The following is a 144,179-nucleotide window of genomic DNA, read 5'->3' as shown; positions in this document are numbered from 1 at the left end:
ATGTGTTTCTTTCTTCTCTCTTATTAAGTCTGAAGGCTACTCCCAATATTTCCCATGGATCCTGAATTTTTCTTCCTTGTAGTTTCACTGCTACCCCTCTAGTTTAAGCTTTTATTACTTTTAACAAAATACTTAAATATTCTCCTAATATTCTGTCACATTCAGTCTCTCTGCGCTTCATTCAATGTTATACAGCACGGACAGATTTGTTTTCCAAGCTCCCATTTTGTCACCCTCTATTCATGATTATTCAGTGATTGCGCAGGAACTGTAAGACTTAGAACCACTCTTCAACCTGGCATTTAAGATGTTTCATGATATAATCCCATTTTATCATTCCTACCCAAGTCAGATGGAAAACCACAACAGCTCCCTAATTCCAGTGCTGAAGCCATAGTGATGCCACAAAAATTGACTCCAGGTTTAGAGTCCATCTTTCACTTTCAACCCTGTACCCTTGCCTGTCAACCTCAGTTTATATTCAATTGCTTCCAAATTGAGGTGTGTAGTGAGGGGAGCACTTCACGTCAATGGTTCGGTTGCAGAGCTGCTTTGCTTTGGTTTTGGTTTCTTCCCGAAGCCGTAGTCCCGGTCTCTGCCTTCCATCTGTCCAGTAGTTCAGAATTTGGCATTTCAAGTCTTACCTTCCTCTGTCCTTCAAAATGTATTAATCATTCCTCCATAACACATCCAACAGATTTCCATCCTTATAGCTTTGCTCATATTTTAAAACCAATAAATATTTACTAAATGCCTATTATGTCCTAGTCAGGAGATATTGTGACAAATTACAGTTCCCGGCTTTATGGGGACTGTAGGAGACAGACGAACCAACAGACAATTACACATCTGTGTGGTAAGTACTCCAATAGGGAAATGCCATGAGCACTCTGGAAGCAGGGAGGGACAGCACCGAGCTGGGGATCAGGGGAGCATTCTGAGGGGGGTGACCCTAAAGGGGACATGGTTCAACATTGAAATGACAAGACAGAAAGAGCCAGATGCAGAGGGGAAGAGATGAAGTATGTTACAGGCAGGGCACCAGACTGTAAAAAAGCCCTAGAGGCTTGAAAAAACATGGTGATTTGGGGAAGCCGTAGATATTTGGGTTAGCCCTGATGAGGTGTTCCGGGCACTGATCACAAAGAGGCTTGTGTGCCTGCCACACTAGAGGGTTTGCATTTTATCATGAAGACATTGGGGGTTCTGGAAGAAATTAAAGTAGGGGACTGAAATAATCAGATCTGTCATTCTGGTAGATCACTCTGGTGGAAAGATAGGAGGAATATTAGATTGAAAGGGGGGTGGATACAAATTAACAGGAAGCCCAGAGACTTATTGCCATAACAGAGGGGAGAAAGAATTAGGACAGAAAACAGGAGATTATTGTAGGGGTGGTTGGTGAATGCATGAGGGAAATGGCCAATTGTGTGATCAATTCTAAGTTTCTTTGACAGATAATAGCAGAGATGGATGTCTTTCACATGGTCAGAACAAGTAATATTTGGGGGGAAGGAAGATAAAGAATTTAATTTGGAACATGATACATTTGGCTCATCCATATGGCGAGGTCCAGTAGAAGTACGCCCAGAAATTTGTGTCTCAAGAGAGAATTCTGTACAAGAGATATAGATTTGGGAGACATAAGGGTATCTATTTCAGCTGATGGTGTAGGAATGGAGGATATCACCCATAGAGAAGAAAAGAAAGAAAAGAAAGAAAAAAAACAAAGGCAGAAAATTAAAAAGAAAAGAAAAACATCTAAGACAGAGCCTTGGGGAACACTAATTTTTTTTAAGAGACAGCTAGAAAACAAGCCTGCAAAAAAGACAGAGATGGAAGCCTAGATGAAAGGAAGAAGCACAAGAGAAAGGGGCTTTATAGAAGCCAGGGAGAAGAAAGTGGGCACCTAAGCGGGATGTTGCACGTAAATCACATGGGATAAGGATTGAGAGATCGCAGTTGGATTGAACTAAGAGCAGTTTTGGTAGTGGGTTGGGTGTGGGTTGAAGAATAAATAAGAAGTGAAGAAATAGAGACACTGAGCGTACACAGTAATTTCAATCAGTTTGACATGCACCGCTTACTTTATCTCCCCTTTTTGAAATCTTTGCTGTTAGTGCCATCGAGTCGATTCTAACTCCTAGCTACAGCAAAGCAGAACCCCGCTAGTCTTTTTGCACCATCCCTGGAAGTGGGTGGCCAGGTCCTTCTTCCTAGTCTGTCGTAGTCTGGAAGCTCTGCTGAAATCTGTCCACCAAGGGTGACCCTGCTGGTATTTGAAATACCGGTGGCATAGCTTCCAGCATCACAGCAACACTGCAGCCGCCATGGTCTGACAACAGAGAGATGGGTGGTGTGATTCCTTGACCAGGAAACGAACCCAGGCAGTGGCAGTGAAAGCCCGGAATCTTAACTACTAGACCACCAGGGCTGTCTTTTGAAATCTTACAATCACCTATAGTTTAACTTAAATGCTGCTTCCTTCTTTTAGCCTTACCTGGATGGCCCTTGACGCCCCACCCCTGCACCCCTGCACCCCTGCCACAAGCAAGATGTAATATCACATCCTGATATCTCTTTCCTTGGAGCTTCTGGAGGTAGCACGTGTGCATACATGCGTGTACATTCTTCTATTTTGTCATTCATTCATTGAAATAAACTCTCTTAATCTCTTTATTATAATAGTGTATTGGGGGAAAAAATATGGGTTTTATGAACCCCTACCCTCAAGGATTACAATCTAGAAATCCCAGTATTTCAGCATCCAAATATTTCTCAGAATGTTTGTGAACTCAAAGATTGCACGGGTGAATTTTTCAGGGAAATATACCAATTTTGGATCACAAATGATATCATTTTATACTTGTGTTATGGCACTTTATTCTCCTTTTTCTGTTATGGATATCTGTTAATTTTTTAAATTTCCCTTCTAGATTAAAAAGGACAGAGTTGCCCATTTATCCTGTATCCAGCACACACACTTCTCATAGTGAAATGAGTGGCCATACATGTGGCCATAAATATGGTGCTTTTTTTCGTAAAATGATTTTTCTCACATTAAGGCTTGAAATTTTCCTCTTTTAAGTATCACCTAGCTGTTGCCCCAGAGATTTCAGCCTCTTCTCTCAGGTACTTCCTCCAAATCAGTAATCCATTCACATTTCTTACCCCGGCACTGTTATTTCCGGCTCGAGTTGGTATTGACTTGAGGAGCCACCTCTGTTTTCTTCAGTGAGCGTTTAAAACACAGCTTACATATTCAGAACGCAGCATTCAGTTTAAGCAAAACTGTTTTCCGTCGGCCCCTTTCTTAATCCCAGAGTATATACCTCTGCTTCTCCCTGCCCCTTGCACTAGGCTGAAACTACGTAGGTGGTACTTAGACCTCTGTAGACAGAAAAAAAAAGGGAGTTTCTTTCTTATATTCCCAATATGAAGCAATTAATCCTAAATCTTTTGAATAACTGATTGTCAGCAAGTTAATACCGCCTAGACTTTAGGAATATACCTAAAATAATAACAAAAACAGCTATAATTCATTGAACCCCTACCGTGTGCTGGATACAGTGATGTTCAGGCACTTCTCATGACAATCCTATGGGATATTGTCAAGCCCATTCCATAGGTGAGGAGAGAACGACTCGGAAAGCTTACGTGATTTGCCAAGGTTCACATATCTCTGATGCGGCAGAGCTAGAACTCAAACTGAGTTTACCTGATGGGAGAGAAGCTGCTCATTCCGCCAATGCAGTCAAGTGACATTTTGGTGGTGACTTAAAGATCTTTTTGTTATACTTGGTATATATTAATTGTCTTGAATGATCAGAGCCTTTAACAACAGATAGAACTAGAAGCCCCTCTCCATGGACTTTTAAGTCAATCTCTCCGGAGGCTTTAAGCTCATCTTTCCTTCCCAGTGGGGCTGCTGCACCTGTGGCTGTACCAACAGCCCAAGCCCAGTCTTTTGGAATAGCCTGAAATGGTCCAGGCTCATGCTATGTGTCAAGTGGACGTTCTAGGTAACTTCATACATAAGCAGGAACTTCCCGCACAGCAATGAAAATGTGAAATGTGGTATAGTTCTTCTGGGCGTTTAGGCTTTCATGTCTGACCCAAATCTATTTCTATTAAGTAAACATTAAATTAATTTATTGTAAACAAATATGAGTTTAGTGTCAGCCAAATATGAAAGCTATATTTATCTTTTCCTGGAACCCTAAAGTAACAGCACGCGTCCCAGGACTATACTAGGGAAAAAAATCTCTTTGATAATAATAATTTTTAGAGGGAAGCTCTGCTATTTGAGGAAATTTCCTCTCTAGCGGAGCGTTCATAAACTCAACTAGGACAAGGGAATAAGGAAAGGCAAATTGCACTGCTGCCAAATTTAAATTTCAAATTGACTTGACTCATCCATTAATTAACCCAAACTTCAGCATAATTATTTTTTGCTAACCTTAGGTCTGACAGACAGAATTCTTGCAAGCATGAGGCTGTTTTGTAGAAAATGTTGGTGTTTATGGACATTGAGATAGGATCTCTTTAGCCCAAGATTCAAAGAAGTTCCTGGAACAGAGAACACAATAATACAAATTGCTTTAGCACCACCGTCTCTGGGCCTACTACAGGGATAAAAGGTCGGGACAGTATTAGAATGCTTTTTCATTCCTAACATCATATAGACTGCAAAGATGGCATTAAGGTAGGATCCCAGTCAAGTGGTGAGCAATCGTTGTTGCTCGAGGGCCAATTCAGGAAAAGCAAGAATTTACTGGGTTGCTTTTTTTTTTCCTATTCAAAATGAAAATAATTTCACTGTATCCAGTGAGGAAAATACATATTCTTACAAATTAGGTATATTATTTTAGTGAATAGAAGGTCAATGCAGAACTTGGCATTTCTTCTTAGCTACTAAAATATTAGTAATTGGGGCAAATTTAAGGAGTAGCAACTTGGAGTCAGCAAATATCAAAACTGGAAGTTATAGTCTCATTGAGGTGCATTTTAATTTGTTAAAGAGGCATTCCTAGTATTCAAGGTGATGCTATACATTTTCTTGATAACTAATATTTTACCCTTATTATTGACCAAAAGTATCTTTCGTTAAAGAGGAGACCGAGGCAGAGATGGCACATTTCCTCATCAGTAGGTGACAGTGCTGCCGTGAGAACTCCAGCCTTCTGACTCCCAGTCCAGTGCTCTCCCTGAAGTCTGCAAAGTTGCAGGGAGTCATGAGCATTTGCAGAAAAATATTTGCATGAATGTACTTATAGATGACCATCAGGGGAGTTAAACACATAAATGAGTGGCCCCAGATGACATTGCATAAGAGAGAGAGCCTGTCTCTGGTGTCCCCTATCTTTTCTTCATTTCCCAAGCACCTACTGCTTGTAGTGTTCCCATTTATTACAGAAACCTGCTTTCCTAAGGAAAGGTCCCATTGCTTGAGTCTTTCCGCAATCTCCCCCTCAACTCCCTTTTGCCCACCCAAATCAATTGCTTTTCTTTTACAAGAAACCCTGCCACAAATCCTGCTGTCTGCAGATAATGTAGTAGTGGAATAAAGACTTATTTCCTTCAGGAAAAAAATATTTGCGTTTACAATGATTCAGGAGGTGATCCTTGAACCTGGCATTTCCTGATGTGTGTTTTTTGATCAAATTGGTTTGGATCTTTATTCTCAAGCTTGAAGCTTTATACCACACATAAGTATATTAAAAGCTGTGAGAAGTCCACTTTGCTGCATATCCACCACCTGTAATGTAGCCTAACCACTGCCATGTCTCCTGTGGACCACTCCAATGGCCTCCTATTGGCCTGCTTACTAGCCCTTGTGCCCCTCCCCTACACATTCTCTCCTCAGCACCCAAAGAGCACTCCTAAAATGTAAATCAGATCAAGTTTCCTCTCTGTTTACAACTGTTTAACAGCTTCCAACCACACCTGAACCCATGCCCACAGGCTCCTCACCATGGCCTCAAGTTCCTCTGTGACCTGGCTGTCACAACCTATTCTTCCAACCTCATCTATCCGGACCACTCACCCCACCACACTGACTTTGATCCTTTCACTAGCTCACACACCACATTCTTTGGTTCATCTCTCCGTCTGGGATGCTCTTTAACTCATTTTCACATGTCTAGCTGTTTCTCTTAGTTCAAGCCTTAGGCTTAAATGTCACTACCCCTAAGAGGTCCACCACAGTCAGTCGCACTTGTAAGGTATGTGTTGCCCTGTTACTCTCTATCTCAGCTCCTTGTTTATTTCCTTCATAATACTTAATACAATGGAATCATTTTATTCTTTGTATCTGTTTCTTTTATTTTCTATCACCTGCATTAGAATATAAATTCAGGGAGGTCTGTCTGGTGGACTCTCTAATTTTCCAGCACTCAGTAAATATCTATTTAACAAATGAAGGAATATATCCGTTTAATCTTGTGTTATCCACAGCATTTCTCAATTTACGTGACCATAAGACCCTTTTGTGGTACACCAACTCTTAATATCCTGCTGAAAATCTTTGGTAAATCTGCCTTCTCTGAAAGAAAGTTAAGATAATAACAGGGATTTTAAGTACCGATACAAGTGTGGCTTAGAGCAGGTAGGCCTTTTTGGTAATTTTCAAACCTCCTCTTAGATCTAGCTGTTCACAATGGGCTTGACCGTCTGGTTTCATAGTCATGAGTCTGAATGGGCCTAGTACCTGCTAAGATAAAACGATACCCAAGCTTGTAAGGGCTAATTTTAGTCTATATCACTCTTGGAGGATATGGGTTTTTTTTTTTTTAATCTAATCATTTTTATAAGTTACCATAACTGTATCCACTGTGCATGGCTTCTGAATCTGCAGTTTTTACCAATCACAGTTGTCACCTAGTTGCCTTATTGCCTAGACATAAAGGTAGTCATTTCTAAGTAAAATGCTAAAAAACTTTCCACAAATTATTTGGTTCAAATGGGATTTTTTATAAGTATTGCAAGTTGCAATATGCAAAACTAGCTGAAATCAGAAGGGCACACCGTCAGTCATTATAACCAACTTGTACATGGTAGATTCTTAGAAATTATTATGGTGTTGGGACTGACCAGATCATAATCTAAACAGAGCCAAATGTGAAATTTTGATCAATATCTGATTCACAGGAAAGTGTAATTTCCAGTTTTTAAGAAAAGTATGTTTTAAAAATTTTCAAGGAAACTTGGATAGAAAATAAATTAATAAATTTATTGAAATATTTCAATAATGATGATAATGATAATAGTAGCTAACACTTACATAGCACCTACTATGAGCCAGTAAAATTCTAAACCTTTTATAGATATTAATATATTTAATCTTCACAGCAACCCTATCAGGTAGGTACTATTCTTAATCCCCTTTACACAATGAGGAAACTGAAGCACAGAGAGGTAAGTAACCTACAAAAGAACACACAGCTAATCCATGACAGATTTGGAAATCAAACCAAGATCTGACGGCAGAGAGTAAGTAAATCCGAAAAGGGACATGTGCTTATTATAAATTTATGTTAAAAGCTTAACAACCAAAGTTTTGTTATTATGATGTAAAATGTCTTTCAGTTTTGTATTTTGGAGTGTCTTTCAATAGCGGATCCGGGGGTTTCTCTCTTTTTCTTAGAAAATTAAAGGACTCATATAGTGGTTTTCCTTATTAATCTCTACAGCTGTCATGGGATGTACCCATGCTAGTAGTATTCCACTCTGCCCTGTGGTTTACAAGAAGGAGAAATTGTACTTTGCCAAGTTGACACCTCATTCATAAAAAGCAGAGTCAAGTGCAAAATCTTAATTTGTTTTTTTTATTTTAAGTGTGCAATTTCTACTAAAAAAATACAAAACACAACTCTTAACAAAACACGGTTTTAAATAGAATTTCAAAACTACATTTTGATTATTACATGAAAATTAGTCAGAAACCCATGATATATATGGTTTTAATGAGTGGAGGAAAAAAAAGGAGTCTAAAAATGGCAAGTTGAATTTTAATTAGTCTAAAAATGGTCAAGTTTCCTATTCACTCACTTAGAGATGATAAACTTTCCAAGATCTATTTTGGAGCATGGCAACTCTTTTCCATGTGTTCTAAATGGTCTCATTTCCCTCTTTGATGACTACGTTGGCACTCTGGGTACTTGTGCACAGGAGGGATCTGTTCAGATGCCCAAAGGAAAATCTGTGTGTACTTCCATGTTCAAGCTGCTCAGCCTTTTGCAAGTGATTTTTATTTACCATCTATGATGTATTCTTAATTTATTTACCATATCTGAGATTATTTTCTTGTCTAATATTAATTTTAGCTCTTATATTTACTGTTTCAAAATTTGTCATGCATTCTATTGTGTAATATGTTTTAGTCTTAAGCTTTTTTTCACCCCTCCACTGTTATAGCTTATCTTAAGAATAATGAAAGGGAGAATGGGAAACGTGTTTCAGGGATATTTCTCAGAATATTGATCTAGAGCCTAACTGCTTTACATTAGATTTTCCAATTTCCCTGTGCATCAGGTCATTTTTCCAGCGGTAGGTTATCATTTTAGAGGCAAGGAAATGAATGCACCAGAAAGTGAGAAGATTTTATCCTCCAAAGTTGTATAAAAGTCTAATCAAATTCATGGAGAAAAAGAATGAAGGAAAAAAATGTATATACGGCACAAGGAAAAACTGTTTTATTTCAATCTAGTTGGAAAAGAAAATCTTAACATTTCTTCTCTTAACATTTCTTCTGTCAATTAAAATGATGCTATATTCTAAGTACTCAAGAAAAAAATAGTTCAAGATCTTCTTTGCCCTTTATCAATCTCAAAATATTACAGAATAATATTTATATTACCTTCAGTAATGCAAAATATCCTCTTAGAACAGAAAAAAAAAGCTCTTGATCTTTAACACAGAAAACATATAGCGAATGCTTTTGAAGATTGATCAGTGTCTCTAATAGAAGAGGAGCAGTCATCATTCTCCTCAGTCTAAGGAACCTTCAAATGGGTAAATTAGTCAAATCAATTTAGCAGAAGCCCAAAGTTTCACAAACGTTGCACTACAGAATTCCCTTAGACCCTACCTAAATATTTCCTTGCCAGAAAGAGAAAGAACAATCCAGATTACAAACTTAGGAAGGTTCTGATTCAGGGCAGGCTGACTCTGGCAACAGCACATTGAACCTCGAAAGACAAGACAGAGCCTGCTTTCTCTGATACTTCCTTATTGATTTAACAGTCATGGATTTTTCTAAGTCCCCTTTTGTTGTTTGATATTTTCAATCTGTACCACCTCTTAGCATAACAAGAACAATACATTTGAGCTCTTCTTCATGTTTATTATACATTCCCACCTAAATGATTCAGGATAAAACCTCTACTTTAATACACCAGATTTTGTCAATAAAAGTTACTCTTACCATCAATTTTTATATATGCATGCCCATTCCCAGCCTTCTTTCAGATTCTTAAGTCCTAATTGCGTTAGTTTATGTTCATCCATGATCTACTCACATATTTGAGGAATTTTCAAAAGAACGTTAACACCTCCCTATCATGTTCCCTCTTCTTCTCAATCACTTACTTGTAAGTTTTCCAAAGCAATCTTTTACCTTTTTTTACTCCTTACTGCACACGTGCTTATAGATGATGAGAGCAGATCTTAGATGTCTTAATCCAGCTCCTTCATCATACAGATGAAGAAATAAAAGAGCTATGACTTCTCCAATATCACATAGATATTTTCTCTTTTTCTCTCTGTCAGATGTTTTGAGGGGAATAAGAGGGGTTAGCTATTCCAATTCCATCCCATGGACAATTTTAGATTTGGATAGAGAAGTGTATATGAGAAAGAAAATAGGACATTCTTCATCGAGGAGCCAAGATTATAGCAATATAGGCTGAGTTTATCCCTCCTTTTTACTCCATCGCTGTCCAGAATCTTCCAGCTGGCCAGATACCACCCCACATTAAATAAAAGAAAGAGCCAGGGTCCAGACATAACCACCATGGTGACTAGTGGGTAGTAGGTGCGGGAGGTAAATGAACCTTGGGTTACTCCCGGAATTGTCCAGGCTGATGGACACCTGAAAATATAGACATAGGCAGGAGAGAAAGCAAGCTTATCTGCTGTGACCGTTAGTCATTGTATCGAAGCTGGAGATTTGTTGTTGTAAAGTCTTCATCTTTTTTTACTTTCTTCCTCACGATGCTTCTAAGCAAAGCTCCAAAATAGACATTGCTGAGTTTTTAAGAGATAATCATGCATGTATTTTGCTTTTAGGATATCTCAGCCTGCTTGTTTAAATAACATTCAAAACTTTTCCAAGGCAATTTGTTGATGGAATTGCTTTCAGAATGCATTCAAGACCTTAAGGGACAAATAAAGTGGACAGGTAAGTTTTCAGACACATGATAGAAGGATTGGCTGGAACCTGGGGCAGAATTCCAAGTAGGGCACCAAAGAGGGGTTTGGGGGAGCCAAGTGCAGTCTGACAACTGTGAATGCACTAGGGGAGTAGGGAGGGTAGATGTCACGAAAATAATAATGACTACCATTTATCATGCTTCTGATGTGTACCAATCTATGTACAAACATGCATTATCTCATTTAGGCTCCACAACAACCCCGCAAGTTAGGTACTTTTATTTCCATTTTACAAATGGGAAAACTGAAAATGAAAGAAGTTGAATAAATTAATAAAAGAAGAATAAATAAGAATAAAATAATTATAATTATTATTAATAATAATATTTTAATAAATTAAAAATTAACATTTTTCAGGGCTTATTATGTTAGTTCTTGGACAGATTATCCCATTGAATTCTTATAATAATCACGGGCATTATTATTATACCCATTTTACCTCCAGGGACTAGTGAGGCTTAGAGACTTAAAGAAAGACGCTATAACTAGAAGCAGAGAGAGGATTTAAATGTAACAGCTAACTACAGAGCCCGTGGTTTGAATCACCATCCTGTACGGAGCATGCGTTCTCACCCAGGTCTGTGTGCTGCTCAGTTCAGGATTTTTCAGAGTGCCACGTGGCCTTTAAAATAGTAGTTCTCAAATTTGGTCTGATGCCCCATGCTGATCCATGATAGAGTTTCACTGTCTGGTAGCAAAATAAAAAGATCAAAGGCAATGTCAAAAGTTTCTCTCACCACTAAGTGTGTTCCATTTAAAGGATTGCACTTGGTTCTGAGATTATGTTCTTCCTGTTTTGGAGCAAAAATGTCCCTTATTTTTATGTAATGATGATAACTGATCATAGTTTTTTAAAATATTCTTTATTTAAAAATTATAAATTTGTCAACTCTATGCCCCCTACCTCACATCAAGGACAAGCGGAGAGGAAATGTATTTATTCATAAAATTTAAAAATTTAGGCTCGTCTAAAAAGGGAAAAGAATGCTGTTTGAGAATGAGGGGTGGTACACAAAGCAAACTCTACAAAATTTGTCCAAGATTAACCCTTACGCTAGTGAGTACCACCTTATAGTTTTTAAAGAATTTTCAAGGAAGCAGGTTACACTTGAAAGAAAACATTATCAGTGTATAAATATATTTGTATAGAGTAACACTCTCCATCTACAAAACATCTAAACTTTGCTTGAGTAATGTACACACGGTCTAGGAAGTGATTTCACATTCTGTATCTCATTTGCTCTGCTCCTGTAACAGGAAGGGTGCTGTCTTCAGAGTATACAACAGGATATGCCACTCATTCTTCGGCCTCTCTTAGCCTCAGTTTCCTTTAAGGAAGGAATTATTTACATCTTAAAGGATTATTTCACAGATTTTAAGTAGAGAAAGTGCTGAGCATGGTACAAGGCATCCAACGATCAATAACTGCTATCTATTATTATAACTATTATGATACTCATTTTACAGATGAGAAAACTATAACTCAGATTAAAACATGAGCTAAAGTATCTCATCTAGTTAAGTGATGGAATTGGGGCTGGAATCCAATTCTATCCACATCCCAAAGCTTCTTTTGGCTACTCCTCACCCACAATTCTATGTGAATCTCAAACCACCTCTTTGCTACCCCAAACCACAGTTCCAGTGATGTTAAAAATCCGGGAAATCCCATTGATTTAAATGTGCCTCCATCATTCTGTAGATATGTGTTTTAGATGATGCTGTCCATATGGGTACAGTACATAAAATTCTCAGTAGGAAAATCAGATGAAACTTAAAATAATTTATTGTATATAAGTAACATTAAAGAAAATACAGGTAGGAATGGAAGTTGTAAAGATCACCAGATGATATGAAAAGTAAGATCCTGCAGTGCATAAAGGAGGCAGTAGCTGAAGGTCATGAGTTTAATGGGAAGATGAAATTTGAAAGTGAACCTATAATTTTTATATCTATAAAAGAGGCTTCATTGTGTGACTAGTGCATACCAGTAGATATATTTTCCTAAATTACAGACACTGATAGTCAGTGTGTTGTTTGTTTTTTATTTAAATTACCTGAAGAGTGACTTCATTTCCCTAGGATAGAGTGTGACTTTAATTGTCAATGGAAGATTAGAAAAAATGGGCATCTTACTGATTCCTTAATCAAAAGCTTGTTTTCCTCATAATCCTACAGAATAAGAAGTTTCTGTCTTTTTAAAGAGAAAGGAGAAGTATGACATATTTCAGTCCTCAGAGCGAGCAAATGAGGAAGGAAAGCCAATTCCTTTCTTTTCTTTCAAAGGGGTTTTCTCTTAATATAGCACACTCTAATTTAGAATTCCATCTCTTGTTTTGAGTTCATCAGAGATCTGGATCTTAAATAGCTACTTCTAATATATTCAGAGACAAATATATACTGAATACACACTGTGTTGTGAGAATGAATATCTCAGACTTAAAGATTTTAACAGTTATTAATTGTTTCATATCTTCCTGTGATTTAGGGTGCAAATTTGCAGCAGAGAGCTTGTCACATGGTAGGTCAGCCACCAGACAATTCGGAAGATAACAAGGCTGGATCTCCAAAGGGAAGTTAAGAGCTGTACTAGTGATAGGGACACCAGAGAGAGTGTGAAAAAGCAGAGATAATGTTTGAGAATCTCACTTACTGCACTGACTTATGAAAATGGCTTGAAAATATTTATATTCAAAGACCACATATTTCTTCAAAGATTAACTTTGCTCCATTAAAAGTAAGGAATATAAATATTCAACATGTTTTTTCCAAGTATCTTGCCAGCAACTCACCACCTCTCCTCAAAGTGAGAAGGAGAGAGAGTTCCAGCGTTTAGCTTTGGGCCCTGCTGGTTTATTCCAGGTGACGAAATATTTTAGATGAAATAATCAACTTGACTTATAATACCAGTAAATCATTTTGCTAAGCTACAAAGAGCAAAGGCCTTGGTACGTAACCTGTGAGAATGTGGAAGGCACTTCTTTTTTTGTTTGTTTCCGTTCTCATCACTTTATTTTTTACCTTTTTTTTTTTCATAGTAAGAATGCTGAAGATCCACTTTCTTAGCAAATTTCAAGTCTACAATACAGTGTTATTAACTATAGTCACCAAGCTGTATGTTGGAAGTCGCTTCTTAACAGGCAAGCTTAAGAAACCAGATCAGCCCAGTTTTGCTGGACAGCAATCATGGGAACTGACTTGTTGTCTTAGAGGCTGGGGGTAGGCAGCAGAAAAGTTTTGGTTTATTAGCAACCAACGAAGCAGGTCTGCCCTGTGCACCATGTGTGAATCTTGCTAAGAAAGAGGTGCCTTAGAAACTTGTCTAATTTGCCTACCAAATTTTAAAGTTACAATTTGCTGCCAGTCTCACCATATTTTTTCAAATAATTTTGTCAACTTCTCTTTCATCCTCATGACATGGAAATTGATGATAGGGACAAGGATTTTATTAGTTGCCAGGTTTTTTAACCTCCCATCTCCTCTCCTTACTGCATTGAAGCAGTTCTCAAACTTCAGCGAGCAACTCAGGAAGACTTGTTAAAATGCAGATTGCTGGCCCCATCCCAGAGTTTCTGATTCAGTCTAAGGTGGGGCCCCAAATTTTGCATTTCTGTTAAATTCCCAGGTGATGCTGATGCTGTTGGTCAAGCTGTCAAGCTCACAAATACCTCCCAGGTATCCCTTTCAACACACTCTCTTCCCCATCCCTTCACAGTTCAAGGGTTTTCAACCTGACTTCTTCATGCCCATGACTATCTAGCTTTACATCAGCCCTAATTTCCCTGGCCAATGTCAGCAAAGCACCAAAAATAATGCGACTGTTTTTGAATGAAGCATTCCAGATGCTGTACTTCTTCACTGCTCGTGTTTCCAATATTTTCTTTCCTTTCAATAATTCCAGTACTTTCTTTCCAATATTTCCAAATTCATATCAGAAATAGCTAGGAAGAATGGATTGTTTTTCTCCCTTATTTTCTTCATTCCAGTTAAATGTTGATTAATATAATAAAAAGAATCATCTTGGCTTAAAAGATTACCAAGAACAGCAAGACATCTAAAATCTGCCCTCCCGTCTCAATATCTCTACTGAGTCTTTGAGACCTACAGAAAAAAACCGAAGCTCTCTTAAGTTCAAAGGGGATTCTTTAGCTCACTAAAGGTGAAAGTTCCAGGAAGTAGCTATTTTTTCTTCCTGAAACAAATGGCAGAGTAAATAATGTCTTTTTAAATAGCACAAATAAATAAACAATTGCCAAACCTTAGTATACAAAGAAATAAAGATCCTACCAATATGACTGCTTTTAAAACTACTACTGCTGGCATAATAATTATATAGAAGTCAAAAATTGTTTTATTTCTTTCTAAAAATTGGATATAGGGCAGTAGTTACAAGGGTGTTTATATTTTTTGTTTTATATCGTTTTCTGAACTTTTTTATTACTTTTTTATTTTAACAATAAAAAAGTTTTAAGGAAAAGCAAAAAAAAAAAAATGAGTGTAAAAAGGACTACTAGGTTTAAGTTTGTTTATTCACATCACATATATTGAGTACCTACTCTGGGCTAAGCAGTTTTAGGCAATAGATATACAGCAAAAAAGGACAGACAAGGCCATGCTTCCCTGGAAGCCTTCTAATGCAGAAGATAGGTGATGAACAGATAAATATAACCAGAAGATTAAAAGGAGTTAGGGTCTTGCCTTATCAAGAGTCAAAACATACCGTGAAACTGAAATAACTAAAATACCGTGGTATTGACAGAGAAAAGGATAAATGAATGAATGGAACAGATTAAGGAGTCAGAAACACCTTGGAATTTAGTATACGATAACATCAGCATTTCAAGTCAGTGGTGAAATGATGGGAAATTCAAAATGCATATCTACCTTGGACCATACTCAGAAACAAATACTGAGGTCTAAGTATAAAAATTAAGATTGTAAATGTAGTAGGAGGAATATAAGAGAATATATTTGTTATATCTAGGTGTTATAATTCTAAGCTTAATACAAAACCCAAAAGCCCCCAAGAAGGGGGTAATGAAAGATTTGACTATATCTAAATGTAGAATTTCTATAAAGTGATAGTTTTTAAAAATAAAATGTCAACTAACAATGTGAAAAAAGTATTTGCAACATATAGAAGAAATAATATTTATTGAACACATACTCTATACCAAGTACCATCCTAAAAATTAACAAATATTGTATTATTTTTAAGACTCAAGAAAAATCTATCAGGTATGTAGTCTTATTATCCTCAAAGAGTCTGAGGAGTGGAGACTTTAGACGAAGTTCCGAAGTCATCTAGCAAGAAAGAGGCAAACTGGGATTTAAACTCAGATCTCCCTGACTCCAGAGTTTAAGTTACTAAACACTGAGATACAAAGAGCTCCTATAAATCCAAAAGAAAAAGGAACAATAACCCAATTTTTTAAAAATGGGAGAAGGTTATAAATCCACGGAAGATGAACCAAGTGGCCGAGGTCATTATAATAAGGTGTTTGGGCTCACTATCAAAGAAAAGCAGGTGATTTGGTATTACTTGTCAAAATTACAAATGCTGATATGCTTTGGCCCAGCATTTCTATTTACTATCTACCCTAGAGAAATGAGGGTCTTTCTGTACATATCCTTCAGTACCTCTATAATGTTCCTTGCAATATTATTTATAATACTTCAAAGACGAATACTCCCTATATACCAATCAATGGGAAATAGTTAAATGTATCATGACATACCCGTATTGTGCGATACTATACAGCTATTCAAAAAGAATGAAGTAGATCTATACATACTGACATGGAAAAACATTCATCATATATTAAGAAAAAAGAATGTTTCGGGAGAATATATGTAGATAGATAAATAGATCCTGTTTTGTAAAATTATACATTCTACACACATCTATGTGCACAAAAAATATCTAGAATGGTAAACCTCAAATTGTTAACGGTTTCTACTTCTGAGCAGTTATATTGGAGAAGTGGGGTGGATATGAGCAAGAACTTTAACTTATATAATATAAAATGAAGTATAAAATAAAATAAAGATTCTCTCCAATTTAGACTTCATAATTAAAAATATGTATTTTGCTAAAAGAAATAAGAAAAAATGCAATGGAAAATATTTTAAAAACAAATTTTAATTAAAAAGTAAAGAACATATCAAAGACATTCCAAGTAAAACAGGGTAGACCATTTCTTCTTGAACAGGATCTCTGAATGCGGGGAAAATACTTCCCATTTATATCTGACTCAAGGATATCAATGTCGTTGAGTGTTAAGCTTTGCTTTCATACTTTTCCAGGCCACTGATGATAAAAGCCATCCAAATTCCATTTCCATTTCATCCTCCATCCCCACTCTGCTGTTTTAAAGCAAAAACTTGCCCCGGAAAAACAAATTCAAGTACCCCCAAGAATCTTGGTGATTTAAGGATAACCTTAGTGAATTCAGAAAGGATTACATGCCCATATTCATTTTTGAACTATTTGCAGGAGTAGTATTTGGTTAAGGTAAGCCATGCAGTGTGAAATACCTGCTCCAAGCATTTAGCCACCTGAGTTACTCACCTCTGTGTTACAGATTAATTTTATTCTTTTCACAGTTGGTTAAAAGGATCTCAGTGGATATAGGATATTTTAATTCAATTAAAAATTGAGCAGAAATACTTGTTCATTCATAAATGTGATAAACCTCCTCTGTTCACCAGTCAGCCTCTAGTCTTGTCTCTTTGCTGTCAAGTTCTTGTTTATCAAGACCTATTTTTAAAGATATGATTTCAGATTAGATGTTAGCTTAATGTTTCTACCTGTTTTATTAAACCTATGATAAGCTCAGTGCTGTGCTTAATCTGTAACACTCTGATATGGTCATTGACCTACATCAATAAACTATTTAACAAGTTGGGAATTCAATGTCTCCCCTTTGATAAGTGTCTATTCCTTCAAAACAACTTGAAGGGAGACATCATTCTAAATGCTTGCATTTAATCTGCTTCATAAGTGACTTTTTGTTGTTTAAAACACTATCAAATTTATTTGGGGCTACCAGCCCTAGTCCCATCCCAGTTATTCCAGTGACCCCAGGAGCGTGCAGACCTGCCATTTCTTCTTCACAGCCAGTTTAAGGGTAATGTCAGTCTTTCTCTAGCCCACCCACAGTGCCTAAGAGCCCCACGTTAACTATGCCTGCACTGCTTTGGAGCACAGAAGGGATGGGGCATTGCTGGACCCTCATCAGATCAAAATCCCCTCTGACTATCAAGCTCCTGACCTTCTATTCATCCACAAGTTTCTCCGGCCCCATGCGGAGTATTGACACCTGAGTAATAGTTCTGTTTGACATTCTCTGTCATCTGGCTGGGACTCGCCTGCATAGAAGTTCCCACCAGCCCTTGACGAGGGAGATGGGACCTGGCAATTATCCCCAAACCACAAGGACCCCCAGTTTATTAGTGAAGTGCAGAGACTTTGGGGTCGGAGTTTCTAAGTTCAAGTCGTGGCCTTGCTGATTACTGGCAACATGGTCTGGGGCAAACAATTCAACCTTCTTATGCCTCAGTTTTCTCATTCATTCAATAGGAGTATTAGTTCCTACCTCTCAGAGTCATTGTGTCAATAAAGATTCGAATGAGTAAGGCTCTTAGCAGACTGCTTGGTACAGAGTTAGTGCTCAAATATTAATGACATTATGTACATTATAAAATGACATGTACTTCTATTATAATATATATAGCCTGGCAATTGAACTGTTCACTATCTCTGCCTTCAGAATTCTGCCTTTGTCCTATCCGTGCAGCTGAGACTTTCCTAGGGAACACAGTGCTTCACTTAGACTAGAAATAGCCTGCTGCTTCTTGGTCTTAAACCTTCTGCTCTTCCAATGGACTATTGCTGGACTCTGTACCCTTCTAGTTCTCTTACGTCCCTCGTTCCCATAGGTTTAGCCATCTTGTTCTTGGAAAAGGCTGGTGATGAATGTCAATTCCTTTTTGGAAACAAGTTATAACCAGGGCATCGTTAATAATTTAGATCACTTGTGTTATCTAACTTCTATCTCCTTTGATCTCTTTGCATATAGATTTCCTTTCTTTGAGGACAGTAAATTGTTCTTAATCTATAAGGAATAGGAACAGATCTCTTCTGGCAAGTGTTGAAAATCTTTCTTGCCAGTCTCTAAAAAATAAAATATTAAGAGAAATAAAAATACTGTCAAACAGATGACTTCTAATAGAAATAATGCCTCTTACAAAGCTCAAAATCACCTCTTTATACACCAGTTTTCATGCTGGCTTATTAAAAATGCACGTCTTCTCATATGAAAAGATAGACAGATAAAACCAGAGTCTTGTGGCAGTTTATCAAAGCCACTGTGAATATACCACACTGAAACAAAAAGTAGAGTGGATGTATCAATCTGAGGTTTATCTTTTGATCCTGACAAGTTTCAGAGTTAAAGTTTAAATCCAAATGTCTTGAATAAATTAACAAATGCAGAAACAGCAAATAGGTTTCCTCTCACTTATCTACTCTAGAGCTCTGTGTTGAGAAGGATGCTGAGGTCACATCTAGGCACAGTGGCATTGAGTGCCATGCCAGAAGATTAATATCTATCGTGGCTACAGGAGTGGGAAGTGATGGGATTTGCACCACAGTCACCATTCCTGCTTGATTTTGGTTCTCACGTACATTCCCTTTGTATAGTCAAAGTATGATATACATTTTGTATAAAGGGAGCGTGCACTGATATTTGGAGAGTAGAGGCAAGGTTATTCTGAACCAGGCACTATTCAAAGCACTTCACATGTACTCACTCATTGCATCGCTACAATAACCCTGAAAAGCGCATACTATTACTAACCTCATTTTATAAATGGAGACATTGAGGCACAGAAAAATCTTGGTAACTTCCCCAAGATGTTAAGATAATAATGAGCAAAGCTCACTGGCAGAGCTGCAGGAAATCTGGTTCCACACTCTGTGTCCTTACCACTGTGCTAATATGTCTCCTAAGTTTTTTGTGCAAAAAATAATAGAGGGTAAATTTTCATGAGTATCTTTCTACAGCATGAATTTTGTAAACCTAGCATAATAGAATCTTAGTGTGGGAAGGGATCTTGTTGGTTATCTGGACCAAACTTCCACCTGTGAAAGGATCCAGTCCCTGGTGCCCAGTCCCATCTCAGCATCTCCGGGTTCTTCCCTCATTGAAAAGTTCTCAAAACTCTTTGATATACCGAGCCAAAAGCTACCTCCCCATGTGTCATAATATTGCTTCTACTTGTGTCCTCTGTCGGGCAAACAAACCAATCTACACCCTCTTCCACATGATGGCAATCAATATCTTGTCAGTGAAGTCTCTCTACCATGAGTGAAATTTGATAAGCGAGGAGGCAGCAGATTTTTTAAAAAACCAATAATTGAGTGAAAGTCCATTTTATCTTAAAACTTTCTCTTTTTAAACCAACACTATACATTTGAAAAGAAGAAGAAAGTGAGTTAGGGTTCATATTGCCATTCAGTAGCTAAAAAATGATGGACACTTTTGCCATCACCATAGGAACAGATTCTCTGTTTATCCCACCCAATGAGGAGGAACTTCTTTGGTTTTTCCCAAGGGTTGTCAGACATATTCCACTGAATATGGTCCACCATGTTCAACTGGACAAAAGCAATCCCTTTTTTATTATGGCAGGGGAGGGGTGCTACATAGAGAGAAGGGGAGATCTACTTTAGCATTTCTTCTTATGATGTCCCTCAATTGCTTGTTGTTTGAGAGTCACAAACTCTCTTTGATATAACAATCTATTCATGTATGAAGATAATGCTAATGATCAAAGATTAACTTTGAAATTAATCTAGTTTGTCCTCCAGAGAGGACGGAAACAGGCCAAAGAGAAGTAATTACAGAGATGTAGTTTAATATAAAGGTTTAATATCAAACGTGATTCACCCATCCGTCAGGCCATGGAAGTGACTTTCTAAAGATGGGGCTGAATAAAATATGGCTAATCAATTGATTCACAAAGGTCAGGGCTTGACCTTGGTTTAATTGAAGTCATACACCTATGCCCATCTATATGCATACCAGCGGAGCTGAATCTTAGTTCTAAAATTACTTAAATGTAAGCCCTGAAACAGTGCAGCTTTGGGAAGGGCATCATATCAATAGTCAAGATACCTGGGTTCCAGTTCCAGCTCTGCAAATAGGTTTTGTGACTTTGGGTAAGATCATATTTATTGAGCACCTCTTGGGCTTTGAGAAATTGAGCTGCATATTTTATCTTGTTTAATCTTCATAGCAACTTAGCGAGTTAGATAATACATTTACCTTGCACAGATGACCAAATTAAAACTCTGAGAGGATAATTAACAACGGCTGAGATCACTCACCTGGTAAATGACAAAGCTAGGGTTCAACACAAGCTTTTCTCTGCATTAAACTTCTTTGTAGGATTGACGTCTACATGCTCTCTATATCCTTTGTAACTTTGACATTCTTTGCTTTCAGTAAATATTTAAATGTAATGTCCTGTTATATCATTATTATTATTGTTATTATCCATTTTACTGACTGCTGGCCGGCCTTATTTTTAATTTGTGTTGTCTGTATTGAACATTTATTTCAGTCAGATTTACCAAATTATGTAATTCCTACTTGGGTTGGACTAATGCACCATATCATCCTGATCTAATTTTACATTTGTTGTATCTGTAAAATAAAATTACATATTATAGAATTTGACTCCTGCAGTTTGAAGCTACAGGTACCCTTTGCTGAAAGTAGAGGTGCTGGCACCTTCTGTCCCCTCTATCCAGAAGATGCCACTCCACGAGGATGGTCCTCATATTTGTTTTCTCAAAGGGTAGGGAGATAGAAGGGCCTATATCCTTTTGCCAGACTCCTCTTCACGTTTGCTGTCACTTTTGGCCTGGTGCCTAAAAATAAAGTTGGTGTTTTATAACGTGAGGATGGACTATACAATACCCCGCACTAAGAAGAAAGTTGTTGTTATTGTTTGAACATTAAAGGATCGATTTGGAGCATATGAGTCATATGCTTCAGTAATAAACGGGGAAATAGCTTATTGTCAGACGCGTTGGAAAAGCTCGCCTGCGTACATCCCAGAGCTTCATTCCTACCAGAGGCTCTTAGAGGCCTTGCTGTTGAAATACACGTTTCAAGTTCCTGAGCACGTTTCTTGGGAGTTGACAAGTTGTCCAGTAGGTGGCAGAGTGTTAACACTCTGTTAATGGCTGTTCGTGTTAGGAATTTTCTTAAACTTGGTTGAAAACAGTCTCAGGAAGGACTTGCTTTATATGGATGGTGTTGAAACATACATGCAGCATATTTATCTCATTTTTGGAAATACATTTTGAGATTAAATCATTTTTGAGTTTTTATATCTCGTTTAGGGTTGTTTGTTAATTTTATGCTCATTCATTATGGCTTCTTCCTCCAAATATTTATATTATATACTTCTAATTATTGTTTTCCTTAAAATTAAGTAGAAGCAGATATAGATGGAAAGTGGATTTTTGAATATGTCAAGTAGGTGTTTTGCCATCTTTAGTGCATCCAGATATTGTACTTGCCCAATAATTCTTTTCCAATTGTCCCAGTTCCCACATCTCATTTTCTTGTGTGTGTGTCTGTGTAGCCCAAATAGAAATTCTTAGTTACAGTAAATGTAAATTCTAAAGATACTAAAATATGCCGAATTGACAAAATTCTCCACTAATTTGTCTCTAAGTGGGAAATAAAACCACATAGTACATTGTGAAGTAAACACTGTCTAACCAAGTCATCATTTTAAGAAACAAAGCTGATTTAATGTTCTATACTGGGTGAAATCAGAAAGATTCCACCTCACATTTTGACATGTTGTATTTAGGTAAAGTGCAACAAATGATGAACTCTATCATTGTGTTCTGAAGCAAATCATTGCGTTTAATTATGTTGCCAGTCTGATCTCTCCAGAAGATAAGATTTTTAGCGATTGAAACTGAATTGCTTATTTGCACTGCTCCATCAGCAGCCTCTGGTAGTTTGGGATAGATTAGCTCCTGGATAGCCCCTCTTGAATGCACTTGTCATTGTAATGATATTTAAATACTGCTCGTGGTCTTTACATCTCAATAGAGTTGCAAAGATACAGAACTGCATTAGCTTTGCATTTCCCATTAACTCTGCTTGATAAGGTCTTCAGCAAGCCTTCAGTCTGCAGAGGGTTTATCTAGCTGGATGGTCTGAATGAATTCTAAGATTAACCTCTTAATTTTTTTACTTTGATCTTTTCATTTTGATACCCTAACCACATGTCTTAACCTAAAATTATGCTCTGGGGAAACTTTCTATGAAAAATAATGAATAACTTCAGCCTCCAGAGTAATTGTCTTCATGTTATCTAATGTCAACTTCCTAAATTGGATATTTTAGATGGTCCACAAGGTGAGATTGCTCAACAAACTAGTTGAGAAGATCTCATTCTCTCTTTTCTACCAGATTTCTCCTTCTCTCTCTCCACCTTCCCTAGTTGAAAGGGGCATAGAATTGAGAATTATGTGACTCATCTGAAAAATGTTATTGCCCTTAAATATAAAAAACAGGAAGCCTAAGAGTACTTTATCCTCATTCAGTCTTTAACACTGACATAAATCTCCAGGCGAATCATAGTGTCCGTGTTATGTGTGGTCTTGTCTCATTGTACACTGGAGACAGATAGAACAGCGATCAGTTTAATTAAAGTTAGATTATTAAAAGTAACTTTTTGGCTGGAGCATATTATTGTAAATTTTTTAGACAAATTAAATCGATTACATCAAATTGCACATTTCTTGTAATGAATGATTGGCAAATTCAATAAGACTTACCAGAAGCAAGCCATGTGTTCCCTGGACATAAGTAGAAGGCTCCAAAGAGGTCGACATTCAGAACACTTGCTGTTACCTAAAGCAAACTTCCTACCCCAGAGTCTGCTAAATCCTTCTTGCTCTTGCATATCAAACAAAAGGGCTGATCACAGTATAAATTAATACATAAACAAGCTCTGATGTAGGGTTGGGCTATACATGAGGTTGAAGGCTAGAAATTTTTGTTTCTTTTTAGTTACAATTGTTGAGTTAGGAAGGGCCTTGTTGAACTCCTGGTGTCCAAGTGGAGTCGTTTTTCATATGAATTCTTCAACTGCTCTTCCAAGGTTGCCATGGCAGTGAGGGAGTGGCCTGGCCATAGCCACAGCCAACTTCCACCAGAGCAGCTCGGCTTTCTATTCTCCACCTAAGATCCCATTGGAATAAAGAGTTCAGCAGCTAAAATGATACATGGGTTTCATCCAAGCCCTTCATTGTAAACATGAGAAAATGAAGGCGCAAAAAGGCTGCACGGCCAGCCAGACATCCTTCCTTGAATAATCTCTAGAAATTTAACAATTGGAAATTCTACGTCATTTATTACTGTCATATGCTTTAACTTATATTTCCATTTACTTCCTCAAAATAAGGAAATAACTTAAACCCAATGTAACATTTTTTTACTTGAAAATAATTTTTACTTGAAAATTTTGATAATCACACCATTACAATTCTCCGAAATAAAAAAAACAGTGTACAAATTTAAATCTTAAGAGTCTGAAGGAATAGAAATCTAAATATACACACACAAAAAAAATATTTTCTTCTGGATTGCATTATCATTACAATTATTATCAATTTACAATTGTGCAAGACAACATAAATATACCATGAATTTTGATAATTACTATATATCTAAGTAAAGCTTTATTGCAAATGTTTCTCTTAATGAGATGGATGAGTGTTTTGTCTGTGAAGTTTTATTTTTCTGTTTTTCTTGTTCTAATTAGTTCATATACCCATGGGTAAAGATCATATACTGATAGAAGTATAAAGAGTTCAGTATCATTTCTACTCATATTTTTGGTTTTTCTGACCTAAGTGCTGAGAAAATTTGTTTACATCAAAAAGAAAATGGAATAGAATGAGTTTTATTATATTTATGTCCTTCAGTTCTGTGAATTCCTGCCTAGTTATAAGTCAAAAATCACTTAGTGTTTCACATTAAATTAAAAATTATGTTTAATCATTTTTCAGCTTAACAATTTATTTAGTTCTTCCTACAATTTTGTGGAAAGCAAAGAATTGAACTCCACCTGGCTTGCAAAAAGATTTGTTAGTCAGTTGTTATAGTCATTCACTTTACCAACACAACACCAATATTTGGAGCCAGGTTGGTTCTTTACACCCCAAAGGATGCACTAATGATGAGTGAGTGGTGGGCTTTTGTGTTTGGTTTGTTTGTTCTTTTGAAAAGTGGAACAAGGGTGTTTCTGAAAAGGGATAAGAGAAGAACTTGGCATACCTCAGACAAATTCTAAGACAGATCAGTCTCAGGAAAGAATATATGTAGAGACTGAGAATCTAGAAATTTCTGCTCAAAATTACTCTTATGCCCTCTACCTTAGAAAGTATTCTCATAGCCAGGATTATGCGTATATCCGTCTGAAGGCCACTGGCTTAAAGAAGTCTCAGGGTGAGCAACGTCCTAGACCAAAAGAGTGTGGCGTTGAAATAGTCATTGCTTCTCATACTTAGGAATCAGGGAAATTCTGCCAACTCCTTTTTTAGAAGCAAACTTTCCCCACACAGTGGTTGTAAGGTCTTGATGAGAAGGCACACCTGACAACCCATAATACAGAGGTCAAATGGATCCGGAAATTGTTGATTCCAGCACATTGAGTTATTGGGACCAATTACTTGCTTTGAATACTCAAGTGTGACTTTCCAAATATGGTGAAACATAATTGCATGGGATTAGCGAGAGCTGGGATTGGGAGAGGAGCATCCACATTCTAATTCAAACTCCACATGATTGACCTCTGTGGCTTCTAGTAGATCCTAACCTCCATTTTCCTGCCCATAAAACAGAGAAGTTAATTAATTGTGGTCTGCTTCAAATTCTTTGTTGAATAAGGAATAGTACAAATGTGATTGTCATGGGCAAAATCACACAAAATAAAAATTATTCAAGTAAAATATTACACTCCTCAATTTTAAGGCACTGGAAGTTTTAAGGATCAAAAAAGTAAGCTAGTTAACATAATAATAACTGGCATTTTAAAAATGCAGTTTACTTAGTACTCTCCATTTATTTCTTTACATACCCAGAAGAGTTTTCTGCATTCAAGAGTTAGAGATCAACAAAAAGCAGTGCTATCTATAACTATGTATAGCACTATATATATGTATAGCGCTACCCATAACATGAACTTCAAAGGAAAGTGTGTTCTAGAGATTAACACATATTGTCCTCATGTCACACCAGCTGGGTGCCCTAACTACCAGCTAGAATATTCTAACTCCAGTTTTTAATCCAAGTCTGCCTGCTAACGTCTCAAGAGCAGAGTTCCTGCAAGCCACATAACCATTCCTGAGAGGTCTGTACCATGAGATCAGGGGTCTTTTTCCTTGCTTCCTGGAAATTGCTAAGGTCAAGTGGGAGAATTTCCATCCTCATTCTGCACTTTCTTCTCTGGGAGCCAGCAGATCCGCTCTTTCTGAGAGCTTGTGCTCTCATGCATTCTTTACCACTCTGAGAGAAGAGAGAGAAGAAGGAAAGCACATATAGCAGCTTATCCTCATGAAGAGAACCCAAAGATGAATCTAGATTCTGCTCTACTCTAAGAATATACTGTAAATTAGAAGTCACTCAGCTTCAGGTCAAACCTTGGGAACCCGCCATGACAAACTCTGAAGCCAGACTGCCAGGATTTGACTTCCAGCCTCTGCCATTTACAAACTGTGTGGCTTTAGATAAATTACTTAACCTTTCTGTAAATCAGTAACTCATCTGCAAAATGGGGATCATAATAATAGTGTCTTTCTCATAGTTATTAAAACAAAAGATAATAGGTCACATAAATAATATGACCATATAAAGTATCATTCAAACTGGTACACTTTTGTGAGTGAACAGGATGTTGTTAATAGTTACATTAGGACAATAGGAATAAGCCAAGACTTTCCTGGGAAATTTGAGATTATGAGGTTGTCCTATCATAAAATTCCCAGCGTGATGCATGGCATCTTGGTAGAATGAGCTATTAGCATCCTATTAATATTGCCTGAGAGATTATGGCCGAAAAATTTCTGTTCCATGTTAGTATTTTCCATTCTCTTCCTTATTAGTATTTTCAGAGTTTGTTAATTTGCAGCAGCTTTTTTTTTTTTAAATAAGGGGAGAGAAAGTGTGCTCAAATGTGTATGTTTAGGAGGGTCCCTTACCATGGTTTCACTTATTTAGGCCCTACCTTCACTTTGTGCAAGAGGAACGTAAGCATGGAGTGTAAGAAGGAGGCTCCTTGTGTTCATTCCAATCCCCACCCTTGTCTGATGATGAAAGAGGGGTGATATGAGGGCAGCCCCACAGTAGTGACAGGACTAAAGTTGAACTTCAGGAAGTTGACAGTTATTTTTGTTTAGATTAAAAAAATTAAAAACAGTGTGTCAAAAATCCAGCAAAAATAATTGGTAATAGAAGCAAAGAAATTCCAGACTCAGAAGTCCCATGAAGTCATCTCTATACCTCTTGCCAGCATAGGGTCTTTTTAAAGCATGTTCTCAGGGTCCTGGCCAGCCTAGCATCAGCTGCCCCAAAGATGGGGCTTCCATCATTTCTTTGGCAAAACATCATCGAAGTCCAGCAGGCAAGGTCTTCTGATCTGGATTTCTCAGTTCAGTATAATCCTAGTCCTAGGAGATAGCACATTAAGTTTCTGTTAAATGCTACTTAACCAACATTTGCTTCGTTTGAGCCTGTGCATCTAGAAGCAGAATTTACATTGCATAGTTCAAATTCTTTTAATATTTACCATCAAAATTATCTTGCTCTTCTAAGTCTAAATTTAACAAAACCAGCACTCTACACTTGGCAAGAGGACAGGATTTTTAATCTGTGTGACATGAAAAGCAACTGTATACGTGAAGGTCATATTCCGTAGGGGAGTCGAATAGGTTCCTTTTTTCCTGACAGTATTATCAACAGGAATAGCATTTGCATAGGGCCGCCTAGTTTTCAGAGTAAGCCAAGATACATTATCTCATGGGTATTTTATTGTTTCGGTTCCACCAATTTAGCACAGCAGGTCCAACCTCGTGCCTGAAGCAGCCTAAAGAAAAAGCCCAGGCAGTAGTACCATGCAGCGTGTTTTCAGCCCTTCTCCACAGTCCAGGGAAAGTGTGGGACAGCTCGCGAAAAGATGAGTTCATGTTCAGCCTGGGAAAGCTGTGCAGCGGCCTTTCCTGCCGCTCGGCATGAAATGAGCCTTGAGCAGCATGAAATCACTGACCACAGGTGTAGAGATTCGCAGTGACATAAATATCTTTGCTGTTTAGCAGTTGGAGGAAAGCTGTGGGAAGATTTGCCACAAGCTCCTCCTGGCCAAGTCTGCCTTTATAAAGAAAGGGTCTTTTAGGCCACACTGTTGCCAGGGAGCTCGATGAGTCTCATCCCAACTTCCGATTAAAAAGACTCATGAAGAGGAATTAGAGAGAGATGGTGGTGAACCCTTCCCTCACGCCATTCTAAGGAAAAGAGCAAAAGAAAAAAATCATAAAGGGCAAAATTGGTAGGTATGTTTGACGACAAACACTTAAAATCTTATGTGTGTTAAAAAAAAAATCTCCATAAACAAAATTTGCAAAGACAAGGCAAAATTGTCATCTGTATGACAGACAAATTATTAAGAATAAAACTGCATAAAGTGTTTTAAAATTCGTTCAAAAAATGAGTTAAACTGATATGAAAATATGCAAAGAAAAGGGAAAGCAAATCACTAAAAGGGGGTAAAATCTTAGAATATATGAAAAATTTTCAAATTCACTAATAATGAAAGATATGTAAATTAATGTAATAAATATACCAGGTTTGCCTATAAAACTGGAAGGTCTGTTTTTTTTTTAACTTATAACATCCAGCCTTAGCCAGGGTGTGGAAGGGAGACTCTATACTATCTGATTTCAGTTTTTAACACTACTTCCATTTTATTTGGTATTAGACTAAATTTCATTTATCTGTTTTATTTATTCATTTCTGTATCATTTTGTTTAGTTTCTTATCAATGTAAGCAGGATACACTTGGATTTTTTAACCAAATTAAAAGTTATTGTCTTTTTAAGGAAAAATATATTCCACCTATGTTTATTGTCGTAATTGGCATGATTGATCTTAAGTTTTGCTATACATTTTCTAGTTTCCCTTCATACTGCTATTTCTTTTTGTCTGTCTGTCTGTTTGGTTGTTTTGCTGTATTTTTTTAAATTTTCCAAATTTTATGTTATGAGTTCATACTGTTTTTATAATCCAAAAACAACCGCTAAAGTGAGTTTTAACATAAGCTTATCAATGAGATTCTCAGAAGGCAAAAAACATCCAAATCTCATCTAATGTCTTGTAGCAGATTATAGGGATTATTTAGAAGTCCAGCGACCCAGTTTACAGTGGATGCATGGTCACAGGCAAGCCCTTTAGAAGGGGTGGCTGGCTCCAGCCACACAAGCTCAATATTTGTGGATATTTGTCCATATTGATGGACAAATGGATGCAATGGTACTTGGCTTTCACTCTGCCAAACTGTTTTCCTATGCTGGCATAGAAGTCACAACCCTGAGATGCCCTCTAGCCCATAGATGATCTAATATATACTAAGAGAACATAAAATAAAACACCCCAGCTGCTGATTTTTTAATTATAAAAGTATTTGATGTGTTGTTCTGAAGTCAATATTTAATGCAAATGCAGCAGTAAATGTATCTTCCCCCAGTTTCTATCACTTGATTTCAATTTTGTTGCTCTTTTATCTTAAAAAGAATTCAGTGCTCAGCTTCTATTTCATTTACAAAGACATAATTTGATTGGTTACTTTGGAGTTTATCATCTAATCTGTATCTATTGTTCAGCCCAGTGGAGTGAATTTGCATGGCAATCATAGGCTTACAAATTATAAACTCAAAACATATCTGAAATTTTGCAGTCTTTATAAGGCTACAGTGAGTTTTAATGCCAAATCACTTGTCATTTTTCTTGAGGAAATTGAATTTTTTCCTACTGATATTGAACTATTTTCTATTAAATCCTTCCTGATTGATTATAAAAGGGAAAAGAGAGAAGGGAAAGAGAGAGGTTGAATTAAGTTGATTTATAGAGGAATGCTAATGTTTATATATTCCCATTCTCTGTTGTAACACTTAAATATAATGAAGACATATATCTTTTCCTTAGAGTTGTCTTCAAGTTTGAGCATATTTTAAAAATAGGACAATTGGGGATAAAACGATACAAATTGTTTAAAAAGAACAAGAAAAAGTAGACTTTACTAGGCATTTAAAATAAATTGATCACCATTGGGCACTAAATTTAACCTTCATTTTTCCTGTAAGTAAATGCAAAAAAAGAAACATATAAAGATTAAAATAGTTAGAAAATGTATCAACAAAGACAAACTTTTTACTGGATCCTAATTCAAACAAAATTTTATCACATGGTTCCATTTATGAAAAATGTTAAACATCAGCACAAAATACTTTCAACCACAGTTTTACCAAAGATAGAGCGACTGTATTTAAGTAGACAGTGTATCCTCCATACAAGAGAACCAGATCCTAACCATTGACTCCTGTCTTCTTACGTAATGTACTCATGCAACTGTTTCACAGGTACCAAAAACTCACCAAGTCCAAAATTGAACTACATGCCCCTCAAATCCTGCTGAATTAATCAATGTTTGGATTGCACACAACAGAAACTAATTTGCAGTCACCTTGGCAAGGAGTATTTTGTTGGAAGGATCCTAGGGCAGCTTACAGAAACTGAAAGCAGTTACTCTCTCCTCCCTCCCACCTCCCCTCTAGGGAATGGAACTAGACATTGAAAGTCTGCAAGAAGCCTGGCAGTCCTTCCTTTCTAGCTCTCATCTCTGCTCCTCTCTGCTCATCTGCTTCATTTCACTGCAGACTTGCAATGTCTATAAGAGAAGACAATTGCCCCTCAGATCCTTCTTTGACATGGGTCCTCCAGTTCAGGCTGTACAAAGACATGGACTGCCTCTTTCTTCTTCCTCTCTAGAATCTTGTCATAGGAAGGCTTCTTTCAGTTTCCAGAGTACACCGTTCTCTCTCCCCGTCACAGCCATTGCCAAGGAACGCTCCCCCGTTACCCCACCCAGCACATCTTTGCCTAGCTAATTCTTAGGGATCCTTGGGCTGTCAACTTGAAAGTCGTTTCCTCCAGGAGACTGTCTCTTAATTCTTAAGCCATTCATTCATTAATTCATTAACTCAACAAATATTTACTGAGCACCTACTCTGTGTCACATGCAGTGCTGGGTACTGGATGAACACTGGTCCTTGCCTTCAAGGAGCTTATAGTCTGTGAGAAATATATAAGTATCCATTATGATAAATACAATAGAGGAAAGCAATAGGATAAAGAATAATAAGGAGACCTCAGGGTGGTCAGAGAAGGCCTAACTGAGGAGGTAATATTTCAGCCGAGACCTCTAAAGGACAAGAAGTCAGGGTTCTGATCCAAACAAAGGAATCAGAACGTGCACCAGCTCTAACGTGCATTTGAAGAATTGAAGGGAGGCTAGTGTCTCTCAAGACACTGAGAACATGACCTAGAGAGTTGCCATGACAGAAAATGAGATCACCCCAAAAAAAGGTGGTAGAGCAGAGGTGAACAGTTAGTAACCTGCACACCAGATTTGGCTACAGGCACATTTTGTTTGACTGGTAGAGTAATTATTTTTTTTTAAATATTAATACATTAGGCAGGGCAGCACTCCAACGCCACACTTTCATTAGGCCAGATTCAGACTTTTATACTACTTACTAGTCCCTGGAATTCCATCTGGAAGGTGCTGGAATCAATCGGCTTGGCTGTTGCACATTCTGTTTCTGTGGATACGTGGAAACACCTAGTGCAATGTTTAAAATCTTTGAGGGTGCTCATAAAGTGGAATGAGCTAAATGGAATCCTGGAGCCCCAGTAGAATCCAGCTCAAGATGGTAATGAGAACTGAAATCATCTGCTTGGCCTTGTTGCAAGGCTGGTCATTTCAATTTCTCTGGATAGTAAATGCTCCCAAATTATTTATGTAAGGAGATAACTTAAAGGCGATGCTCTTAAAAGTTTTATGTCTTTCAATCCCCTACCTATGTTCTCAGGATTGATTACTAATTTCTTCCTTCTTCTTATACAAGGTTTTCATAGCAGCATGATTTGCCACATCTACTGCCTTCACTTCTTTCAGTAAAATTCTAACTCAATATGTAGCTCTTGCATCTGATTTAGACAAATAATATATTTTTAAAAATGCCTGAATCAGTATCCCTTCAAATTTTTAAACCTAAGTCTAACACATCTCAGCTTAGTGATAACCTTTCTATAAAACACTTATGTACAAATAATAACATTGCTTTCAGGGTGATAGCTAATTATGCTTATTCTTTTAAAATATATTATTCATAGCTCTGTGTGTGCATATATGCTGCATGATATTTTTCTTTATCAAAGGAATTTCCATTGTTTTTATCCTTTATTTGTGCCTCCATGAAATTTTACTGATACCAGGGATTGTTTATGACTATTTTCTATCCATGATTAGTCACATTGTTTTGGGAAAATATTGCTTGTTAAAAAAGAAATAACAGCTCACATTGTTTTGATATATCTAATAATTAAATCTTAGAAATAATTATTTGAAAAATATCCTGAAATGACAGTTGTCAGTTACAATGGGAAAACAAAAGAAGATGACACCCACTCAGACACCAAAATTGAGCTAAATTGGAAGCTCAAATTGAGCTGTACAAAACTAGTTTTAGCTTAATTATTTTACATAAAGGACATAGATACCCTCTTTTTGGATTTCTTTCTGTAGCAATAGGAGTAAAGGACATAGTAAAATTCTTTAGGGCTTCTGTGGTCTTTCTTTAATGACATTTTTGCATTCTTATTTGTTTTGGTGTATGCTCAATATCTGATAAGGCAAGAGAAAATAAAATAAAGGTCTAACTTTACACCTAAGTTATAGCCTAAATATACATTCACTTTCCTGGGGATGTACTTCTCAGTGGACTCTGATGCTGTATTTCAGTAAAGTCAAACACAGTAAATGCTTTTCTTTATTAAATTGCTGCACTGAAGGCAATTTTTAAGTTAGTAGTGGCCAAATTATGTATTCATAGCTGTACATTACACCTATATATTCTATCTTGTCACAAGACTTGGTTAGAATTGCAGCTTTTCTATTTTTGGAGTGATGCTTAATTTACTTTTGTAAATTAAGATACTTTTGGAGTATCTTAATTTACATAGCAAAAGACCCAGAGACAGTCCACTAAACATCAGGCATTCTGCTATAAACTCTAACATTCCGTTGCTTCCTGTCCCCCTTCTGAAAGATGCTGGCTTCTCAGAGAGTTTCATAAGGGCTGGTACAAGCTTAGTCAATACTTCCCAACTTCAATTTATTTCAATTTAATGTGGAAGACAAACGCTAGCTGTCTCTGTTTGATTGTCTCTTATTTTCCCCTTTTTAATTCACAGGTGAGGATCACTGAGACGGCAAAGCAAGAATTTAACTCTGAGTTTGATTTTCGTGGTTAAGAGTATGTAATGATCTATACTTAGAAATTTTACTACCTTTATTATGTTGAAAAAGAATGGAACCTTTAAGTAGAGGCTGTGTTTGTACACACAGTTAAGAAATGTCATGATTCCATTATAGAAGTGCTTTCAGAAATATGTTCCATTCTGAAAATTGTGAAAACATATTAAACATACAAAAATGCTTCAAAATTTATTAATGTGCTGCAGAAAAAGGTGACCATAAATTAATTCCTAATGGAACATTGTGAGGTTGTTGTGAATGATTAACATGTGCTCGATTATGGCATTAGGAAGACCAGCTTGTAATGCCAAATCATAATAGAAATCTCAAAGGAAGCATACAGAAACAGAAAGTAGTCCATTTACCTATTTCTTTCTCTTATTAGTAAACAATTTTTTTCAGATTTGAAAACTTAAGGTATGATTTGTGGTTTATCGGGCTTCAATCTGCATTCACAAGCTTGTTACGCAATGTATTAGTATTCTATTGCTCCTATGGATACACTGCTCAGGGTCCCCCAAGGTTGAAATCATGGTATCAGCCCTGCTCTGATGTCATCAGAGTTGGGGGGTCTTCTTACAAGGATGTTTCAAGGTTGTTGGCAGAATATACTTTCTTGCAGTTGTAGGATAGGAGTTCCTGTTTTCTTGCTGGTTGCGGGGCTGAAGTCCCAACTTTCTTGCTAGCTATTGGCCAGAGACCACTCTTAGCTCCTAGAAGTTGCCTAAAGTTTCTTGCCATGTGGCCCCTTCCACATGCCCTTTCATTCTTCCAATTTCTGATTTCTGGAAGGTTCCAGTTCCTTTAAAGACTCACCTGATTAACTCAAGCCCACCCAGGAAAATCTCCCATTGGATTAGCTCAAAATCAACAGATTTGAGGCCTTAATTATATTTGCAAAATTCTTTCACTTTTGTCACATAACATAGGCTAATGATGGGAGTGAATTAGAATATATTCACAGTCTCGTTCACATTCAAGGGGAGTGGATTATATGGGGACAGTACACCAGAGAGGCAGGAATCTTGGGGATCATCTTAGAATTTTGCCTACCACACGCTGTAAGAGGCCAACATCACCAAGAAATCAAATAATTAACTCTTACTGAGTACTTGCCATATGCCAGCTCTATGCTAGGCAATTTGCTTCTATTAACTCATTTTGATGCTCATAACAATCCAATGGTGGAAATGATCTTATTTCCGTGTTTTACATATGGGAAAACCAAGCCTTTGGGAAGCACTTGATAACTTGCCCAAGAACACACAACATGCAGGTATCAGAGCTGGGATGTAATCCTAAATCAGATCTGTCTGCTTTCAGAGACCTGTGCCACACAGAAATGACTCATTGGATGTCATTGCCCAAAGAGTTCTTTTTCATAGACTTTTAAGGAGAATCATTGATTTCAGACAAACATTTCATGTATTTATCAACCAACAAAGATTTATTAAGTTCCTCACTTTTCCTGGTACACTGGGCTGAGCAACTGGTGGTTATACAGATCTATACTAGATCCTGGTCCCCAAAAGCTCATGATCAAAATAGGAGAAGTAATAATAATAGGAGAAATAGTGAAAAATGGTTTAAAACATAGCACAGGATTATAAACAAGGATGGGAAATATAGTATAGTTAGTGTAGGTGGCTAACTATAGTCACCATGTTGCTAAGAAAGTAGATTTTAAAAGTTCTTATAGAAGAAAAAAAATTTGTAACTATGTGTGTGTGATGGATGTTAACTAGACTTATCATGACAATCATTTTGCAATATATGCAAGTATCAAATCAGTATGTCATACACCTGAAACTAATATAATGTTATATAGCGGTTATATCTCAATGAAAAAATGGGAGAAATAAGATAACCATTTGCCTCCCCTAAACAGCAACCAAGATCTTGAGTACATAAAACATAATACATTTGCCAAACAAGCGGTACAGTCAAGAAATGTAGACCGTTATGTGCTTAAAAATTTACAGAAAACTTCAGAAAGGAAATGGGACTTTGATTTAAGTGATTGGGATTTCATAAATCCTTACACTCGGTATTTGGATGAACTTTTTATATATAGAAGAAAATTATCTGGGGATCTTTTGTAACACATCAACATGTTATAACATGTTGTATACTAAATACAGCATATAAAGTCTCTGAGTTCAGGTTCTTCTAGGAGCTAAGAAACACAAAGCCTGGAGAATATAGAGTGGAGATTCTTCATCTGAGGCTCCTAGACTCTAGAGGAGTCTTCTTCGGAGTGTGGTGTGGTCTTCATATATCAGTTTCACTTAGAGTGTGTTAAAATGCAGATTTGAAGTCTCTCCTCAGTTGTATTCAATTAGTATCTCAGGGATTTGCTCTTAGGAATCCACTATTTAAACAACCACCTGAGAAGATTCTTATTTCAATAACCGCTGTCCTGGAGGGTGCACATACAGGATTTGAGGTAGAGCATATCCTGAAACGGTGCACAGTCTTGAACATGGGTGCCTATCTGCCTGGAGAGAAGCTCCATGGCTTCCATCAGATTCTCAAAAGTGTCCACGATCCAAAAAAGGTTAAGAATCACTAAAATACGGGAGAGAAAACTAAGGTATTTTAAAGATAGAGAAACAGAATGTTTCCACTGTTAAGGGGATCAGAACTGTCTAGCCCACGAGAGAAACCCTAACCTGAGGGTGGATCTGAGCACGCAGTGATGTTAAATGGATGATAATGCTGACCAAGTGCTCGTCACCTCTATTGAAGGTGGAAGAAGAATAACTATCATAAAAGTGTAGCAGAAGGAATTGATGACGTAAACACTTCGTCATGCTAACAACGCTGGCAATACCCCAGAGGGTGGGAATAAACTAAACAATCACCTATCCAGAAAGTCAGACACACTGAAAGATACATTATTCAAGTCTGTCTGCTTTTCCAGCACAAAATATAATTATGCATTCTTGGTTGTTTTTGTTATTACAGTAACCACAATGGTCCTAATAAAGCAAGAGACTTTATGACATTTAAGGTATTTTGAATGTTTAGGTTTATTAAAAATTAAATTTTAAGTTAGTCCCTTATTATGTTTTCTATGTCCTTCATTAATCATCCAGCATCATAGCAAAATGATCACTGCTACAGTTTAGTGGATCACTTAGTGATATTTTTAAAAGACATGAGCACATGCCTTTAAAAGGTTGAGCATACATTGCCTAACTAATTTTCTATTAGAAAAAGATGTGAAAAGTTTTATATTTAATAGTACCCATCGAAACAAAGTAAATGTACATTTTTGAATGGAATAGTATGAATTGTCTTAGGCCCTGGCTAAAATAGCCCCATAATAACTAGTCAATTTCATTAAGTAAGAAAAAAAGACCTATTAGACATATTGTTTGACCTTCTATAAGAGGAAAAAAATGTTAATTTTTTCATCCGGATGGCTTGAATATATATCCACGTATCTATATATAGATATAGATGTATAGTGAAAAATGGTTTAAAACATAGCACAGGATTATAAACAAGGTTGGGAAATTGGTAGGATTCATGGAAAAAATTGTAACAAGCTGATTACATGATTGACATGAGAATTATTTTTGTTAAGTTTTACAATAAAATTACAAAAAAGTGATCAAATAAGAAACAAATTCCATAGACTAAACTTAAATTTATAATAATAAGGAAAACCAAAGAAAATATTTTTACTGTTAAATTCAAAAACTATAGGATTCTACAAAGTTTCAGAAAGGGATAAGAGATATAGTTTATATCTGCAAGTTTTCATTTATGTTTCAGAATGTTTGAAATGTAATTTCATTTAATTGTATTAATATCAGAGAGAGAAGTTGAAAATTGGAAAATGTATAATGTAGAACTCGACTAATTAAACCCTATACAAAGATGATATCCACAAACAACAGGACATTGTCCAAAGCAGCATAGTAAAAGGGCGATAACGTGTTCAGAAACAGGCTTCTATCCCCACTTCCACCACCAGCTTTTGAATAACTCTGTTCTGATACACCATGGTTCTATGGAGTAACCTAACAAATGAGCGCTTTCTCACCCAAAGTGCTAAGTCACGTTCTTCTCCTCTAAAGCACCAAACATATTAGAAAATGTTGTAAATGAGGGAATTTCACTTTAACCTGAAACCTGGAACAGAGTTTAAGAGAAAAAAATCTTTTCATTACTTCATATTTAATAAGTGCTTTATGAATTCTCATTTACAATGAAGAAAATTGTTTCACAACTTTTTCTTGTTAATATTTTATTTCTTTAACTTAGTTTCACAGAGCTTCAAACTTACAAAAAAGTCACAAGAAGAAGATAAGGAATTCCTATATATCCTTTACCCAGATTTGCCAATCCATTTGCTTTATCATTTTTTATAATTATTTTTTTGGACTGTTTAAGAGGAAGTTGGAAACATTGTGCCCCTTTACCCTGAAATACTTCAGTGTGTATTTTTTAAGAATAACCACAGATGCGTTCTCAAAATCAGGACAGTTAATAATGATTGAATACTATTATTTAATCCACAGTTCACATTTAAATTCCATCACTAATTTTTTATATCAAGAATGACCCAAAGGAAACTTCATGAAAAAATGCAAGAAAATTAAGAAGTCGCTAAACATATAAAGAAACAAAAAGCTTTCCTCTTGGAAAAAAAAATGATGCTCTCCACTATTCCTTATAATTTTTAGAGATTTTATTTTTTCCATAATGTCAGAAGAGCTCAGAGTTTTCTGCAACAGCTCTGGTTTTTCTTTCCAAAATCAGTTAACAGGAAACATTAACATGTCTTAAACAGAAGCTCATGGCATAATAAGGCAGATCTCTTTAAGGTGATCGGTACAGCAAGAACAAAATTAATGCCCAGGACTGGGGACACAGTGTGCCACTCACTTCCATGAAATCATGTGTGTCTGTCTGGGAGCAAAAAGCATTTAGCATAGAAAACGGCTATCAGGATTTATTTTGCACTTTAAAAATGCTTTTATACTTCCTTCTGGCACTCACAGCTTAAAGTCAAAGACTAGAAGCAAGAAATAATTTCTGGACAGCCTCACCAGTTAAATTATTTATTCTCAGATGGAGTAGCAAAATACTAACCTGAATGCATTTTCTACCTTGGTACATGCACATAAACACATACGATATTAAGAAAATAGGCAAAATTATTCAATTCAACAAAGGTTAAGAAGGCTGAGATTTGAGAGGATGCAAATAACTATGTCAAAGATAAAAAAAAAAAATTGAAAATTCTGTTTTTATCCAAAGAACTTTAAATATCGTGGCGTTAGCTGACAGAGTTCAGTCTGGTTTGGTAGTTTCCCAAGTCCATGCTGTGGGTCAGTTGCCCCCAACTTCATAATTAGGTCAGAGAAATGATCATGCTGCCTCTCAGGCCCAGAGCAAGCACTTAAAGAGTATATACAGCCTTGAGTAGATAAGCCAAGGTTATTTACTTCTGGTTTTCAAATTTTGAAATTCTTTGGCAATTTTATACATATCTCAAGTGAAAATTATGAAGCCAAGTGAGAGACATCTTTTGGTCTCTGTGAGAACATTAATTCATTCACTCATTCAAAAACTGTGAAAAGTTTATTGAGAGAAGCAGCAGTGCAATAATAATCATCTGTATATTAGTTTTCAGTTTATAAAAGATTTTAGCATACATAATGTCATGTAATCCTCATACTTACTCCTGTAAGATAGAGGTTCTCAATGTCTCCATTTTACAAGAAACTGTGCTTAAGTGCTAAGGAGAATGAAATGTTAAGACCAGCCCATGCTCTTAAGGAATTTAAGCTTACATGGTGAAGTACACAGCTAGGTGGAATTTTATTTTAGTATGAAGAATAAAATTCACATTTCAGCTTGTTTGATATAAATTATCCAGTAGATTTCAGTTGTGCAATTACCAGGGTCTTGTGGAAGCCCTGTCTTAACAACTAGAAGAAATGCTGATTGTGCTTGGAGAAGTGGCACATAAGCATACAATTAAGTCATAGGTTAGCAAGATTCAATGACAGTGAAATTTACACTCATTTTTCTGTGTATTCACATGAAGAATCATGAGAGAATTATTATGAATAGCCATAAAATAATCTGTAAATAATGTTGAGATACAATATAGTTTACTGAGTTAGGAAGATTAGCATTACATTACAGCTCTCACTAATTTAATGATATTGGGCAAGTTTTTCTCTGAATCTCAGTTTTCTCTTGTATAACATGAAGGTAGTAATCAGTCTTCTCTTTGTTTTTATACAGATTGAGACACTATACATAAAATACCTAGTATAACTCAGTAAATGTTATCTCTTTTGTATGAGTACTTGAATAGCTCTATATGGCATTATTTAAATATTTCTAAACACCGTAGGCTCTCTGGACTTGTGTAAGAGTAAACATTTCTTGTAGCATCTGTGTGTCTCTTCAGTAGAGCCTTGTGATACAATGATTTTACTGGAAAATGGGGGAAAGAGAAAATGTAATGAAACTTGTTTCACAAAAATATTGTCCTCGGTTCTGCAACCACTGCTACATGTGTGTTTAATAATCTCTCATTATCACCATAAGAAACGCAAACTCTTCCTAAGAATGGTTTCTTTTGATCCCGTAATTAGTAAAACTTTGGAATTTTGTTGGAAGGGGTGCCAACATGGATAGAAACAGAAATTATATCTACCTAATTTACATCTTTATTCAAAAGAATGACAATTATTTTTGAAAGATCCAGGTTTGCAATTTCTGAGCAAATCTGTGCACTTGTGACTAAAGAGACCACATCTTAAGAGGCAGCATCAGATAGTGGGAAGCGAATGGGCTTTGGAGGCAGATTCTCCGAGTTTACAAACCCCAGCTCATCCATTTACTCCCTGTGCAATTTGGGGCATGCTTCTTAATCTCACTCAGCTTTACTTTCTACTCTTTCAACAGGATCTACTAATACTTACTTTTTATTAGGGCTGTTGTTAATGTTAGAGATAATATGCAATACTTGCCAAACATTTGATAGGTGTGTAGTAAATCACGTTTCTTAGTTTCGTATTTAGTTATAGAACCTTATGACATTGACAAAATGTTCATAGTCAGCTTTCTCTTTTAGATCATTCCTTTTAAAGTTGCATCTTTAAAATTTTCCTTTTGTTAGACAAAGGGATCTTTTGTTAATCAGTGGTGCTTGATTTGTTTCCCACTTTGAAATGTGGAATAGAGAGCCGATCTTTAGGGTGAAGAGAATATCTATACCAACTGCTAAATGAACATCAGGAAGCTACCAAACTCGTGGACAATGACCCTCAAATTCATTTCCCAAAGAAATAACATTTATGGCCGAAAAAAATTGAATACTTTCTGAATTTACTGGGCAAGGGGGAAAAAGACTCTAAAATGTTGGTAGCTTATCTCTGTAAGTTTTAGATCTACTTACTACTAAACCTCGTGAGAAAAGGACCCTATCTTTCCACTCTCCTTCAATCAGAGTGAACCCAGAGTAAAATGATGTGATGAACAGACTATTTTAGTGTGTTTCTCCACCCTCACTTCCCAGCTCACGTCTAAGCATCTGACAATGCCCAGTCTTCTTGATCTTTCCTTCAATGTCCTCCCCCATTGAAACTTCATCTCTGATGTTTCATAAACACAAAAATATAAAAGCCAATAACAGCTTAGTGCTTTCTCTCTCCCATTGGTCGTTACATTTCAAAAGAAGTCAAAGGCCAACATTTCAATTGAAAACATGAAGCATAATTTGTAAAAATGTCAAGCTTTTGGAGGAAAAGGTGCCAAATTAGGAAGACAATTAGAACTTTCTGAAAAAATAAAGTTATATTGGATAATTGGTACTCAGCCATCTCTTGGGCATTTTAGTCAATCCAGGAAAAATGAAAGTGTCCGTTAGACACATTTTTGGTTTATTCAACATGAAAATCACAAAATGAGTCCCATTGGAAAGGAAGTATTCTTCAATTTAGATTACCTATTTTATTGAATAAAACAAGAATAAAAATGAGAAAATTGGCACCACTTTTATTCTCTAAAATGTTATTCCCTGGGCGACTTTTTGAGAGGTATCATCTTTAATCCCTCAAACTTCACAAGATGTGTTTCTAAGTATTGTCTCACCTCATACTCGTCAGAGTCCTGGGAGGTATTCGCTGTTGTCATCCTTGTTTTGTGAAAGCTCAGGAAAAACAAGTCATTAAGGTTGAATAGGTAGTTATCAGCAGAGCTGAGGCTAGAATTAATTTGTCCTGTTCAGTGGACTGTGTACTGAGTGTCTATTGTGAGCCAGGTCCCCTAAAACCCAAGCAACGCTGCTGGGCATTACACTAATGCTATGAGTTGACCGAGGAGGGAGAGGGCTTTGGCTCCTCCAACTTGCATTGCACTACAAAGCCCAGAAGCCCCAGCCCACACTGAGTGATCCTTCTTGCTGTGTTCCCTGGGTTAGATTGCATGTGCCTAAGAGAAAAAAAAAATCAAAGCTCTTCTCTTTGATCTAGAACTGTAAATCCTTTGGAGGCTTTTATTCCACAATCTTTCTTTGAGCAGAAAAGTCATATTTGAAATCGGCAAAACTAACTAAAGGAGTTGATAGTCAACCAACTGGAACATATGATCCCTTTCTTCCTAAATTTAAGGCCAGCTCTAATTTTAATTGTGATCCAAAGAAGTCTTGGTTCTCTGGGGCTCCTTTGTATACCAGAGTCATATGAAGGAAAGCCAAAACACCATTTTTCCCACTGGTTTGGTGGGTACGGTGATCTTTTGTAAGCATATCAGCCAAGCATATCAGCCACTGATCCTACATTTAGTTTGCCAAGCATTTCTGCATTGACCAGGAAGTGTAAAATTATCTTTCACATCAACGACTTCGTATACTCATGTCCTTTTTGAGATTTTTCTGCTTTGGACAGGAGCAATCAGGCTCTATGATGTAGATGTATATTGAATTCCTGCGAAGTCCTCTGGGTCTTTTGGCAAAGGAGCACCCCCGCCATTTTTATTCTAAAGAATTGCATCCATAGACCACAATCTGTCCACCATTCCAAAACCTAGCCAGATGGACTGTGAGTGGGTCTGTTATAATTTGGGAACCATTCCAGTTCTGAAATAAAGTGCCTTAATAATTTTGTTCCACGTGTGTCAGCCGTTTACTGAGGTTTTGGCCCACCACGGACAGCAATTATGCAGCTTTCTCATTACTCTCATTATCCATCTGTAAAGTGTCCTGTCAATAAACTATATTCTCTGTTGCTGTTTGGGGTCTGTTTTAACCTAACCTCCTGAATATTATTCTATTCTGCCTAAGGTAAAAGGAGATGCCGCAAACATCAGCACACGCAACAGAAGGGCTTGTAAAGGTAGATTAGTGACTGGTGGGTAGAGGAGGAGACTGTGAAAGACTGGGAAGAATTCCCTTCTTGTCTTCAGCACCATCCCGCTCTTGGAGCTAAACCCTTCCAAGACCAATATAATCTATTTGGGGCTTGTGGGTATAGCTATTTATTACAGAGCCTGCATTTGCCTTTAGATAGACTTAATCATGCAGTATCTGTCCCAGAATTGAGAAGGAGAGAAGTTTTGAAGTAGTGAGAACTTTGGTTATTTTGCTGCTACTTTCTCTTATTCATATCACACAGTTATGACAATTATTTCTGCATGGCTATTTATAGATAGTATTTGAGAGTATTCAATAGTGTTCATACTAGCAAAATTCATATTCTTCTTCCAGTTTGTATAAGTTGTTTTCTTAAAATCTCAGAAAGAATTATACTTTTAATTTGGTGGGAATGTTAACCACATTATCAGCTTTGTTGATTTATTTATTCAGTATAGTAAATATTCTTCAGCTATAATTTAAAAACAACTTCTGTGATAATTCATTGGTGATGATTTCATCATATTAAAATTTTAGCAATGTTGAATTTTGAGTAGGACTTTGACGGCCAAATCTTTGGGTTGGTTCAATTATCCTAAAGCTGGAGGGTTCCTTTTTTTTGTTTCTTTTAAGCTTCCATTAGCAGTAGCTTTCACAGTTGATAGTGTTGACATGGAAACGAGTATAAAGAATGAACAAAATTAAAAAAATAAGGATTAGGGGCTGGCCCAGTGGCCTACCGGTTAAGTGCGCGCGCTACGCTGCTGGCGGCCCGGGTTCAGATCCCCGGCGCGCACTGAGGCACCGCTTGTCAAGCCATGCTCTGGCGGCGTCTCATATGGAGTGGAGGAAGATGGGCACGGATGTTAGCCCAGGGCCAGTCTTCTTCAGCAAAAAGAGGAGGACTGGCAGATGTTAGCTCAGTGCTGATCTTCCTCACACAAAAAAAAAGGGATTAAAAGAATGTAAATATAATTATATGACCACATATATTCATATTGCCCTGAAATTCTGGAATTGCTTTGTAGAGCATATAAAAATAAATCCAAGGAAATGGGATATTTTTCATATTGGCTCCCTAGATTGGTAATTTGCTAATTTCTCCATCTTCCAAGATGGTTTGTGATTTTCAGATCTATTTTGTGGTGTGTAAAGGTGATGTATGATTGAAGAAATATTCCTAAAGTGATAGGGCATGCAAGATGGACATGTGAAACGCAAAAGGTGATAATTTAGCATCTCAGGTCCCTGACGGGATGCAAAGACTTTAACAGCAACTAAGCCTAGGTTACCACACTCAATAACTTTCAATCTACCATTGCCTAAAGCAAATTCTTCTTCACAGAGTGAAGTCACGTTTAGCATCCATACAGTGCTATGTTGATAAATTATTAATTCAAAGACATTAATTCTAATGAATTCAAAATGAAGAAATTAAAGATAAGAATTAAACATCCTATCCATGACCAAATAATATTTTATAATTTAAATATAATATAAATTAAAATAATACTTTAACTTTTACACTCCACTGTGTTCTCTCTGGAGAGCCTTTTTTTCCAGGCATTTCCAAGTAGCTTACAGCAGAGGTTCTCAAATTTTACTTTGCATGGGAATCAACTGGAGGGTTTGTAAAAACACTGATTGCTGGGCCTCACCACCAGAGTGTCTGGCTCAGTATGCCTGGGGTGGAGCCAAAGAATTTGCATTTCTAACAAGCTCCCACGTAATGATGGTGCAGTTCGTCCAGGGACTGCACTTGGAGAACCACTGGCTTAGAGGACCATCCATCCTGCTGGGATTGGATTTTTCCACCAATCAGCCATTTTGAAAGCTCTAAAATGAGCAAAGGATTTATTTTTTCTCAGCTTTATTGAAGTATAATTGACATATAACATTGTGCAAGTTTGAGGTGTACCACGTGTTGCTTAATGAGCAAATAATTTATATAAGGATGTAAGAAAGTTGGAGTATTGATAGGAGTTGCTTTGAATAGCGTCTAATATTACTGTTTGTTTCTGAAGATTCAGAGGTTCTTTTCGTAGATGGTGCTGCTCTCCTCAATCAAAGAAGTTAACTACCAACATCTGTGTGCCTAATTGCCATCTGTGCTCTCTGGAACCTTACTAATAGGAGAACATGTCAAAGATCTTTAATGAATTTTAAAATGCACCACTTATGGATGATCTGAAGCACTTTTTATATAAAGGAAATTATGGGTCTCTTGTCTAATATATTACATTAATCCAAATAAATGAAATTGGGCCAACCCTTTTGTGTGATGCGACATTAAAGTTAAATTAAAAGATGGGAATAAATTCTATAGTTACCTAATCTATATAGCTTCTAGAATGAAAAAAAACTCGTTCACCTGCTGAGTCCCAAATAGGTCTAGCAGTCAGGAAGGGGCTAGGGAGTATTATCCGCAGTCAGGAGAGCACATATCTAACGTTTCTATAAAAATAGTAGAATTGGTCATCAGACTAAGCAAAAATATAAATATTTTGATTTATAAATTTACAATCTCTGTGTACCACTGACTTCCTATGAGGATCACTTAACCTTTCAAACACTATTTTTTCTCAGTTCCATAATAAGGGACAATTATGTCAACCTGCAGCATAACTGTATGAGAACATGATTAATGGAAAAGAGCCCTTTTCAGAACTTAACATTCTAGAATATAAATAATGGTCAAAGTACTTATTAGTATATCTTTGCTCAATTTGGCTAACCAATTTACCTGAGAGTTCATGCTATAAAATGTGAGTACTGATAGACAGCACTGAAAAAAAGAACTGTTTTACATATAGAAATGTAGAAATACTGATGTTTGTGAGGCTTTTCTGTTATAAGGGGAGTATAAATTGAACTGTTAATCTAAACAAAGAGGAAAATTTTGCTTTCACATATGCTAACATTAATTTTATTGTACTATCTTTCCAATGACTACTCTAGGTATTTTAGAGTGGTAATCACTGACTTTGTCCAAACCTTAGACATCTTTCCATTAATTTATCCACTCATTCATTGAGCAAATACTAATACCTAGTGTTCTATTTGAACTGTGGTTGGAACTATGCCTTGACCCTACATTTTAATCAGAGTTACATAAGTCCCAGATACAAGATGTTCAAGCATGAAATTAAAAGAAATAAAGAAGACAGATGAAAAGATAGCTGGCTTTTGTAGGGTAAGTGATTTAAAAATAAATGAAAAATCATAATATCAAATATGCAGTTTTTGTGGTTCTTCAAATTGTTGCTTTATTTTGAAACTAGATGAAATACATACTTATATCTTTATCATTGGTCCACTTGTCAAATTTCATTCATTGGTTGCTTGATCCATGCATGCAACAGGCATTAAAATAAACTAATTTTCCTGTAATCATAGTCCAGGCCAGTGCCTACAGCTAGAGAACACAGCATTACTCCAAGAAAAATTGGAGACCAAGGTTTTCTACAGAAATAAAACTAATATTCCTCTTTCACAAAATTTCCAATAAAGTTGTTTAAATACTATATATCAGTTTCAGGCTAAGTTAGCAACTTGAGTGAGGGTAATCAGAAGCCTTATTCAGGACAAGTGTTATGGAACTCTGACTTTAGGAAATTTCACTGTGGCTTTTCATTTGTGTTTAATTTGTTCTTTAAAGGCTAAATATGAGTAAGGCATATTTCTAATTCTTTTCCCATTAAAGTTTTTAAAAATTATATTACATTTTCAAATAAAAAAATCAATTTTGATATATTTAAATAGAGAATAATGTTTTAGAGCCTATTTATACTATATCATAAAATTTAAAATTTCACAGCAATTTCCCAAACATTATTGAGGGTGCAGTTTGGGCCAAACACTGTGGAAGCCTCCAGTACTGCAGAAGTGAGTGGAGTCTGGAGGTGGACCTGAAAGTGGGCAGGCTAGTGTTAATCCTTGTGAGTAGTGGACAGAATTTATTTAAACATAGATCAACTTTTGGACTAATCAGAGGTATCAGAGAATTTACTGAGCAGTTTTAGACTCTTTGAGAAAAAAAGACTAATATTTTAGGGCAGTAGACATTATATTATACTCTGGTATATTATACTCTGGAACCTCAAATAAGCCATTGATTACTATGCTTCTTTAATAAGCTTACTAAATTAAATTTAAAATGTTCACACTTTGAGGCAATGAATAACAAAAATTTCATCTCTGTAATTAAAATTGAGCAGGTCTGTTTTCTCCAAAGATGTCTCAGCTTTAATCATGTTAACCCTGAAGACAACATTTCCTTTCCCACTAGAGCAAACTTGCATGAAGTAGCTCAGAATTCTGCTCTCATGAAATGGGCGTCTATTCAGTGAAGCACTTCTGTTGTTTATCTTTATCTTTTATAATAGCTGTGGGCCATTGTTCTGTCTCAGGAGCTTATATACAAAGCTATCCCTAGACAATATTTTGAAGTAAGAAAAGTTTGTTTTGGATGCTTTCTTTTGAAAACCATTCAGTCATTTTCTGAAGATGTCTACCTACTTCAGTTGTTTGTCATCTTCAATCAAGGGATCTAAAAAATTTTTAAATAAAATATTTATTACTCAAAAATCACAAAACTAAATAAGTATAAAATAAATTGAAGTGATTAAATTTTCAAGTGATATTTTTATAAGTTTTTAGAGCATTTATAATTTGGAAGTGGTTAAAGTTTAAAACTATGTGAAGACTTTTGGGACACATAAATAGAGAGAGACAACATTGAGATATAAAATTTAAATATAAATGTATACTTTTTAATTAATAGTGTTTAATACATATTAAATTATAAAAATTATATATCACATGTAAATTTGTATTTGTATGAATATTTATTTTAGTATGTATAAATATATATAAATATGACAAATATGAATATTATATATATATATATCTCCTCTGAAATTCACTCATTTGCCAAGCCACCTATTTGACAGACAGAGAAGGAAGAAGATATGTTATTGAGTGAATTTAAGGTTCTGTTAGAGCTTTAGAGCTACTTTTGTATATAATCAGTTCTTATAAAGAAAAATACATTTCATAATATGAATCCAAATTTGAGAGAAAGAGAACATTCGTGAAGAAAAACTAGATTTTTTCTCAAAACCATTTTATTCTGTTCCATAGTTTTATGCACTTTGGAAAAATTTAGTTTATCTTTTATCAATAGGTAGCTAGCCTAATGCCATGCATTCTGGGAATGGAGTGACCCAAAGCTAGAATTTTCGTATCTTATACTTTTTGATAATCTTATCCTATCAAACATAGACTCCCTCTGTCCTTTTAAAAAAAATTTATTTAAGTCATAAGGAACTATGTTGTTAAATACTTCTAAAACTTACATAGTTATAAGAACTAACATCTTGTATGATCTCCTTATTGACAAACACATGGAATCATTTTGTTTCTTTTTGCAATGATTTGCTATTTAAACTGTATGATCTGCCTGAATGGAATAAAATTTTGTAAATTATCTTTTTACATTATTTTATATTCTCTAGAATTTCTTGAAGGTCTTCTTATTAACATTATTTATGACCATACTTAAATAAATAACCCATATACAAATCTAAATGATTCAAAATATTCATTATAAATTGCAATCTAATTTTTTTCTTTACCTTGTCTCTGAATCAATATTGGTAATACTTTACCTTTTCCCCCCCTTCTTTATACTATTTTATAGAGGGTATTGACAATAACAATGTAATGAATTGATACAAATAAAAGAATAAATGCCAAAGGAGATGGTGTCTCTACCATGTTTTCTACTGGTTAGCAGTGTCATCTTGAAGAAAATCGCTTCATCACTCAGGGTTTAAGTTTCCTCACCTAAACAAACAAAAACCAATCCAATTCACATAAATGGATATTAGAGGCTGTCTGTATTTTCCTACCAATAAATCCTTTTGGAATAGTGGTTTCTAATCTTTATATTGACTCCTCATTAGAAGAGCTTATTGAGAAATATCCATTAATTCTAATCACATTTCATCTGTCCTTGTTTATTTCCTATGTCTAGAAGTGACAATTGATGCAAAAAGGTGAATTCCAAATTTGCTCACATGTTCCACTAGGAGTAAGCACTGATATTTCTCATCACACAATAATTCTTTTCCAAAAAGCGCTCAGTCACTTTTAAATTAACTTAATAAGAAACAAGTCTTTAAAACACATAAGAACGTTAACGAAAAGAAAATATTTGAAGCCATTATTGAAATATTCTATAGTCAAAGAAGTAATCAGTGAATGGAAGTTATACGCATTCTGCAACGAATGTAGAGAAGTGTTTAGAACACTTGTAATAAAGATGTTTCTAAGAACAAGAAAGGAAGGAAGGGAGGGAGGGAGGAGAGAGGGAGAAAGAAAGGGAGAAAGGAAGGAAGGAAGAAAGGAAGGAAGGAAACAATTTAAGGATTAACACTGATTGACTAAAAACTAGACTAAAATCTCCAGTCTTGATCTCAATGACTAAATGCAGTACTGATATCCAGGATAGATTGCTGTCGGGCAAAGCAGACCCAAGTTGAGTTCCTGGCTCCGGGCTCCTTTTGCTTTGTGTTTAGCATACACACGCTGACCTGCTCTACGTCGTCTTCTGCTCTCAACTTTAAATTGAAAGCTCTCTGTCTTTGATGGGATAGGTATTTCATGTTATTAGTCTGAACACAGTTCTGAGAAATCCAACCAGGTAGCTTCCGAGATAGAAGCTTCTGGAAGTCCCTAGTAGCCTAGCAACTTCTGTTATACTAAATTCAGATTCTGTAAGAAATTCAAATAATTCGAGAAAAGTACAGCAGGGAGTCAGTATTAAAAGGTCATGTTTTTCAATAGTTTTTGAATTGGTCAACGGGAAGATACGAATGTATAGAACAGTGGAAATATGAGAATGTTTAAGTGATTTCTAAAAGATTATTATTACAAAAAAAATGATTATCATTTTCTATTTAACTGAGACCAGGAAAAGAAAAAAAATTTCAGCCTCAAGATTTGAGATGATTATTTGACCACAAGACTTTCCCAATGATAATTATAATTAACATTTAGGAAACACATTCTATGTGTTCAGGCACTTCTCTAAATACATTGCACGCATTAATTTCTTTAATTCTCCAAATGACTCTAAAAGGTAAATATTTATAGTAGCCTTTTATTTTTAAAGATGAAGAGACTGACACTTGCAGAGGTGATATGATTTGCCTTAAAAATTTCAATTTTATACTAGAAACCAATACAGACACAAAATTCACTTTAAAGCGTACTTTATTATAAGTGTCTTTGGAATTAACTTTCTGGAAAAGGTTGTAGAGTCTCATTTTCTACTTGGGATCAAAAGGTTAAAGATACAAATATTTATAAAAATTATACACACTCACGTATACACACACATTATTTTCATTTTTATTTATTTTGTTTCCAAGTCTAATATTTTGATAATTCGTTGAGTTCAATTGCATATGTGAGCTCCTCATGAGAGGAGAACATGATCAGTAAGTTTATGGTAACTTGGAGTTAAATTTGCTTACTTAGTACTAGAAAGCATTTTTCTCCTCAAGCAGAAATAAAATTAATAAATATTTGATACATGATTATAATTTTATTATAATTTGGAAAAGAAAATTATAAATATATGTACAAAAATAATTGGAAAAAGTAGACCAGAATATTGGAGGTGGTTGTGTTGGGGTGGTGGGACTCTAGCCAATTTTCTTTTTCATTCTACATTTATTTTCCACTTTATTTAATGAGTGGTTGTTACCACTATGATGAAAAATATTTAAGTATGGAAATAGGAAATCTAATTATAGAGTGCCATAATCAGAGTCTTAGAGTTATAAATATATTATCCAAAATGAACTTCTATAAAATATGGTCATCCATAATAGAAATTTCTAGGCAGTAATATGCACATTTGTTAGATTTGGGATCTTAGAAACTCACTACTTCAAAAGGAAACCATTAAAATATTAGATATGGTAACTAGATATTGAATATTTAATATCTACTTATTGGAAACTTCTTTATATTGACCTAAGTTTTATTTCACTATTGTGGTTTAGACTTAAAAATATAAGAACAAGCTATAGGCTTAAAAAGGCAATCAAAGGGAATGTTTTGCTCATTTGCTAGTACTTTTGAAGTACTGCTTAAACGCACTCTGCTCAGCACTATTTGGGGCTTACCAAGACCAACAGAATGTGAGTCCTGTCCTCAAAGAGTTCCCGGTCTAGCTGAAGACATGAGACATATACCCAATAAAATTTGAAAAAAAATCGAAGACATAAGAGGGATAGACTTGATTCATAGGTTCGTTCAGCAAACATTGAATATCTACTAGTTGATGGGAATATGGTGGTCAACAGGATACAGTCTCTGCCCTAGATAACATCACAGTCCATAAGGGCAATAGATAAGAAATCCAGTGATTATGAGACAAATGTACTCATTTACCCATCCTTTTACCTCTAGTTCATTTTTAAAGCTTTCACTAAGCACCCTCTATGAAACTACCAAAATAAACGTGAGGGGTACAGAAGCATGTCAAAATTAAGTCCTTATGGAGAGAAATTTACTATGTAGAAGGAAGCAGGCAACTGTTTGCTTTTGAAACTATTGGAGAGAAAATGTAAAACAATTCTTCTAGGTTTTGAGTGGTATGAAGGGAAATAAATTAGAAACCTGATTAAACCAGGGACACATTCATGGATGAAGTATTCTCAAGCATTCATTTGAACAAATAACTTTTAAATTACTATATTCTATTACATTTCAAAGAGATAAGTATTGTGAAGCAACATTTTTGTAATGCTAATTTAAAATATTAATATTAATAATGTAGTAGCCGAGTCATCTCAATTTTCTTAACCTAGTTTACACATATCAAAAAAAAGCAAGAAGTAATAAGCTAATTAAAAATAAGTTGATTATGCTTTGGTTTTTGCTTCTAAAAGGTTTGCAAGTGGCATAAGAGAACATACTTTTAAAAAATTTTGTTGATATTTACTTAAATACTAGTCTTCTTTCTTAGTCATTTGCATCTTCGTAACAACATGAGAGGAACTGTACAAAAAAAGGTAGGATGATGGAGTTAAAAGAAGCCTGTACCACAGATAGTGTGCTGGGCTTTTCCTGGCTATGCATTAAATTAGCTTTGTGATCTGGTGTAAACTACTCAAGCTCTTTGTGACTCACTTTACTCAGCTTCAAAATGGGAAAATCTGAAGGAAATTGTAAAAAGAATTACCCTTCAGCTTTATAATACTTCACTTTTATAAAATAAATACTTGACTCCTAAAGATTTACTTGAAAAGAGCAACAGTCTCTCTCTCTCTGTCTCCCTCTACCTTCCTCCCTTTCTCTTTCTCTCTCTCTCTCTATTGCTATCTCTCTTTCTCTCTGCCTCTCAATCTCATACATGTATACACATATATGTACTATGTATAAATACATACCCACATATATACATACCTATCTGTCTATATGCAGGTAAATACATATCAGAGAAAACAAAGCCATAAACAGGTATTTGAGGTTTAGTTTACACATGTTATATTTTCTTATTTCTTGTAATTCTTGGAATATCTCCTCAAAGAAAATTTAAGCCACACTTTCACTTCTCATGTCAATTTTTAAACACTTTCAGTAAATGCCACTATCTTTAGTTAACATCTCCAAAGTTTTGATAGTTCACCAAAGTGCGCATACCTAGTTGTACTATTTCCTCAAGGCCTCTGAATATATAGATGCCAATTTAATGATCAGTAGTCTGTCTAGACTGTTTTTAATGACTCTGGGCTTGATGAGAGATCTGTTTTTGAATTGTTAGAAGCACAATTTGAAAAGTTTCTGATGAATTTCCAGAATGACATCCCAGAAAACTGCACTTTTGTTTGCATGAACAGACTGTAAAATCTTTGTCTGAAAAATCATTAACATTTTATCAATATTGTAGGTCCTAAAATTAAAAGAACAGCAGGTGGTTATAGATATCTTTGCTGGCTCAGGGAATACTCTTTGTCTTGCATGTGTGGATGTGTGGATGTGTGTGTGTGTGTGTACACATGAACACGCACAATCTCCAGTTCTGAGAGCCCTTGAAGGACCCAGAGGACCAAAAACTGAAAGAGACAGAGAAATGCTTCATATCCACACATTATCGAAAGCAAACAGTCATGTGTCCAATTCAATGAAAGACAATACATCTCATATAGAAAAGAGAAATGGCTTCAAACATTTTACAAATCAACAAATGAAGAGCAGCATTGAGAGATTTAAGGTTATTTTCTTTTTATTTTACTAGATTTACCACCTAGAGAATTGGATACTCAATTTTTAAGTTGACGAGGTATCTGGCTTCCTCCATGATATGAATGATATGCTTCACACTACTTAAAAAAAAAACCCTGCCCACATACACACACAAACATACACACAGGCTTTCATTCATATACTTGTGCTTGGGATATTATCTTGGAACTATTGTTTAAAAAATAAAAACAAAACTGTTGGGGCAAGAGGGGCAGAATTCACTGAAAATGACAAACTCCAGAAGTGTGTTTGTAGCTTTCTGTTTTCTCCAAGCTGATACTATAAAGTCAGAGCCTAATCACATAACAAAAGTTTAGCAATCAGACTACTGCACCCTTCGGAGGAAGAAGGTCAAATACCGTATGATTTCCCTCATTAAGTAGTAGATAATAACAACAACAAACAAACACATAGAGAGAGAGATTGGCTTGGTGGTTACCAGAGGGGACGTGGGGAGGGAGAAGGTCGAAAGGGATAATTGGGCACATGTGTGTGGTGGTGGGTTGTAATTAGTATTTGGGTGGTGAACATGATGTAATCTATGCAGAAATAGAAATGTAATGATGTACACCTGAAATTTATACAATGTTATAAACCAATGTTACTGCAATAAACAAAAAAATTTTTTTTAAATATATATTAAGAAAATTAAAAAAAAACAACTCAGGGCCGGCTCCGTGGCTTAGCGGTTAAGTGCGCGCGCTCTGATGCTGGCGGCCCGGGTTCGGATCCCGGGTGCGCCCCGAGGCACCACTTCTCCGTCCAACGCGAGGCGGAGTCCCACGTACAGCAACTAGAGGGATGTGAGCCTATGACATACAACTATCTACTGCGGCTTTGGGGGGAAAAAAATGAATAAATAAAAAAAAAAATCTTTCAAAAAAAAAAAAACAACTCAGAACTGTACACTAAAAACGGTGAGTTCAACTGTATACAAAGTATACCTCAATAAACCTGACTAAAAGACTACTGCACCCTTCAGAATTTTGATAAAGTGAAAGTAGTGGTAATGCAAGTTTGAGGTGATTATATAATAGAGTATGTGATAGCTATATATGCAATAGATATGGAGATACCTATGCATCCTAATATCTGTGGTTCTGCACAGTTCTAAATGGAAAAGAGTCCCTAACAATGAATTTATGTGGATACAAAAAGAATGAGTTGGAAAAAATCTAGAATCCAGGATGAAAAATAAAGGGAAACACACAGTCCTTTAGTTTTGACTTGGCAGCAGCCGATTCTCCCCCTAGTTTTCTGATTACAGGATTTCCTCTTCTGGTGCCTTAGTTTTTTTGGTTAGGCAAGAAAAATATTTGAGAAATGTGAATGTGCTCATTTGATACATGGCCTATTCCTTTCTGCATATAAAAATGAAGTTTCTCTTGCTTACTGGTCGGATGAACAGTCTACTATTTTTCATGTCCAGAAGAGGTGGTCGATTGCTTCTCTTCCGGAGACATTTTCTTACGAGGTGCTCATGTGTCCTGTGTGAGGGGTGGCTGCACAGACTTTCTGGAACTGCGTCAGGTTACCTGGCCTATCCAGGCTGGTCACAACTGTCGCCTTATTGGCAACAAATCAGGCAATTGAAACTTTGAGGTACTGGAACTTAATAGACCCCAGAGCTGTTTACTAAATTAGAGTTAAATGTGGCAAATTATTGGGCTTCCTGAATAGGTTACATCTACTAGGCTAAGTGTTTGGACCTTTCACTGGCTGTGAATAAAAGGAAAGGATTTATACCCACTACTCAGGGGGCAACTGAGAAACACCAAATGTTTCATAGCCGTGGCGTCTTATTGAAGAAAACCACAGTGACCTTTCTCAAATTGCATGTGTTCATTGCTAATGGGCTCCGACACCGTTTAAAGTGGCCACATAAAAAGTATAAACATAAAAACACCCACCAATCTTTTCTTCACCTCAGAGTAAAAGGATTCACCAAGAACTGGCCACTCTTGGAAGCAGAAAGTGCAGCATGTACCGTTTAAAAAATAAACAAATAGCAATCAGGCATCTTCTATGGACGAAAGCCCACATTTCTTGTCAGAGTATTTGTAGCCGTAGTCAGTTTCTCTGTGATAAATAAACAATTTTTTGTAGGGTTAACTTTTTTCTCTTTTTTAGCTATAGATGGAATTATTTTGAATCAAGCAATGTATTCCACTTAATGAGTAAATCATGGTAACAGTGAAATAAAAGGAAAATATCTGGGTAAATGCCACACGTGTTATGTGTTACATGTTACATTTAAATAGAGTTAAATTTAACTAATTAAACTTAAGTCCTCATGTACATCTGTAATCTCACTGCCCCATCAGGTCAAATGACATAATTTCCCTTTTCCTTTGTGAACCCTCTGGTAATTTTGATTCAGGGTTTATCTTCATCTTGTTTTTTTTCTTCATTTTTTGTATATTCAATAATTTCTGCTTGATAAGTTGAAGGTAATATTTGCAACTCTGATATTTTTCAACAAATGAGAAATAGCTTCAGCAATAATAGCAGTTTATTCTATTTTTAAAAACGTATTTTGGAGGCTTTTTTGTATTTGAACACCAGACTACATTGTAACAGCACTGAATTTGAAAATATCTTTCAGTGTTTTAATAATAATATAAATTATGATAATACTCAACACATTAATTGAATGCTTACTATGTGCCAGGGACTGTTAAACATGCTATATGTACTTATAGAATCCCCCAACTGCCCTATAAGGACCGTCATTCACCTCATTGTGCAAATGAAAAAATTGAGCAGTTAAGTAATTTTCTTAGGGTCATACCGCTAAAAAATGAAAGAGCTGGGTATGAATCCAGAAAGTCTAATTCTAGAATCACTACCCTATAAAATCATTTTATTTAAAATTATTATATTGATGATAGGTATCAGTTTTCATTTAGGCTAATTTATGTTAAGCTAATCAGGTAATTATGGCAATATAACGAATTCTAGATAATATGATAACCAAATTTGTAGAACTTAAATTCACAGAGCAAATAAAACAGAGGAAAAGATTGGTATGTATGAGTGAGGAGTGGAAGTCCTTCAGGTCTGTAACTTTAAAAAGGTCCTCATAGAAGACTCAAGATCTCATGGGAGATTACGTATAGCAGTTAATGAGCATAACTCACTATTTACTTAGTGTGGTCTAAGCTATTTATTATAAAATTAATATGCTAACTATACAGAAGTTAAATAATACAAAAGATTTACATAAAAATAAAAGTATTTTTTCTTTCAAGCCCACAACTCAACTCCCCAGAAGAACCCACTGTAAGTAATTTCTTTGGTATCCTTCTGGATACTTTTTTATAAATACAAATATATGTTTATTAGAAATTTAAATGAGATCAAACTATAAATACTGTTATAGAGTTGTTGTTTTTTTTTAACTTAGTGCATCTTGAGGTCTTTCTGTAGAGACTGATCGTGTTCTTTTTAATAGTTAATGTTCCATTTCATTGATGAAAAATAACTATTCTAGATTGTTTCCAAATTTTTGCTGTTTCAAAAATAATAAGACATTTTAGTCTTTGCTGTACTAACAGGTGAGAAAGTTCCTCACATTAATTTGCATTTATTTAATTATGAAGGGAGTAAATTAATTGTTAATAGAATTAAGAAAGTATTTCTTTAATTATGAGTGGAGCTTTCCCATAGTTGAACTGGTCATTTGTATTTTATTTTCTTTTTTCCATTTTAATTGATTTTTTCATCTTATTGATTTTTTCTTTGTTTTTATAAAGATTTAATATTTTTCCCAGTTCCTGATTTATGTTTTGCTTATTTATGTTGGGCTGTGTGTGTATGTGTACATGGTGTTGTAAAGAAATTTTAAATCTCTATCCTGTCAGAATTATCAATCTTGTCTTTTATGCCTCTTGAGTTTGATATGCTTGGAGGGCATTTTTCTATTCCATGATTATAAAAATATTCATATTTCTATCCACTATTTCTAATATTTCATGTTTTTCCATTTATTTATTTTATCCATCTGAAATTTATTTAGATCTAGAGAATGAAGAAGAAACCCAATTTTTTCCCAAATGGCTTTGCAGTTGTTCCAGCACCATTTATTAAGTAATTTATCTTTTCCCTACTAATATAAAATGCCACCTTTACCCTATAATAAATTCCCATGGAGAGTTGGACTTATTTCTGGATTTTCTATATAGTTATAGTGAACTAATCTCTTTTAAAGTTCTCCTTGGGTTAACATTTTACTCAACAAGGTTTCTTTATCTTGAATAGAAAATATATCCTCATTATAGCTATGAGGTAGAAAGTAATCCTAAGGGGTCAATGAGTCAGGCTGCCTTCATAGCAGCTAGACACAAAGAAGTCCTCTGTGTGTGTGTGTGTGTGTGTGTGTGTGTGTGTGTTTAATATCTCAAATCCTTAAAGTTTTAGCAGCTTGGATGTAAGAATAATTTAAAGTTTTCCTTTCTTTCTATATAATTTCATCTGCTCTTAGTTCTTAGTCATGTAATCTTTAAGAATTCTAAAAAGATGGTAGCATTGTTATGAATTGTTATAATGCTATATTTAAAAAGTCTTTTTCAAAAATAAGAATAGTAATAATTTATGTATACTAATCATTATAGTTTATAATATATAATTATTTAGTCTTCCCAAATACCATCTAAATTTTATAGGGGGGATATTTTTCTCAGAAATGTACATCATTAGCCCAGGAACATATGGCTAGCAAATAATGGAAAGATCTCAAAGCAAACTCAGATCTTTTGACAGTAATCCAAAACTCTTTCTAGTACTTAAAATTTCCTAAAGTTAGAAGCATTTTCAGAGTCTGGGCTTTGTGCCTAACACTACAATAGGCGTTGAGTGGTAGAAAAAAAATCTTCAGTTCTACTCCCTATGTTAAGGTGAAATCGCCTCTGAAGTCCCTTATAGACTAGGCAGAGGCAAAACTGTGAAGCAGTGGCTTATCTCAACACCCTCTTGGCAACTTTATAGTATCCTCTTCTCAAACACCAGCAGTGTCGTGCTCTCATGGTTCTAATGGGCAAAAAACACCCCAACGTCCTACCGAAGCCTGTCCTCCTTGGACTTACATGCTCTGAACCACATTTCCTTTTCACTTTCAATGCTATAAACTTACAGCTCTGCATCCTACAGTGATGTCCAAAAAACCGATGAGAATTTAAGAATGATGCAATATACTCCTCTCTTCCGGGCCATTTATATTTTATGAAGAACTTCTAGCAATTGATTATTAGTTTTTATTATAAAAGAAATATATAGTCCCTCTTGGAAAATAAGTAGCATTATGGGAAACATCACCCATCATTCTACAATAAGAGATAAACAATCTTAAACTTTGCATATGTGTGTGTGTATATATATATATATATATATATATATATGCATGACAGAGCAAAGAGAAAATGGACCTTTGAGTGGAAAGATCTGGGTTCTAGTCCTTTCTTTAGCACTTATAAATTGGGTAATAATGGCAATTCCCTTGAGCTCCCAGTCCTGTATCTAGCTTGGTTGCATATGGTAAAACATGGACAAATTCCACTTGTCTAAGCCTCATTTCCTTATCTATAAAATAAATACATTTGCATTTGCTGTCTTCATTAAGGGTTGTTGTGAATTGAGATCATGTATGTAGAAATCAATTGCAAAATGTAATGTAGCATAAGATTCAAAGATTCAGAGCAATGCACTCTTAGAGATGCTAATCTTTGTATGAATCCTGCTCATACCTTTCTGGTCTCTATTGGTGTGAGGGGTCTACTGTTGGTATGTAAGGAGATTGAGAATGACACAAACAAATGTGCTAATTATTCTCCAGAAGTGTTCGGCCTTTAACATAAAAATTCCATCATAACATATAAAAACAAAGAAGCTTTCCATCTCTTCTCTTGCACTGTAAGTTAACGAACAGTTTATTCTCATCATTTATGTCAAAGGTGGGCATAACTCCCCTAAAATATAGATTCTCTTTGTCTTGGCCGCAACTGGAACTTACTAATTTTTTTATTAGGCCAGTATCACAGCAGAAACAAATAACTCAGTCAGCAAACAGAACGGAGCAGATTACATCTACAGGATGTCAGTCTCATTTTCCCTGTTTTCAAGGCAAATGAAATCTCTCATGCCTTAGTTTCAATGACTAAGACAAGAAGCTGGCGTTGTGGGTAGAGGTCAAGTGCAATTTGATAAGGACCTTGGTCTCAAAATATATTAAAGATCAGAACATCATATAAAAGACTGGAGTGAAGTTTCCTGAGCTGTTATAAGCACTAGAGAATGTCTATTTTCAAGGGACCTTAGACATCAGTTAATAAAGCCCTTTCATTTTATACATGGGAAACTAGAGCAGTGTATTGATTAGCCTAAGATGATATGGGTACACTGAGTGGTAAACCAGGACAAAAGTATGGATCAATAACATCACTTGAATATTAATATTCGTAACTCCAGTAATTATTTACACTCTAAGTTTCCTTCAATTTTAGTTATAAATATTGCTCCATAAGTACTTAGGGCACTCTCTAAGATGCTCTTTCCATAGAACTGGTTCTATATATGGCTTATATAGTCAAAGGAAGCTTTCCACAGAGAGGAAAGGAAGAGGGACAGGAATGCTGTGATTCTATTGTTTTCATTGTCACTCTTCCTTTTTCCTTATTTCCTTAATTTGAAGGGTCTATGCTCAGTTGCATCCAGGATGTCTAGGGCAAGATGCTTTAATATTGATGTTCTCAGGGCATGCCATGTCAATCACTCCCTCCTTTCTTTGTAATCTCTCCGTGCCTCATTTTTCTTCTTCTGTAAAATCAAGGCGACAGCAGTACTTACCCCATTCATTAATGTGAGAAGTAAATGAGACAACATATATAAAGCACTTTGAACATTGCTAATGCATAGTAAATGCTAATAATATTGGCTATTATTATTACCATCGTTATTTACTAATTCCTTTCTTCAGACGGTGTCAGTGAGATACCACTTTTTTTTGTTTGTTTTGTTTTGCTGACGAAAATTCGCCCTGAGCTAACATCTGTGCCAATTTTCCTCTATTTTATATGTGGTTCGCCGCCACAGCATGGCCGCCAATGAGTGGTGTAAGTCCGCACCCTGGAAACGAACCTGGGCTGCCAAAGTGGAGCGCGCCAAACTTAACCACTAGGCCACAGGGCAGCCCCGAGATACCACTTTTTAAGGTAGTAAGGCTATTCACAAGGCATGTGGAAAAATCTGGTGAAATAGCCTCAATATATTTTGAGATCAGTTTAAGAGAATAATAATTTTAAGATCTCATTGAACATTGTTCCTTATAATTATAATGACAGAAGATGGTGTAGAGGATAGTATGTGTATGAACAGAACTCTTTTTTAGTGTGTAAAATTTTCAATTTGGTTATGAAAGGAAAAAGTTTATGAGGAATGCACAAAAACAATCCCATGAGTGTGTGAATCTCTCCTAATAATTTTATTGCACAAAGAGATAAAGGTTATTATCTTAATTCTATAAGCTTTCTAAGGATTTTCTACTTCTCTGACTATATCTGGACCCTCTCCCTGACTTACTAGGCTTTCTAGAGGCTACACTCTTAAATTATAATTTATTCTCAAAGAGAAATGGAAAATGTCCAGGTCACAATAAAAATAATTGTCTTCTATATATTGAATGCTTATTGCATGTCAAATGCTTTATGGACCCAACTTCCTTGAAGTTCACATTAACACTGCAAGACAGGCATTATGAGCCCCATTTTTCAAATGAGAAAATGGAACCTCAGAGAGATTGACTAACTTTCCCAAGGTCACAGAGCTAGTAAATGCTGTAGCAAGAACTCACCCCTAGCTTGGTCATTTCATGATGCCATGTGGAACATATAAGAGGTTTTATTGAAAAAAACAACATTCTGGAAAATATTACCTTTTAAAACATATATAGAAATAGTAATAATAAAACATGGAACAACTCAAATGAATGGAAATATAAAAACAGAAGAAATATCTTTTTAAACCAGCTATCCTGTGAGAAACCAGTGGTTCTTTATTGCGGTATTCAACAGAGTGTCCTAGCGAATAAAAATATATATACTTTTACTCTGAGCAGTAGATGTTGTTAGAAAGATTTTTTTTCATTTTAACATTTATTAACGTGAATGAATGCTTGATCTTCTTTAAAAATAATCAATAATTTTTTTCACATCCTCTGTGGAGCATTTGAGACTTCTAATTGTCCTTTGGGATTACTCATATCCCAGTTCCCTTTGCAGCCAGTATTACTTTAAGACCATCCTAGAAGCCAGTGAGAGGAGGGGGTGTCAGGATTCACATGCAGGTGAAGGCCGACTCTCTGGGCTTTCCGAGGAGCTCAGAGCATTATGGAGGAGGAACGGCCTCCTGCAGCAGCTCTTGTCTAGATTTGGTAATGGACATGTATTTGGGAAGTGTTAATGGTCACTCCTGGCCTCCATGGGGCCTCTGGTTTGCCTTAAATATTTTGTTTGTTACATAGCAGGCTCTACTGCCTTATTAATTAGATGCCAGTTCCTAAGTTCGGTAATCATACATTGGAAAAAATGTGGTTATCATAAATTATGTCGGTGTCGCCATGTATCAAGGAAAAAAATTTTACAAGTGCTATTTAGAACCAGATAATTTTCTATGGAATCATATGATACTCTTGCGTGTATACAGGGCAGATGCAGCCAAACTGCATGGAGCTCTTTAAGAACTGATAAAGAGCCTCTTCTGTTCTGAAAGAGAGCTCCTTTTTAATTAGACTTTTCAGATTGTCTGTATAAGTCATAGTATCAAAAATATAATCATCTTAAATATTTTAGGATCTCCCGCTGGATTTAATTAAGCATGAGGGTACCCCCATGTTTATATGCACCAAATGGTTGTCGATTCCATGTAAATTTTACAAAAGTCTCATGTTACATATATTTTTAAAGCTCTGAATTACTTTTATTACAAACTGTGGTACCATAAAACAAAAAAATGCTTTTCTAAAATGAGGAAACCATCATGAGGTACTGGGAAAATGAAAACATGGGCTATAGAGTCAGAAAAACTCAGGTTTGGATTTAGACTCTGCCTCTTACTAAATGGAAGACGTTAAGTCTCTTAATCTCTCTAGGATGCAGTTTCTTCCTTAATGAAATGAAGATGCTGTGTACCACATAGGGTTGTTGCAAAGGTAAAAGGCATGATACCTGGCCATACCAGGTCTCCAACAATTTTGAGTTTAAGAAGATCGCTAGCAGTACCCTATGAATCCTTCCCCGATCTCACTCCATTCCCTTCCCACTTAGAGGCAACTATTATTTGTCATGCTAAAATTTCTAGTTATTATCTCCATTATTTTCTTAATTACATGTGTTTGTGTCCCTAAGGAATACATATGTACTTTTTTTCACCTTGCATATTTTTACACTTGTCTTTCTGTTCTCAGCTCAAGGTCACCTCCTCCATGAAGTCTTCCCCAACCCCCCAGCTCCCAGCTCCCTGACTATTCCTGTCTCTGGGATTGCTCTTCCCCAACCCATTCTCCAAATGGAGAGGTTAACACTCTAGAGGCTCTCCAGTTCTCTTGGTCCAGGTTTAGAGATGAAGGATTTGATGCAACATATGCAAATGCAATGTTATTCCTAGCTTTTCTCAAAAGACTGGTTAAAGCTCCTTTGGGAAAGTCTTACTACTCCCTGATGGATGCCCACTGGGTCTACTAGGAGAGAGTGGAATCTACACAGAGCTGTCCCAGAGAGGCCTGGAGGCTTTCTGGCAGTGAAAGATGAACCCCACCTTGATATTTACTGGGGACCTTTCCTCCCATGGCTATTGGACATGTCTTTAGCGCCTCCTGTTACTTTGAACCAGAAAAACGTGGAGCAGAGAAATGCAGCCCTACTCTGACTTCAAAATATAGTTTTTAGGGGAACACACGTTGTTATACAATCAATGTAATGATTATGGAGTACTTGTTACTCTACTCTGAATTCCACTCTGATCAGTGAAATAATGCACATAAAAGCCTTTGCTCACAACAGGTAAATTTACAGGAAGAAAAAAATAACATCTCAAAAGCCTTTAGACAAGGTTTTTGGTTTTTTTTGGTTTGTTTTGTTTTTAAAGATATAGGTCATTCCAAATCATCTCTGAAAATCCCTTCTACATTAAAAAAATTTATAATACTTTATAAAAGTATTATAAATATAACGCTTAACTAATATGATTATAGAAAAGCTTTAGGTCAAACTGATGATGTAGACAAACTGTATTTTTATGTACTCAGCCTATTAATATCCACATTTTGGAATTAGAATTAAATATTACTAATTTTACCGTAGAGATTTTTCAGTTCTATATTTAAACTTTCATGATACACTGACATCATATGTATAATTCACTTGATGCTGAGTCCTTAGGGACATAGTCCGCAAATGCAACATTGTTCCTGGAATAAATAAGATTTACTTGATGGAATGATTTCCATTAAGGAAATAAACTGGGAACTTCTGCATTTGGCAGAAAGTTAATCTCCAAACGTGAGTATTCCAAATGTTGCTTTGGCCAAAGTCTTTAGAAAGAAGATAAAGATAGTTTCTGCTTTGAAAGCAGTTGACCTCCAAAGTTTTAGATTGATTTTAAATTGGAATTTTTTGCTGAGTTGTCTTGAAAGTTTTTTCATTTTGTTTTTTTTTTGGTCACATATACTAAAAGGTCCAAAAGGACCAAGGGCATCTGTTTATTTATATGATATGAGGTTAGGAAGCCTGTTAGTTTTTAAACACCCTATTAGGATCTTCTCTTTCCCAGATGACAATATCGTATTTCTAATAACCTGAGTTTCAGAGTTGCCAGCAACTCTTGAGAGACTGGCTCCCCAGATTAGATTTCAGTATTGTGCAAGATAAGACTTCATCATTGCCTGTCCAAAAACCAAAATTGTGGGGGACAATTTTAGAGATTTTGGGGAAAACATTTTGCCTGGGAATCTGATGGAATCCCTGTCTGCCCTGCTTCTATGTGAACCAACATGGCACCACTGTGCCTTGCTCTGCCCTCAGCTCAGTCACAATCTCTCAAAGGCAGAGTCCAACTCCTAGAAACAAAACGTAATCCTCTCTCCCTAAAACCACGTCATCTTTCAAGTGAAAACATTCAATCTAATTTGCTTGCCAAAGGTCATCTTTATGTTTCCTGAGCAGACAGGCTGGTGGTTCTGAGAATAACAAATTGACGCCCCTTACCTGGCGTAGATCTTCATTATGGTTCAGTTGAGTCCCAGCCTCACAGGGTGGTGTTTCACTTTGTCATAGTTCATTTCTGCCACACAGGATTTTTGACATAGGAATTGGATTTCCTATGATCAAGAAAGAGGAATCATATAATTTTCATCTGATTTTCTTCCCTTAAAATAACTATTTCCCTCATTTCAGTTACAAATCATTTTGTTTCTAAAAATAAAAAAGCATACCAAATGCCTCCTGACAGAGAAGTTCCCTTTTCCTCCCTTCTATGTTTCTCTTCAGGTAGAGGTCTCAGGGAAAGTGAAAGGCAAGAGTGAAATGAAGTGCTAAAAGTTAATAATTTTAGATGTAGCCAGACTGCTCCCCAGGAATTTAAGGGGAGGTTTCCTTCCCAACACTTGGGCCACACCCAGTGAATCAGAACCTCGAATGAGAGGCCAGGGAACCAGTGTGCTTTCAAAGTTCCCCAGGTGATTCTAATATGCACCCAGGCTTGAGAAGCCCTAGAGTTTCCAATTGTGAAACAAGATTGAATACCTCTTGTGTCCCCAGCTTGCACTTGCTACTGCAAATTACCTGTGTGACTTTTAATATTGTCTATACTGTTTTCGTATCTGAAAAATGGAGGTGGTAAGTGGTGATAACTGCTCTATTTTCTTTTTTTCGTAGTGAAAGCCACAGGCAAAAACATTTACCTTCCATATAGCAATTCATTCTTTTGAGGATGTCGTAAATGTGCATCAGTGTGATTAGGATGATCAGTATATCGTTTCCACTCCGTTCACTCTGTCAGAATTAAAGTTCCCAAGGTTTGTAGTTAATGGCTATTATATTCGTTTATTTTTAAATTTTCACTCATTCATTCATTCAACAAATATCCATTGGACACACCTCATGATATTCTCTTATTTAGAATGCCCCATCACAGAATCATGGATCCTAGAGCTGGAAGGGACCTAGTCTAATTTTCCCAATTAGAAGATGGAAAAACCAAGACCCAGAGGGTATTGTGACTTATTCAAGACTAGTTACACTAGACTAACACCATTAGTTAGTGGTAGAGCTAGAAATAGACCCCAATACTCTTCCTTAATCTTTTATCTGAGGCCCTTGAGCCATATTTTATTACAGTTATCTATTGTTGCATAAAAAATTACCCCAACATTTAGTAGCTTCAAACAATAAAAATCATTTATTCTCTCTCACTGTTTCCGTGGGTCAGGAATTTAGACAGGGCACAGCGGGAACAACTTGACCTTGTTCCTTGATGTCTGGGGCTTCAGACTTATAGCTAGGGGGCTAGGATCATCTGAATGCTCTTTCATCACACGTGTAGCAGTTGATGCTGGGACTATCGATCAGAACACCCATACTTGGCCCTTCCGTGTATTATGGCCTGGGCTTCCTTACAACACGGTGCCTGGGTTCCAAGGGCAAGTGTCTCAAGAGAAAAAGAGAGCCAAGGAGCAACCATTAGCCTTTTATAGTTGAGCCTAGAAAGTCATGAAGAATCATTTCTGCCACACTCTGAAGGTCAATTCAGTTACTAAGATATGCCCAGGTTCAAGAGGAGGGAATATAGACCCCACCTCCTGATGGAAGAGTGTCCACATCACATTGTAACAAGATCATGTGAGATGAGATATATAGTGGAGCTGCCATATTTGGGAGAATACTATCTGCCACAAGTCAGAGCTTACTTATGGGAGCGTGGCACGGGTTGAAAACCGTGTACCACTTTTTTATATAAATGGGGCAAGACAGCACAACTGCACCAAGATTACATCCCTGAAAAGCCTAAAGCCAATCATGCTTTAACAGTATATCACCTCAGAACATATGCACATACATACAACATATCCCCTCCACATTTAATGTTCTGAATTTATGCTCTATCTTCATCCTCTGGCTTATTAATGCTGCATAAATGATGGTTGTAAGAGCCTTGAAAAATTGAACAGTATTCTTTTCGTTATTTTTCACAATGTTTGGAAAATGAAAGGGACTTTAGTCCCATCATATGGATCCTCAAGAAGTCAGAAAAAAATTATAATATATCTGGGCAACTGAGTGGAGTAAGACAACTGAATGTCTCCTGAAACCTAGAACTTTCCCCTCCCAAGCATATATTTTACAGCTTCCTCTTCTCTTCTCTGTATCCTTATATAGACTGTAGTTCTGAGGGGGAATTGCTTGTGCCTTTCCCACTCATCGTTGCATTTCTAATGCCAGCACAGTCCTTGGCACAATATGTATATATTTCAATATATATATGATATACATGTCATATATAATATATAGATATATATGTCAATATATATATTGAGCCATTTTATCTCCTTTCAGAAACATTGTTGGGGGGGGGTGTATGCTGAAAAATACCAGAAGACTTCTTTTTATTATCATTGTGATTTTTTCCTTCTGTTTATTCATGGGAGAGAAATAGAATTGTATTGGCTTTATTTTTAATATGGATAAGCAGGTTCATAGTCAAAACTCACTAGAGATTTATTATGTAAGTCATATTAGAAAATATCTCATTATTTTGGAATATTAAAGAATATATATCTGAATGTTGAGAGACAAGAATCATTGACAGACTTTAAACCAATAGGATATCATTTTCTGCAAAATAATCAGAAAAATTAAGACACTTTAAATCATCTAACTAATTTGATTTCATGATGGGAAACCTTAGTTTTACGTTTTGTTTTTTTTTTTTAATTTACTGCATTGACATCTTGTTTTGGAAAATAGTCCATTTTTGTCAGCCTTATTGTTGCTGATATAGTTGAGCAAATATCACCATAATTTAGTAGATTCAAACTATTTCGACATGCAATTACCAATTTGGCTGCTGACACAGGGGGCCATTGTTATTATCTTATTTAGAAGCCATCTCTCATACTGTATATAATAACTTAAATACATGCATAAAGATGGTATTAAAAGGTAAGAGGAAAAATCTCTCTAATCCTTTCAATTTAATGTCAAAGTTAATTTGTTGTATAGGTCCCAAAGGAAGAACATCCTCATTAATTCATCCTTTCCAACCACTAAACATGTAGATGGTCTAAGTCCTTGTTCTCTCCATTTTAAAAGCTCTATCAATTGATTTGGGAATTGTTTTCTAAATATTTTTAGAATTTAAAACACAGCCCTTGAATTAAAAATGTAGCTGGGACAGAGTCCTTGATTCAAGCATCATTAATTGAATAACCCTTAAGTCAAACCCCAACTGAAGAGTCCCTTAACACTAACTTGAATTCAAAAACACGTTCTTAAAGAATTACACGTATAAAATTTTTCTTGATGTTATAACATTATTAAAGGCAATGTTGAAAGTTTTATACACTACTCAATCATGACAATTATATATCGTTCAAAAATGAAAATCTTGGATCGTGTCATATGTCTCTTACCATCTATTTATCAGGGCACTCTACACTATAATTACAGTGTATCTAAAACTTAAAGATCTATTTAGAAAAATATCTAGTATTGTTAGTTTACAAATGAAGGTCACAAGGCTTTTTAGGTGGTTCATGAACTTTTTTGTTGTAGCATCTATATTTATGATGTTTGTAATCGCTGTCCATACTTTCATTCTTAGCAGGAACTAATATATTTTTTTCTGTCAACTCCAAAAAGGAATATATATGTAATGAGTTTACATTTGTGTGCATACACATACAGTGGAAGGCACAAATGGGTGGGACAAATGATTCTTGAATTCCTTTGCCAATCAAGTTACCCATAAACTGAAAAGGTGAGAACCGTAATATCTTATTTCTAGTTTGCCTGATGTTTTCTCTTCGTTAATTGATTCAGTCTCTTCTGGCACCTATTTTGGCATAATATAAGTACAGTCTATTTGAAATTAATTCCCCAAATGTTCCTGATTGGTAAGTGCACAGGAATGGTAGTCATTTTGTGGGTAGTGAGAGGTAGAAAAGTCTTAGCCAGCTTTTTCTGTATTGAGTACATAGTTTATTGAATTTTGAGCAAGGGAGTAGGAAAGAGGAACCCAATTTTTAACCCAGCTCTATACAAATTAAAATCAGGGACACATCACTTCATAGTCGCTAAGTACATCAACTATAAGATCTTAAAGATCTGATATTGAATCCCAGCTCCGCCACTTTCTCACCTGCAAACCTTCCTTCTTAGGGTTGTTGAGAAAATTAATTTAAGTGATGAAGTTAAAGGCCTTAAGCACCTCTCCAGGCACACAGCTATTATCACACATACAAAGAGGTCATTGCAAGGGCCGCACTCTACCTGTGATGCCCTTGACTAGACTTTTATTTCAAACAGGGTTAATTAAAAATATTTCAATGACCCTACCCACCAAACCATTCAACTGCTATTTACAGTCATGACTTCCATTTTGTTTATTGCTACAGGAGAGTTCAATGCCAACAGAAGCAGAATTAAGGTTTAAGTTCAATTAAATTGCATTAAAAAGCAATTGCATTTAATGCTTTAATTGGAGTGTATTGAAAAGCCCACCCTCCTTTGTGAGTCCACATGTTTTCTGATAGCTGCACTTCTGAGAGTGTAGTGTATCCAACTGGAAAATATATTACGTTTTGCTTTGACTCATTCCTCCCTTTTGTTGACTAAGTACATTGAATTTGTTTTTGGTAAAACACTTAATATATACAATGGAATTATCTTATGTCCATATTTGTGCAGTAAACGTATACTTATCTTTCTTTGAGTATTTACCAAATGGCAATAGAGATTTAATTGTATTTAGTATCTATGCTTCCATAAGATTCTCTGAGAGTATCCTATGACATATCGTAGACTTGATCCTGGAACTCTTAAGTTAATCAGAGATTCAAGGTTTTGTGAAATTGGGAGCATTGATTCTTATAGATTAAAATTGAGAAGAGGTAGTCATCATCATCTTGTCTATGTGAACAGTTGCACAAAGGAAGGCAGACTTCATCAGCTGGTTCCAGTCCTGTTCAAACAAAGATGCAGGGGATTGTTTTTTTGGTTTCTTCTGCTTTTCTTTCTCAATCATTCTTCCTTACCTTGGGACATGAGTCAGCATCCAGTCTGTTTCAAGAACCCCAACATTAAGGTCCCATATGGGCCTGCCCTACCTGACCGTGCCCCTGCCCCTTTCAATCTTGGCTCACTACCCTCGCTGCTCTTCATCGCCCTGCCAGCTGGTTGTCTTTTTGAAATGCTGCTGTTACACCAATGTTTTCTCAGTCAGGTGTTAATTGACTTGTAACAGCTTAATGTGTCCCCTTTTTACCACTTCCTCATCTCACTGGTATATTACTTTGTGTGTGTTCAACAAGGAAGTGTTCTGCTGCCTTCTAATTACAGTAAGTCTGCTTACTCTTCATTCTCACGGAACTAACCCTAATTTGGCTCTTTGAGACTTTATTCTTTTCTGATTGTTAGCCACTTCCTGGAGAAGAAGTTCTTGCTTAGATAGTAAGCTAGGAAGCTGAGACTGTCCAGATCTTATGTCCCAATCACCAACTGAAATGAAAAAAAGAAAAAACCAATCACCATAGACAACTGTTAGGCCAAATGATTCAACAGACAACTCAGCCATCTGGATATTTGGTAGCAGGTAGTAACAACAGCAGAGTCCTGTGTATTTTCTACAGGGCCATTTAGCAATTTTCTTCTGTAGTGTAGAGATCATTTTTTGTTTTAAGGACATTAAGGAAACACACTAAGGGACGTTAAACACCACTTGTGTGACTGCTCTTAAAGTGGCTATGAATTGGTGATGTAACCTTAAGTGTGCCACCAAGAAACACATATCTCTAGGAGAATATGGATAAGAAATGGTGAAATTGGTCTTTAATAAAATCCACTTATGTCCTAAACTGAATTTATGAGCCTCTGGACAAAACCTGATTCTCCTCCAGTGTACTTTATCTCAGTAAATCGCACCCCCGTCAGTCATGTTATAAAAGTCAGAAACCTAGATGTTATCCTGCACACCTTCCTCACTCTCCATCTCCCCCATATTTAATCCAAGATCAAGTCCTGTTAATCTTATCTCCTAAATCACTTCCAAATAGTCAGGGTCACTCCCCTAGACAATTGTAATCATGTCTTTTACTGGTCTTTTTGCTTCTATTCCGGCCCCCTTCCAAATTTTCCTCCATCTTACCTGTCATGTCACCACCCCTTCCTCTACCCCTACTGAAACACTTTAAAGGCTTTTCTATGGATCTTAGTTTACAGAGTCAAAGCCTTCAAGGAGCTTCTATGGTCAATTAGTTTGCTAGGGCTGCCGTAACAAAGTACCACAGACTGGGTAGCTTACACAACAGGAATTTATTTGCTCACGGTTCTGGAGGCTGGAAGTCCGAGGTCAAGCTATTGACAGAGTTGATTTCCTTCTGAGGCCTCTCTCCTTGGCTCATAGGTGGCCATCTTTCCCTGTGTCTTCACATGGTCTTCCCTCCATGTGTGTCTGTGTCCTAATTGTCTTTCTTATAAGTAGACTGGTCATATTAGATTAGGACCCACCTTAATGACCTCATGTAATGTTAATTACTTTTTAAAGGGCCTAGCTCCAAATACAGTCACATTCTGGGGTACTAGGAGCTAGAACTTCAAGATAGCCATTTTAGAGGGACACAATTCAGCCCATAACATATGGGTTTTGTGTAACCTGACCCCAATTCACCTTTCCAGCCCCATGTCTCAACTTAGCTCACAGAAATCTCAAATTCTTCATATTCCCCCACACCACAGAACTTTATGTATTCTTTCCACTGCCGAGAACTCTTTCCTCCTCTGCTTAGTAAACTCCAACTCTTCTGTCACAGCCAATTCAATCTATGCTGTTTCAAAAATCTTCCCTGTCCACCCTTGCTGGGCAAAGTCCCTTATTAAAGATGCTCAGAACTCCTAGTTCCCCTTTGTAGCACTTACTATGATTATAATTTTGCATTTATTCTCCTAATTTTTTTATTATCTGTCTCCTTAAATCTACTGTAAGTGCCATGTTATGGGGATCTCATATACTTTTGTTTACTATTATATTTCCAGGGTCTAGTACACCATTTGGCACAGAATAGAAGCTCAACAAATATTTTTTTTGGTTTGAAAAAATGAGATGACTCTAAAAGTTTATTGTGTTCACCAACACATATAACCAAGCAAATAAAATTAGCATAAGGAAATGGTGTACATTTTGGAGTTTCTACAACCCTGAGTAAGAGATCAAACAAAGATTTAACAAAGGAATCTCTAGTTGTGACCAAACTCTAATATCCGTCCCATAATGATACAGTTTTCACCATATTTGGCTTCCACATAGACAATACATCTGTAATAATTGTTAGTAGTTCATTCACGACCTCTGGCCATTTAGCTCATTTTCGTTGAAAATCTTATTACCTGTTTGTTTGTCTTAGTTTACGATTCAATTTTGTTCTGTGCTTTTTCTTTTTGCCTTTTTATGATGATTTCAGCACTCACCACTGATATGCCTATTAACCGGGCAAAATCACTCTAGTGAAGCATTTTAATGAGGTAGCTCTCTGTTTCTGATGGTAGCTCAAGGCAGCTGTGCTTATTGCTGTTCCGTGAGGAACTGTGCAGACAACGTCCACAAAGAAAAGAGAAGAGTTATTAACATAGCCAACAGCCCTGATTCAATGTCTTCTATTTCTTGGCCAAGTTCTAGAGCTATCCAAGAATGGATGTCCTCATGATTCTTTCCAAGCAGTTCTCTAAAGGAGTATGGTATCTGCCCCTGTCTAAGCAGTATCATTAAATTGAGTGTTTGTTGTTCAGCACACTGCCATCCAGAGGGGAGAAATGATCTTGCCTCATAGAGCGACGGAAGAGAACAAAATGCATCCTCTAGGTCCTAAGATCCTGGCTACCGTTTAGAACACAGGATTTTTTCCCACAAGAAAATCCCTTCTGTTTCCTCCTTCATCCCAAATACTGAGTATTGCAATGCTTAATACTCAATTCTCTATTCCTCATTCTCCATCTTCATAGAATTGTAGAGTTGTTGAAAGTTAGAGAGCTTATAGGGCAGTCTCTCATTTTATACATCTGTAGTCCTCATCTTGCCCAAATTCTCACAAGTAGCTAACAGCAGGGCTGGAACTTGAATCCATATCTCTAGACTCCTACTCAAGTTATCCCCCTCAGCCCCACCCCAGTCAGTTACTTTATTCTTTCCCACTGTGTCAGTGCTGAACTCTCTATTATGCCAATAATTTAGAGGTTTTTTTTTTTCCTGGTCTTTCTTTTTATTATTATTTACTTTCATTCTTAATTGTGGTAAAATACACATAACATAAAATACACCAACTTGACCGTTTTTACGTATACAGTTTGGTAGCATTAAGTACATTCACATTGTCATGCAACCGTCACCACCATTTATCTCCAGAACTTTTTTCAACTTGCAAAACTGAAACTCTGTACTCATTAAACAGTAACCACCATCCTCCCCCATTCCTACTGAGGTGGTATCTCATTGTGGTTTTGATTTTCATTTGCCTCATGATTAATGATGTTGAGCATCTTTTCATGTGCTTATTGGTGATTTGTGTATCTTCTTTAGAGACATTTCTGTTTGAGTCCTTTGCCCATTTTTTAATGTGCTAGCTAATTTTTGTTGTTGAGGGTTTCTTTTTTTTTTTTTTTTTTTGGCTAGCTTATATAACACCTGTCTCTTTCTGAGAAATATCGTGCTAAACAAATACCATTTCGAGATATAACATAGGTATAATTTACATAGAGTTGCCGATCTGGCATTTTTGGTTAAAGATATATCACAAGCCTAGTCACTGAACATTTTGAACATTTGTCTCCCTTAGGTCTTAAAACCTCACGAATTGTGGTAGACATAGAAGCCTATCTTATTTACAAGTACTATTTGAGTGTCTGCCCAAGATGGCAGATCACAGATTTCACATACAGTGGGAGAAAGACAAAGATGCTGTTGAACAGAGGAAATAACATACGGTTAAGGAATTCCTGCTGGCATTCTTTGAGTACTAGATATTGCTGAGGTTAGCTATTTTAACTACCTTATGGTCTATTATTTTGCAGTCAGGAGTTGCCTTAATTTCAAGCACAGATGTTGCAAAATTTAACTATTTTTAGCTACATTTAAATAATGTTACTATGATAGTGTATATTAGGGAATGGAAATGTGGAATGTAAGATAGAATTGTTGTTTTTCTCTGCTGCTGGTGGGAATTTCCAAAGAAGCAAAACAATGATAAGAAGTAAAATGGAAAACTTGGGCAATTTTCTATAATATCACTGAATGTGTTCTGCCTTTGTTTGTGTTTTGTTGGGAGGTGTTTTTATGGGTGTATTATGACTATTCTTCATTGGCCACTGAGATTCATTTCCTTTTATAGTTTAGTAATTATATTTGTGAAATAATTTTTTAGAACTTAATCACCATCAGGGTACTCTTAAGAGATGTAATTAGAAAGACCATCAGACATTCTGTCTTAAATGTTTTGCTAATTTAGTACTAACTCATTTTTTTTATTGCAACTTGATATTGTTATCATGAAAGAAGTTTTAATTATACAGAGTGGTCCTCGCTAAAATGGCATTCCCATTGGTTTAAGTGCCTTCTTTTAATTTGTGGGGTATTTTTTATCGGGTATTATTGTCAAACATTTTTTTTAAGTATACTTCCAGTTACCAAAAGACAGATTGAAAACAGAGCCAAACAATTAAAGTGAGAGGAGTATAACTTGCCCTCCTCCCCTCCACAGCTTTATGATTCTCTGCTCCAAAGCTACACCACAGGGAACATTCCTATTAGCAACACTGAATAAAACCCAGAATAAAAGCAAGTTAGTTTATTTTGTCTCTTCTTTTTTCTCTTATTTTCTATATTTTAAAAGCAATTCCTGTATATTGTAAAAATTAAGTTTATTATATTCTCCAAGGCTTTTATCTTTGCACGTATAAATATATATTTACAAAAATGAAATTATACAGTGCATTCAATTTGTAGTACTTTTTTAAAGTAATAATGTACCATGAATATCTGTCTAGGTAATTAAATATTCTAATACACAATTTTTAGTGGCTGCATAGTATTCCATAGTGTAGATGTACCAAAACTTATTTAACAAGTCCATTATTTTGAGCATTTAGATTACTTCCAAATTCCACTCCAGTAGACAATGTTATAATGAATATTTCTGTAATTAAATCTGGGCCAATTTATGATTATATCCTGGGAAAAGAATCTCGGGTCAAAGGATATGGATGTTTTAAGGATTTTGACATATATTACAAAATTGGTTACAGTTTACTCACTTACACAGTTAATAAAGCAAAACTTTGCCAGAAGATAGTTATATGTCTCCATTACTATAATACCTATATTTAAAATTTCCTGTGGCAAAACTCCATCAAGAAATTATGTTGAAATGCAAGAGTCTTATGTTGCAGTATTTTTTCCTGCTTTCATTAAATTATTTTAGCCAAAAAGGACCTATTCTGACTTGTTTTCTAAGCATCTAATATTTATGTTGATATGAGGGAAAATATGCTGTCTGAGCATGATATTATCATTTTTCTTATATGGGGTACTGTAGCATCTTGTATCTTTGACGCTATTGTGTGAGAACAGCAAGGTGCATTTTGCCATAGGACTCAAATGCATGACAATCAAACTCTTCTATATTGTCTTCTTTTAATAAAATAGACCTTATATTATATTATTTTTCAAGAAACATTGAGTTTTCATTACAAATAACTTTAAGACACTGCTGAATGACCATGATAAATATCCTAGTCTAAAATATAAATCAAGGAAACACTTTCTAGGCTATGTTTCTAATTGTGCTATTGATTTTGTTTCCTGTTCTAATATTGCCAGCCCATGGGGTCATGGTTTTACCTTTCTGTCAGTTGAGAGTATGTGTGTATTGGAGAGTGGAGTGGGTGGAGTAGTGCACTATATAGCAATGTTTCAAATGTTGAATTTGTTGTATACACAGAAAAACTTCTTTCCGTTCTATGGAGAGAGACTATAATTGAACTACAATTAATCTAGTGACATGAACTATGAACCTCCATGGCATTTAACAAAGTATTAACTGATGGCAACACGAGGAAACTACTCATAAAAATGTTGCTTTTTATGTTTGAAAATTCCTTTAAGTTTTGTATGTGTTTTAATGGGCTTCTTTCTGTACACCTTTCTAAATTATTTCAACATTTCTCTTGCCAATACTTAATTAAGCTGACTCTAAAACAGTAGTTGATATGGACCAGATGGAAACATTTAGCTGGCTCTACTTCTCACAGTTCTTTGGCGTAAGAGAGCCCTGGGATCAGGATCTGTGAACAGTAGCCTCATCATTCATACTGGGTTAAGAAGATCCTTGATGAATTAAGTATTTTCGTACTGATCTTTATTATCTTTGGTTATATGGACTCTGCATTTGATTCTGATAAAAAGAGAAAAATATAGTACTTCATCTTTAAATTCCATAATGTAGAAATATTGGAGCAGTTAATCAAGGAGTATTAGTTGTAATCTAGCCCAGTATTCACCTTGGTGGCCAACTCTAGAATTAGCTCAATTCCGCAGAGAGCAACTCTGAAACTGACATTGATGCGTTTGTGAATAATTGCTTCAATAGAGTTAAGTTAGAAAAAAATCTAAATAATTTACATCTGTCTTTAAGCAATAATCATTCCCAAGTATGATTTAGATAAAAGTCAATATAGTCAATACAGTTGATCTTGGAAAATAACATTTGTCTAATGTTTTTAAAATGAGCAGCCATAAATCTCTTAATGCCTTTTAGATTTGGTCCTACTGGAGGTTTTTGGTGGTTATAATGGGTTGCTAACGAGAACTAAGAATCCTAATTAAATTTCTGATTGGCTAAGTCTTATTTTATGCACCCGAACTTCTTCGTATCCTTAATTTTTTAAGAGTGAATTGGCAAAGTGAATTATATGCAAGTTCCTCACAAGAACCAAGCTTTCATTAATAAAACAGGTTGTAAAATGTTTGCTTCACTTGAAATATTAAATTGTCACATTGAAATTGACTTTGACGTCATCATTTTAGATAAAAGTTCCTTATAACAGAGCCTTGAATATTAGCTGTTAGGATCATAGTGGGAAACAACTGCTATGATGAAAACTATTTGCATCATTATGGCTGACATTTAGGGATCCAGCTTGGCTGGCCATCCCTGATGTCATTAATCCTGCTTAATCTCTGTTTTTCAAAGGAATCTAGCTAATTTTACACAACATTTTGAACTGCTTATACAGCCATGAAAAAAGCATAATTTCCAAGGCACTCAAATTTCAGAGAAATGGGTCCTTAAATAATTTAATAGGAGGAAAAGGAAAGCTTTGTAATGATTAAATTACACTTGATGGTGCATTTCTCTATTAACAAATATATGCTACTGGAATTGGAAATACAGGGCCAAGCTTGTCACTTGTAAGGTTCTAGGTGAAATATCTTCGTGTGGAATCCCAGAAATGGTGAGAGGATTAGAAAACATGTATAAATAAGGAGGTCCAAGAGGTTAGCTCCCACTCAGGCATTCTCTGTAGTGCGTAACGACTCGTATGAGTAAGAAGAGTATCTGGCTCAGTAAATATTTGATGAGTGAATTTATAAATACAATAAGTGCTCTCTGCCTCATTCCACCCCACCTCCATTTCTGCAAACACAAATATACAGAGATACACGAACAGCAAGGTTTAGGGAGAGAGGAGGAAAGTAGAGAACTCAAGGGCTGGTTTACAGCTAGTGAGCATTGGTATAACAGTGCCTGTGGTTAATATCCAGCAACTGTTCTGATTGGTGAATGTTTAACTAGCAATGATTGTTAAATATTTTGAATAACACTACAGGATATTCCTTTATTTAACCCATTTTATTCAGGTCTAAGCACCTTCTACCCTAAGATAGCCTTGAAATCAGAACCAAACAAAATTCCTAAAGGTGATGAAAGAAATCCATCTGGACAAGAGTATGAACTGAGGTCCTGGGTCACTTCTGTCCCAACTACACCAGGCCTTAGAGGCTTCACTGGCAGAAGACTGAAGCTAGCTAGGAAAAACCTTTGATGTGAGGCAGGGCAGTAATTTAGAGTGTACACTAGTTTGGGAATCTATGATAGAGGTTCAACCAGAGCTCTCCCACTAACTTGCTAACAAATTTGAAGGAAATAATTTCATTAATTTTTTGTGTGTGTGTGTGAGGAAGATCAGCCCTGAGCTAACATCCACGCCAATCCTCCTCTTTTTGCTGAGGAAGACCGGCTCCGAGCTAACATCTATTGCCAATCCTCCTCCTTTTGTTCCCCAAAGCCCCAGTAGATAGTTCCGTGTCATAGTTGCACATCCTTCTAGTTGCTGTATGTGGGACGCCACCTCAGCCTGGCCGGAGAAGTGGTGCGTCGGTGCGCGCCTGGGATCCGAACTTGGGCCGCCAGTAGCGGAGTGCGCACACTCAACTGCTAAGCCACAGGGCCGGCCCTCGGTAATTTTTTATTAGCTCATCTGTCCAGTGAAAAGTTTGGAAAATTTGAATTCTAGAATCCCTTCCAGTTCATCATCCAATGAAATCAGGCTTATCTTTTTCTGAATGAGGAGATTTTCAATAATGTGTATATAAGGACACAATAATGAGTATATAAGGACTAAATTATAAACCTACAATTTTAAATTCCTGTTGGTATTTATAGAATGGTTTGATGTGTGTATGACATTGAATTCTATATAAACATTTTAAACTTTGACTTAAAAGAGTTCATAACTTGTATCAGCCAATGCAGAGCCTCTCAAGAAGTCTCCTGGGTAAGGGAGAAGGATACTTTTCACATATCAGTATTTGTTAAAGTGGACCTTCAAAACAAGGCACTAATATATTTAACTCAATCATCTATTCCTCCGAGTTGCAATAATCCAGACAAGTTGTGGCAAAGTCCTGCAATTTCCATTCCAATATAATAAAGATATGCTAATAAGTGTGCAACATTTGCCTGTAATACAGCCTTTTCTGCTAATAAAGAGAGAGCAACACACCTTTCATTCACTGAAATCAGTAGAAGTCAGCTATTAGTCAAGCTTGCCTGTTCATTCCTTGAGTGTTGATTGCACATTACTATTGGTAAATATAATTAGTAACAAGAGCTAATCCAAATGAATTTAATTAAAGGATCCGTTGTTGCAGGACTTCTCAGAACTTTTAATATCTTAACATAAATATCTTAACATAAATATAAAATTTTTCCAAAAAAGAACACATAGTATTCCACATTGTTCAAAGCTTGTCTGGTGAAGTACTTCCCTTTTCCATTATTAAATGAGTGGTCACAGGGATCATGTTTTGGAGAACACAATGTGGAAAGGCGGTTTTTTAAAATTTCCTATTGGAGGGTCAAATAGACCCAATATTTTTCTAGTTGCTATGCTGTCTCTGTCTGCAAAATATATTTTTTGTATTTTGTTGCAGCTCAACTTAGAGCCAATGTTGGAGTGAGAAGAACCCTTAATTATGATCCAGTTGTCTAATTTATGGATAATGAAACTGATGTCCAGAAAGGTGCAGTAATGTGCTTAAGGGTCACATGGAGTTTGAGGTTGTTCTAGGATTAGAATATGGATCCCTTATTTCTACCCTCAGTATCTTTTTTCCATTACATTGCACTGACTCTTCTCATATTCGCAGTCGCTGATTGCAACAGAAGTGCTTAGAAAGAACCCATGAACGTGCTAATTACTATCAGATGCATGTTAGGTTCTCCAAATAGAAGACCCTGCTGACAATTGAAATGCCATTTGTCCAAAACTGAGTTTCTTTCTTTCTCATTATATGCCAGGATGTGTGTAATGGCTAATAACATGGACTTTGGAATCATCAGCCCACTTCGAGTTTCTTTAATATATTCAGTGATTCCTGCATCCTTATCTTTGCTCATGCTGACCCTTTAGACTGCATTATGTTTCTCCCAACCTCTCACATATTTAAGTTAAACCTTATCTTGAGATGGCATTAAGACACATATAATAAGTGCATGATGTATTTTTAATTAAATTCATTTCAACCAAACAGTATCTATTTCCCCTTTCCCTATCATGGCCGCTATTGGAGATCCAGTAAGAGAAAGTATCCATGGAGTTACGATGCCCTTTCCTCCAGTTAGTTTTAATTAGCCAAATTTTATCTAATTATTCATTAATAATATCCATTTGAGTAATGGCATGCTTTGAACTGCACATGATTCTGAACGATTTCTGCAAGGTCTCCCAGTGTACTAATGTTACCTAGATAACTGCTTAGAGGCAGTCTATCTGTTTCATTCAATAAATATTTATTGAGCACTTACCATGTCAGGTCATTGACGTGAGTCAAAGAAAAAGTCTTATTTTTTTTCAATATGACATTATTTTTACTCTGCTTCACTTCTCATCTAGATTCTTCCTTTTACTTGGTGTGCCAACCTGTTGGCCAAAAACAGCTCCCCAATGCAGACTGTGCCAGTTTTTTACCAGCAAGACTTGGAGCCTCGATTTAGATGGGCATTTTAAACGCATGATGAGGAGCAGGAAGGCATTCTATTTTGCTTAACATGGCAACATAAAATGGATTTATGACCACACTATGCCTCAGCAAGTTAGTTCCTACTGTAATGAAGAATGATTTTCTAATAGATTATGTAATCAAGGAGTTATCCAAACAGAAGGCATTGCTGAGACAACAAACTAGCATACCCCATGGTTACAAACTTCACTTACCCACTCACTTGGACTATATCTACAGAAACATTAAATAGAGCTATCTTCAAAGGAAATGCTAAATTTCAAATTTGAAACAGATTCTAGGCCTTGGGTGACATAACCCCACAGCTATTTTTAGATAAGCAATGCTTGCCTTTTCTCTTCGCTACTCTTTGCCCATACCTCTCATCTTATTCCTTGTTCTCATAGCCAGGGGATTGGAGAAGAGGTTCTTGACAAATAATACTCCAAAGGAGCAATTGCCTCTGAGATGCCTTTTATAGCTTTGGGCTTTGTACCAGGGCTAGGAACGCTTAAGACCCCAGAAATTCCACTTTTGCTCTATGGAAAAGAAGAAAAGAAAATTTTAAGTAAAAGGGCAGCTCTTTTTCATGACTTGCAGGCTCAATTGACTATGGTGTGTTAGAAATTGCCATTGAGCCAAAAGAGCATTTTCCAAAGTATATTCTGTAGATGGGTTAACAATTATCATAAAAAAATTTTTTTCGTGGTCAAACAGCTTTGGGGAATTAAGAGTTAAAGTCAAACTAGTGCTTTTGATACAGGAAAATTAGATACTTTAAAATGTTAATATCTATGGTAAATCTCTAAGAGGAATATAGGAAATGCTTAATTTCCTAAACTCTTTTGGCCATGGAAATTTTATTTTATACTGCTTCTCATGGGATTACTGCTATTCTATGGAATACACTTTTGGAGATGCTGATCTATGAGAATAGACACATTATTTTCAGACACTGACATTTCATGTTCTTCCCCGCCCCAAAATAAAAATAATAACTTTATTTTTCAAGGAAATTTGTTGTCCTTAAATGAAGATTATTCTGTTCAATCATCATCATTGCATTAGTGATTTAGACTCTATTTATGTCCAGGAGGAGTGGTTTCCACTGACCTACTCACCCCTGCAACACATGGATGCAACTTTCTACAGAGGAGATTAGTGCTGAGTTCTCATTATGGATTCAGAGCAGTGCAGATTCTGTTGTCCCACCCAGTAATTGAACCACTGTCCAAGGTTACTTCATCTCCATGTTCTAAACCAGGTTCTGCAATCAGGTTTTTAGACTCCACGTTCATCTGGTTTATATATGGAGCTCCCACAAGAGCTTCTGTTTAAAAAAGTGGTTAAAAGACATCTTGGAATCCACTGCCCTAAGTAACTAGACTACTGAGACAGATCCAAGGGGATCAATATGCTTCACATACAGGAGTGTGTTCTTCTCCTCTTCAAGGAGGCTACGACTAAGGAGTCTTTCTATAGATAGGAAACTGGCATAGAGGTAAAGCTCCTTGCCCAAAACTAAAGAAATAGTAAAAGTAGAAGCAGAAATTAGAGTCTCTTGGCTCCACAATTAGGGCTCTTTGCAAAAAGAATAATGTTTCCTGCCTTACTAAATTCTGACCCTAAATCCTCTCTTAAACTAAGCAATCAACATTGACTGAGCATTTACTATATTCCAGATGCTTTCCTGGGTTCCGGGGTTACAAGACTGAACAAAGTGATTGCTGTAGAGGAGGAGTAGGGAAACATTAAGAAACAAGTAAACAAATAAATAATTTGATGTCAAAGTTAAGCTTTGTTCTGAGTCATCTTCCTGGTGTACTGTCTGATCACAGGTTATCTGTCTCACCTGTTCCCATTCCAAATTGCAAGTTTCTAAGTTGCATTTTTATCTCCATTAGCTGCTGTTTGCCTGATTTTGTCCTTTCCAACCTGGGTTCAGGTTTAACTCTCTAAGCCTGAAGTCAAAACTCTCCTCCTCAAGGCCACTGAATTCTGAGCCCTGCCTATCAAAAATTCCGTTATTAGTCTTTCCCTAGATTCCACCCTGCAGTCTATCCACTCTTTAATCATCCATTCAACTAAGCTATAGGTCTCTGTTAGTTCATTTTGGGTTTTCCATGGCTGTCATTCTTATTAACTCTCTTTCTTCATTCTTTTTTCTCTTTCCTTTGAAGAATCTTAGAGAAGAGGGATTACCTCATTCTCCATTCAGGTTCTACTCTTCTCTGCCTGTTTTTCCCCCTTAAATTCATAAAGCCATGTCTTTCTTCACAACTTTACCTATATGTTCTTTCTCTCCTTATCACAAATCACCATGAAATACTCAAAGAAAGGCATATCTACAAGATACTGTTTAGCCCTGGACAATTACAGATGAACTTTTCTGACTAAAGGCAGGTTCAGTAAAGCCCAGATCTACTATAAAGTTGCATATGAGGAATTTGTTATAGTTCAAAATAATGCAAGATCATTTAAAATTATAGACATCTTCGATTAACAGGAAAAAAGAAAGGACTTTGTTTCTTGGCTAAACCCCTCTGTCATTTCCAAATGTTCACTCTTGGGTCTATTTTCATTCACCTTTAGTTGTTCATGGTACAGTTGTATAAGCAGTGTGTGGGGCTTTGACATCATGGGGCTCCCCTTTCCTACAGTAGGATGATTATGCAGCTCCATTCACCTTAGGGGTGACAAGTCTCCCACCACCTCCATGGCTCCCTGTTATGATGATACTGTGCAACTTACACTTCATAAAATATCAAATGACGTCAAATATACAACATAGATAGAACAAGCCAATTAACTGCCTAATCGCCCCATATTCACCTTCATAGAGAAGGTGGCTTCTCACTGTGCTCAGCTCTCACATTTGGAACTAATGAGCAGGACTTTCATGTGAAGAAGAGATCTGGCTTTTAATTCTGACAGCTGTAATGTTCCACACATCCTGCTTCCTTCAGAGGCTAAATCATAGGACTATCATAAGCAGCAGACCTTTAGAAATTCAATGTATGTCTATGATTTCCTTCTAAAAATGCAGGATCTATTTAAGGAAAACTGTGTCAAATTTCACAAGTATGTTTACATTTCAAAAGTCCTACCTTTCACACCAGGATATAAGTCTCATCCAATACTCAGGTAGTAACATTCCCAATTGAGGGAGAAGACAAGTTAAAAGCTCCTCCTCTTCTACCTACTTCCCCTTTCTGAATTCCTTCATTATCTGTCTTTGTACCCAAGCTAGCAATCTGGGAGACAACTTTAATTTCTTCCTCTTTATTTCTCGCCATTATTATACTGGTGCTTGTTGATACAGGAGGGGCCTGTATTATATTACTAGCCAAGAGTTTTATGCATTTACTTAAAGTTTGTAGGGAACCACTGAAGGAGGATACAATTACACTCATTTAAGTATAGAAAATGGGTTGGAGAGATCAAGACTCGAAGCAGGGAAACTGGTTGTGAGGCAGTTGCTAATGTCCTGAAGAGAAAACCGGAGAACTGCACCAAGGTGGTGGAGAGGGGTGGACGTATTTGAATAAGATATTCAAGGCAGATAGAATCGGAGTCGTGGAGACAAGAGGAGGAAGCAGTTGAAATCAAGGATGATCCCTGGTTTCTCATTCGGACAATTCGTGGATAATCGTGCAAGTCACTGACGTGGGGATGCAAGGAATTGGAAAGAGAAAATAAATATATTCAGATTTGTTAATGTAGTGGTGTAGAGAGGATACAATTGTAAAAAGTCAGAGTTCTTCTATGCCTCATTTAATTCATTAGACCACAAACCATCGTTATCAATCATAATAATCATGTGTAAGTGATTGTGTGAAGTACTAGAGATATATAGATAACTAAAACATAAGTCTTATCTGAAAGGGGTTTAGCATCAGGTAAGGTTGTTAGGTTGTGTATCTACATAGATGAAAGTGTATAGCAGGCACATAAAGTGCCAAAAGGGTGTTTTGTGTAATAAATTTCCTAGGCGCTCAAAACCTACTTTTCTAGCCTTATGTTCACTTCCTGAGAATCTGTAAGCTCGAGCTAAATTAACTATTATATTCCTTATTCTTTGGCTACCCCTAAATATTCCTATCTCCATATCTTGTTTTGGTCTGTTTTCTCTGCCTATATGTCTTTGCTTTTCAAAATCCTATTCATTTTTCAAATTCTATGTCAATATACAAATCCTGCCCTGGTCCCCCAATCAGGAATTATCCCTCTCTCTTATGAGGCTCTGTATTTGTACCATTTTATTGAACTTTTTACCAAGTCTGTATTATAGTTATTTTAGCACATGTCTTATATTATTCATACCCACTGCCTGCCCCCTCCCCATGCTCAGTTTCTTGAAATGGAACTATACCTCATCCAGCTCACCCATATTTGCATCCCTTGTAGTGCCTTAGCAATTAGTACATGTATATTTGTGTTTTTAACTAACTAGTGGACTTGAGGTAAATCAGAAGCAATAAATAATGATCAGCATATGACACTTGAAAATTATACTTTACATTCTCAATTTCCTGTCATACCGATATGTAAACTGAATACAACTTATGCTCTTAGCGGGGAGTATATTAGGCACACAGTGTAGATACTAACTCATAACTAGCAAAATACGTCATGTAAGATGTAAGATGCAATCATAACCACTCCCCCCTAGTTAAAATATAGTTTTCATACAAATCCCACTGATGAAAACAAATATATATATATATAGTAAATTTTCACCCCTTTATTATCTTTCCTGTGTAAAATTATCTGCAGAGTCATGAAAAACTGTTTGATATTTATGACAAAACAACCCGTTTCTGACTATTGTGCTCTTGAGTAAATGGTCAGCTGTTAGGTGACATAATCAATCCTTGCTGTGGAAGAAATTTATTCTTAACAGCAACTTGAAGTTTGAAGCAAATTTTGTAGGAAAGGAAAATACTCAAGGCTTTAAATAAGACTACTTAAATAAAAGTTGACCTTAAGTTACCTGGAGGGCATGACTATTGATCCTTTACAAACCAGATTTTACTTATTCGTGTCCAATGAGGTGACTTCTGGGTGGATGTTTCCCTTGAAATTTTCAGCAGTTCTATTGATGCCACGTCTGAACTGAAGTCCACATTGATTGCTCTTGATTTCTCTGAATCCTTTGTTTTGGTCCTGATGTGTAAAGGTGGCTCCAGAATTTCTTAATAGGAGCACTTTAGGCAACAACCAGACACCAATCCCTCGTGGCTGAAAGGAAGGGCAACACGCAGCCGCATTTGTGTCACAAGCATACCATTCTTAACTTACATGGATTTTATTTAGGGTGTCTTGGGACATCGATCCTCTTCAAACCAAACAGAAGGAAAAGAAAAAGAAAGACTATAGTCAATATTAAAGCTATATTAATTTAAATGTCTTTGTTACTTTTACATTTTTCTAGAACTTAAAAGACCATCTTCAAAATCCAAAAATGAAGTTCTCACTTACACGCCGGTGCTTGGTACTGTTCATCTTCCTAAACGTAAGTAAAACAAAATTATGCTAAACTACGTTAATCAAGAATGCTGAAATAGAGAGGAATGTTTTGAGTATGATTGAATGGGCATTTGCAAAGGTAGACATTGTTCTCCAGAAGCCAAAACTATCATTTTCTTAATATTTTGTTAGCAAATCTCCCCCTTGAACTTTCACTGATTTAGATTAATGTTATGGTTTACCCAGAAATGTGAGCTTTGTTTGTTTACAAAAATTTAGCATTAATTTGAGACATCTCCATATTATCGTGGAAGTTGACGTTGAAGGTTAATGTTCTTGGATAAACGTTTTTCATGTTAGACATGTGGATTTGAATTCTAGTTTCTGGGCTGTCTTTTTAAAACATATGAATTCTTTCAGTCTGGCTATTGATTTCAAATGTATTTATCAAAAACTGACTAAGAATCTTAAGTCTTAACATACCACTGTCATTCCATAACTCTCCAGCCTTTTAAATCATGTCCAATTTATATAATTTTATATTGTTTTATTCCTAAATGACTTAGCAAGTAGTCAGAACTATAATTGTCTTAGAAAACACCATCACCACGTGTTTGTTTGTGTCAGTTTTGTTAACCCCTCATCACATCAGCTTCAATAGCACATGAAAGGCAAATGAGTAAATTTTACATAAATAAATTTGGAGTTATCTTGATCCTTATCCTCTCTACCACATCAGAATAAGATTGGCCAATGAATTATAATTGCTAGTAAAGATCACTCAGTATCTGATACTGTTATACTCACCTAGACAAAGCTTGCCTAGGGTTCCAGGATTTCCATTGTTAATTAATGTGTAATCACAGGCTTACAAGTTTGCATAAACTGTTTCTCTTTACATTATTCAAGGAAAAATATTACTAATATTCCATAAATGTTAACTTAATTTTTAAGGGAGTTTTTATTTTGTGATGTTATAAACCAAATAAATGGTTTATGGCAATGGTCGTTAACATAGCCCTTTTGTACCTATTTGGATAATGAGTATAGTTTATTTTATTATGTAAGACTGTCATATTTTAATCTTTAGGCAAAATACAGTATAATTCGCTAAAAGTAATACAGTATTTGGAAATGCACATACCTCATGCTGTTGGAAAAATAATAAAAACATCTAAACAAGAATATTTTAGAAACTATTAGAATATTTTATTGTGTCTGTAAATGCCCAAACCTTATGCTGTATTCCATAGATGGAGAAATATTGATATATTCTCTTCAGAAATTGACATTGTTATTTTTCATAGCTCAAATAAAATCCTATGTGATCAACTATACGTGACATTGATAGAAGAAAAATTAAAGTAACTACTAGATATTAACACGATAGTTTGAGTATTACCATCTTTTTTATTATGAAGTCTACAGATACTTTTTGATGTGTTAAAAAACTAAAGTAGCTCACTTTTATTCAAAACTTTTACCTGATATATTTTAAAATTCAAAGATTGAAAGAATTTCATATATTTGCGTCAGCCAGGGACAGAAATGTTTTATAGTTCGTGGGCGTCTCTTTTACTGTCAAGCATAATAGCGCTGGGCACTTAAATGTCTCTGTGCTCTCTTTGCTGTAACAGAAATTTGCTTCTCTGTCGATATTTGGATTATATATTTGATTTGGAGGATTTGTCCATAAAAATTTTTTGATACATAGTTTCCTTCTAAAACACCCATTATGTTCCACATTGATACTCCTCAGAGAAAAGTAAACTTTTTAAAAAAACAACATTGATTTCAGTTACTTCAAAATGTCACTTCTTAGATACATATTGTGGAAAACCACTGCAAGTGTATTGATTGAATTCTACTAACCTGATTTCCAAATGGTCTTTAAAGTGTCCGTTTGGGTCACCACATTTCATTAGACTCATCTACATTAACCAAAGCCACCCACTCACTTCCTCTCTCTTATCTGCAGTAATGCAATAGGCTTAGAACAGTGCTGGGCACTGTTGTTGATGGCAGTGACAACAACAATGACGAAGACATAGAAAAACTGGGTTCTTCTGAGAAGCATTTTGTTGTTGTTTACGTAGCTGTATTCCCCTATTTGCTTTGAATTTATCATATACGCAGCAGTTCTGTCGTTCATATAATGGTTAAGTGGAAAGTACATAGGACACCAACCAGGCATCTAATCTTACCTGGAAGAACCAGGGCTAACACATTACAAAGTTCTATTTTATCCTTTGTTATTTTGAAAAGTAGAGGCAACTGAAAACTACAAATAATTCGAACATATACATTATCAATATTAAGGATGGTGACATGGGAATCCTGTTGGTCATATCAATTTGTGGATTCTGGATTCATATTCCTTTTAGAGCAGTTCTGTCTGTGGCAATCAATAGGAATCTCACCCTTCAGCACAGACGCATGGGTCCCCACATTCAGTAGGTTTGAACCATTGCAGAGATGGATGATTTCTCGAAGTTCTACCCAGAGCAGCTCTGTAATGGTTCTGTCTCTGTACTTCTAGAAACCACCTGAAACCCAAAAGTAGATGAATTATCTTGCGTCATGTGTCTTACATCATGTGCTTGAGCATATGGCCATTCAAATGATATTGCTTTCCTCTGGACTCCATAATTAGTGCGGATGAAACCTCCTAGAATGTAAGCTCCATGAGGGCAGAAACCTTGCCAGTCTTATTCACTGCTGAATCTCCAGAACCTAGAACAGTGCCTGGCACATGAGAGGCTCTCTAAATGTTTATTAATCGAAAGAACCAGCGATGTTTCGTCTGTGGACTACAGCTGTTGGTGGCAGCTTGGTGGTCATATGTGTGGTGCCATTTACTTGACCCTTTAGGAGTGACATCACATATACGGCAGCTAAACTGCTACATAAGACAACAATTAAGAGGTTGTTTTTTTGTTTAGTTTTGGAAGAATCATGTGAGATGGCTTGATGCAAAACTTTGAACATCGATCTTTCTTTAGAAAAGCAGTATGGCCTTAATGTCTCATTTCTATCTTCATGTCGTATATTTATTTATATCCTCCAAATATATAATATAAACATAACACTTATGATAAGTAGAATATTTTTAAGTCTTTCACATCATTGGTAGTTTTATCTAATCACTACTGCTTCTATTTTGCCTTTTTATTGCTGAAAATTATACCACCTCACTAGCAACTTTTATTTGTATTAAATTATCAACAAAAAGTTTAATATGTTTAATGAACTTTATGAAATTTGTATACATGTTATTTTTAAGCAGTAGTAATTCCATGATTGGATTTATACATATATAACGGCTATATATCTATATTTCTATATCTACATATCAATATCTAAATATCTGCTATATATACATATATAACAGCATGCCTCAATGTGTATGTTATTTTCAGAAGAAAGTTACTGAAATATTCAGCTACCACTGGAAAAATTCCATCATCAGTGCTCAGACGTGAACCAGACCAGGAGCGGACTCAGATTATTATGGCTCATCTAACGACAGAGGTTCTAATTCCTCATTCCTTCAGTGTTGAAACAATCTCTGCTGAACCAGGCTCCAAACCAAGTTCACTGGAGTTTGTTTCAATATTGCAAGAATGATAAGATTGATGCTACTGTCATCTACGTGAACTACACCTACTCTTTCAGATGGTCATATCTCCTCTATTACTGATGTTAAAACTACATTAAACCAAATAATGCTGTAATTGAAAATACAAGTATAGGATTTTCCACTTGATATCTTTGCACATACTGCCTCCCCATGGCTTCCATGAATTTCCAACTAGTACAGAAACATTTCTCAATTGGTTATCCAGTCCATTTAAAGGTAGAATTCAAAATGTGACTTCTGGAAAGAATGCCAAACTTAAGCTAAACAGTCCCTAATGTCAAAAGTATCTAATATAAGTGACAGAAAAGATTGATATATGATGTCATATTCCATCTTCTAATTTGATTTGAAGATTGTGAGAAAATGACCCAGAACTAAAAAATATATCAAATGATAATTCTTTTATCAACTAAAGATTCTAAGAATAGAGCCACAACGAATTTAAAATAGATGCACAAGCTGAACCAATCATTAATATCTCTTATTGTGAGGACACCATGATCCATTCAAGGTCATGGTTACACGATCTTTAGTCGAATTATTAAAACACACGCACATGCATTCATTCAAATGTAGGCTAATAAAATCCAAAAAGATGCTTTAACATGAAACCTCTTCAAAATACTTTTTTTACTCCCAAATCACATTCCAATTCCTGATGGAACATCTCAGCATTTAATGATTGATGATTCTCTATCTTTCACAATCTCTGGTGTCAGAAAATATTTTATAGTGTTGGTCTTTCTTGCTAGACTGTAAGCTCCTTGAGGGCAGGATCTATGGTTGTTTTATTCAGCACTGCATCCTCAGTATCTAGCACAATGATTGTCATATCAAGTTCAACGAATATTTGCTGATTAACTGATCTTAAAACCAGTGGGAAAAGGGTATTTTGAGAACAGAATTGTGTTTAACTACACTGGTAAAGGATTTGTACATTTTTAATCATTTTTGTTGGTTCATTAATTTCTCTTTCTTCTGTCATAAATTCAAGAGGCATCAAAATGAGAAATAATCCTAATATTTAAAGAGTAGTATCAACTATATTCACAATAAGTGTCCATCTAGAGTGATAACAGTAACAAGCATTCACCTTCTTCTGTTTGCAAGCGATTTCTACTCAGACAGCTTGCTGGCATCTCCAAAACAAGTCCAAACGAGAACTTACCTTCTTCCGCCAAGTAAAGTCTTCCTTTCCCAACTTCTCCTCTTTCTCAGGGCACTAACATTTTTTTCCAGTTATATAGGCTAAAATATATGGCCTATTTGACTATTACTGTTCTCTATTCCTTATATTCAAATATGCCTCTGTGTTTTTATTATTTGAGAAAGTGCTGAGGAACACACCTTGTATTCCACCACGAGGTGACCTAGTCCATGCCTTTAGCTTCCTGGCTGCCTCCTCAACTCTAATCTGTGGACATCTAATGTCTCCCACACGAATTCTACTAACACTCTCCTTTCTCGACCTTCACTGATCAAAAAGCTGCAAAATACCTTTATTTTATTCTCATGTTTTAATAGCATTACCTAAAATGTCTTGAGCCTTTCTTGTCCCGGGAGCTTTGTATTTGTGTTTGTTTTCTCAGGGCTCTGCATTATCTGATTTTCCTCGACTCCATTTCTTACTAACCCCCAAATATGCTCCCCTCCTCGCAGGATGGCTTCCTTACAGTGTCTCAACACATGCCGTTTCCTACCTCTGGACTTAACATGCATCCCTTCCCCTCCGTCCAGAAAGCCTTCCCTCTCCTCTCTGCCCATGCAGACACTACAGATACTCAAGGTCCAATTCAAATTCTACCCTAGATCTGTAGTCATCCTTGACTATTCTTGCTCCATGCTCTCTCTCCACTCTGAATTTTTATTGTATTATGTGCTGTACAGTTTAGCATTTAGTGATATCTGTATCTTAGGTCAGGATGCCCCATCTACACAATGATAGACACTGGAAAACAGTGAGGCTCTACCATGAATAACCTGGGGTATACACGTCCACTTAATAAGGATGAGTTTGTTTTAGAGACTGTGGAAAATAGAGAGAAGTACATAACACTATTTCTGCCGTCAATACATTTGGGAAAACTTCAATCTTAGAATAATTTAGGCAGAATAAGGCCAACTACAAGGATGTTTCACCAGGTGTGTGACAGAGAGAGAGAGCAAGAAGTATCCCTAACTTCAGAAGAAAAGTCAGTGCAGGGTAAAGCTTGCAAATCGTCTCCAAGTCTCTATTGAGAATGTGGATTTTAAAAATCATTTGATTTTTAAATTTGAGCACCACTAAAAACATCACAGCCACAAAAGAAACTGAAATCTATGTAAACACAACTTAGGACAATATGTCAGACAGTGCTGTTTTCAGACACACGCACACACACACATCAACTTTCATAAACAGGACCTATGAGGGTGATGAGGATTAACTGAGACTGACAAAACTAACACCAGCCTGTACCAAAAATGCAAAAGTGCTAAGAGAAATATTTAAGATTTACATTGATTTTCAGCAGTGAAAATGAATTACCCTGTATAGGTCATCTGCTGATGAAACCAATTTAAAGAGATTAAGGCCAATTATCCAAGGCAGAATATCTCAGAAGAACAGATTTTGTTTGTTCTGTGGAATAAATGAGGTAAATTTTTGGCAGTGTACACAATCTAAAAACAAATAAAAATTAGCTGAAAGAATCCAATAAAAAACCTTATTTATTACACTAATATATTTATTTTTAATAACATGATTTATGATTCTTAGGAGTTCCAAAGAAGGCAAAGTTGATTTAATACTAGTATTTTTTGGAAATCAGGTTATTTGCTTTGTTTATTTCTAAACTTTACAGTGATAACAAAATTAAAACGATTTTATATGATAAAGAGGTGCATGAGTTTGTGTGGATGCTATGCATTTTCAATAGTGAATATAATGAATGCAAATATAAAATTTGTAGGTTGAATTTGTAAATAAAATACAAATAAGCTTTTTAGTTATAAAGCAAAAATATTGTACATGAAGACCATGCATAATTGTTGCTTTTAGAAGAAGAAATAAATGTTTTCAAACTTTTTGATTGTCTCCTTTGTTTATGTATACACCCATCCCTACTCCCATAAGTAACTGACTTTCCTTTTCAATGCAGCACCCAACCCCGATTCTTCCTGCCACTTCAAATGACACCTATCCTCCAACAATAGAGTCCGAGCCATTTCTGTACGTTCTAGGACGAAAGAGAATGATGGATGCACAGTACAAATGCTATGACCGAATGAAACAGTTACCGCCATACCAAGGAGAAGGTAAAAAGAAGGATGTATGTAAACATATGTTTCAAACATCATTAAAGGCTTATTTTCTTCCATGGGTAAATATGTGTTGACTAATTTTAATTTAACATCCCAGCAGTTTTAACAGCAGTTGTCATACCATGGTGCGTTTGTGTATTTCATGCAGCAGACATACCTAGTTCTTTGCTCAAGTTCATCCAACTGCTTTTTGGCTAACATCTGTACTTATAACAAATTACTTCAGTAACTCAGTATTCACACCCAGCAAGCAGGAACAATACAGGACTATGTGAGGAAGTGGAATTGGAAAATGACGGGAAGGGAATTGGAAAATGATGGGCAGAGAATTTGCCTGAGGTGGAACTTGTCAAAACCGTGTCTTGTTTGGGTTAATTACACAGTATCTTCCCTTAGTTGTCAATTGGTTGGCAACTCATGCTATTCCTTCTCCTTTTCTACCCCCAGTTCCCAGAGGAATTAGGAAAAGATATCTCTTAGGCAGACACTGTTTATCTATCACCATCTCTAGAATGCTCTAGGTAATTGCCCAAATATTCTCAGGGCCAAGCATATTCTATTAGCTATAAAGGGCTCAGAAGAAAACAAAAGGAAGTATGTGGTGGCCAAACAGTGCTATATCCGTTTAAATTCTTTCCCTCATCTCCCAAAAAGTTTGAAAAGACCCAACAAGATCTTGTACACCCTTGTATATTCTAAGACAACACTGCTTGGTAGGGCGAAAACTTGGTTAAATATACTCTATTACTACACATGGTTTGCCTTCCAACAGTTAAAGTTTAATTTGTAGTTCCTATTTTTAGCATTTTCCATTGAACAAAAAATCAAGTCAATTAAAAAAGATAGATACATGTTATTTTCCTGCCTGTGGTAGTTTCAGTGTTTTTTAAGAACCTGAAAAGAAATTAGATGCAACTCGGGCCAAAGAAGAAACCATCTCTCTGAAGCAAATGAAACAATAGAAACAAAACATATTTTCAGAGACCAAGTGAGAGCAGTCTCCTTCACTTTTGTCTTAGTCATCTTGGGAGGTTGAACTTTTGTGCTATGATCATTATTTAAAACTTTTCTTTTCTTCGAAAGAACTGCCTTCAAAGCCTGAGGCTCATTCTTTTGAATATCTTTATAGAGGTAAATCTTCATATTTTAGGATAGATTTAATTTTTGAAAGCAGTGAGAAACTACTTGGAGCCAATGTTGATGAATACATAATGTGATCAAACTAAGCGTTATTTTAGCCAGTAACAAAGTGTGATTCTAAAGTAATAAGAATTTTTATATGTGATCCATTTACTGGCGGCTAATGCATCGCCAGTAGGAATTTTGAACGGTTGCATCACCCTCAGATTAAGAATAGAACTACCCAAGCCAGCCTCTTTGAGGGTTAATGGTTAGTAGGATACCTATGTTCCAAAGTCATACAGTTTTTTTCAAGGTAAGCCTTTTATCAACAGGTGATATTGCATATGCTTTCACAAGAATTCTCTTGTAGCATTTCTGGAGATATTTTAAAGGAAAGACTTGGGAGGAAAGATTCTGTACAGATAACATGTATGTCTTTTGAGAAACAAATGGAGAAAACCCTACAAAAATGTAAACTTTTTTTGCTGCTACTGCTACTATAATTTTTAATATTTCTATAACCCAGTGGAGAGCCTCTGTCTAGGCCCTGTAAAATCCTGCTGAGGATTCTGCAATTTTTGACAACTGCAATGTTAATTTCTTTCTAAATGGCCAGGTCCATACTGCAACCGCACCTGGGATGGATGGCTGTGCTGGGACGACACACCGGCTGGAGTCCTGTCCCATCAGTACTGCCCAGATTATTTCCCAGACTTTGATCCAGCAGGTAGAATATTTATTTTCATTCTATATTTTGCTATGAAGATTTTAGAATTTTCATGGTTCTGTAAGGAAAATCAGATATAAAATATACCTACCTAATCATACTCTACAGATTTTAGTGTGTTCTGAAGCATTTCCAGAAATGAAATACTACCCGGTTGTACAAATATTGTAAGCTCTCCTTATTTTTTAAGTCACATTACAGGTCAGTTGTGCATATTGATCATAAATTCTATTAAATTTTAAATAAAAATTAAATGTTTATATATTTTAAGTATTTAATGTTAAATTTTAATAAAAATTTAAATTAATGTTTCTAAAACTGTGAACAGTTTGATTTAAATGTATTTTTTTTTTGTAATTTTCAATTGTCTCACATTTGATGACATGCAAGTGCTTGATCTAGAGTTTGCACATACTGAGCTGGTATAACATGCATGATGGAAATTTTATATAACCTTGGGAATTACATAAAACTGTCGGGTGTAAGAGAAAATAAATCAGAAGGTGCTAACTATAGACACTTACCAGATTTCTGTTCCACTAGTAGATTATTAAAATATGCTCAGTAAATAAGACTAAGACTGTTAAAATGGGTTATACTAACACCCAGTTCTGTGCCCTGCACAAACATGAGTGGTCAACAAATATGTGTTAAGTAAATTAGTGACATCAAATTTGCTTTAGTTATAAAAGTAACATATAAATACTTTTCATTGAACATCTTTTTTTTTAAGTTTTCAAAACATTTTCATATATATTGTCTTGTTTTATGCTCACACAATATTTGGTACAAAACCACATGTGAACCCGAGTCTCCTGAGCTCTTACCTAACCCCCCTCTCTATTTAAGTGCAATAGTCTTGGAAAAGCATTTGAGAAACAATATTTCTAAATCTCCACACAAACTTGTGCAGATTGAAGTGCTTTTAGAACTTTCAAGGAAGGACATGTTTTTCCTTCAGGCCTCAATCTAGTCACACTGGTGTGGTTGGAAGTTGGGCTAGGATGCTGAGGCAGGATAAATGTCTAGGAGTACCAGGTACCAAGGAGAATGAGAAGCTAGGGGGCTACAGTTGTACCTTAGAATTGTCAGATATCCAAATAGACTGAAATCCAAGATGCTCCATGATTAGCAGTCAGGAGGAATGTATGAGGAGATATATGAGGTTGTATAACAGTCTCAATCCAGAGACTAGAGACGTGGGGGTGGGGAATGGGATTGGGTAGGTGCTAGTAGTGAATGAGTGATTCTCAACTTTGCTGAGAAGCTGGGAAACTTAAAAACTTCCTGATGCCTGGTACCACCCTAGACATTCTGATTTAATTAGTTTAGAGTGCAGTCTGGGCATCAGGATTTTTAGAAGTTCTGCTTGTGACTAAATATGCAGCCAAGATGAAAATTTGTCAAATGAAGAAAGTCCGGGTAAGAAAATGGCTGGTACCAGGGAAGCTCAATCAGTGCACTACGTAGCTGTGTCGGTGAGCGGCAGAGCACAGTACCAGATGAGACTCATCCCGGCAATGGAGGAAGGTGGGTCCCAGAGGAGTTAAAGGGGGTAGCTGCCCAGCTCCAGGAACTGCAGGTGTCAGGACCAGAAAAGTTCTGTTCCAAAAAACTAGATAGAAAATCTGTCTCATTGAAATAAATCTGGGATTAAGATACTGAAAAGGGAGTATAAATCGCAGTTATACAGGAGATCCAGATGCTGATACTAAGTGGGTCCAGCTACAGACACACCATGTAAGACACCATGTAAGGGGTGAGATTTGTTCCCGAGAGTACAGTGGGCCTGAGCCTGTAGAGTGTGTGTTTAAGTCGCTCTAGATGTTGAAACTGGCTGGCTGTGGGCACGGGGCCCCAGGCAAGCAGGTCACTTCACCTCAAACTCCAAATCTCTTCTAACAAGACGTGATATAACAAAACACAGTAATCCTCCACACCTCACGGTGCTCACGTTCCTCCTCCTTCCTTCAGCGTCCTTTCGGGAGTGGTTCTATGGAAGATAATTAGAACATCCACTCAGCGGAAGGGAATGCCTGGGTCCTGACAAAGGAGCATCTTCTTTGAATTATCTGGTCTGGACTAGAAATAGCATTTTGAAGAGAGGAGTCAGTATTTGTTTCATGCTTCAGAGACTCTGGAAAATCAACCTTGACTTTCAGATTTTTCCAAGAGCTGTTTGGTCAGATTTCCTGCCACATTTCAGGGTCAGCCAACCCATCTGGTTACCTTCACTTATTGACTATGAATGACAATTATTATTAATCAGTTATTGCCCACAGACTGAAAGCGAGGACATGAGTTAAGATAGAAAACAGCAGTCACATGGTAAAATCTAGGCAAGAAAGTTTCTGGAATCCAGATTAGAACAGAGAAATTAGTCTATCCCTGAGACAGTGCTTGGGAGATGATTTTGTGCTTCTTCGAGGATAAGATCCAAAGTTCCACCCTCATAAAACAGAGATAATGGAAATGGGATTACAGGAGGCCACTTTATACAATGTTATAAACCAATGTTACTGCAATAAACAAAAAGTTTTAAAAAAAAAGGAAGCACATCAGCGCAATTAAAAATATTTTGAAAAGTGCAAAAAGTAATAAAAATAAAAATAAAAAATAAATAAAATAAATAAATAAATAAAACCAGTTCAGGCCAGCCACATCTGGGAATTCTCATTTTGATGGAAAAGTCAGGGTGCGAAAAGAGAAAGGGCTTAGTGCTGAACAAGGCATTCCTGTAAATTCTAACTAAATGCTGTTTGATGGTAATCCTTCAGGCCTTTATTGGCTCTTCCCAATAAATGATGCTCCGTTAATCTTGATTTGACAACTACCTTAGAGGTAACTTGATTGGCACAAAGAGCTTTTCTGCAATTGAGGCTGCAAGGCCAGTTCCAAAGCAGCAACAGGTGCTTGCCAAAGTGGCTGTAATTATTGACTAAAAGGCAAGTTTCTGGTCAGCAAAACAGGGATTTCCAGGCACAGATCCATCTTTACAGCCTGGTTTTTAGATAGAACCCTTTCAGCGGGGGGACAAATCCACTTCAAAAGAAAAGCACATCTTAAAAACACCTATATTCAACAAACTTGAATGCTTTAGGATTTACTCTTGACCCAAAGCTATATCTTGATACACAAAACAGTTTAATGAAATGACAAATTTCATTTTAAACAAAGCGCTTGGTAAAAGACAGGTAGGTCCTGAAGAGTGAATGACAGTATTGAATGGGAAGACCAATACCCACCTTAAAGTGTCATTATTAACATTTAAGAAGATACTTCTGCAAAGTGCTTTGCTCAATGCCTGGCCTATAGCAGGTAGAAATCTTTAATAGGCCAACCCAGCTGAATCAGCAGATTTCACTCTCTCCGAAGAGATGATCGAAGAATAGTGTAGGCTAAATCTATGAATTCCTAATACGTTTTCTGTGGAATGAAGATAGATGATTCCAATGGAATCTTTTTGAGAGGTGTAAAAATGACTTCTTGATACATCCCTTAGTTTTGGGCTTCTTTGTCCTATTGGCTTTAACCCCATGATATTGCCAATATTTGACTATTTGACCCACAAAAACTGCAATTTCACACAGTCAACCTAATAAATGAATATTTGTTCAAATGAATAAATGAAGAAACATGTGGTCTTGCTCTTCTCACGTAGTTCCTATCTAAAATCAGAAGTTTAACATCTGTTATAAAATATGAGGTACAGTGTGGGTAGCACTTCAGAATCTGACAGACTTAGGATTAAATCCTAGCTCACCCATTGCCAAGTGACTTTTCAGACTCCATAACCTCTCTCACTCTCTGCTTCCTGTTTGTAAAATGGAGACAGCAATGTCTACTTTACATGGCTCTGCTGAAGATAAGATGAGACAACAGATATTAAGGCATCTTGTATAATGCAGGATTCAGGGCAGTCTCTATTGACTTATACTCACATTCAAGTTCTATAAAGTGATTAACACTTTGGAATGGCTTTTAAGCTTTAATTTATTATTTTTCTTTCTTGGTATTTGAGATAATAATGTAATAACTGTTATGTTTCATAAACAGAAAAGGTAACAAAATACTGTGATGAAAAAGGAGTTTGGTTTAAACATCCTGAGAACAATCGAACCTGGTCCAACTATACTATGTGCAATGCTTTCACTCCTGAGAAACTGAAGGTAGGTTCTATTTCAAATTTTAGTATTGGGTAAGAATGCCATTATTTATACATAGAAATGTATTCATACAAAATACCTGCTACCGAGAAGCCAACCTATTTTAAAGAAGGAAATCAGATAGTGACCTGTAAGTTCTAGGGACTCTACAAAGTGGCATTAGAGAAAACAACATTTTACATCTTGCTTGGCACTCAGTGTCAATGAGAGTTCCGTAAGCATATGGAATCAGGCCGTTTGTGGCAAGAGGAGCAGTGTCCATGGAACAGATGATGGGTTTCCCTGTGATGCCAGATATTAGGCAGCATTTCCAAGGACTCTATAAAATCTCTCTTCTCCTGGAAGAGTTCTAAAACTACAGATTTGTCCACAAATAACAAGCTAACACTTACCCTTAGAATGGGGCTTCTCATCAGCCTGTTGCTACAGACGTGGCTGTGTAGGTTATTTTCAGTGGGAGTCCGTTCTGATTTGTTAGTACGTGTGTCTTACTGGCTGTTAAATATTTTTAATATCATCTCTGCTTAGAAACATGTGAGCCAGTGGGAAAAAACCCAGATACCTACACTCTGCTTCAGATGCAAGAGAAATCTGAAAAGATTACTAAGCCCACAACCAGCCTCCTCTCTCCACAGAGCTGGGAGAAACAGTTGGTCACAGTTTAGCCACACAGGGCATCTCTGAGCATCCCTGGTGGCTGCAACAGAAATCTATTGTTTCCTCCAAAGATAGGCCTGTATGCTAAATAACTAAGTTGCAAGCTAAAAGCACAGCAGTGCTATTGTTTGCCGTAGAGAAACTTTAGGAGTACAGAAAATTTTCATTTTATTAAAAACAAAACAAGTGACAAAAAACAAACAAGGTGAATAGATAGCTTGGAGACCAGTTAACTAGAGAGACACCTCATCATAGGCACAGGCTGAGGCCACCAAAGCCAGTTACCTCTTCACAAATTGCCTAGTCACCCCCTAAGGCAGAGCTATTTACTTAATAAGGTCTGACTGAAATGATATGTCACTGAGTAAGGAATTTCCTGAATAAGTGCTGATTATGATTTTACAGAAAAAAAATATAACTCTGTTAACTGAATTGTTATAAAGAGTACAGATCCAAATAAATAATTCTCAGTGCCGCCATATTTGACCTTCTCACACACTCTGGCCACATCTGAGAAGGAAATAAAGTATGTCAAGAATAAATGCTTCGCTTTAGGCACCTAACATAATGATTGAAATTATTTGCACAAATCTTCCATCTACATACAGGCAAAAAAGATTTGAAGAAATCAACCTAGAACTTACCAAGAAAAAACACTTCTTAGTCTTAAGAATGACACAAGAATGGCAACTAAATTATGAGCTGTTGGTTTAATCTTACACATTTAGACAACTCTATTTCAGAAGAATAAATATTTTTAAAGTATTCTGGAGGCAACTGAAAGAAAAAGAATTAAGTTATATGAAGTTTTCTTAGAAATAAAATATGCAAAGATAAAAATAAAATACTGACAGAGGATAGGGGCATGGATATATATCCAAATTAAAAACAGTATTTTAAATGGTAAGGGGATTCTATATGATAAACGATTTAAAAGAAAGAACTTTTAGGAAATGGCATTCCTGGCTTTGTCTAGTGTTGAAGTTAGAAAAATAGCCAGAAAATGAATTTCTGGGAGAAAAGACAGGAACTGAGCATTTGTTTTCTTGCAAAGATTCCTAAACCTCCTAAGAAGAAACCTATAAGCCATTTTGAAGTTTTTATCAGCTCTAAATATAAACCAACTATTCCAACTTTATTATCATTACTTGCAAGGATGAAAAGTGCTGTTAGGGGAATAGTATCAGCAGTGAAAATGGTAAACAATATGTAAATGCCTGGTCAAATGGTGCAACAGGCATAATTCAGGAGAAGTTGATTAGTTCACTTTGAAATTCTAAGAAAGAAATTCTAGAAAAGCAGTATTTATTTCTGTCCAGCAATAATGCATATAACCAAACAAAGGAGTCTACATGCTTTGAGAGCCTTTTAGCAGAATTAGCGCTTCAATCTCAGACCCTTGACAAGGAAATTGACAAGCATCAAAATGTTCACGGGTAATGATTTGTACATAAATGCCATGTTTCTCCCAGGAATTCGAAGAACTGCAAAGAAATTATCCCACTTATCTACACTACATTTGCGATCATACCAGGACCCAATAAACTGTGGAAGGAACTTAAGACCAGAAGTCAAGAGATTATGTTGTCTTCATTTCAAGTCACTTGTCCTCTCTGGGCCTCTGTGTTTTTCATCCATCCAGTGGATATTACAGTTTCTTTCTCTCTCAGACAAAATGCGACCGCTCCCCAAACGAGTTAGATGTTTGGGGGTGGTACCCATCAGTAAATAGAGAAGGAAATCATCCACTGTTATCTGGGGAGTGCCAAAGGCCCACCTGACCCCAAATGTCTCTCCCACTAGCATCACAAACATAAAGGCAACACTGGAAAATATAAAAATGTGAGGATAAAATAAGTAAAGAACTTAGATTCAACATGATTTTCTAACGGCACTTTCAAACCATTCACATACCACAGACCTTTATCTGCCTGATCCTATGTCTACAGGTAATCACAGATTACACCCAAAAGGTGCTATTTCTTTTCATTTTAGAACATGCATTTTAGTTTGTTGAAAATTAGAGAGTTAGAGATCAAATGTCGTTTTTTTCCAAATTGATATTCAGCTGACCCAACAACATTTATTGAAAAGATCTTCCTTTCCCTACTACTCTGCAGTGTCACCATTTTTATATATCAAGTGACCATACATGTCACTACATGCTCCTGGACTCTCCATTACATATGTCTATTTGTCTCTCCTTGCACCAATACCACACTGCTTGATTACAGTAGCTTTATTATAAGTCATGATACTCTATAGAGTAAGTCTTCCCGTCGTGTTCTTCTCCTTCAAGATTGTCTTGGCTGTGTTTTGTCCTTTGTATTTCAATATAAATTTTAGAATCAGTTTGTCAAATTTCACACACAAAGAAACCTTGTGATTGCATTGAATGTATAGATCAGTTCGAAGAAATTTGAGATCTTTGTAATGTTGTGTTTTCCAAACATTGAATAGGATATATTGCTCTATTCATCTGTCTTTAATATCTGTCAATAACGTTTAGTAGATTTCTGTGTAGAGATTACACACATCCTTCCTTAGGTTTATTCTCAGGCGTTTGATTTTTTTATGAAATCATGAATTTCACTTTTGAAATGTTATTTTCTATATGTTGTTCATGTATTAAAAATTGTTTTTATTTTTATATCCAGCAATTTTATAAAATTCGCTTATTAATTTTAGTAGTTTGTCTATAAATTATTTTGCATTTTATACATATAGGATTATATCAGCTGCAAATAATTACAGATGATTTTCTAGGTGGCTGTTAATCTACTTTCTGTCTCCATAGATTTGCCTATTCTGGATATTTTATATTAATGAAATTGTACAATATGTGGTCTTTTGTGTCTGAATTCTTTCACTTACCATGTTTTCAAGGTTCATCCATGTTATAGCATGTATCTGTACCTCATTCCTTTCTATAGCTGAATAGTATTCCATTCTATGGATAAACCACATTCACCAGTTAATGGACATTGGAGTTGTTTCTACTTTTTGGCTATTAAGAATAACGGTACTATAAACACTTGTGTGGACATACATTTTCATTTCTCTTGGGTCTTCTTTTTCTTGATCAGTCTTGCTAGGGGATATTAAAATTAATTTTTTTTTAAGAACTAAGTTTTATCTTAGTTGATCCAATCAATTGTATGTTCAAGTTCTCTTTATCATTACTATTTCTTTTCTTTTACATTCTTTGAGTTTAATTTTATTTTCATTTGTCTTAGCTTCTTTAGATGGCAATTTAGGTCATTGATTTTCAACCTTCTCCTTTTCTCATATATGCATTTTAGTCTTTAAACTTTCCTCTATGTACAGCTTTATCTGTATCCAAAAAGTTTTGGTATGTTGTTGTGAGTTCTTTGATCCATGGTCATTTAGAAATGTATTGCTTAATTCTCAACAACGTGAGGGTGCTTTTAAGTTATGTTTTTATTAATGATTTCTAGACTATATTGGTCACTGAAAATGCTCTTTAAGATTTCAGTTATTTGAAATATGTTGAGGTTGGCTTTACTGACTATGTCAATTTGGATAAATATTCTTTGTGCACTTGAAAAGAATGGTTATCTGCAGATATTGGGTGCAGTGCTTCTTATACGTGAGTTAGTAAAATCTGTTGATCACATTGTTCAAATCTTCTATAGCTTGATTTTTTTGTCTATGTGTTCTATCAATTACTAAAAGGTGTCAGTTTTTGTTTTATGTTTTATGTGGTTTGAGTTTATGTTCTTAGGTGCATAGAAATTTAAAATTGTTATATCTTCCTGACTTAACATCTGGACCTGTATGATATTACACCAGTTTTCTTATGGCTGATGTTTACCTGGGTCCTCTTTTCCCATCCCTTAAATCCAATATTTCTGTATGCCAGTATTTAATGGTATTTCTTATAAGTAGCATATAATTGCTTTAAAAATAATTTTGTACAGCCAGATTATTTTGCAGATGAGGACTACTGAGGTCTAGAGAGGTGAAGTGACTAACTTATGAGGGTTACACAAAGACGTAATGATAATACTCTGAGTAAAGAGCAGCTCTGATGAATCCAGTCTTACGTTCTTCCCACCATATCATGCATATTCTAGTGTGACTGATAATCTTATAATAGTTAATCTGTTAATCCAGTTTATTATAATTCAATATAATTTAATTCTTTGAAATATTTGTTATAATTTTAGTAGATATTTTTTAAGGTGGAAAACAGTTGATTTACACTGATATTTAAAAATGGAAACTATTTTTCCTCTTTTATAGTCATTTATTTACCTACTTGTTTTTCTGTTTTGTTGTTGTTCCAGAATGCATATGTTCTGTACTACTTGGCTATTGTGGGCCATTCTTTGTCAATTTTCACCTTAGTGATTTCCCTGGGGATTTTCGTGTTTTTCAAGTAAGTACCATCATAGCATCTGCTTTTTTTTTTCTCCTTTAAGGTATTGAAATAAAAGGCAAACTCTGCAATAGTGTGGGGGGGGGGGATCTTCTGCAAATCACAAGAGACATGCAACATTGAGGTAGCAAGAAAAATGAAATTAATTAAAATATGCTTTTAACCTTCTCTTTAAGGAAAATAAGATTGATTGAAATAATTTTCAAAGGCCATATGTCTCTTTCCCAAAATGAGACAGTCCTACGAGCCCATCAGTGCATTGTGTTAACATGGTGAAGGTTCCGTTTACCATGGCTAAGGTTCCATTAGGTGTTGAGGAAAGGATCCACCTCCTTCTTTTACCCCCACTCTTAAAACATGGAGGCCGCGGCCACAAGTTCAAATGCACCCTGCCTAGTTATGAACTGCATTACAAGTGGATTTGGCCAGAAAAGAAATGGAGCTGGTGAGGCCATGATAGTGTTTAGCCAGAGAAGGAAGGTAGGTCTCTCTTCTGGCCTTGACTCAGCCAGGGTCCGAGAGAATCTCTGGAAAAAGATAGCCTGTTGTCAAGTGTTAATTTTTTGCCCTTGCAAACCTAGCATTGTTAACTGAAATTATCTTCCAATGAGGGTTTCTATTCTGACGCTGTGTCTATACACGTGCTGCATTATCTATGGCAAAATGATTAAGTTGATATATACGCTGATTTCACAATAACGGAGAATTTAAAACGGTGATTTTGTATTTTCAGGAATGACTTCACAATTTATGTGAGATAGTAATATATCTTAAATTTGGTCCTAAAAAAATGTCCTAAACTTAGTGGAATTTCTTTAAATCAAAGGCAGGAAGCTCTACATTACACTTTCATGAGAACTCTGACTAATTTCTACACTACCACGATGTCTCCCTCCACTAATATTTTTTTAATTGTGGTGGTATTATAAAAATGACGAAGACAAGCTCCTTCATAGGCCCCGACTACAAATAATCAGCCACACTTTAAAGATCCAGTCATTCACATATAGAATAATAGAATCTTAATTTGATTTTTGTTAAAATATTATCATGATAATACTAAAGAAAATTAAACCAAGGGGAGACTCACCTGTAAACACACCCTTAACACAACTACTACTATTATTTTTTCCTTGATCCTTTTTTAATCTTTGTCTACATCTTATATAATAATTATATACAATGTCTATATATTATATAGTCAAGTTTCTTTTATTGACCAAACAATATAACTGAATAGCAATTTTTTGTTAATTGAATAGCAAATAATAACTTAAATAAACAGAGAATGAGCTCCTTCCGTATATGGTTTAAGAGAAGAAGGACATAAACAAAGCAACAAGACATGAGGGATTAATTACTAGAATTAGAACAGAAGAGTATTTTCAATTATAATGATTGGAATACATCAGAGTGAACACATAGCATGATTCATCTTGGAATGTCTGTTCATTTTTCAACTGCAGTTGATCACAGTGAATAAATACATCCTCATGGCTCTCATACAACTTTGATTAAAAAGTCTGTCACTAAAAGACTATTCTTTAAAATTTTTTAATATAACCATAAGAAAATTGAAAGAAAAAGTCCCCAGATTTGTAATGGTGCAACTAATAAGTGGATTCAGGACTTTAAAGATAAAAAATGTCAAGGGGGCATTTCTTAGTTCCTTATTTCTCCAGTCACTTAAATGAGTGGTGAGGTGTGTGAGCCAAATCAACAAAGAAAATAAGAATGTTTTTTCAGCAATCATTTCTCTATTAAGCCACTGAAGATGGGTGTTTAAAAGTGCAGCGCATGGGCTAAGTAAAATATTTCTCTACTCCACTTGGCCCCAAAACAAAATTATTCTGGTCAATTCCTTGAGAGAGTGTGGGGGCAGATTGTCTAGGAAGCAACTGATTTTGTCCTACTGTTTCTCAATTCCAGGAACCTACCAAATAGCAACTTAAATCTTGGGAGGAAAAACAAGTTCTATTGATTTATAATCTGAATATTATGATGGGAAGACAAAAACTGAAATAGCTAGTTCTCCAGAGCACACACACCAAGAAATGAACAGGATATGAAAAACATACATGCTGAGATGCTAAATATTCAAATCCAAAAGAAGTCCTATCTTATTTTTGTACTTGTTCTTTATCTTATCTTAAACCTACCCAAACTAAAAATATCAAGAGCGTCTGTTTTCTTAAAATTAAAGTATGTGTCTGATTCTTCAAATTTTTTCTTTACATTTGCATTTCAGAAATATTAAAAGTGATTATGAAAAATAAAAGGTAGTTCTGATCTATCACTGGATTTTACCTTTTGATTAGCAACCTTTTCCCAGAATTGTTCTCAAACACTCAGCATCACCCTTAAGGTCTTTATTGTACATTATAATGGAAGGTTTTATGATTTATGCACTTAAATGGCATCATCTGTGTGAAACTTGAGGAAAAAAAATAATCATCACTCTCTTTCTTAATTCCACATTCCCAAGATTGTGTTATCTTGCAAAATCCAAACAATCAGTTTCATAAAACGCTCATGAAACCTACATGGGAAGTTACACCCAGCTCCACTCCTGAGACCTAATGCCCAATTCATAATCATCCCATTGAAATTTCACTCTACACTCGTAAAATGTGCCTTATAGGGTCTGTAAAAAAGAATAACCCTGCAGGTGTCCTCCTCAAACCAGCAGGCTAAGGCGGCCTGCAGAGGAATTTAAAGTTGCTGAATATATGGGAGGCTGTGGAACTGCCAATACTTTGCTGCTAAAAATCCTGGGATATTACTCAGAATGCAGTCAGTAAGGCACACTTCTAATCTTAATGTGCTTTTATTCTGAGCATGCAGGGGAATGTAAAAGGCAGGGCTATGTAACTCTGAAACAAATAAGAATTATGCTCCCTGTGCTATCAGAAAATAAATGTAGAAATGTATATAAAGTCTTCGTTATTTTAAAAGAAGAAAATTGAGCTTCTATGCCCTCTTCAAGATAGGGAAAAAAATTTCAGTGATTTAAATCATAGAAAAGACAATGCTAAAGATCTTAACTGTACAAAAGTGGCAGAATTAAAATAACGTTCAGGATGATATACAGGTTATCTCTGGTTTAAGACTGAAGACAGCCTCTTTAGGATGGTATTCAGTTTAGGACCTTGGTGGGAAAAGTAGTTAGGAGCAATAATATGGAGAGGGATTAAATAGAAACATCCAGTGAGTTCAGCAAGACACCTCACTACTAGATGCCAATAGTAAATGTCAGCAAGAGTTAAGATGAAGATACCCTTAGGGAAGGCTGGCTTGAGAAAGTCCCATAAGTGGGCCTTTATTTGTGTTTGTTTCCTGACCATTTTAAGCAAGTTTGCAGTAAATTCACTTATCCCCTCCGTTCCACTTACAATTTATCAATTTACTTTTCCGTGGACTAATCCCAGATACTGAAACACCTCACTGTTTTCTCTCAAGAAAGCACAATAATAGACCATTCACTAACATCCACTTTGACTGCTTGATACCCAGGCCTTCCTGATTGTTAAATGTTTTGAATATTAATTTCTCTTGCCTGAAAGTTAATAGAGATATATGTTGGAAGATAGCGGATGTCTTCGTTGCATTACTTTGTCTACATTACATTACATGGGCCACATCAGCAAAAAAGGAGGGTTTCCCCTAGGACCTCCAGAGGAATATGGATTCCTCTACTACTCACTCAGTATTCCCTATTATTCTTTGTCACATCTACATAGTTCATGGATAGATAACTTTTTATCTTGTACAGTATCCAATGTTATACATCTCTGGCTGCCTTCCCATTCCTCTGGAGAAACCGTTAAATCAATGGCACCCAAGTTAGCCTTCTTTCTCCCAGCCCACCCTTGGCATGACACAAAAGATAACTGTTGGTCATATCTGGGCATACCACTCAGTCTTAGAATAGAAGTAGTAAGAAAAGAAGCAAAATTTATGATCGAAAGGGAATTCCTTACAGATGAAGATTTTGTTCTAAATCCAAAGGTATAAAGTCCCTTATTAGATTGGAAAGATGCATAATATATTGTGAATTTTATTATAATATATAATAATATATTATATTATATATGTTTTATATTTTATTATAAATATATAATATATATTATATTTTATATTATTTACATCATATATTATGTATTTATGATATATTTTGAATTTTTCTAGAAGTTTTAATGCAATCTATTCCCTATTCCCTCTCCTCCCCTCACTTCTCTTGCCCTTCATGAACAAGGTACAATACCTGGGTAAGAGAAAACTTAGAGTTACACTGGAGGATAGGACTTTGCTTGTACCGATCACAACAGTTATGCCAAATGCATGTTTTCCCATGCACCAGTAAATTCATAACAACTTTTACTTGTTTTGTTACTGTTACTTTCCTTGTTGCTTTGAATGTGACTATAATTACACTGTCTTATAAAGGAGTGAATGCTGCTGTTCCTTGTCCTATGATATCACACTGGTTTATGCAATCTACGAAACTCAGGGCAAATATTAAATGCCTTCTCATACAACTACAAGCTGCCAAAAAGCACACACATAGGGTACCAATAACTTGAAACAAATTTTTTAGTGTGAAAAGATTTGCACCAAGTAAACTAAAACCATGAAAATGACATTTAGCTTTAGCCTTAAAATATGACATCTTGAGATTCATGCTCAAGTAAATCATTATCTCTTCTTCACATTTGAGTGACACCTTGATTGGGCCAAGACAGAAGGAGATTATGTTGTCTTATCCTCCCACTATTGGAGAATCTGTAGTACTTAAGGTTCCCTGTCACTCAAAGAGTAAGCAATGTTCTGTCCATCTAAATACCTATTTTTTTTTTATCAAGAGGAATAAGTATAGCTGACATCAGGTTTGTGCTATTTCTACATAAGCTATTTCAGATCTGACTGGAAAATGTTGTCAGCTTCTCTCATGTTCTTTCAAGCAACAAGATATTTGCACTGGGAACAATTAAACACATAATTATTTATGTTAAATTCAGTTAATCCTCTTTAGCATCCTATACCTCTCCTTCAGAACAGTTACCATAATAAGAGTAAATAAACAATTATATATTATATCAAGTCCCTGAAGGCAGAAGCCGTCCGTTTTGCTCACCCATATGTCCCTAGCATCTACCAAAAGGGCTGAATCATAGTGGGTACACAGTAATATGTGTTGGATTATTGAATGAATTTTAATAAATTTAAAGTACCTTTAACTCACTTCAAAAAGCTGAGTGTAAATGTCATCAAGTAAATGTAATAAAATTTTAAAACTCAATAAGCAGAAATTATATTGAAACCTTCAAGAAACAGAAACTCATATTGTATATTAGTCATATTATTCCTCTGGAGCCTAACAGTTAATCCAGCTTTAAACCATCATTTTCTTATGTGTACATAATGCAGTACAGTATATATGTTTTAGCTAGTGTTGAACAACAGGATAATGCCCAACATCAGCTGGTTAATACCTATATTAAGAATTTGGCAAATGTTCAGTATGATTCAAAGTATAAGATATGAGATCACCTAGCATTTAATGTAATTCTCTGATGTACTGGAAAACTGTTTAGTGGTCACAGCTCGAAGAACATTGTTCTTATATAAAGATTTTTACTTCAAAAAAATGAGTATTAAGCCCTATGATATGTCAGCCAGTCTTCTAGGTGCATAAAACAAATTTCTTTAGCGCTTCCATTCTAGTGAGACAAAAGGCAAAAATAACAGGCAATAAACAAATATATATGTCAAGAGGTGATAAGTGTTGGGAAGAAAAATAAAGCAAGGATACAAGGACGACAGAGTAAGCTGGAGGTGGAGGAAGTGTGTCTTATTCAGGGTGGTTCTGGTTTACACGGGAGCTTGAACATTCACCAGTCCTTGAGCTAATGTTGCACAACAGCAGATTATTGAATTCTCTGCAATCGAAAGAAAGCCAGGCCTGAGAACAGCAGGGCTGTGGGATGCAGTCATCCATTCTCCTTTGTTCTGGATAATGTCCACTGTCGTCGGTTTCAGCCAGGCTGAATCCAATAATGAGACCAGAGATGTTTGCCTCCCAGTGAGAAGGGGAGTAAATAAAATACTATCATGACTGTATGGGAAAAGTCAGGTCACAGGTTGAACAGTGCTAAGTACAGCAGTTGCAACATGGAAGGGATCATACAGTATGAATGGGTACGAGGTTTCACATCAATAATTTTTTTCTTTTTAAAGCCTTAAATTTGCAGCCTTCTTTTATAATACTCTTATAAAACCAATTAAGTTCGGTTTATTTAACAGACTTTTCTGCTGCTAAATAAAGTAGCACGTGTGTGTGTGTGTGTGTGTGTGTGTGTGTGTGTAAGTTCTTCTCTAAACCCCATCTTTACCATAGGCTGCTTCCTGGATGTAGAGTTCTGAATTCTACCCGTGCTCAACAAGTTGAGAATCTTAAAATATTTTATATTAACTATTTACTAATGCTTGTGCTTCCTGAAAAGTTGAGAAATGTAGCTACAGTAATCAAAATATGTTCTAACAGACGCCCCCATTACATAAAATTTAATTTTTACTACAGATAATTGACAACTCATTTTCCTTTGATTTGGAAATGTAGGAAAGCGTTGTAAGTAAACCCAGACCATTCTCATCTTTCATCTTTCCCTAGAATTTCCTTTTCAAAATTCCTGGAATTCTAACTTTTTTCCATGAGATTATTTTAGGAATAGTTACTATGATCAATCGTTGGCATCATTAACTGAACGTTTTAAGTTTTCACATTATGCTAAACATTTTTTTGACTGGATCAAATATGGTAAATACAAGATTTTTATTCATTTAAGATAATCATTCCGATTTCGTTATAGCCATCCTGCAGGCTCTCTCTATTTGCATCAAGAAGTAAAATAAGATATCTGAACTAATGTTTATTTATGTGAACATTCACACAAATACATATGTACAAGTTTATGAAATGGTGGGGAAAGGAATGAAAAATCCAGTAAATTATCTAGTACCCAAAAGGTGGGAAATGGCTATGTCAACAAGCAGCAGCATTTGGATAAGTCTTGTCAGATCCAAACCACAGCATGCCTCATAATGAGATCAAATTTGAGCCTTTTTAGGTTTCTTTACCTGTGTCTGAGCTCCACCATCAGGACGATGTGGAAAGGAGGAACCACTGAATTGATTCCAGTTGGAACATGAGAAATAAGATGTTAAAAGAAATAGTGAAAAGAGAAGGATGACGGAAGACTTCATAAAGTTTGTGTATGTGATGGGACAAAGACAGGGATTCAGTCCTTTGTCACAGGCAACCTTGGTTCTGACTTCACGCTCTGTTGTCCCTCTTGCTACACAATTTGTACATGGTTACATCAATGAATAGTCAACGTTTCATCTGAAGAACACTCCAAACCCTAATGGTTTCTCTTGTAAGAGTCCTTCTCTTAATTAATTTCACGGCATTTGTTATAATTAAAAGTGATTTTATCCTACTCTTTCGGTTATTGTACAAAGTCACCCTGAGGACTGAAAACTATGAGCTACCATGACTAGAAAACTGTTTTTAAAAATCAGGCAGAAAAGTAGTAATGAGTCTTAAAGATGGAACCAGCCTCACTTATTTCTATTGTTCTCTCACCTGTTGCTAAAGGAAATATTAAAAATATTACCAAAATGGTTTTTTTCCAGGTATTTCAACATTTCGGCACTGGTTAATGCTTTCTGTTACTTTTTCTTCCAGGAGCCTTGGCTGCCAAAGGGTGACTCTGCACAAGAACATGTTTCTGACTTACATTCTGAATTCTATGATTATCATCATCCACCTGGTTGAAGTCGTACCCAACGGAGAGCTCGTGCGAAGGGATCCAGTAAGCACTGTGTGATTTGTTTTTAATTTTATTTTTAAGGATATAGTACCCATAAATAGTGAACTTGGTGTTATTATTTGACTTAAGCAGCATTTATATGTGTAGTCATATTTACTTTTATGCTTGAATTTTGCATTAAGCAAGACGGCATTTCTAGGTAGTTATTGGAAGTAATTGTTATATGCTATAGTAAAGGGCTGGGAGTAATTTAATCATAACCAAATAAGAATTATACAACAAATCCTGAGTTTTTACTACTAATCAAAAATTTATTAACATCCATGGGAAGTTTACCAAGTACATCTTGTGAACATAGACAATACTAGGTATACTAAGGCAATGCTTCCCAGTGGCCCCAGTGTGTCATTGATGGGTTACAGATGTGCCTAGATATTAATCCCCTCAGCATTCTGGCACCAGGCTGGGCTTGGACCAGTCACTTCAGCTATGAGTAGCTATGCATTTACTCTAATAAGCCATATAAATATTAGTATGTTCTATGTCTGCATGCCTTGAAAATTCAGTCACTCTTGCCTCCCAATCTCTGCTGGTAGTCCTCATTAACTGAGCTCGGCCAGAAACCAGAGGGCAAGGGAGCACTGATGGAGATATACAGATCCAATTCTCTGGGCCCAGGGCAGTGGGAGCAGGCTGGAGAGTGCACTTGAAAGCACAAACAGAAGCTATCTAGCACACAATGAATGGCCAAGGGATATTTTCATTTTTGTTTCTCTGCTTAACTGTGTTATACAAGCATCTGTAGATAGCCTCATCTTTCAAAACTGGCATTTGACAGCTCTGCCAACCCAGAGACAAAAATGCGTGAAATCTGCCCAGAGCATGCATCCTGCATGACAGTGGCATGGCATGGGAAAGCAGCTTAATTTGGCTTCTAATGTATCCACAGTGTTAATAATTTTTGCAGTGTGAATATATCCAGAAAGGCATTATGATCCATCTTTTAAAACCATGGGATCTGTTATCTGAGACAAAGTCCTGTCTTATCTGCAGAATGTGATTCTGGGTTTATCTTGATGAGTTTTCTTTTTTAATGTCAACCAGTTTTAATAAAAGTAATCTCATTTCATTTAATCCTCACAAGACCCTGGCAAAGGGTGAATATCATCCCCATTATTAACTGTATAAACTCAGGCTCAGTGAAGGCACCTGTCATCCGTACTGCGAATAGAGATAGGATTCGAACCCATACCTGTCTCATAAGGAAGCTGATCCTCTCTCCTCTATACCTCATGGTGCTCTTGATTGTCTTGATTTATTTCCTTAGGAAGATGTGTTCTTAAAGAAATAGGCTTAACCATTCCAAAGTGATAACTGTCCATAATTGGACATGCACACTGTATTTAATTAGGGGAGCTGACTCCCACTAAGTTTAAAACAGATGTAGAAGCAATTAACTAAGCATCTCTCAGCAGAGAAGACTCAAATTTTTAGCTTCCCATTAAGTGTGGAAACCCTGAGAAAGTTCCTATCTGTACAGAGCAGGCCAAGAAATGGCGCTTCAGTCATTAAATAATCAACCCACCAACCTGGGAGCAGTGCTCAGTCAAATTATGAAGTATTATAAATTCTTGACCAGACTGTCTCCCATCACTCTTGTAAGGGGGGTCTCATACCCATGTGTCATACCACAGCCCATTCTCTGGCTTAGGGTGAAGGGGACTTCTCATCCATTGTGAAATTGTACTAAACCTGTTGTCTTCCTGAAATAGTCTAAATTCAGGATTTTTCTGAGTTCACTATTAAATTATAGAAGCCATTTAACCTTATCCATCAAATGAGAATAATAAAAACTGCCCTGCTTACTTCCAAGAGGTCATCCTGGAGTCCCAAAAGAGACACAAAGCTTTTAAAATTTCCCAGGGGCTAGTATTACAAGCAATGTTCACAGGGTTGCTGCTAACCCTTGCCCTGAGGCCACCTCCCTAGGTCTCTGCACTTGGCTTTCCCAACCATTTTGTTACTCTATTCATTGCTCTTAATGATCTCATGAGTTATCATGTTTTCACTTTCATAGGATAGTTTAGGGGCAGACCTGCCTATGCACTCTACCAGTCACCACGCACACCAACAAGCCTCCTAGCCACCAACAAGCCATCCCAGCTCTGCCTTGCAGCTCCCCTATTGCCTAGAAACCTTTAATAATGCCTGTAAGCAGGTGTCTAGGGACCTGACTCAGCCACTATGCAGCTGATTTCCTGGGAGAATGTAAGCGTGAGCATGGGGGAGCCAGAGGAATTAACAGGAAGCTTTCTTCCCGGTGTGGAGGAGTGAGGGTGTCTTTCTCACACACATTAGGCCTTCTCAAAGTGACCTAAGTTGAAAAACAGGAAAGAAACTTATCTTTATAGCATGGCTAGCACCTGGTTCTCCCGATCAATGTATTGTTAACCTAACACACTTGTTATTTTTAGCTATGCAAGAGCAAACTTCCTATCCAACACTTGAAAGGTAGAATTTAATCCAATGAATCAAGTGTTTATTGAGTTCCCAAAACTCAAATTTTAGTCTTCAGGCTGAACTAAATTCATATCATTTGGGGGAAATATTTATGACATTTATGACGTTCCTTTCACAATCCCTAGGAATGTGCCAAGCCTCACACGGAAACAGCTTTCTATGTCTTGCAACCATACACATGGAGTTCAGTTGTTTGTTTACATACTTCAAAGTGTGTGTGTGTGTGTTTTTAATGGAAAACAAAGGAGCAAAAAGTCTTTGTGCCTGAATGAGAAGCCTCCCTTCCTCTGATGGTAGACAAAATGACAATAAGCCCACCACTAACAAGCTCCTTACGATAGTAAACAGGGAATGTCATAATGTGTGTACACACTGTGCCCTCCTTCACATTTCCAAATGTTTGTTTCTTCTGTAAGACAAAATTTGGAAACACATGCCTCTCACCAAATACATATAAGGAGTATAAGCTAACAACAAATGACTACAATGACAAAAATTAATTTATGTTTGTAAAGCATACACTTGACCCAAAGGAAAAAAAAATTAGGTCATTTGTTTTTAGTACTTTCTCTATTTGAATACAGTCATTGTTTTCCAGTGAGATTTTATTAAATCTCTTATCTAATCCTCCATATACAAACAACACAGGACTACTCTCTCTAGACAAACAACATTAGTTCAAGAAAGGACAGGAAAGAACCCTCAAATAGACATGGCTTATATGTTATTCATCTTTGAAACTGCTTCTTTACTATTTCCAAGAGAGACACAGGACTTGAAATTTGTGTTGTATCTCCCCTTGAAAATGCAAATTCTGTCATAAATGCATTCATAGAAGCCCAATTTCTTGAGTATCTTTTCCCATCCAAAAGACTATTAAAGTAAATTGCAGTTGAAACTGAAATTCAGGCATCAAGAAAAAAGAAATTTTCCCTGTTGTAATATATTTGAATATACAAGGGATAAACAAAAGCTAAGAAAGGTTTAACTAGAAAAGCCCCATCTTTCCTAGGAGTAAAGTTCTCCACCTCTTTAGAGGTGCATCCATACTCTGAGACTCATGTCATCAATATATTACTAAGTCACATGCAACATTATATATTCAAAATTTATACTTTAAATGAATTATTTGAAATATTGCATTTTTCTTGAAAAACTAACATTTCAGAAAACATTAGATTAAGGTTCTCCATAGCCAAGAAGAGTGGAGATAATAAAGAAAAACCCAAGAAGAAACAAACAAACAAAAAAGCACAAGAAATTTTTGGAAAAGGGAAGTTATTGGACATTGTCAATCTACAAATATTGATTGAAATTTTAACTAACATGAAAAACATAACCATAGTCATGAATTAAAGAAAAGCACATCCATCAGCACTTCATCTCTCTATGATTCAAGCATATGTGTCTTTTTTTAAAAAAACAGAATATATAATTTTTCAAGACACTTTCTCTCTTAAGCAAACTAAAGTAAGAGTTGTGGATTATTTTTTCATTTTGACCCAATTCTCAGGTCATTGAATCAGCAGTTAAGAGGCAAAAAGATTTTCCTCCTCAATGCCCAAGGGAATATATTAAAAAGAAAGTTATTTCTTGTAAAAGGAGGCTGTATCCTCCCACATGCTGTCGCGCTACTTCTGTAAGAGTTTATTTTCTTGGGGCCAAAAGAAAGCACAGAGTTCTCACTCCTCAGTGGGGAATCCCGATGGGTTTGTGGTTTCTGTCCCATCAAAGGAGTCAGTTTCTTCCCTTGGAAGTTTTTTGGTTAGGCAGAGGGTCTCCTGTAAAACCAAGGGCGAGAGTCTTATTCCTTCATATTCTTTTTTTAAAAAGTTAAACTCAGAATAACTCATGGCATAAATAAGAGCTGAATAGATCTTCAGTTTATTGAGTGATGTGAAAATTGCCCATTGTCATTTGTGTCATTTGAGCATTTGATTTCCGTAATATCTAAAATTGCGTTTTCTTGTTCTATCTGCTTGTTCAATGATCATCATGTGGAGAGTCAGGAGGCAGAATTAAAAGCATTGTTCTTGTTGAATCTAAAGGAAGCTGGCGGCATACTTGTCATTTTCTAGGAAGAACGTCTCTCTGAACTTTTTATCTGGGTCTGAAAGGGACAATGCAGGGAGATTAGTTTTTACTGGGAACCTGAGCACTATGCAACTCAAAAGCCAAAACAATCGTCACATTTTCTCCAGCCTCTTATAAAGTCAAGTCGAATGAGTTCCAACTTCTGAAAAACAAAGTGAATTTCTTCTAAGTCTCATTTGTTTGGGACGGTTGAGCCACTGGGCTATGTCAGAACGTCATCCTAGTCACAGGAAGATCAGCTTGGAATGGATGCTCAGAAGTGAGGCCCTAGAGACTGATGAAATCCAGGGCGGAAACTGGACTCCTTCTGCCCAGCCCAGCAGAGGCTAGTGCAAGAGAGGGCGTATCAGTGTAAGGGAGGTGACAGAGACAGCAGAGTTTTTGAGATGAGAGTTCAATGGCAGACAAAACTAGATTGTAATTATCCATTTCAATAGCCTATGGAAGAAATTAGATTGGGAATGAAAAAGTATGATGTATCTGAGGGATAATGTGGAGAGAATAATGCCAAGATGTGGTCATAGAATAAAATATCCTACCCTGGTCACTTATGCTACTTCACTTTACTTATATGGCAAAACCAGTAAATGGTCTTTTAACCAAGATCATATGGTGCATAAAAGTATAGAGGATTTCTTTATTCCTTTTTAAATGTATTATTTATAATCAACCACTTTCCCATATGGATTTAAAGAATTTATTCCTAAAATGGCTATAAACATCAACCCAATCTCCAGTTTCTCTCTTCTGGCCAATCTGGGTGGTACATCTGTGCAGGAATCAGTGACTTACAAATGGTGTCTTGTGAAATAGTTTATATAGTGTGTGTTCATCTCAACATTTGCAGCGAGTTTCCCTTGCTTTGAGAAGGCTGTCATGAATTTAGTGCAGAACTTCTTGTAGATTTGTTTTCACTCTCAGAAAGCTTTCAGTAGAGATACCAGGAGTTTTGTACACTCCCTTGGGGTATGTTGGTTCATTGTCATGGAGCCACAGTCAATTTGATATTTGCTGTGCTTAAGTGGATTGCTCCAAATACTATAGCATTATTCTTGCTGAACTACAGGATCACAAATCCTAGCTGTTATACTTACTTACAGATTACTCTGTAATCTTGAGCAAGTTATTTAACCTCATTGTGCCTCACTTTCCTAATGTGTAAAATGGAGATAGTAATAGTACCTTCCTCACAGAGTTGTTTGTGAGGATTAAATGAACCGATACACCTAAAATCCGCAAAACAGTGTCTGGCACATAACAACTCTCAAATGCTAGCTATTATTATTTATATTATAGGTGTTACCATTGTCATGAAGCCTTAAATGCTTGTTATTTTCTAACTGTGGCACCCAGTTTCATTTTTGTGTGACATGGCATAGGAGATGTGGAATCTCAGAGTATCTGTAAAATACTGTTTAAATCCAAAAGGGACTGAGTGTAAAAGCCGAATGCACATACTCAGAGAATTGTAAACCACAAAAAACCAAAAGGGCTGTGGTCTGAGAATATAAAACTAAATCAGTCATGGCTTGAGAATCCCCAGTGAAAAGTGATATGATATCCTCTAACACCATATAGAGAAAGACCCTTGAGCACAGCAAGCTATTTTTATTCTCCTGCTACATTTCTAACAGGCTTTCCTTTCCATCGTGTATTGTATCCTCCTTTTCTGTTTACTCTGGCTTTGTTTTCTGAACATTTCCAGAATACTTCCTTTGCCAATTTCTGGATCATCTTCCAATGTCCTTATCTCAGGTGGAACTCTTTTTCTCCAGTGCATTCTTTTTTCCTAAATACACCGAATCATGACTACAGTTGCACAGATTCAAGCTCATTTTCTCTAAGGTTTTATCAGAAGTCAGCTCAGGATTGCATGACAGACTTACATTTAATTGAATATGTTATACCTTTAAATTCCTCTGGAGAAAAAAAACTGCAGGACTTGCCTGCAAAGGTACTTAATGCTGACTCTCTGGCTGGAGGATTTTTCTCCTTCGTTCAGCTAGCTTTAAAGACTGTACAAGTTGACAGTTTTCAAGTCGATATGAGAGCCTTTTGCCCCTTAGTTTATCAACTGCACTCACATCTTGACAAAAAGTTCTGTAACTCCTCTTTATGAGGTTTGAGTATGCATGTGAATCAAAGTCAGGACGTTTCCCATCGCACATGAGTCTACCTGAACAGGAAGCTTGCGCACTTTGATGGTTAGGGTTATCAGCACTGGAAGGCCAGCAGGTAACCAAAACAGGAGTCAGGAACTGAGGAAACTCCCTCTATACCCTAAATCCTTTCAAAGTGTTGAAAGGCCCTTAGACCAACAGCACCAATCACCTGGGCACTTATTAGAAATGCAGAATCTCAGACCCCAGACCAAATCTTCTGAATCAGAATCTCTACTACTGGGGCCCAAGAGTCTGTGTTTTAACAAGCTCTCCCAGTGATTTTGATATATGCTAAAATTTGAGAAGCACTACTATAGGCTCTTTTATTATTTATATTTGAACTGGATATTATTGGAGGGATTCATTATAACACCACTGCTTTCAAGATCTCATACTCTTATAAATAAGCCATGCCCACACCTTTTAGAGTATAATGTCAAGGAGTAGATTAAAGGGCATTTAAAGCTTGTAAGATGTGTAAAGGGATGAAGAAGAAAAGGTAAGCCATGTGTCCTTTCTAGTTCTCTGTGTATCAAAATCACCCTCTCATTTCAAGGGAGGTGAGTTGGGAAAACTACCAACCTAATCAAATGTCAGTCTCATTTGATTCATCCTCTCTGGTAGACAAACAAAAGTAATTTCTCTCCACAGCATTGCCCACTTCAGTTATAAATAATTCAGGGAAGATAATGCAGATGCAACCTCCATTGCCCAAATTTTGTGTCCACACAAGGCAGAGTGATATACACACCCCTGTGATACAGAGCTGGCTGGTGCATTGTTGAGATATCAATGATAGCCAGCCCTCCCTGGAACATTCACAAATAAACAAAATGTGATTTCCAGAAATGTATGAGACTCCAACGAAATCAAGTTGAAGATCAGAATCCTTTTTGTTTTGTCTTTTAGTCTTTATTAACCTATCTCTCTCCCACAAGAATTTTCTTCTCCACATTTTTATCAATCACTCCTTCCTGTCTCCTGGCCCTTCTGGATATTTTCAGTGAAGCCTGCTCTGACAGAGTACCGCAGTTCTCATCTCTGACTGACCCTGGTGTTCTGTGTAGAAGTGACTAGAGGATGGACAAAGTCCTAACCCAGGCAGTCATCCGGAAGTGACTGCATTGCTCTTTTGGGCCTGACTACTTTTCCCGAAGGAAACCCCACATTGATTCTGAAAGTATAAAATTCCTCTTCTATTGGCCCTGGGCCCCACTTGGCATGTTTCCCTGGAGAAACTAGAGAAAGCTCTTTCCAGTGTTTCTAGATCCACACAACATCCTGAGACACCCTTGAGTGACACAAAACACTTCTCTAGAGTAGCACTATTGTAGCTCCCCCAAAAAGTTGTAAAGAAAAGTTGCCCTGAAAAAAGTAATCAAGAATTATCCCCATGGGAAGATAAAGAGACATTGAGTGTTTAGAAATGTCATCTAGAAATAAAAATACTTCTGAAAAAAATTAACGTTACAATAACTGAAGCAAGGTAAATGCTAGTCTGAAAAGCAGACATATTATAGGCAGGGAAAACCTAGGACAAAAACAATAAAATAAAAATCTTCACTGAAACCTAGAAGCATTTAGGGCCTGAAGGACCAGGTCTGATGTGTGCTGCCTTTGAAATAAATATATCACATTCCAGAGAAACATTCTCATTTCTCCCCATAAACTCTCCACATTTGGAAAGCAGTTCAATGGTTTACTATGCCAGTGAAACAGATGACATTTCTGAAAGTAGTAAATAATCAAATAGCTAAGGAAGAAATTGATTTGAAGAATATAAATTTCATTTGAAAATTTACGAATTGTTCTCCTTGAAAGTAAAGGCCTAAAGAGATAAGCAGTATAGTGGAGAGATATCTTACTAGAAATGTTGGGTATTAACGTTAGCCTAGAAAAATCAAATCCTTACAGAATCAAAATTGTCCTCTAAAATCCCTTAAATCATCCATCAAGTACAATATACATCCTGTACAGAAATTCTTACACACACTAAAGTTTAAAATACTTTGGGTCATTTTTCTGGGCAACTTTCTCTGCTGGGAACACTGAATTTCTTGCTTTAAAATAGCTTCCAGAAAGATAAGGGACCACTTACAAGAGGAAGGAAATGGCAGTGATAAATAACGTCATTAATTTTTTGCTAAATCTTTTTGGAAACTTTGTAAAACTGATATTGTTTTAGAAGGAAAGAAAAGCAACGGAAGAGTTGAACCAAAGAGGAGTCCTTGACTCTACAAAATGTAAAGTAATTTACCTTTCTTCGATTACATACCAAAATATTCAGATATCTCATTCTCCCATGACATGTCTCAAGACACGATTCACAACTTTAAACAATTAAGTAAAGGAAATAAAACTCTTCTCAACATCCCTCCTCCGATCTAGCATCTCGCATTTTGTTTTGGTCCTATAACAGTTCAGTAATGTTCATAATGAATGAGAAATAAAACCACGCTTCCACTCATATCACAAAGAATGGAAACGCTTGTAAACTTTTTTCACGTGAAACTAAAAGCTAGTTATGAAAGCTCTTCTCTAATAATAATACTTTAAAACTATCCTTAAATCAAAAGCCTTTCTCATGGATGGGGGCAGACTGGTCCATAAAGTAGAACTCTTTTCAGGCACTTCAGTGTTTTCTCTGGAATTTCTGTTTTCTGAGGAAATGCAGTTTGGGATGGGGGGGTGTGGAGAAGGGACACTGGGTATATTTGATTCAGACAAAAACTTGTTTTCTTTTAATTGAAATGATAAGGGGAGCAGCAAAAACACATACTCCTAACGGGTCTCATGCAAAGATAGCCGTTGTAGAAAAATGTTTCAATTGCATACATAAATAGTACTTCAATGGAGTACATCCATCTTAGTGTCACATGCAATTGAGTTCAGCTGATAAATGTCTTGCATCTCTCCTTTATGAGAAAAAAAGTGATTATGGATTTTACATGTAATAAATTTAAGGACCTTGAAATGTTCTGAATGATTTGTGCGCTGTAAATAATTGAAAAATGTGAACCATTGACACAGAGTGAAAAGCAGATGTATTATCAAAATTAAACTATCAAGTTTATAGGCAACTATATTTTTAAATATTTTATTTGAACTTTATCTCAAGACTGGGAATGTATTAAGACAAACCGCAAATCATGAAGACAGGAAGTATTTTCAGAAAGAAGAATCCGTACGCCCAGTTTGAAGACCACTGTGCAAAGAGAAACAACTGTTCTACCAGGGCTACAGGGTATAAATGACAGGGTATGGCAGCCTTAGGGATGCTGCCTTGTAAAGATACCCTTGCTGGAAACTTAGGAGAACGTGACAAAGACTCAAGATGGCCCCCCCAGGGATGCTGCCCAAATTGTAAGTTTTCTATTGATGTCAGTAGCCTGACGCCTTCAGACATTTGCAAGAACAATAAGACTGTTAGGGAAAAAATGACCCTGGAATTTATTTGTCAAATCTTGGTTAGGCAGCTATTGCTTGGGCACTTGGTAAAATGATCATCAAATTAGGATTTAAAGTACTTTCAGTGAACAACATTATAAATGCTACCCAAAGCCCTATTCATTTAGATTTAATAAGCATCTACTCTCACCTTCTGTATAAATGTTATTAGGTTTATGTCTTGAGGGTAGAGATGGGAGAAACAGCACAGACAGAAAGATGAATCAGGCAGACACATTTAATAGCAATTACATGTTCACTCAATATGTACTCTAAATGTCCATTAAGTAAAATTTACTAAAAAACTAACCTGGTAAATTTAACCTATAAGGACCACAAATCTTTTTTTTTCCTGTAGTAATCATATATGCTTTAATAACCTTGAGAAATAAGCTGGAAAAGTCCATCTTTTTTTCTTTTTTTTGACTCAGAAACGGGACTTTATTTACAGAGAAAGTATTTGACAAGATCCAGCATCCATTTATGATAAAAAACTCTGAATAAAATGGGTATAGAAGGAAAGTACCCCAACATAATTAAGGCCATATACGACAAACCCACAGCTAACATCATATTCAATGGTGAAAAACTGAAAACTATCTCTCTAATAACAGGAACCAGACAAGGATGTCCGCTTTCACAACTCTTATTTAACATAGTACTGGAAGTCCTAGCCAGAGTAATTAGGCAAGAAAAAGAAATAAAAGGGATCCAAATTGGAAAGGAAGAAGTAAAACTGTCACTATTTGCAGACCACATGATTTTATATATAGAAAATCCTACAGAATCCACTAAAAAACTATTAGAAATAATAAATGAATGTAGTAAAGTTACAGGGTCCAAATCTTTATTATTCAAGGTCTTTTAAAATGTCTTTTCTTTCAAGTAAAATATCTAGAAATTGACATCAATTCTTCTTCCCTTGCTCAAGTAAATATAACTTTGCACTCTTCCTTCTGAGCTAAAATGAACTTATGAGAAAATATTTTTAGAAGCTTCAGGAAAGTGTAATCATGCTTAATCACTGGAGATCACTCTGAACCCACAGCAAAGTTGATTTCTGCTTTAAAACAAGACTTAGCAGAAATAAACTTGGCAGCTTTGATTCTGTACAAAGTATTATGGAGTTAGTACTGTGTAGACCATTTCAAACTAATCTTTCAGTATTTTAAATTATTTATTAATATGCTTGTATAGCAGAGGACGTAGTTTTAATTGTTCGCCGTGAATTTCCAGACGTATTTATGATAGCCCCAGGTAACTAAATGGACAGGAGAGATACTCCTTGCATGCTCTTCATTTGCTTCAATATTGTTGATGCAAATTTGAGAAGTAAGTTTATAGTCAGCCATCTTTTTTACTATAAGTTAGTCTGTATTGCAGCCCCTAAATAGCACAAAAATTGGAAGAAGAGCAGAATGCTTGACAGTGCTCATTAATGTGTTCAACTTTGGCAGAATCTACTAATGTATTCCTTGTTAATTTTCACACAAATTGAATCGATTATTTAATGTTAATAACACCAACCCCATTAGTTTGATTCATTTATTTGCTATGATTTAGGTGCCAGGTTTTGCTATATCCCCAAGAGAAGAATTTTTAACAGTCTTAAAGTTGGTCACAGAAATTACCTTTTCTAGAAGTCATTGCGCATGGTTGCACTCATTTGTTTCCATATTTATCTTCCCACCAGAGGGTGACTTCCCTCAATTGCAAGCACTGAACTTTGTTTTTGCAACCCTAGGACCTAGTCCAGGATTGAACACAAAAACACAAGCTTGGTTTATGTGTGAAACTTAGCCACCATTTTGAAAAACCAAAAGACCTTAAATAATAAAATATGCATTTTAATCAAACTCTAGCAGAATAAGTCCTTTAAGAAATACGTGGTTGTTATTTTGAATTCTCCTCTTCAAGTTTGTTTTAAAGCAAAACAAAACCAAAACATCTCACAATTTTTTCCTTAGTGTGCTATTGTATCTAACCATATAGAATCAATGTAGAAGCTGAACCTATTCACCTGATTTTCCATTTTACCAATGAGAGAGAGAAATCGCAAGCATTTTTTTTGTGAAAAATAAGAGTTTTTGATCACCTATAAAATGTATCATGAGAATGAAGTGTGCGCTGAGAATGAAGTGTGCACTGGCTTAGCCCTGGCTGAAGTTTTCCAGTAGAGAAAGCTTAGCTTTGGCAGTACTTCCCTGGGTCTCCTTTTTGTGAACCTCTCAAATTGTAACTGTAGGAACTGTGTTTGACCAGTGCCTGCATCCAGTACAAGATCAATAAGCATTTGTTAAACCACATTCTAAATCTGCATTTTCTATGATCCTCCACCCCCCTTCCCTTTACTTTCTTTTATGCAGCTATTCTAAGGTTTCTGTGAATGAATAACAGGGTTGAATGTGTAGACCCTTCCGGAAGTATTGGCATTTTAATAAGGAAAATAGCCATAAGCATAAGAAATAAAATTATATGGCATTTTAGGCATCAGGAAGATAGTGGAATGAGTTCTGGGAGGCAAGATGGTATTCCCCAGCTCCCTTTTATACCCCCCACAACAAAAAAATTATCCAGTGCAAAATATCAATAGTGACAAGATGAGAAGCCCTATTCCAAAGCTGACTAGGAAATGATTTAGGATATTGTTGTGGAGTTTAAGCAATGATTATTTCTATACAGACAACAATATGTAGTTAATCTGATTCCCCCAGAAATGTGGCTCCCACATCGCATTGAGTACTAAGCAAAAATGCCATCCTAATCTCTGTGCACCAAACGCTCAGATCTCAACATAGAAACCAAGCCTCCCACATGAAAACAAAAGCAGTCACATCAGTTAGGTTCAGCATAGCTCCTGGCTCATTTTTGAGAATTTTATCACCTGGTTCTCTCCTCTTTACTGCTAAGGAGACATCACCAACAGATCAATGAACTTCCGGAGCAGTATTAACAATTTCTGGATTATTTCGGCTCATTGGCTATAGAAAAAGGGCCATAAAAGTCATGTGACAAATCCTTGGATGCCCTCAAAAATTATGGGTCTCAGACACATTGCAGGAAAATGAAGCTATCTAGTCTGTATAAGTCACTGCGATGTAATGGAGAAAGAGTATTATACTGAGGACTAGGCTTACATTTCCCGAGATGGCTGTTTACATGTAATACTAATGATCTATGCACTATCACTCCGATTTGTGGATTTAGAGGGTGGCACATGTTGACAGATGCTTGGGGAAACTGTGTTGCAGGCTAAATTGTACCTATTTTGGCTCATTTTACATTTACCCTCTGTTCACTGCCAGACCCTTGCCAATCTTTCCCACTGAGTATCTTCATTTCTTTCTGACAGGTGAGCTGCAAGATTCTGCATTTTTTTCACCAGTACATGATGGCCTGCAATTATTTCTGGATGCTCTGCGAAGGGATCTATCTTCACACCCTCATCGTGGTGGCCGTGTTTACTGAGGAACAACGCTTGCGGTGGTATTATCTCTTGGGCTGGGGTATGTATTTTCTCCAGCTGAGTTTTGAGCCACCTTCACCTCTGTCTATATATTTACAGTCTTCTAGTCTTGGTCTCGGAGAACAGTCAGGAGCCCATGTCCTTTGAGGAATGACGGGACACAGGTGCTGGCAGGAGTTCAGTCTTCAAGAGAGCTTGGTAGAAGCCCTTTAACAAGTTCGTACGGACTGTGATGAGTATGAGGGTCAGTGCAGAAAAGGAGAGATATGATTATGAGAGTGTTTCCAGGAAACAAACTCAGCTAATGGATGGGCAAAAAACATGGCCTGATTGAGAGAAGATCTGATTAGGCACTTTCAGTTTTACTTATCACCCGTTTATAAAACAAAGGAGAATTTCACATTTTGAATTCTATATCTCCTCTGCCCTGGCCCCACTTCCCTTCCTCAGGAACATTCCTTCCAATCCATCAGCAAGACTCCTCCAGTGAAAGGTCAGGAAGTGGAGTCCAGCTGAGCAATAGACATAACTACATGGGCCTCCAAGTAGAACCTACCTGACACCATAGCACATGGCAATGGCTTTGAAAAGCCTGTGGTTGGATTGCTTAAACTATAGCTGCTTCTGTACACATTGACTCTCTAGAATTGCTCCCCTTCCCCCAGGGCTGCTAAAAGTCTAGCTCACTCTGGTGAAAGGGGAGCAGATGGATAGTGAGACAGTAAGAGTGGAAAAGCTCTGGGCCAAAGACACACGCTGCCTTATTAAAAAAAGACACATCCCATGAAACTCCCATGCCAGAGGAGGATCCTGACTACAGGGCCAGAGGCCGCCCTCACTATCCACTGACAGGGTGCCTTTGACTCTTGGAGCAGAGGCTGTGGATTGCGTTCAACTAAGCCTGTCCTTTAATGCAGCGTTTTGGGGCGTCTCTAAAAATATTGATAAGGGAGGAAGAAAGATTTAAATGAGAAGGAAGGATAATCCAAAGGCTTCGTAAAAAATTAACCTTTGTGTTTAAACCTCTGCCCACGTATAGAAATGTGTCTGGGAAGTCATATTAGCGGCCCAAAGTCTTTTCCACAGTTTATACCAGGGCTGGCCCTATGCAATATTTGTTTCCATAACACCCCTCCCTAACAGGAGTACATGGATTTTAACCAAACACATGACCCAAATCCAATGGGATACTCTTATAATGGTAGGTCAATAGGGCAGATATTTGGGGTATCTCAGTGTTGAACTGATGATACCTCAATCATTTGGTTGCAAGAAACAGAGAATAAGATGTTCTAATTTCAGCAAAAAGAGAGAAATGATCAGAATCTAGTGTATCTCATGGAAGTCAAGAGCTGGGCTACTAAAAATGCTGTGCATCTGGGACCAGGCAACGAGGAGACTCTCCCTTTATCTTTGTCTCTGCTTCTCTCTGAGCTTCTGTTTTAACCCTTCTCTTTCTCTATAGACCATAGATCACAGGGTCTCTGCTCCCCCAATCCTAACGGTAAATACAACCTACCCCGAAGTTTCCTGAGTTCACATTTTTGTGTTCCAGGTACACAGAAAGACTGAATGCTTGTCTTTAAGTCCCGATTCTGAACAGCAGGACAGGAGAATCTGATTGGTCCAACTGAAGTCAAGGGCCAGCCATGGTTTAATGAACTGTGGCCAAGCACGTTGAGGGGGATATTGTCACATATTGCAGACATGTCTGGGGATGGGTGACCCATCCAGAAAAAATGGGAGAGGGTCTTTGTGAACTGGACAGCCATCTAGAATATACTCCGAATCACCTCATCTTGTAGGCTGCTCTCCTCCATGAGGGGCAGCAGCAGCAGCCCCAGCATCTTGTTTCCTTAACCTTCCCGTGGGGTTAGAAATCAGGCTTGTGACTATCCTGCCAGTCCCATAGCAGCTAGGTTCTCCTGCTCTTCCCTGTCCTCAAGGTCAAAATGTTCTTTTATTGTTCTTTTCTTTTAGCTCCAGCCTTCCCCAAGAGGCTGATCTTTCCTTTCCCTGCCCTTCTGAGCCTCATACATACCCTCTCAATGATTTCTCGTCTGCCAAAGCTGGTCATGCTAGGAATCAACTGGATACGATTTAATCCCCCCAATAGCAATTCTGATCATCACAATACTAATGATTAGTGCTGGTCAGATGCCTTACAACTGAAGACCTGAAAATAACATCCCACCCCAAGCCTGCCACAAACACGCAAACACCATTTCTGTCTCATCTATTTTACTTATTTCCTTTGAAATAAAATTTATGGCATACTTCTTCTACCAGTTTTGATTATTCAAAAATACCTGTCTGCCCACTCATGGAAAATTTTCCATGGAAGGAAAAAGCTGTAAATTTGTTCTTGCCTGTGACATTCAGCAGAGATGAGGGAACCCTGGAAGGAACGATTTATACTGCTCTTTCCATCCTGATGCCTTGTGAATTAGTTATAAAACTTTTTAGCATCATCATAGACACCTCGACAAAGACATCTTCTTAACACACACAAACAATTCAAAGGAAAAAAGGAACAAGCCTCTCAGCTGTATCAAAAAGAAGGTAATGAAAACAAGTAAAATATTTGTGGGATACCTTAACCTTCTTTAATCAGAAAATACTTAAAACTTTATCACAATGATTCAAGTAGAATCCTAAAGAACATTGCACTCGGTAAGGTCAGTACAGAATCGTCAGTTTAAAAGAATGAGAGGGATTTGCGGTTCCACAGAGAGATGTTTGGAAAGACAGATAGTCAACCAATATAGTTCTTTTAAAATGTAATTACTTTTTAGCGTGCCAGAGCTAAATCTGTCTTTCTCCACTCTTGCACACACACACACACACACCCAAATTCCACCAAACTCCTTACCATTCAAAAATCACAGTATCAAATCTCAACTCTGAGAACAAAATTGAGAGACAGCTATGATGATGTATTTTAAAACGATAATCCTCTCTTAGAACTTTAAGCAAGCATTACCTTTGGATGTGAGGAAAACAAGTAAAATTACAACCCAAATAACTGCACAAGAAAAATAGTGTCCCAGACTTTGAAGGATTTAATGGAGCAAAGAAGAGGAAATTTCTACTGGAGAATATTTGTATTGTCCTTTTAAAATTATTTTCAGACTGAAATAGTATGATAGGTCCTAAATTTTACAATGCCATAAAATAAGGTTTAACCTCAACTTTGAAAATAGTCTGTAAGTGGGACAGCAGAAGATTTGGGCCAAGACAGCTTCATCCTAAGACCTAACTTTGTTTGCAGGCAATGTACATCCCATTCATTCATTTCAGCTGTGAATAATATTACCTACCCCGGGAGCTGGAACAGATCTCAAAGAAGTATGAGACATTATGAACATCACCTTCTGGGTGAAAAGTGTCTGGTGGTAAAATTCTCCCCAAAAGAAAATGAAAGAATGCTTCCTTCAGTAGTTACTCCCTCACAAGTCTGCACGGGACCACTTACTGGTTGATTTCTCTCAAATCGAAACAACTTCAAATACTGGAGTTTAGCTCTCAGAAAAATCGTTAATTTTACAACCCTCTTCAGATTGATTCTTCTTGCTAGTTCTCCTCTTATTGTAAATCAAACTAGGAAATTCCCTCCCCCCGGACTTTTACAATGAACAAATAGAATTTATCCAGTCTCCCTAAAAAAAGAATCCTAGGCAGAAAGGATTATTCTTACCCTCACCATCTTTAGTAGAAAGGAAGTGTTGTTATGGCACTTGGGGCCTGGAGGGAGAAGAGGAGGAGGAAAGAATAGGCAAACGGTATAAAAAGGCATCATGGCTAGAGGAAGGTGAAAATCCCCAGGACTTAGCAGATATGGGGTCTACACTCCTCTCTATATTAAGTGAGAAACATATTTTCCTTTCTACAAAATGATAAGGTGGCAGTGAGATCTCCATATGCCTCTCTTGCTGTTTAATTCTAAAATATGTATTTCAGAATAAATCCAGAGATTGAATTTCTGTTTTTAAACCCAAGTGGGAAAATGGTATGTTAGAATTGCTGTGAATAAAACACAATTATGTCTCTGTAAATAGTCAAACTCAAAATTTTTTCGGGTCAAACATTTAATCGATGGTCCTGTTGAATTATGTGCTTCACGGGTTAAGAAGCTGAGGTTGTTCTTAGGTGAAAACTCAATATTTTGAGGCATTGTCTTTTTGCATATATTTCACAGAAAATAAAACTGTGGAGGTATAATTCACTCTGAGACACATTTCTTAATCTGTTGGTAATTTAAAAACTCTTTCTACAAATGTCTCAACCAAAGCAAACCATATTCTATTGTGCATAGGTACATCTGAGAAAAGAGAATTTTTTTTAACAAAATCACAGCTTTTCTCTAGATTACATTTGTAGAATAAAAATTGATTTTAAAAAGATGTAACCTGACAGGATGCATTTCCAGTAAGTATCTCCATTGTTTCATTTATAAATGCAAAATCATTTTTAACTAGTACTTCAAGTTTAGTCGGGGAAGTAGATACTAAGCTGCCTTAATAAAGTTCTGCTACCGGAACTTACAGAGGGTAGGGAAAGCACCAGCTACTCTGAAGTGTTCTTACTGAAAGAAAACAGGATCAATGCACATGATATAAACAGAAAGAAAAGCAAAAAGCCGAAAAGAAATATTGTGAACACCAACAAGGCTTTCAGAACAATCAGACTATCGCTTCCATATGTTGTCCCGGGTCAAATCCCTCCAAGGTGACCCAGTTCCTCTCCGTAAGAGAGCCCAGTTCACACACAGTGAAAGGCTGAGTCTCAGTTAGTAGTCATGATCATCATCATCACCACAAACCTAACAGTGGTGTAATAGTCATAGTGAGAGTAATAATGGACCTACCACACTGGATCATTTGAGAAAGGCTTATAATTATCTAGATGTTCTTAACCAAACTTTCTGAAAGCACATGATGTTCTAACTGAGAGCATTTTTACCTGGTTTAACCAAAGATAATTTGTGTGAAAACTTCAGGGACATATCTTGACAGAGACATTAAATTTGCCACTATTTTTGAAAGTAAACTACCATTTTCCATGCAACTGTAGTTATAGCTTATGACCGAGAAACCAGGTGTGATTTGTACTTTTTCACATTCTTAGGATTCCCGTTGGTGCCGACCACTATCCATGCTATTACTAGGGCGCTGTACTTCAACGACAAGTAAGTATTATGGTGGGTTTTAGTTAACAGATATGTAAATAAAATACATTTGCATTGATGTATTCCTCCTCTTTTTTTTCAGCTGCTGGCTGAGTGTGGAAACTCATTTGCTTTACATCATCCATGGCCCTGTCATGGCAGCATTAGTGGTGAGAATTGCTTTTTACATCCATTATTAATAGTGTTATCTCTTTATGGGGATTTTTGTGAAGAGGGTTCTATGTAACATATGTATTATAACTTCAAAATGAAGCTAATTTAATGATAATCTATAATAAGAACAATTTTATCGGAGAGTCTTCAAATAAAAAAAGTGATTTTTATTTAATACAATGTGGGGCAGGGAGCAAGCTCATTTCTATACATGCCATAATAACGATATAGGGTTTTTTTAAACAAGTCTATAACTAAACTCTCCTAGTTAAAGGTAAAGACCAAGGGGCTGAGAAATGGGGAAAAGGTTTTTGCTAGTGGAATAAGAGACCACAAAGTCCCCTTCACCTTTTTCCCTGGGCTCTGCCAAGCAAAACCAACTTCTATTTCATCTTTGGTACATGAGCCATCATCGTAACTACTACTGATCATGCACTTAAAGTACTTGAGGCACTTCACATACATTGTCATTCAGTTCCTAACAGCAACCCTTCAAAGTAGAAACATCAGGACATTATTTATTAGGAAAACTAGACCCAAAGACTCAAGCAAACTCACCCCAAATCACATGACCAGTAAGAAATTTGGGTAGGGGAGGATATGACTGTCTGAATCTATATCCAAGCTCTCTATTTCCACCCATGGTTTACTATATGTTGGCCAGCATCAGAACCATCAAATTTAATATTTAGACATTATTTTTCCCATTAACCTCAATGATGGTGTTTTCTTCAGATAAGAGTAAGAAAAATAAAAACAGTCTCAGTCAAAGACCGTGTTCTGCTCTTGCACTGAAGAAGGGACCATTAGTAACTGATCAAACTGGGTTATCACCAGACTGTCTTCTAACTTTCCTGGCCTTTCCAATGCAAATTCTATTTCTTTTGCCCTTTTTCAGAGTGGTGATGTACTTACTAGCCCAACTGTCCTCACAAGGACCCACTCATATGGGTCTTGAACATTTACAACACCCCATAAGAATTCAATTATTAATAAGATCTCTTTCCTTTCTCGAATTTTTTGTCCATAACATTTATTTCTATTCCAGGTAGAAATACCAGTCTAAATATTTTTAAATAAATTATCGATTAAATTTTAAAAACAACTTTGGTTTCAAAACTAATCTTCAAAGCCAAAAGTAGTTTGTGACTCACCAGAATGGCTAATATTAAAAAGAGTTACCAGGATCTGGCCCCATAGTGTGGTGGGGTTTGGCACACTCTACTCTGGTGGCCCGGGTTCACGGGTTCAGATCCCAGGTGCAGACCTACACCACTCATCAGCCATGCTGTGGTGGCGACCCACATATAAAATAGAGGAAGACTGCAGAGATGTTAGCTCAGAGCTAATCTTCCTGAAGCAAAAAAAGAGGAGGATTGGCAACAGATGTTAGCTCAGGGCAAATCTTCCTCAGCAAAAAAATAAAATAAAAAAAAAACAGTTACCATACAAAGTGTTGGCAAGGGTGAAGAGCAACTGGAATTCTCATATAGTGCTGGAGGGAACACAAAATGAAGCCACTCCTTTGGAAAAAAGTTTCGCAATTTCTTATAAAGTTAAACACACACTTACCATATGAACAGGCAGTTATACTCCTGGATACTTATTAAAGAGAAATGAAAACATATGTCCACACAAAGACTTGTATATGAATATTCATAGCATGTTTATTCATTATAGTCAAATTGTGGAAACCATTCCAATTTCCATCAAGAGGAGAATGAATAAACAAATTATGTATATTATTTATATAATGGAGTACTACTCAGCAATAAAAATGCATGAAATGCTAATATACACAACGTAGATGAATCTCACAGATATTATGTCAGATCAAAGAAGCCAGACACAAAAAAGTACATACTATACAATACTCCAAAGAAGCCAGATACAAAAGAGTACATACTGTATAATACTCCATTTCTATGGTAATAGAAACCAGTGGTTGCTTGAGGTAGGGAGAGGAGGTTGTTGACTACAAAGGGGAAAGGAAATTTCTGGGGTGATGGAAATGCTCTTCTCTTGTTTGGAGTTTTACACAGGTGCATTAATTTGTCTAAACTTCTCAAATGTAAACTTAAAATGTCCATTTTATTGAATGCACATTATACTTGAATGAATTATTTTCTTTAAAAAAAAGTTATTAAAAAAGAAGGCTGGGTTAGCTGTCTCTACTATGTGAACGTTACAGATAAATTTTTCAGTCCTCATTTCACTTTCAGGTAAGTTGTCCCGGCTACGGGGAAAATCTTCATAATGAAAAGACCAGAAAGCAAGATCTACAAGTGTCATTTATGCCTCCCCTTTGTAAAAATTATAAAAATCAAAACAAAGAGCTGAACTTCGTTAGAGTTGAACCTAATATATTTACGTGTACAGGAAAATATTTTTTCATTTAGGAAAAAAAAAAGGAGGATGTTAATTCAGGTCTGAAAGGGGTCTTTGGTTATACTCTTTGGTTATATGTGGTGTCCCAGCAATGCTGAGCAAATTATAGTACCTTTCAGGCAGTGTCCCATGTCCTGTGTAGGTGATGTCTGCTCCCCACACTGGATAAACAAGAATCAAAGAAAGTGAGCGTCCTTAAGTGGTACTGACCTGGGTGATTTGCTCATAACATCATATCTTTGCAGGTCAACTTCTTCTTTCTGCTCAACATCGTCCGGGTGCTTGTGAGCAAAATGAGGGAAACCCAGGAGGCAGAATCGCACATGTATCTGAAGGCTGTGAGGGCCACTCTGATCCTGGTGCCCCTGCTGGGAATCCAGTTTGTCGTCTTTCCCTGGAGACCTTCCAACAAGATGCTTGGGAAAATCTATGATTACCTGATGCACTCTCTGATTCATTTCCAGGTAAGGAAGCCAATGGTGTATTTATTCAGCTACTAGCTCAGCTAGTTATTGCAGGATGATCAATTTTCTGGGGCTCATCTGTGATTAGAAGGACCCTATCGACTATATGTAACCTGGAAGGGATACAGTTCCTCTCTTTCTCATTGCCTCCTATCCTATTTATTGAACCTTAAAATTAAGGAAGGAAACAGGAGGTGTATGAGCTTTGAGAACATATCTTTACAAGGACAAATATTTGTCCAGAGACTAACCCATCGCACAGTACTGAGGACAGAGCTTCTACTCCACAGTCCTTTCAACATTTCCTTCCCCTTCCCAGTATTTTGAGGGCCACATTTGTTTTTGCTTTATTGAGGGGAGTTTTGAAGACCAACATAACCAATGCCAATCAGTTGCCCAACCTGGATTACTATCAACACAGTCGCTAATGCCATGAAAACACAAGAGTAGAGAAGCAGATGTTTCTACCAGTATGAAATGCCTCTGCTGGAGCCCAAGCTGGAAGCTATATCCCTCTTAAACTGGAACCCAGTTCCCTATTACTTCGTTTCACTACCTCGGCCCTGATTAGAGAGGTCAGCACCTTAGAATATCTATCAGTTTAGCCGTTCCTACAGTGTCAGGCAGACTCCAAAGAATGGATATGGCTGACATTCTCACATTGTCTAATCAAAAATAAGGCATCTAATGTGTAAGCTAAGTATTATTATGCCTATCTTACAGATAAGGATACGGACTATTCTGGTTAGTGGCAAAGTCAGGAGATCTAAATCTAAAGCCCATGACGTAAAATCTCATATCTTACAGCCTCCAAGTCAACAGGCCAAGCCAAAACCATGAAGGAAACTGGGTTTTGTGAGGCCCTTTGTTGCTTCGGCTTTACCATGACTCCCAGGGCCTTCAGCTGCTCCCACCCAGGCATACTCTCCCTGGTCAGCCATACAGTAATTTACAGACCCTCCTTCCATAAATAAACATTGAATCCCAGAGTGTAATGAATTTGCACAGAGCTGTCTATGCCTCCTGCTCTGTCACCCTCCATTTGCCAGAGGGATGTCAGGAATCCATCCATCACAGTTCAGTGACTATAAAGGGAAGTATCCAGGTCTCTCCTCATGGAGAGAGAATGGAGTGGGTTCTCAGGGGCTGCACCGGGCAGTCCCGTGTCTGCCACACAAGAGTGGAGAATGGCTGCCCTGTTTCCATTCACTCTGCCCCAGATCCAAAGCCCCATTGAAGGCACAGTGCTAAGTATTTTGAAAGCAAGGTGGAGCACGGAGGGTCCTAAGGCAGAAGTGTGTCTGCTACAGGCTCTTAGGCCAGAGTTTTCTGTCTCAATTATAAATTTCGAAGTAATTTTATTTTCTACTGCTGAGGCTTAATGTGAAGAAGGAGGTCAAGGTTAATAGGGCTAAAATTGAAATTTAGGGATTGTTTTACTAATCTGAGCTATGGCTTTGGCCATTTCCATAGATAATTAAAGCTTAGACACAAGGAATCTTCTGAGTAGTGACCAGGACCTCAGAGGTTACCTAGTCCATGTCCTTATTTGAGAGATGAACTTGGCTGTGGGTACAGTACTGCACTGTTCACCACGAGGACACAGGGCACAGTCAGGCCCACAGCCATGCACTGTGACACTTGTGCTTGCAGAAGTCTTCTCTACTAAACTCTACAAGATCTCAGTTTTAAATTTTTTTAAATACAACAATTCTTTTCAAATCCACTATAATCAGCATATCAGCTATAAATCTCCATATTAAAGGCAGCAATATATTAACCAGATTGACTAGAGCTTTCCTTTTAGCCAAACAATAGAATCCTAACAAGAAAAATACATTTCTAATGGAATATTTTATAGTGAGGCACTGAATATGCATGGTAGTAATTGTTTTTCATTGAGCATTGACCTGCTATTGCAGTAGTGAAATGTTCCTCTCCAAGGTGTCTGTTTATATTGATTACCAAACAACGTAATGCGCACAAAAATAACTTCAACTCTATTTTTCCTCCTCTTTTTAGGGATTCTTCGTTGCGATGATTTACTGCTTCTGCAACAATGAGGTAAGCATGTGTTTCACATGATACCATCACTTGTTTATGTAAAGCCAGCACTTTATGGTTCCCAAAGGGCCTCGTACATTTTTCATTTGCTCTCATTTCTACAGTTGACCTCACGGGACTTCATGACTAGCAGGATTGTCCTTTTTCCACTACTCCAAGCTGAATCTTATCTATGCTTGTGTGGTACCATTGCAGATATTATCCTATTATCCAGACAGGCAGCTAAGTTCTGATTTCCTTGGCTTGCACCTTAAGCTGGTCAGCACCCTGAGCAGCAATAGTGAAAGCTATTCTGGATCCCCATAGAAAGAGAAGTCATGCCTCCATTCCCTTTGGAAGACCCAGCTCCTCACTAGGGCAGGGCCATTATCCAGTCCATTTGTACTGGCTCACTACCTTCCTTTCCAGTTTCTTGGTGCCAGTGTGATACTACTTATTCAACACTTTGAAACACTTATTTATTGTTGTCTTTTAGAAAAAATCTTCCCCAAACATAGGAAAGTAGGTAGTAAAAAGGAATTAGAAAGCCCTGATCTTGTAATCATGAGTACTCAATTACCTCCCACTATAGAGCATCTAAATTTTATAAGATAAAAGTTCTGTAAGATAAAGACCAGTAGAGATATTGCTAAGTCCTCCAAAAAGGTGAAAAAAAATATCAGTTATAACTTTGTGAATAATATTCAGAAGTATCCTTCAGCATCTAATTAATAGGGCTTAATAGGGACCCAGCTTTGAAAAGTCATATAAAAACATTTAAAGCATGCAATTACTTTTTAACTTCCAAGTGAATTGCAAGTGTTTTTAAAACTCATGATTTTTCATCTTGAATTCAGATTGCAGCAAGTCTGTTGAGTTGTGGCAGCAGCAAGTGAAGGTTTAAAGGAGCAGGCCCTAAAATCTTTTCATTGGTTGAATCAAAACTTCTGGGATAAATTCCACCTTCCATTCAGCAGTACATAACTGCAGGTGCTTATGATGAACTTAACAGGAAGACAAAGGCCAAAGACAAAAGCATTCAAATCCAACCAAGGAGACTCCAACCCGAATTTCTTTTTTACAAATGTATAAACTGGGGCCCAAATATACCACCCTTATACAGCTGGTTAATAATAGAGCCGGGTGGAATTATTCTGTCTTCAAACTGTCAGACCAGGGCTCTATTTTTTATAGTTGGCAATACATAAATTGACACAATCAGGGGAAATTTAACGTTATCTGTGTTAATTTCTTTTATAACAAGTGAGGAATTTACATAATTCAAAACTTTGTATGTTATCTTTATCCCATTGGCAACTCCTAACATTTAGTTTACAAGTTGAAGCAGATTGCCATCTCCACACAAGCAGACAAGTTATAATTCTGTAATACAATTAAAGAAAGCTATGAACATGTCTGTAATAATAATTTTAAAATATTAAAATAGACTTCAAACCCTTTGGCCTCGTGCTGGGCTGGGTACTTCACTAATATGCATGGATACTCCAGTGGGGCTAATTTTAAAAGGACAGCTGAGGCGAGACAAAACCTTTCTTTTTTTTCTGCTGGGCACTTTTGCAAACTCACTCCAAACTTATAACCACCTGCCTCAGATACCTCTAAATATCAGTGTAAGTTTTAGCTATAAAGACAATGTTGGTATTTGAGAGATGCTGAAGCCCCAGAAACTATCAGTTTCTTTTGTCTGGAGACATTGCTTCTCCAAAAATACGCTGAACCAGTAGACTTCCTAATTCCTTAACAGAGCATTTGATGGTTCCTAGATTATACACCTGGCATTTAGGGACCTACGTTTAATAGACAGTACAACCCAAATAAAGCCATGCCACCTCTTGTCTAGTCACAAGAGGAAAATACATTGCAAAGAAATCCAAATCCAAAGTCCAAAAGTGAATTGGAAAGCAATATAGATATTTACTAGATTCTTGAAGAGGTGTTAAAGGAGGGATTTCATTGCATGGCAAAAAGTAAAATTTACCTGTGTTTTATCTGAAAGTATAACTCAGTAGGGATGCTCTTTCCCAGATATATTCAGGTAGTGGTTTCATATCAGTACTTTCTGATACAATCAGTCTAGTCTCTCTTGAATTCTGTAGCTCTCCGTACTGCACAGATTGCAAAGCAAAAGCCCGGAAACTAGACAGGGAATCACAGAATCTTCCTGGGGAGTGCGGTGGAGGATGAGGGGAACGAGGGAAGAGGGGAGTCTGAACTCCTTTTCATTAATACTTTAATAAATGCACTTGTATTTGAAAATATATCACTAGAGATGATCTTCCCATTGAGAGTGTTTTCTTCCCCTTTCCCAAAAGATCCAACACCACCATTTTCCCAGTGCAAACCGCAATGTAAAGAAAACTCTTTCATTTACATCACTATCAGATATTTCACAGGGAGCAACAAGCGCAGGTTATAGAGCACTCTTTGTGGAGACCTGGTTTAGAATGTATGAGAGACAATCAAATGTGAGATCAGAAACTATGTGAGTAATTGAGAGCTCTTTTTATTTTCTTAGCACCACCGGCCTCCAAAAAAAATTTGTCAGAAAAGTCATTTTAGTCTAAAGCCTTAAGATCAGCAACCTGCGATAATAACAGTATAGTAATAGTAATAATAACAGTAGCCGCCCTGCATGGTACTTTAAAGCTTAGAAGCCGCTTTGATATATACTGTAATAGTTTCATCCTTCAAACAGCTAGGTGAGGTAGAAGAGTTGTATTGAAGAATGAAGTCTCAGAGAGGTTCAGCGTCATGCCCGAGATTACATAGCTAACGTGGACAGAGTCAGTTTCTTGATCCAAAGTTCAGTACTTTTTTTCAAGGCATCAAATGAGACCTAGTGAAATGATCCTATAGATGGAAAAGGAATGGAAGGGTGATGCGATATTGACCGATGACAGCCTTTATTTGCTGCCCAGCTGATTGTTGGTACAATATGACAAGTGTTTGCTTCTGATAATTTCCAAAAGTAGCAACCCATGGGAGCTCAAGAGCAATTCCCAAAAACACATACCATAGCATGAGAGACAATCGACTACCAGTTGTAGATGATCTAACGTTCAGTGGCTTACAATTCACCTCAGGGAGGAATTCAAGTTCTCAAAAACCAGTGATACTAAGTCCTATATCAAAACTCAGTTTTGAGTTGTGAGCAAGAAAACTTCAGTTTCTCTCTCTGGTTCACTCTAGACATTTTCACCACCCTCACCCTAATGCCACTGGATACCAACGCACTAATCGTAATATAGTCATGGATGATTGTTTTCTTGACGATCTATAACTCTTGAAAGAGTTATAAACTCATTCTACAATGGATGTTGACAACCAGTCAACAAATATTTGTTGAATAACTGCTATATGCTGAACAGCATGGCAGGTTCTGGGAATACAAAGATGAATAGGACATGGTTCCTGCTCTTAAGGATTTTACTGTACAGGAGGAGAGAGAGACATAACAAATCATTATAATATAATGTAGTAAGATCAATAATGAGGAGATGGACAAGTGAAATAACGGCACAGAAAAGAGACTTCTAACCCCGTATTAGGGGGTCAAGAAAAGTTGCTTGGGATGACAGTAGAGTTGAGTCCTGAAAAAGGAGTTTTGGCATTGGTGAAGGACGACAGAAGGGCATTCCAGGCAGAGGGAACAGAGTGAGCAGAGGCCTGATGGGAAGAAATGATATAGCTGGTGGGGAGAGACAGCCAGTTTGGAGAATAAAGGTCAAGTCAATAGGTGGCTAAGAACCACTTCAGCAGAGAGATGAGCCAACTCAGGCAAAAGCAGTGGAATGATGGGAATTTTCCCATCTTCCCACCGACCCATCTCTGGGTCTGGTGTCCAAGTACGCTTACTGGACACTAAATCCCCCCTATACATGTTTGGCCAAGTGACTGAAATGGAAGCATTTTGGGGAAATAACTAAAGGACAAAACCATCAGACCAAGACTTCAGGTCACTTTTGGTGTGGATTGAATTCCTTCTGAAGAGAATAACCCTGATCAAGTTCAGCCCATTTGTATGTCCCCCATTGCTATTTTGAATGGCAATAGCTGAATGCAAGAAGCCAAAGTGTGTGAAGGAGCACATGGTTTTGATTAGAAAGAGTAAAACAACTTCATCTTTCAGACCTTGTCTTCTCCATGTGTCTTGACCTTTAACAGACCTTTGTCTGTCAACATTTTGACAGAAATGTTTCAAAGGGTTAACAAACTAGTCAATGCTCAGCTATTCAGCACTAGATGTAGATAAACTGTCCTCCTTGATTTGCTTCTTCACTGTTCCATTCTTTCTCACCTCTACCTCTTCCATTCTGCCAATCCATCCTTTTCTCTCTATCCATATTACAGCTTATTTTGTGCCTCTTCTAGCAACGTGCTCAGAAAACCATAGGAAGCAAAATACTTGCATGAATCAATTTCAAACCAGTAAATAGCCCTAATAAAGAACCAAGCCAGATAGGAGTCTGAAAGCACTGGATAATAATAAGGGAGATACTTGACTCTCTCAAATTCAGCCACGTTGACTGGAAAATCCTTGGGGGTCAGCGTGCGTAGAGAAGAGGAAAAAAAGAAGGGAATTACTGCTGCTATGCGCCAGCATCACACTAGTTGATTTAAATAACCTCAGTAAATCTTACCAATATGTCTTTGAATTAGTGTTATGCTCCCCTTTTTACAAAGGAGAAAACTCCAAGAAGGTAAAGAAAAAAACGTGCAGCAAACAAACTGGGACTGAAACCCAAAGGACGCAGTCTTTGGAGTGTATGCTCGGACTCTTGATGCTGTCGTCCCGCCTGTGCAATGACCACAGGAAACAAATCCTATTTTCAGTTCAGTTCTAAACATAATGGTCAGCTCTCTACAGTGTATGCTGCGGCCAAGCGGCGTGGTCAGGAGCCATAGGCTTCACCTGGGATCGTGACTCTGCCACATTCCAGTTGTCTGATCATGGACACATTACACAGCCTCAGCCCCATCTGTAAAGTGAAGAAAATAGTAGTGCCCTTCGCATAGGACTGTGGTGAGCATTAAATAAGTTAATATTAAGGACTGTGGTGAGGATTAAATAAGTTAATATTAATCAAGTGCTTGGAATATGGTGCATGGTAAACCCTCAATAAATAGTAGCTAAAGCTTTTCATGCCATCCTTTATTCCTCTGTATGGCTTTTGTCAATGCCAAGTTCAGCTGCATGGCACACAGCTCACCCAAGGCACTTAAAGTTTTTGTCTTTGTCTCTTTTACATAAAATTAAATAAAAAGTGCTTTGAACTCAAGCACTCATCACCCAAAAAAAAACCCAGAATTTGTTGCCTCAGTAATTTGGAGAGACTAGTATTCCAAATTATCAGATTACCAAGTTATTCTGATTGCCACTTTTCATCTTGAACCTTACAGCTGCTCTGCTGTATGAAAATGAACTTCTCCAGCTGCAAGTTTCATATCTTCTTGACTTGCTTTTCAATGAATCATTTGACTGTTTTGCCTATTCCTGAGTAAAATATTTAAAATTATATGATAAATGTTAATTATCTGGAAAGATTGTCACTCTGCTATACACAGAAAAAACGTATTTGCCACAGAAACAGTCAGCCTTATATCATGCATATGGTTTTATAACATTAATAGGTTGTACTATTGTTTATATCTTCTTTCAGATTCATACAAATGTAGAGGAGATGAAATGGCTCTCCACGATCAACTTGTTACATGCTTTATCTCATGTCATATTTCCAGATTCCCCCTCATGTGCCCCATAAAGTTTAGGTGTTATATTCAAATTTGGCAGCAAAATAACTAAGGATGTATTAATAAATTGATGCAAGTATTTTGTATATAAGCTTGTCTTATGTACTGAGCAATAGAGACTCTCAGAAATATAGAGTAGATATCGTAGCAATAATCTTTTATTTTTTAGTTTTGATCAGCTATAGAGGAAAGCAAGAAGTTAGGAGACAACAGGAAAGATGAACTTAACTACTAAATTAAATTCAGTTCGGTAAAAAGCAGAGCTAGACAAGCAAATTTACCACCTGTGTTGTTGTTTTCAGTTGTGGTTATCGTAGTTGTTATATTTAGAGCTTCTTGACTTTAGCATCTTCTCCTTCTCTTGTGTTCATTATAGATTTTATTATATTTATAAAGCAAGTTTGATAAGTTTGTTTACATATTAGAAGTCTTTCAATAGATAGGGATTGAAATTTTATTCTTAAAAGGTTGTCACTACATTAATCAGTTTTATCTGGCACATCCCATCTCAAACCATATTGAATAAAGGAAAATTGACAGGATGAGGCCATTATCATAAAATCCACTGTGCTATGGTTTACGTATATATTTTCACGACCCATAATGAATAGATTTAGATAAAAGCTTCTACCTTATCAGAGGTGGTAGCAGATAAAAAGTTTTCAAAATCTTTCTCCCTAATATGATGTGTATGCCATAGTGAGGGTGAAACCGAATCAAATTTCACTCATGGGACATAAGAGCTAAAGAAGAAACCTTTGCTCAAAATAGCAGATAGCCTTGCCAATGGCAGCTTAGGCAGGTAACGCAGTTCTCCAACCTGCAAATTCTTCTCCCAAGATGGTATATTCCACAGCCAGAGCATATGCCACACACCCTTCAGATCAAAATTACAATTCAACCTCTTTAACCTCTTATAATATAGATCCAAGAATTGTACTCATAAACTTGGCTCGAGTCATTTCTGACAATTACATGAAAACAAGGAACCCGTTTCTCTTCCAGGTCCAAACCACCCTGAAGCGTCACTGGGCCCAATTTAAGACCCAGTGGAACCAGCGCTGGGGACGCCGCAGCAACAACCGCTCCATTTCCAATGCCGCGGCCGCGGCTGGGGCCCGCGATATCCCCGTTTACATCTGCCATCAGGAGCCAAGGAATGAACCCGCCAACAACCTAGGCGGCGAGGGTGCTGAGGTCATCGCTTTGGAAATCATTGAGCAAGAGTCATCCGCTTGAATGTGAAGCAAATACAGCATCGTGATCACTGAGCCTTCATCTCCTGGGAGAAAAACAGACCATGCATTTACAGTGATTCCCATCCTCCCAGGAGTCGAACATATCATTTGTGAAGAATTATTAAGTGAATTTGTCCATAGTGAAGAAAGTTATATTTGGTACTATTGCTGTGGGAGACAGTCTAGGAATGGAGTCTCCCATTGCAACACTTGTGAACTCCATCTTTCATCCAGGACAGAGATGCAGATGTCATAGTAATGCAAGCAAAGTATCCAAGAAAAACGTGATTAAATTGACCTAGTTCAGAAACAGGGTGCTCCTGGTTAATCTTGAGCCATTTTTACCTTTGAAAAATTAAAATCACTGTCAGTATTTTTCTTTTTAACTCTAGACTTTGAATTAGAATATTTCTGTATTTGGCTATAGATCTGATTTTTAATTTTTTCAATTTCAATCAATTCTGATGTTACTCAGATGTTTTACCATATGCACAATGTAAACCACACAAATTATAACATGACCTCTGCAAGACAAGTGGCTTTCTAATACAGAGATGACTAAAGATGTGGGAGAAAAGAACTGCATTTGGCAGGAAGATGTAATGCTTTGAATGAAAAAGAAATTTAGAGTCAATTTGCTCAAGACATAGGATGGACCAGTTTGTTCATTGGTTTCTCAATATCAGATACTCAGCTTGGTTTTGGATAATCCTGTCCCTTGGGCAGGCCCTAACTGCTGTAAGGAATTGGCCTTCATGTTGAATGTGCTTTGGTGGCTGACATTTATAAATTGGGAGGTCACAAAAAATCTATCCTAAATTTTTCACAAAACTGCCAAAAATATAATTCCTACTGAAAGACAATACTCTTTAAAGAGAGTTTTCCATTTTCCTAAACTCCAGGATTTATAAAGCAAATCACTCCAAGGTTTATAAAGCAGATTACCTCTTGCCCTTGGGTGCTATCTAGCAGTAAAAGATAAATTTGTTTAAGACTGGTAGTTAAAAGACTCCATATAAGTCCATTAACTGCCTTCCACCCAGCTTCAAAGCATAACAAGGTCTCAGTCTTTTCCAGGAAGATTCACTAGGGCTTATTAGAAATCAGTTGGTAGTTGACCTCTTGTTTGCTGGTATTAGCAAAACAGTAGGGGAAAAAAAGTAACTGCTGCAAATTTAACCATATACCAGTTCATTTAAAATAAAAGTAGAGTTTCTCATTAAAACCCAATATTATATTCCCACATCTCTCTTTACTTCTTCAGTATAAAATCTTCAAAAATCCCCAAATAAACCAGTATCATTACTGGCACCTGAAATTAATTTCTGAGTTTGAGACAGTAATCGGAGTTACTGTTATTTAATTAGTATGCTAAGTGAGGAGATACATTGAAACCCTCCAAACCTGTCTCATCTATGTCATCTTATGCCACTGCCTTTCAGAAGAGATTTAGTTAGAAGTGATTTAGTTAGAAAGACAAAAAATTGATTTGTTGTGGTTACATATTTAGTGCACCCAAAGAAAATTATGTTCCTTCAATGAAAATGCATTTTGGATACTAAAGTAGCTTAAGTCTCCTTTATTGAATGTAACGGAGGAGTCAAAAAGAAGGTACTTTCCCAATCACAGTGTTTATGTAGTGTTCCTATTTTTGTTGTTTACAAACATGGAAAACAGAGTATTTCTGGCAGCTCTAGTACAAATGTGATAATATCTTGCTGAAATATTCTAGATGTTATTGTGCTAATATAGTAGGGGCTGATAACAACAAAACAGCTTACCATAGAACTGTACTACAGTGCCAAAATTTTGTGAAATGCTTATGCCATGTATATGTATAAATTAATACAGAGTATGTTATAAGCAAAAACATGTATATTTGCATATTTTTCTAAAGAAATATATTCTTCATCTTTTCATTCATTCATCTTGTCTCTGCTCATTCCATGTTCTCGTTTTCATTTCAGCCATAGACTGCTAACATCCCATCTTGCTTGTATTACAGGAGGGGGAAGGATAATCCAAAAGTATAGGTTAGAAAACCATGTGCAAAAACATCAAGGTTATTATCTTTGTCAACATAACCATCTTCAATCTTCAATTTGACTATCAACTCCAAAGCACAGTTCTCATACCCTTGATAATGCAAAAACCACACACAACTGTCGTGTCTATATTGCGGAAGTTTGGAAAGCATGGCAAAGAAATCTAGGGCAAGAAAGTATCACATCCTTTTATTGGTCTTGTTTTTTTTTTTTTTCATTATTCTGGGACCAGACTGGAACTGTCC

The 144,179-nt window shown here is 36.5% G+C and overlaps 1 protein-coding gene across 1 annotated transcript; it reads left to right on the top strand.

Moving 5' to 3' along the window:
* Positions 1-85,074: 85,074 nt before the first annotated feature.
* Positions 85,075-143,767, top strand: CALCR (calcitonin receptor). The gene is made up of 12 exons (XM_004431350.3): positions 85,075-85,151; positions 91,886-92,042; positions 93,787-93,897; positions 97,954-98,066; positions 103,031-103,122; positions 110,870-110,996; positions 124,530-124,683; positions 129,771-129,831; positions 129,914-129,980; positions 132,618-132,836; positions 134,859-134,900; positions 141,657-143,767. The coding sequence occupies exons 1-12, from the start codon at positions 85,101-85,103 to the stop codon at positions 141,888-141,890; spliced, it is 1,428 nt and encodes a 475-aa protein (XP_004431407.1). The 5' UTR covers positions 85,075-85,100; the 3' UTR covers positions 141,891-143,767.
* The last annotated feature ends 412 nt before the right edge of the window (positions 143,768-144,179 follow it).

The sequence above is a fragment of the Ceratotherium simum genome, chromosome 1, assembly GCF_057802395.1.
Source record: "Ceratotherium simum simum isolate JZ-2026a chromosome 1, ASM5780239v1, whole genome shotgun sequence".
NCBI lineage: Eukaryota > Metazoa > Chordata > Mammalia > Perissodactyla > Rhinocerotidae > Ceratotherium > Ceratotherium simum.
Note: the sequence above shows the minus strand (reverse complement) of the source record. Positions and strands in the feature narration are given on the sequence as shown.

Bases quoted from the DNA above. Each gene is read 5' to 3' on its own strand.
- CALCR (XM_004431350.3), top strand. From the start codon at position 85,101: ATGAAGTTCTCACTTACACGCCGGTGCTTGGTACTGTTCATCTTCCTA. The intron at 93,898-97,953 runs GTAGAATATTTA...TTTCATAAACAG, and splicing joins CCCAGACTTTGATCCAGCAG to AAAAGGTAACAAAATACTGT. The intron at 98,067-103,030 runs GTAGGTTCTATT...TTGTTGTTCCAG, and splicing joins TCACTCCTGAGAAACTGAAG to AATGCATATGTTCTGTACTA.